This window comes from Schistocerca cancellata, chromosome 12, assembly GCF_023864275.1.
Source record: "Schistocerca cancellata isolate TAMUIC-IGC-003103 chromosome 12, iqSchCanc2.1, whole genome shotgun sequence".
Taxonomy (NCBI): domain Eukaryota; kingdom Metazoa; phylum Arthropoda; class Insecta; order Orthoptera; family Acrididae; genus Schistocerca; species Schistocerca cancellata.
The window spans coordinates 127,772,591-127,915,621 of NC_064637.1; the positions used below are offsets into that span (position 1 = coordinate 127,772,591).

The 143,031-nt window shown below is 41.4% G+C and overlaps 1 protein-coding gene across 1 annotated transcript; it reads right to left on the reverse strand.

Moving 5' to 3' along the window:
• Positions 1 to 21,608: 21,608 nt before the first annotated feature.
• Positions 21,609 to 65,691, reverse strand: LOC126109609 (F-box/LRR-repeat protein 7-like). Its single transcript, XM_049914652.1, has 8 exons — positions 65,517 to 65,691; positions 50,691 to 51,172; positions 47,575 to 47,776; positions 43,874 to 44,178; positions 41,562 to 41,747; positions 40,102 to 40,281; positions 28,120 to 28,344; positions 21,609 to 22,155 (listed from the first exon to the last, which is right to left on the reverse strand). The coding sequence occupies exons 1-8, from the start codon at positions 65,586 to 65,588 to the stop codon at positions 21,825 to 21,827; spliced, it is 1,983 nt and encodes a 660-aa protein (XP_049770609.1). The 5' UTR covers positions 65,589 to 65,691; the 3' UTR covers positions 21,609 to 21,824.
• Between the last annotated feature and the right edge of the window lie 77,340 nt (positions 65,692 to 143,031).

Genomic DNA, 143,031 nt, shown 5'->3' on the forward strand with positions numbered 1-143,031 from the left:
AATTTCAGTTGTTCAGTGATGTAGTTGCATTTTGTTTTCCTGTTGTCTGCTTGCGGATGTTGAGGAAGTGCTGTTGCATTTCTGGTGATTTGTGGCTGTTGTATTTTTGGAAGACAAGTCAGCAGCTAATGATAGCTTGATCACAGTCAGAATTCCACCAGGAGTGTTTTATCTTCTTTTGCAGTGGGATCAGGTCTTTGGCTTTTCTGATATTTTGTTGCGGAAGTCAGTCCAATTATTCAAGAGTTCTTTCTCCCATTCTTCTGTGATTTTTGTTTTCTGAATTTTAAATACATCAAACTTGTGGATGTGGGCTTTTTTGTGGTGAACTCTCTTTGGGGGAAATTTTACTTTGATTCATGTAATGTAGTGGTCCGAATTGATGTTCACACCCTGTCTGACTTGGACATCATGTATGGTTCTGTAGTGGACGTGGGAGATGGCTACGTAATTGATCTGGTATTCACAGAGTTGTTGGATTGGTGATCGCCACATTTTCTGTTTGTGTGTGGGTTTTCTGAAGTGGGTAGACATAATCTTTAGATCAAATTGTTGGCAGATATCAACCAGCCATGTGCAATTTGTGTTTTGGTGTGCAGCATTCTTTCCACTGATTTTTTTTGGTAGATATTTTCCTTGCCAAGTTGAGCACTGAAGTCTCCCATTAGGATTTTCATGTCATCTTGATGAATTTTGCTCATGGTCTTTTAGAGTTGATTCCAGAATTTTTCGATGGTTTCGGGGTTCTTCTTATTGTCGATATTGGTGGGGGCATATGCATTGATAAGGGTATACTTTTTGTTGGCGCTCTGGATGCACATTGTCATAAGTCGATTGTTGACAGGTGAGATTTCCTTGAAGAATTTGATAGAGCTATGCACAAAGAGAGCCATGCTGAAGATTGGTGCACCTTTCGTGATTTTCTGTTGTGTTTTGCTCTTAAAAACCCGGTAATTTCCATAGTCCATGGTTTAGTCATCGGTCAATCATGTTTGTTGAAGAGCACGGATGAGGACTCGTTGTTGGTTGATTCTTGAGGGAGGTTGTGTAGTTTTCCTGTTTGAATTAGTGTGTTGATGTTCAGTGTTCTGATGAATGTTTTCTATCTGTAAGGAAGTTTACCAGACATCTCCAACATTCTCTGCTGTGCTTGCCAGGACTCCGTCTCTTGATAGATGGATTGTATACCTGGGGTAAAGTTGTGATTGCGTGCACAGTTCATGTTCACTTGTATTTCAGTGGTTTGGCCTGGTTCGTTCCAGGGCTGACTAGGACCAGAGGTTTTTGAGGTCTTTGGAACATATTGTTTTTAGCCGAGCTCACTGAGCTAACAGACACTGACCAGAGTATCAGTGATTTTCATACAGGTGTGAAAATGTGTTTTACTTTAATCAACTCTTCATATTATGCACTTTTTAATATTTGGGTATCTGTAATATCTTTTTTGGAACTTGAGATTGCCACATACACTAGTCCTACCTGTTAAGGAATGAGCTTCACCAGCTGCACAGTTCCACTGTAGGACTTATCCTTAAAATGAATAGCCAGAATCTTCTTTTTAAGTTCGAAATTGGAGGTTTATCAATCTTTAATCACATTTCTAAAATCCTATTGGCGATGACTGGGTCTCTTACAGTCTCTAATGACGTTTACAGACAAGTACTTAGTACGTACACATGCAGAGCATAATAGTTCTTATTTCTTTAAGAAAGTAAAACTTCAGACAGTACAGATGAAGTGTATATATATTGTCTCACATGCAGCTATATAGGAAAAGACACAGAGCTGTTATTAGTCACAAACTTTGTCCAAATACTCCTACTCATATTTCGATTGTGTACTGATGAGTATCATAAAACAAGTTCTCTCCACCTGGTTCTCATGAATGGAGATGTCTCAAAAAGTTTCCCGAGGTTGGGCTAAAGGAGAACTGCTATACCAGCCAAAGGCTAAGAGCAAAATGAACAGAACTGAGAATGGACTAACACTGATCTGTGTGAGCAAGAGTACAGATTGAAGCAAGAGTGAAACCTAAAAGCAGACTTAAGAGACTAACTGAAAATGGTGTGAGTGTTGGCCTTATAAAGACTTGCTCTAGGATATTTCGGAACTTTGTTTACAATAGTTTGCCAATTCTGTGAGTCAGAAAGTTCATTTTTTGAAACTTCCTGGCAGATTAAAACTGTGTGTGGCAATTGATTTTGTCATTATATTTTGTTCATCTATTATTTCTCATTAGCAGTAGCTATTAAAGTTTGCAGTGCTATTTTGTGCCTCAGCAATAAGAATCTCGAGTTTATGGCCATGGGATCCATCTTGTATGTTCAAATTTAGTTATTGAAAATTTAGTAATTTTTAATTAAGCACCCATACTCATTAATTTGGGGGTCAGTAGATTCAGAAAAATCAGGCAATCAAAAGTGTGTCAACAGATCCTGGAAATTTACAATAATTTGGCTATAATTGGCACTGAAACTTTGGACCAGGTGAAATCTGTAATTAATAATATCTTTTAAACAAGCTAAATTTGGGTTAATATAAATAAAAGGAAAGAGAAAAATTAACTCTTTAATTTGGAAGTGGGAGATTTTCCCTATGGCTACATGTGCGAAATTTTATAATTGCAATAAGTTTAGATGGTTGTTATTCCTGATGAAACTGATTAGTTCATGGCAACAAACTGAAGTTTTGTGGGGGTATTTGTTTCAGCCAGTTTGATAATTTGCATGATATGTGCTTAATGTAGAAACTTTAACAGAATTTTGAAAAGAAAATTTGCAATACTTATAGGGTGGTAGGCATCAATCTCCTTTGTCACAACATGTAGCTTTCATTATGTAAATAATGGAAACTGCACTATTTATTTTTTGCTGCTTAGCACAATGTGCTTCGAAAATTTCTGCCTCTCTTGCGTCTTTTTGAAGTTAGACTGCAACAGGAAAATTGGACGGTACAGATTTCTGAGGAATGGAATGTTAGGAATAGTAAAATGGTATTTTTGTTTGTTTACGTATAGGTATTGTGCCTCTTCCATTACACAGAATGTATATGTAAACAAAACATGCTACAAATTTATTATGATGCTGCAGCCTCGCAGAGTGTTTGTACACAGTCAGAATTGTTACAGTGTTTTGGATCACATTATGTATGTATATAAGGTTTTAAATAATAAAATGTTTTTTTACCACTGTTGACTACTAAATTATTGATTACTTTTTTTTCCTAATGAGGAAATGTACATATTTATGAAAATTGTCACAGTTATCATATGCAAGAGAGACATTTGAAGAAATTAACTGATTCACTGTCTAGCTTGACATTGATAGATATATATTTTTCTCCTTGCATTTTGTGGTGCACAAAAATGTCAAGCTCCTCCATTAAATCCAATTTGAGATTTTTGGAAGTGGTGGAGTATCTTAAGATCTTCTATGTTCACAAATGGATGTCCAGTGTTTTTTGTGTGTGTTGCTATTGCTGATTTTGTAAATTGGTTGTGTGTAACATTTGATGTGTTCAGTGAATCTAATTTTAAAATTCCTACGTGTTTGTCCTATGTATCTGTTTGAACAAGTTTTACAAGTTATTTTCTATATTCTTGAGTCTGAGAATATATATACTTTTTATTGTTTAAGGTGTGGACTAGTTTCTGTTGTATTTTGTTGTTTGTGGAGAAAGTTAATTTCGCTTCGAGACGTAAGTAATTTTGCTATTTATGGAAATGTTATCTACATAAGGTAGCCATTCATTTGATTGCACTATTTGTTCCCTCTAAAGAGTCCGGAATTTCTCTCATTTTTGCTATTTGTCTCTACATACTGTCTATCACTGAGCTGGGGAAGTAGTGTTGTGCTAAGCAGCAAAAAAATAAGTAACTGGTGAAGTTGTTATTATTTAAATCATGAAGGACACAGTTGCAGGGGTTCCTGAAACATCTAATATGATGAACAAAATTAAATTGCTGAATTTGTGTCAAGCTACCAACTTTCTCTTTCCTGGTGATGGGCATTGGAGATTTGCTGATAACAGCTGGATTAATCTTTCATTATACAAACAAACACAAATTCTGAGTGTTTCATCTCGTGAACACAACTCACACTTTCACTTCACAAATGTAATTGCAACACATTTCAGTATACAAATGTAAACAATGTGAGAATCAAAAAGGTTAGGTCTATACTCCCTTGCAGAGAACTTACTCAAGGAGGAGGGGCAGTAGTGAGAAAGTACTCCCTGGACAGAAACTATGCTTCGAACTTTTTATTCATATGAAATTTAAAACTTACTCAGAGAATGTTCTTTTGCTCTGAAAATCTTCTCCAGAGAATGATCCCATTCTTATTCATAAGAACCAAAAAAGGTATACATAGCACATACATACACAGAAGAAAGAAACTGTAGAAGTTTATATTGACATAACAGGGAAAACATTATTTGGCTGCTGAATCACTTTCTTCCTGAAAATCACCAATGTATAATGAAAACTTTTTGCACTATTTAGCAGACCCATGCTTGAAGATTGATGTAGGAGAAGGCTTCAGAATGCACCAGACAACTGTGATACACATTTTCATATTTTCTTCAGCAGGTCACCAAAAAGCACCATTGTAGATCCAGTTTCTGAGAAACGTAAATGAACGAGAAACAGCCAAAGTTAACTGGCAGTCACAACATCTGTTTCTATGTGTGGTGGGGGCCATCAGTTGAATACACATACCAATAATGAAACATTATGCATGTTGAGACACATACGTTAATCGAAAGGGCTTGCCTTCTGTAATGTGCAGGCGATGTCTAACTACTGTGAAATGTTCATTAGTGTTAATTCCTCATGGCCTTGGTCTGTACATAATGCCAGGATATGGATAAAACCATACATATACCAGATATTATGAGAGAACCAGTGTGATGCTTTAATTTTATGAGGCAAAGATGTAGCATTGTGCTGTGGTTAATAACACTATTCCAAAATCCTAAAACGTCTGATGAGAGGGTTACAACAGGCTTCACCTTAAGAAAACTGTGATGATCGAATGGTGCTTTGGACAGATGGAAAGATGTTGCCCAGTTCTGCAGAACTAAATAATGCTTGTCCAAACAAAAATCAACAGTGTGATCATAGCCTGTTTGTTTTGCTGTGTTGTGCAAAACAAGATGATGATGATTTTGAGGCACCTAGTGACGATGACAATCTTCCAGTATTTGGAGAAGAGGAAGAAGCAGACATACATGACACTAACAGAAGCTGGGAAATTGTGAATGTAATATGTCAGTTGTAGTGTGTGGGAGTTTGTTCCAGACATTGTATAAGTAAACCTAATTCATGTAATATTTAAAATTAATATAATTTTTATTTCTTTAGATACAACAAAATACCATTTTGATGAAAATAAACTGTGCTCTGTTGTCATATTAGAAAATGCAATTAAGTTTTCTTCTTCCTCTCTTATCAGTTTCACTTTTACAAAGAACATTTGTTACTGGAACTTGTTACTCTATTGTCACACTTTCCCAGAAATTGTTTCAAGGGTGTGATGAAAGTAGTTGCCAGATACTACAATAAATTGGTGCACAAATTGTTTAACCTGTACCAGTTCAAACAGAGACATGTTACTCGTATTGTTTCACTGAAAAGAAATGTTATCGAATAATTTCTTTAAGAGGGGCAAGCTGCTGTGTAAATGAATAGTGCAAATAAACATTTCATTTAAAAAATAATTTTTAATTAATAAAAATGGTGTTCTGCTGTTCCATTACAAAATGCATTTATTGTTTTCCATTTTCATCTCTTGTCAGTTTTATTTTCTCTTAAATACATCTAACTGGTGCAGCAATATCAGTCACTGTACTTCAGAATTTGGCAAATTGTCCCCTCTGTTTCCATGGTTAACCATCTTCCTCTGTGTTCTGTGAGGACCCAAAACCGGTAAGCATGCAGAGGCAGCTACTATGATTTTGGAGTCCACTATATCTGGATCACCTTAGATTAAAAATTTGGGGATGATGGGGAAATGATTGTCTCGATAAGTTGAGTCCGAATAATTCTGATCGATGTATTCCTTGCTGGCCTCTGGGGAATAGAGACACGTAGATGCCCCAATTGCACAAGCTCCTAAAACAAATAAAAAACAAGAATATTAGTGTGAGTCTAACTCCATATTTTGAAGTGAGTATGTACAAGGTGCGACCCAAAATATCCAAGAATTTCATTGTAAAATCAAAAAACTACACTTAAATCCTAATGTCCTCTGTCACCTTCAAAGTAGTCACCTCAGGCATTTATGAAACAATCCCAACACTGTCACCTTGTTTGAAAGCACTCCTGAAAGTCTGGAGGGTGAAGGCTGTTTAGGACCCACTGTGATTCACTTGGATGACTTCAGTCAAGTTGAAATGTTGCCCTTTTGACAAGAATTTCATCTTCAGGAACATGTAGAAATTGCATGCGGCTAGGTCTAATGAGTAGGGAGGGTGGAGGACTGTTGCCATGTTCTTTTGAGCCAAGAACACAACTCTGGCCATTTGTGCAGAAAATTTTCCCTCATTCTCCTTGAAACCTGGCAGTAAAAGTTCCTGTTGACAGTCTGATCACGTGGGCAAACTTCTTATGCAGTATTTTCCAAATGTCCAAAAAAATGATCAGCATTGACTTTACATTGATTCGAACTTGTCGAGCTCTTTTCTGGCCTCAGAGAAGATTTTTTTCTTTGTGATAATTGCTGCTTCATTTCAGGGTCATAACCATAGACCCAAGATTCACCACCTGTTATGTCTCTGGATAAGAATTTTGGACACTTTTGAACTCGTTTGTTACACGTCAGTGCACATCTGAATTCTGAGCTTTTGTTGCTTGCTGCTGAGAAGACGAGCGAAAAACTACCCTAATTTGTCTGATGTTCAGTTCGTCAGCTAGAATTCATTGACAGGTACTATATGACAGACTAAGTCGGTTACAAACATCATGAATTGTCTGCCTTCGGTCTTCTCGAATCACGTCATGCACTTTAGTGATCATTTTCAGTGTTGTGTATGTTGACAGTTGACCAGAATGTTTGTTGATCTTCCCCAGATTCTCAGCCTTCCTTGAAGCACTCGAACCATCCAAATGTTCATGCTTGAATTGGCGCACTCTCACCAAATGCCTCTGTCAGCATGGAGTGGGTTTCAGCTGCAGTTTTCTTCAACCTGAAACAGAATTTGATGCAGATCTGTTGCTCCATCACGTTTTCCATTTCACAATTTGCAGAAACACTGAAATACATCCTGACATGCACTACAACAACTCACAATAGCACGTGCCAAAGATAACGCAACTTTGTGCCACAGTAGCTAAGAAGTACTTCAAGACATCTAGCAGCATATAAATAATGTAAATAACAATATGCTTCTGCTTGTAAGGATGAGAACACAGATCAGATAATTAATAATATTTCAAAGTATTAATCTTAAACAATATTATTTCCTCATACATTGTCTAGCATGCGAACAATGTCATTGGTGGCTGAGGTCATGCAATTGCTAAGTATTTTTACATTACCATGTGCCTTGCTCATTATCAAAACAAAATATCGGACTTCTTGCAATAAAATTTCTGTGAAGATTGATTTACGGTTCTTGTATGCTAGGACTTTATAATTTTCCATCAGATTGCACACTAACCTCTGCCATGTCGCAGCCACTTAAGTCATTTTTAAAACTACTAAAATGAAAAAAAGACATAGAGGTTAATAAAATATACATTCAAGAAATCGAATATGCACATAAATTATGAATAGACACTTGCATATAAATGATGATTGTTGCTTGGCAGTATATTAATGTAAATGAGTATGTCGATGTGCCTCTTTAAATCTGCGTATGTTCGGTACGTAACAAAATGTCTGGAGAGTCAGAGCAATGACAAAATGCGTCTGTACAGAAAGAATTATCTCACCGCTCTGAATAGTGAGAGAGGAGTCAGAGCTGAAGTACAATATTAAAATATTTGCTGTTTTTTCACCGCAAGTACATATTGTTTATTGATAGTGCTTTATATTGTGTCTTTGACAGCACAAAAATGTACATTACCGCTTTCACGTGCAGTTGAGTCCTTAAAAGCAGAATTTCATACTGATCCTGGCTTGACTGGTACAATGAAATTTTCGGATATTTTGGACAGTACCTTGAACGAGGGTAAGTCAAAAATTATCTGCAATGTACCTATACCTCCTACTGCAATACAAATAGCACTTTTATGTTAATATCATTTGTCAGTATAGTACCTTGCTTTTCCATAAGACTTGATTCATTGTTGTGCAAGCTACCTTCTGCCCGCAGAAAAGGTTCTCGGCTGAGCAGCAAGTCACCCGTGCCCGGTGTCCTTCACCTTTGGATCCGAGGTGAACCGATGGCCCGTAATGCCTCTTTGAGTTGTAGTTAGAAGGTGCAAGATCAGGACTATACAAAGAATGAGCCATTACTTCAGACTCGAGTTTCCGGAGTGTTTCAGCAGTGCAGATAGTGGTATGTGGATGTTGTCGTGTAATACACCACCACCTTTTGACAGTAGTCCTCGGTGTTTGCTTCGAATTGCAGTGTTTAGCCTGTCAGTAATAGTCTCACTATGGTTTGTTGTTGTACTACTCTCCTGATAACATTCCAGTACTGGTCAGTGAGAGTGCCAAAAATTGGTAAGCATCAATTTTCCTGCGGACAGTTGGGTTTGGAACTTTTCCTTGCTGGGTGATTGTGAATGTTTCCATTCCATACTCAGCTGTTTACTCCATGTATTCCATCACCAGTGATGGTTATGTCTAAGAAACTGTCACTTAATTACCATAATGATCCAAATGTTTTTGGCAGACGTCCAAGCGCATTTGTTTATGCAACACTGTGAGTTGCTTTGGGACCCATATTGCAGACTTTATGAAACCCAGATCTGTTGTGGATGATTTTGCAGGGAGAACCATGACTAATATGCAGATGATGTGCCACTTCATCAGTTGTCACCTGTTGTGCACATTCAGTGTTGTCATCATTTGTGGCTGTGGATGGTCGTCCGGTTCCTTCCTTGTGCATCACACTTGAGCGATCATTTCTGAATTTTGCAATCCGTTCGTAGACACCCCATTGCAGCAAGACACTCTACCTTATTGTGCCAAAAGTCTTTGATAGATTGTGACACCTTATACCACTTCAGACATCAAAGACCAGATCACTGCTCATTGTTTCTCTTCAGTGCAAACTTTTACTGGAGTGGTCTATCTGCATCAAAGTAAAGGTAAATGCAGGAATTACAATCAGACTTTTATATACAGGATCGCAACAGCATAACAATAAAATAAATGAGGATGAAGGTTGGTATGAACAGTGTAAGAAAAGGTATGTCAACATTGCAGGTAATTTTTTACTTACACTTTCATAACAAGCAGGTTTATGCGGAAGTATTGGAGAGGCTTGTCCAGTTTTATGCATGCTCCGCTGTACTTGTTTAACTGAAAATTCATCTAAAGATCAGAATTGTTTCATTACTGCAGAATAAAAATAAGTTCACTAGTTTGTAATTTCAAAGTGTTAAGCACTTAATGAAAAATGGAGAGAAGGGAACTTAGCAGGAATTTCATTGGGACTGCAGTCATCCCCATCCAAAAACTTCAGAAACAGCTCTTCCCATTTCTTTTAATATGATTTTCATGTTCCCTGTCTTTTTAAGATTTGGCTTCAAATTAATCCATGACTTCATATTATGCACTTTTTTAATATTTGCACATCACTAATTTTTTTTCTCTGAACATTGTCATGTAACAATGCTGAATTTACTGTAAACTTTGTCTTCTCCCTCCTTGCAGTTGGAATTCACGATTTGTCAGTGAATAGTCTTTTTTTTTTTATTAGCTTGATTGGCCAGATTGAATCACTTGAGTCATTCCGTGTTCACCTTCTCTTTGAAGATTGGACGACTTGCTTCTTGTACTCAGTCCAGTACTTTTTCATTCATTCCGAACACAGTTTTCTTAACTCGTCTGAAATCTCTGCCAGTCTTCTGTGTGTAATTTCTGCTGAAAATTTATGATTCGTAAGGAGAGTGTTTTTGTTCTCTGCATCAGTAATTCTAAGACCAACTGCTTCAAGATCTTGCTGAATTTCTTTGACCCACTGCCCTCCTGTCTTCTTTCTGAGACTTCTCATCACTAGTTGTTTTAAAATCCTGTTGTCAGCTAGCTGTAAGACGTGAAAGTAAATATGAGATTCTTTTCTTCTTCATTGTGATGGTGGTTGGGTCAATCTCACAATAGACAGTTTCATTAGGGAGGATTTTATGGACTCTATCAACCTGGTATTTTTTATTGATGCATGTTCTGATAAATCTTTGATCAGTCTTGAGGAGTTAATTGGTTCTTCTTTAATTTTTAATTTTGAACAGATGTTGACAAGCATAAGTTGGTTCCGGGAGGGTTACAGTATTGTAATGTTGGATCTTAGTGTCTGTTGACAGGCATTTCTTAATTATATCTTAACCAGGTTAGAAATTGTGCTTTTTTCATTTTGTTGGTTCTATTTATGCATGTTGCTTTCTCACCCAAGTTGTGCAAAATAATTTCTCCAGTATATTTACGAGGGCAGTTCAATAAGTAATGCAACACATTTTTTTCTGAAACAGGGGTTGTTTTATTCAGCATTGAAATACACCAGGTTATTCCCCAATCTTTTAGCTACACAACACTATTTTTCTACGTAATCTCCATACAATGCTACGGCCTTATGCCACCTTGAAATGAGGGCCTGTATGCCTGCACGGTACCATTTCACTGGTCGATGTCGGAGCCAACGTCGTACTGCATCAATAACTTCTTCATCATCCGCGTAGTGCCTCCCACGGATTGCGTCCTTCATTGGGCCAAACATATGGAAATCCGACGGTGCGAGATCGGGACTGTAGGATGCATGAGGAAGAACAGTCCACTGAAGTTTTGTGAGCTCCTCTCAGGTGCGAAGACTTGTGTGAGGTCTTGCGTTGTCATGAAGAAGGAGAAGTTCATTCAGATTTTTGTGCCTACGAACACGCTGAAGTCGTTTCTTCAATTTCTGAAGAGTAGCACAATACACTTCAGAGTTGATCGTTTGACCATGGGGAAGGACATCGAACAGAATAACCCCTTCAGTGTCCCAGAAGACTGTAACCATGACTTTACCGGCTGAGGGTATGGCTTTAAACTTTTTCTTGGTAGGGGAGTGGGTGTGGCGCCACTCCATTGATTGCCGTTTCATTTCAGGTTCGAAGTGATGACCCATGTTTCATCGCCTGTAACAATCTTTGACAAGAAATTGTCACCCTCAGCCACATGACGAGCAAGCAATTCCGCACAGATGGTTCTCCTTCGCTCTTTATGGTGTTCGGTTAGACAACGAGGGACCCAGCGGGAACAAACCTTTGAATATCCCAACTGGTGAACAATTGTGACAGCACTACCAACAGAGATGTCAAGTTGAGTACTGAGTTGTTTGATGGTGATCCGTCGATCATCTCGAACGAGTGTGTTCGCGCGCTCCGCCATTGCAGGAGTCACAGCTGTGCACGGCAGGCCCGCACGCGGGAGATCAGACAATCTTGCTTGACCTTGCGGCGATGATGACACACGCTTTGCCCAACGACTCACCGTGCTTTTGTCCACTGTCAGATCACCGTAGACATTCTGCAAGCGCCTATGAATATCTGAGATGCCCTGATTTTCCGCCAAAAGAAACTCGATCACTGCCCGTTGTTTGCAACGCACATCCGTTACAGACGCCATTTTAACAGCTCCGTACAGCGCTGCCACCTGTCGGAAGTCAATGAAACTATATGAGACGAAGCGGGAATGTTTGAAAATATTCCACAAGAAATTTCCGGTTTTTTCAACCAAAATTGGCCGAGAAAAAAAATGTGTTGCGTTACTTATTGAACTGCCCTCGTAAATTGTAGAACTGTGTTAATTGTTTTATCATTTATGAAGATTTTATCTACACAAAGAGGTTTCATGGGCATGATTTCAGTTTTCTCAAAGGATATTTGTAATCCTACTTTTGAAGCAATTTTCTGGAGACTTGTGATCTGAGCATGAACTTCTTCCATATCAAGGGCTCAGAGAGCTAAATCGTCAGCAAACCCAAGGCAGTTTGCTCTTATTGCTGGTTTTCCTCCAATTTTGATTTTACATGGATTTTCTTTTTGCCAGATTGTCATGATGTAATCAAGGGCCACATTGAAAAGCAAAGGGGACAATACATCACACTGTCTGAGTCCTGTTTCTGTTGCGAAAGCTTTTTACATTCCTCCTCTAAACTTCACCTTTGAATTTGTGTTAGTTAAAGTTAGCTGAATGAGTCTTACCAGATTGGGATGGAAGCCATACGATCTAAGGCTTTTTAGAAATGTGGGTCTATGAACACTATCATATGCTTTTTTTAAAATCTATGAATGAATGAGACGAATAACTGTTTGTTTCTGTACTTGCAATACTCCATCATTAGTTTCAGGCTAAGAATTTGGTCTGAGCAGCTTCTGTATTATTGAAATCCTCCTTGATATTCTCGAAGTTGTGGTTCCAGAATGTTTTTGATCCTGTTGTAAATTATGCAGGAGAAAATTTTGTATGTGCAGTCCAGAAGGGTTATTCCTCTGTAATTATCTGGGTTGATTCTATCTCCTTTTTTAAATAATGGATGGATTATTCCTGAGGTCCAGGTCTGGAATTTTCTCTGTGATCCACATTTCAATTAGATGTTGGTGGACACATTTCAATTAGATGTTGGAGGAGATTTATGACTGCAGGTTTTCCAGAATTGTACCAGATTTCTGCAAATACATGGTCTTCACCACATGCCTTGTAATTTTTTAGTTCCTGAATTGAGACCTCTACCTCATTGATAGTTGGAGGATCAATTGGGTCTGAGGTGGTTAGAATAGGTGCTTCGGTGTCTACTTGAAATGTTTCCAGTGGGTCATCACAATTTAAAAGTTTGTTGAAAGTGTTTGCAAAGATCTCTGCATTTTCTTGATTACTATGTGCCAATTTTTCTAACTTCTCTCTCAGCATCAATGTTGGGGACTTTACGATATCTCTACATCCACACAGCCCACAATGCCATAATCAATGTGATCAGTTCATCTTCAATGAACTACGCACATCAACACATGTATGTCTGTGTGATGATGCGGTTCGGCTGCCTGTCACTTCCACATACTCTGGTTAATACAAACTGCTCTTGAGGGGACCCAACACTCTCATCATCCACAAGGGCAAGGGAGAAGGCATGGAGACAGTCTCAATGGAAAAACTCAAACTTGCCTTCATTGCTCTTCCCGAAGATGAACTACCATGCAACCCACCTGTGCCGACACCTGCACCACACACCCCTGTGACCACACCTGTCTCCACTTTGTCTGAAGTGACACCCTTGTCCCGCCACCTGCTACACTGCAAATTTTCATTGGCTTTGCTCTCTGAAACTCCAATAGTACTGCCTCTTTGTGTGCCAACTTATGTCCAGGTTCCTGCCATTTCCACCTCTGTCGAGAAACGGCCCAGCCATGCCTCTGTTCAGGTGGCCTGCCACAGGCATGAGTTTGTCACCACCTTAAGTCCTTGCAGAGGATAGTAGTCGGATGAGGCACAATGCGCCATCGATCCGGGCTGTAGTCTCTGCAGCTTTTCAAGGGGGGGAGCTCCTTTGGTGACCACAATATTGACTAACTGATCAACGCCAGTGAAATGACTGTGTACGAACTTCTTAGAGATGTATTCATGGCTTCTTAAATGTGTGTCGAGGTTTTATATATCTGTGCTCCTCACAAGTGTTTTGATGCTTAATAAATTGTTTACTGTTCTCTGTGACAGAGTGGTTCATTCATAGTTGAGATTACTCAGAAATTCCTTTCATTATCTCCTACATACTTTTTTGTGATCTACTTTTATGGGGGATATTCTTATTTGTAAAAAATGTTATTCTGACAATTCATAAAACCAAATGTGGCTCATCAAAAATTCTTAAAAATCGCATGTATGAATGATTTTATTTTAGAGTTCAAAGTGTATAATTAATAAATATGATTACTTTTCCAAAATGTAAATACTCAGTCACCAAGAAGATACCTTTTTCCCCTTGCCTCTATGATAAATTGTATGAATGAAACACACTGGAAAAGTGAGACACACTCAGTATTCCTTATTCTGTGGAATGGGACTGCATACATATGATCTTACATTCATTTGTATTTAAATCCTTTACATTGGGTAGTGTTAAATCAGCGTACATATAGTGTGATATGTGTCAATGTCATCAAAGTAAGACTTGTGTAAAGACAAATTTACATTTGAAATACTAATTGGGGCATAATCCAACTTATTAAAAATGAAGAGGTATTTTTTAATATCTGGAAAGAGTGTATATTTTGATGTTCTACCAATGCCATCAGGAGTGTTGAGAAAGAATACAAATAAAATGTGCATGTCTAAATTTTATTGGTGAAACTATAATGTAGATGAATTTAACTTCAAGTGAGTCAGAATAAGTCAGTGACTATTCAGTTATAGTTGTGTGTGTTCAATGAGATAAAACACAGGTATAGCACATATATCAAAATGTACTGGGTGGTTACATGAGGGATGTTCAATAAGTAATACATGTTTTTGCTCAGGCCATTTTGGTTGAAAAAAATGTGGAATTTGTTGTGGGGCATCATGGAATATTCCTGTTTCAGCCCTACAGTTTCATGAAGTTCCAGTAGGTGGCAGCACTATACATAACCTTCAAAATGGCGACTGTAACAGATATGAATTCAAAGCAGAGAGCTGTCATAGTGTTTCTTTTGCAGAAAACCAGAGAATTGCAGATATTCATAGGTGCTTGCGGAATGTCCTCAGAGAGCTGGCAGTGAACTAAAGCACGGTGAGTTGGGCAAGGCACCTGTCAACATTGCAACAAAGTCATGCAAACATGTCCGATCTCCCAGCTGCACACAGCTACAACGCTTGCAGTGTTGCAATATGCAGACACTCATTCGAGGTGATTGACAGATCACAATCAAACACATCACTTCTCAACTGGTCTGCTGACACATTTGCCAGCCAGATGGGGTACTCCAAGGTTTGTGCCCACTGGTTTCAGTTACAATGGACCATCTGTGCATTGTTGCTTGCATGTTACGAGGCTTATCTTGAATTTTTTGTCGAACATCAGCACGTGCGATGAAATATGGCTTCTCACTTTGAACCAGAAACAAAATGGCAATCCGTGGCGCGAGCCACTCAACCTTTCCTCTGAGCAAAAATTTCAAAGCTGCACCCACAACTGATAGTCTTCTGGGACTCTGAAGTCGTTATCATTCTGCTTGATGTAATCCCTCATGTGCAACAGTCAACTCTGAAGAGTATTGTGCTACTCTCAGGAAATTGAAGAAGTGACTTCTGCGAGTTCGTCACAACAAAAATGAAAATCAACTACTACTCCTCCATGACAATGCAAGGCATCACTGAAGTCTGTGCACCGGATACCAGCTCACAAAACTTCATTGGGCCGTTCTTCCTCAACCACACTATTGCACCTTCCAATTTCCATCTGTTTTGCTCAATGAAGGATGCCTTCTGTGGGAAGCAGTGTGTGGATGATGGGGAAGATATTGATGCAGCAAGGTGTTGGCTCGGGTGTCAACCAGTAGTGTGTTACCATGTGGGTGTACAGGCCCTACAAATAAGGTTGCAAAAGACCATCACATCGACTGGAGATTAAGTTATATAATAGTTTTGTTGCCAAAAGAGTGGGGAATGTGAATGCAAAAAAGAGACACATACAAATGCTCCCAAATGTAATTAATTAGGAATGCAACACTGGCAGAAAAGGTCAACAAGTGAGAAAGGCATAATGTTGATATAATTAACTGCTGTGTATGCAATTTGTTCAATATGAGCACCGGAGACAACGATGATGACATGCTGTACAGTGCCAGATTTGCACCTGATGGCCAAATTTAGAAGTCTTTTTCCTCAGAATAAACAGGTTCTGCATTAAAATATCTACCAAGTTTCACTGCCATACAATAACTACAGCCTGCACAGGATCTCTGAACACCTGCATTTTAATTGTAACCACCCTGTAATAAGCAGTTTAAGACTTGTATTGCGTTTGGGAGTTGAAGCCATAGCTGGGTACAAGCAGGACAGGTTGCAACACCATGCAACAGAACAATAAAATTTTGTGGCATCCTACTTGTTTCCACATTGTTGTGGTCAGTGCATCATGGTAGTAACAAATATTTTGAAGAAGAAAATTTTGGTTACAGTTAGTCCAGCTTTGATGCCATGCTCCATGCTAAGCTATTGTGTGCAACTACTGCAGCCTACAGCCATTTGAACTTCACTAAAGTAAGCACGTCTTGGTCCCCCCTGCCATTTACATCAGCATCTCCCCTCTAACCTTCAGCATTGTCCTGTAGCACCAAGTTTCAAGTTATCTTCTTGCCTGAATTATCTTCCAAACTCCATTTCTGTAAAAGCCCACACTCCAAAAAAGATTGAACACAAATTTTCAATATTAACAAATTTAACTTTTTCTGATACTTATTGCAACTCTGCATTTTATATCTTCCTACTTCAGCCATAGTGTTATTTTCCTACACAGACAGAAAATTTCTACTTTTAAGTCTTATTTTCTTACCTAATTCCCTCAACCTCACTGGATTTAATTAGACAATCTTTGCTCTTGTTGATGTTCATCTCATCTCTTATCAAAACAGTCAGCTCTTCATCCCTTGCCAACTACTACAATGTCATTGGTAAACTTTACACTGTTTCTTCTTCTTCTTGGACTGTAATCTCCAAATTTTGCTTTGTTTTCCATCATAGCATGGTCAGTTTACAGATTGAACATAACAACCCTGTCCATCCCTTCTCACTGCTGACCATACAGCAATTAAGCATCCAAGAACATGGTTTTGCAATGGGAGAACAAGGCAGCAAGTAAGTGCCAAAATTAGCAATATGATGTGGGTAATAGTGGTTGGAGAGGGGGGGGGGGGGGGGGCAAAAGGAGAGGGAAGGTGTGGAAATAAGAATGACAGACCAACTACTTTTTATAGAAATATATTTATTACAGAAATGTATACATGTTTCAGTAATATGAAAATATTCTTCAATAAATAAAATATTTATTCATGTATTCCAATAACATCAAAATACTCTATACTGAATTAACCAATTGGTTAATTTCAAATCTTGACACAACTTGCAATGAAGGTGTAAATTTCACTCCTTGCACAAATCTGCCTTTACCAACTCATTGCTCATGTTGTCTTGCTTTTTTTCCACAACACATAGGTGTATCAAATTATTGAGAGGCAGACAAAGTTGTCAATTTGTAAAATCCAAGACACAAATGGACTCACCATTGGCCAGTACTTGCCTAACTGCCAGAGCTGCTAGTAGGAACACTTAAATAGAACACAGCAATATTTGCATTCAAAGAATAGATTCGTTGTTGAGGGAGGAAAGGGGAACTGATTGGAGTTTGGATAGGGTGCCAGATCATCCACACACCAAGAGGCTAAGAGAGAGACCCCTCTGTCATGAGGAGAAAAAATTACAAAAACATTGAGTTGTTTTCAGTTATAAAGTGATGTATAATTGGTGGATTAAAAGAGGAAGCGAGGTTAGTACGATTTGGAGGAAAAGGGTTTTCCTTTTCGGGAAACTGAAGGAGAATAAACAAATATAAAATTCTAGCATACAGCCTGTAGGAAAAAGGAAGTAGGTGCTTGAGTAACTGAAGTTATGTCAAAGAGAATGGTACAATGCTGGAAAAAGTAAACTTCTCCAGAGTTCAGTGCTGACCAGGAGGATACTTGTGTGGCATAGAAGGCAAACATTCTCTTTGGTCATGTCACAGACCACACTTCTCAACTAGATGGCCTCAAATCAGCCAAGTCTTCTGAAATCACTGATTCAAGTAATTTGGCAGTTTGGTAGTCATCCCCATAAAGAAAGTCATGCAGTAATCATGTCAGTTGTTAATATACCTCAAATTTTGTATGATTACCCAGTTGTGGTGTTTAAGTACATGATTGCGGGTACATGCAAAATGTAGGTTATACAATGGGAATGATGGTAGGTATAGAATCACTGCTCCATGGAAAGTGCCCTCCAGACAAAAATCATGCAGGTTACAAATGAGGTTACAGAGGTTGGGGGGGGGGGGGGGGGAGGAGGAGGAGGAGGAGGAGGAGGACGAATTGTTGGGAAGATAATGCAGAGCCAAAAAAGGTATCTACTGAATCACGAAAGGTCCAAGAGATTGTGTGTAACAAGAAGAACGCTTCTGCAATTATAGGTGCTGGAGAAGGCCCGCAGGGTAATTGTGGGAGATATACCACTTTTCAACAGGCACTGTGGCAAGTTTCTCAATTTAGAATCCTATAAGGCAGACTGGCCAGTAAGTGACATTTGATAAAATATAGGACAAGCTAACATTTAGACCACGATGGCATATATTTATATTCCAACTGTAGGAAAACAGTCACTGGTTCAACAAAGATACACAATAACATTACAACAATAATCACAGCCAATATAAAGCATCAGTTTTAGCACTGAAGTCAACAACACATTACCAACAACAAATGTTACAGAAAATAGCATAACAATATATAACATCAATAACCAGATCAAAGAATTTGTGCAGTACAAGCATATAGCAAATGACAGCCACTTATTTTGTAATAAATAAATAGAATGTACACTTGTGTGCACTATAGACGATCATCAGGATATACTTCATGTTTTATTAAGAGTGCATTTAATTGTGATAGTTTTCCTGTTTAAAACAATTACTTTTTATTGTCAAGGAATTATGTCACCTTATAGCTAACCATTATATTTTGTTTTAAATTGTGCCATCAGCTTTTGCTGGGTAGCCAATATTAGGATATGAAAGCAATGCCAGCTAACAGGAAATAAAAATTGTAACCTCAATTTCAGATAAACTTTTCACATCTCAGTTTTATCTATATACTGAAGGTGCACTAGTGCTATGAAGTTTACAAATGGCTTCTTAACATGTTTGAATCACAACACAGTTTAACAGTTGACAAATCTGAACTACAAAATTTCATGGAAAGAGGAAACACTATAATATCCCATCCTTCATGCACCTAAACACTAACAAAACAGATTTACCAACACACCTCGTCACATAATAAAAATATAACCATGGGGACTACATCCATGGGTTTTCAAAGTGACAGTTGATCCAGTCAAGTAGTGCCAGGTTGGGGCCCCTGATATTGATTAAACTTGTTTGTTAAATTCACTGTTCCCCATTCACAGGTTTGCAAAATAAGTATGTAGATGTACCAGCAACGCTTGCCAAATTTAACCTCACTTTTAAAGTAGCTGTCCCCACACTATGTACATTTCCAAATGGCAGTAGAAGAAAACACACAAGATTTTACATATGAAAGCTTTAAGAGCCAGTGGATCCTCCTCCTAGCAGAAAGGTTGAAGGGAAAGGAAGAAAGGTGAAGAAAGTACTGGAGTGGTTTGAGAGAAGGGGTAGAGTTCAGAGTAGTCCCTCAGAACCCCAGGTCAGGGGAGACTTACTGGACGGGGTGAGAACCTACAGCCTCTAAGAAAATGGAGTTAGATGGTGTTTTGATAATGGAAGTTATGTCCAAGAGCTGTTCGGTAAATCTCCCCTGACCAGGGGTTCTGGGCGACTTTTCTGGACTCTACCCCTTTTCCTAAACCTCTCCAGTCCTCTTCCCTTCACCCCTATCCCTTCCCCTTTAACCCTTCTGCCAGAGGAAGGAGCACTTGCTTCGAAAGCTTGGATATGTGAAACCTTTTTTGTATGAGAGGTCTTCTGCTGCCACTTTGATAGATTTTTATTCATCCAGTTACATTATATTGTCAAATACTGATTATTTTCGTTGTTACACTGTATATTGTGCGACACATTTTGACACGAGTGGGAATGGCTCCCAATGCAGACTAAGCAGTTCTTGCACTGCACTTACCACTGTGTATAAAGAAGAAAAATATAGGATGCCAGTTCAGCAAATGGTTGAAGTCTAGAGATAAAATCTAAAGTTTATTTTACTATCATAATGTGGGAACATATACATTGTCCAGAAAACTGGACCGCTACTTTTTTTATTTTATTGCACTTCCATCCTAATGTTCTGCACATAATATTCATTTCCTTCTTAACCTCTTCCTGCATAATATATGGCAGAGAGATGCTACACCTATGCCATTTTGGAAACTGCCAGTGCTCGTTTCTATTCAGTATCTTAGATTATGCAACAGCAGAAACTCAAGATACAGTGAGATAAATTTTAATGACAGCTCATTCTCCCTAACACGCACAGTGAAACAACACAAACTATGTTCACCATATTGGCAAATCTGCTGTCAATCACACTTTTTAGTGACCAGTCTTCCAACTGGTTTGATGCAGCCCACTACCAATTCCTCTCCTGTGTCATCCTCTTCACCTCAAAGTAACATTTGCACCCTCCATCTTTATTTGCCAGATGTATTCCAGTCTCATCTTCCCTACAGTGTTCACCCTCTACAGCTCCCTATCGTACAATAGAGGTTATTCTCTACGGTCTTAACATACAATTCTGTCCGTTCTTGTCAAGTGTTTTCAATATGTTCCTTTCTTTGCCAATTCTGTATGGAACCTCCGCATTCTTTATCAGGCCACCTAATTTGCAACATTCTTCTGTAACACCACATCTCAAATGCTGCCATTTTCTTCTGTTTCAGTTTATCCACTGCCCACGTTTAGCAACCATAATGCTGTGCTCCAAACATACATTCTCATAAACTTCTTCCTCAAGTTAATACCTATGTCTGATACCAGTAACTTCTAATAAAGGTCAAACAGCAAAAAAGTAGAAATTGTTTACAGGTGTTTTTACTACTAATTATACAATTACTAAGCGAAATATGAGGCAAAATATGCCATAGTTATGAGCAATGGCATTAGTAATTTTGATACGCAGTAGCAACATTCAACGCAGTAATGTTCTGATGGTTCACTGAATATTCTTTGGTTTAAAATCTTAATGTGTAGAAAAGGAACAACACTTTATATGGGCATGTAAAATGATCACAAAATTGCAGTGTCAGGTATAATTCTGCCAATGCCCTTAACAACTACTAGTTGATCAGCGTTTCCTTTTTCAGCATTTTATGTACAAGAACATGTCAACAAATCCCTTTTAATACCAAGGGATTTGCAGACAACATGTTTAAATTTCCTGCATACTTTTCCACAACTATTTGCAATTTCCTTACTTCAAAAGTCTGGCATCCTGAGATCCAGTGATTAATTGGCACACTAATATAAGGTCATGCAGTTTGATCCCCCACTGATGCAAGGATTTTTTTCTTGTCATATATAACAGCTTTCGTCTCCAGCAATTACACGATAATGTGAAAAACTGAGCTGCAATGTTGTTCATAACACATGTTACGCTGCAAGTCCTGCAATAACTGCCCAGTTAAATCAGTTCGAAGGTCAGAGGAAGGCAATGGCACTGTCCGCAACAGCACCATGCCTAGTAAAGCACTGACTTATTCAAACCAACACTCAGGTTGAGGACAGCTTTACTTTTTTAAAACATTAAATCACAGCAAAATCAGATTTAACAACAATTTTAAAAAATAAACAACTACTTTCAGTTTAACAGCATTTTGTAGTCAACTACAATAAATAGGCCGATAACATTCAGGGTTATCATTTTGATACACTTCACTGTTCCTCAGACAATTAGTAGCAAGAGACAGGTTCCTATAAACATGTTCTCACTCATTTATGTTTTCCAGAAAGAGATCAGATATACCTCTTTCACCCCAAATAAGGTTTTCACCGTCGCTCTCACTATCGCTGCAACTGTTACTATCACTGTCACTGTCATCATTTTCTGAACCGCCATCCTGCACATCATCTGCATCTCCAGGACCCGCGTTCTCTTCATTTCCTTCCTCTGCAACTTCCGCATCACTTTCGTGACCTTCCGTGTCGTCAGCCCGTTCTTCCTCTTCAATGTTGCCGTGGATTTCGAGGTCGGGCATCTGCTCTGTCAGCCCTTCCGTGGCTTTAGGGTCACCTCGACACCACTGGATATTTAACTCTCTGAAATAAAAATTGAAACACTCCTGTTACTGTGCTCATGCAAACTACTGAGGTACTTCTATACTGTGATGGTTTGTACAACACTGATAATGAGATATTTTATTTGTGTGTGTTTGGGCTCATATTTAAACAAAAGTTTGAAATGAATCTGAATGAAGGAGACAAAAGAGAAGAACAATAAGAAAGGAGGCAAAAAAATATGGGGGGGGGAGAGAGCAGCAGGTGCAGAGGTAAACGTAAACAGGCAAATGGGGGGGAAGGGGCAGTGAAATACGAACTTGTGAGAAATTATTTTGGGAAGAATGTGTTTTGTTGCAGCAACAGTGAAAGATTGTTGAAGTCCTTCAGAAGCTGTGGGTTTGTTCCTCCCATATGGGTGATATTGGATAATGATACTGCTTCTTTGCAGCTCATTTGTGGGTATGGTTGGAGACTTAGGAGCGTGACTGATACTGCACAGAATATCTGTTTGTTTACTAGGTTTGGGGGTTGTTCCCCTCCATCAAACCTGGGAAAGAACTGATCTGTTGAAGAGAACTGACAGAAAATATTTTCAAAAAGTTCTGATATATTTTCATCCTAATTCTTTAAACAAGTTCAGTATTCTTATTCACATTGAGCAAATAGTAAAGGAAACAAGGGGAAACTTTGAAGGGGAATTCAAGTTCATGAAGAAAAAAATTTTAGGTTTGCCAATTACACTGATTTCCGTCAGACAGAGCAAAGGACTTGGCATAAAAGTTGAATGAAATAGATAATGTCTTCACTTCACAAAATAAGTCCTATGATGGACACCATCAGAAATAAGATAACAGAATGTAGTCCACACAATGCCAAGGGAAGCAGGGAACATATAAAGTAATGTGGTATAACCATGATTTGTCAAGTGAATGTTGCAGAATACATAATATGTGAGTAGGACACAAAGAGAACAGTCACAGAAGTCGAGGTAATGACTTCCAAAGCCCTAGGGAACAATCACTGCCTTTAAGTAGTGACAGGTTAGAGAGAAAGGGGCAGAAAGAAAGGAAAGGAGGATTAAAGTGTGGAAGTTTGAAAAAGAGAAATGCAAAGAAGAATTTTAGTAAACAGTAGTGAGCAACATACCAAGAATGAAATGCATGCAGCAGAGGAGGAATCGGGAAAGTTAAAAAATGATGGAAATGTAGAAAACCGGTGATAAACACTGGAAAGAGACCCTGATGGAATGACAGCAAGTGAGAAAGTTGCAAAGAAAATCAAAGCATTCTACATGTGTTATTTGGAGAAGACAGAGGAATGAGAAAAGGCATACACTGAGAAGATGGTGGCTACAAGTGACAGCAGGAGAGAAGAGGAAATGGATGAAGAGTGGACGAAAACTAAGGAAGAGGACAATGCAGGGTGTAAGAAGATCCTCTACGGTATGGTTAAAGCTAAGAAAAAAAAGCATGTTGGAAGATGTCAAATGATCAATAAAGAAGTAAAGGTAGTTTTAGTTAGTAATGTACAGGGAATCACAGATATGTGGATGGGATATTTTCAAGTGTTACTAAATGGCAATGGAAATATGGAAGAGGAAAGTGAGGAGCAGAGAATGTAGAGGATCTGGAGATGGACTTAACTGTCTTTATCATGTCCACTACTGCTGTCAAAGAAAGGATAAAAAGCGTTCTTGCCCAAGGAAGTAATTGTAGAGGTGGTGAGACCAGCTAATACTGTGACAACAGTATGGAAAGAAATGGCACCTGAAGGTTGAAAAAAGGACACCTTAGTACTAATTTTTAAGAAGGGTTGCAGCAGACTCACAATTATAGGGCACGTAGTATGATGCATCGTGCTACTAAATTATTTGAAATGATTCTGGAAAAGTGCAGTAGATAAGAGGAGCACAGAGAATCAGTGACTAGATCAGGAAGGCCGACTGTGGATTCAAGAGCTCCAAGACAAACTACAAGTATTGTAAGGACTTAACAATGGTTTTCCTACACATTGAGAATATGTAAGAAAGTGTGAAAGATAGCAAGATGCCTGAAACCCTTAAAAAGGGGAAGAAGAAGAAGAGTGGGGGGGGAATTAGGAGCCTGATTACAAGAAGAATTGGGGGGGGGGGGGGGAGGATTAGAAGAAGAATGAAGTGTACGAAGAAAATGTGAGCTGGGTAAAAATAGGAGGAGAAGAGACAGCCTGGTTTGAACAGAAAAATGACCTGAAGCAAGGAAGTGCACTATCCCCTCTACTTTCTATCACCATTATGGATAACAATGACAGGTGTACTTCTACAAATAGGAGATGAAAAGAAGAAGTCAGTGGTATTTGAAGACAATTTAATGGTGTGGAGAAATGGAGGAGGAGAGGTGCAAGAAAGGCTAAGTATACTTTAACACAGAAAAAAAGATGCACAACCAAAGTATTTCTGAATGGGACAGAAATCTGTCAATGTAATTTATGTGTACAGACAAATAAATGATAACAATTTCAATTTCAGAAAAATTGGATGGTTCATTCCAGAGAAAGAGCTCCACAAACTGAGCATATCAGTAACACCTTTGTCTTCTTCTGGCCCTTGTGTAAGCACATGTGCAACTTGGCATTGATTGTAGGGATGTTGGACACCCTCCCTCGGGACATCATGACAAATTCTGTCAACTGCTATGTTAGATCGCCATATCCCGGGCTGGCTGGAGGGCCCTGCCCATAATGCTCCAAACATTCTCACTTGGGGAGGGATCCGACTACCTTCTTGACAAAGGTACGGCTTGAAAATCACGAAGACATCAGTAGAAACTCTCCCCGCGTGTCTTGCTGAAATGCAAGCCTAGTACAGCTTGCCACGAAGAGCAATAGAACAGGGCGTAGAATATTGTCGATGTACCACTATGCTGTAAGGGTGCCACACTTAACAACCGAAGGGTCCTATGCTTGACAACAAAAGATTCCTGCTATGAAAAGAAATGGCACCCCAAACCAGCACTCCAGGCCATAAGGCACGCGACAGTCGGGTCGGTAGCCCACCGTCATCTGGGGCATCTCCAGCCTGAAATCTTATCGACTGGTTTAGACTTGTCTTCAGTTCTAAGTCCCACTTTGAACAGTGTCTCGATGACCTGCGAAAACGTGTCTCGAGATGCCCCAGAGAGTGGTAGGATACCAACACGACTATTGCTTGCAGGACGGCCCGACAACCGGGAGTGACGGTCTGGGGTGCCATTTCTTTTCATAGCAGGACAACTTTGGTTGTCATTCGTGGCATCATCATGGTATGGCAGTACACTGAATATTCGATGTCCCATTTTGTTGCCCTTCATTGCAAGCCATCCTGGGCTTACATTTCAGCAAGATAATGCCCACCCAAACACAATGGGAATTTCTACTGCTTGTCTTCATGCTTGCCAAACCCTACCTTGGCCAACATCATCATTGGCTCTCTCCTCAAGTGTGAACAGCTGGAGCATACAGACAGGACTGTCCAACCAGCTCAGGATTTGATAATCTAATGTGCCACTTGGCCAGAATTTGGCACGATCTCTCCTCATGATTACATCTGACAACTATACATCAATGCCAGGCCAAGTAACTGCTTCCACAAGGACCAGAGGTTGACCAATGTCTTACTGACTTGCTTAATTTCTGAAACTGCAATCGTTTGTTTTATCTTTGACTTGTTCAGTATCACACATATATTAGGATTTCTTGGATCAATTAAATAAAACATAATGTAGACAATCATGTGGTTTGAACATTGCTCTTGTAACCATGGTCAGTTTTCTGATGTTGGAGTTGTCACTAACAGCCCCTGGATTGGTTCCTCATTGCTGAAGTAATAGTTCCCTCCTCAGAATAGAAAGGGGAATTGTTTGGGGAAGGTGAGAATTAGGGCAGTTCACTCAAAACCCAATATCAAAACAACTCAACTCACTGTTTCTGAGGTTAAGGATAAAATTTATCTGACTTATTAGGATATTTGGATTTCTTGGATCAATACAGTACAGAGTGTTATGGGGTTAGAACATCTAGTCATTATCAGTTTTCCAATCTATGAGCTATCACTTACGAATAGGTCTTGGATTGGTTCCTCAGTGCTACAGTAATAGTTCGCACTTCAGAACAGAGGGGGAATCATTTGTGGAATGTGAGAATAAGACATTTCATTCAGAACCCAGCATCAAAGGAACTCATCTTTCATAGGATGAGGGGAGAGATGGTTTTGCTAAACTTAAAACAGTTGGTTCCCTCTCATTTTGCAGTTTTATTAACCTTGCTTCTTTCTTTTTTAATTGTCTCCTAACTAGCTCTAGCTTCACCCTGAGGAACAAACTACTGTTAGTTCCAAAAGCTAGCATACTGTCATTTTTAATATGTGCCTACTGGCAGCACTGAACTTTCAATTCCTCAAGATATGTTGTAGCTAAAAAGTCCATCATAATTTTAGAATGAATTTTCCTTCTGATATGCATACGAGGTATGGCATTTAAAACCTTTTTGGAAATATCTATATTGGAAAGACACCTATTTAAATTTTTTTCACTTAATGATAAATGCCACTAACTGTCCAAAATCAAAACAGGTTACAAACTATTGATAAATTATATCACAAGCGATACACATCAGATTAGTGTGAAAGGAGGTGCAGTTATTCTTAGCTCTTAAATGAGAAACTTTTTTAATGGCGAAAACAATGATTCTCCAGAATATAATACATTCGTTTGTCCACACTGGTCTACTTTCTAGCACAGATGTCACTGAAATGGAAAGCAGTTGGAACAATTCATTGGTCTGTTCATCAATGAATCTAACTACTTTCTGTGTTCGCCAGGAACTATGTGGGCATAGTAGTATTTTGCTTCCTTCAAGATGATTTTTTTTTTAATGCGAGTCCTCTTGCCTCTCACCAGTTCTGAGACTTGCTTATCATTTTCCAACACTTTTTAACCCCTTCGACATTGGTTGATTACAGAGCCGTCCGCAAAAAAAAAAGAGAGGCAATGTCCTGACTCACTAACTCATCACTGCCCATTCCAAATCACTAAGGGCAGAAACTTCAAACTTTTACTGCAGGCATCATTTAAGACGGACTTTTACGAAATTCCACCCCTAAGGGAGTGAAATAGGGAATGAAAAGTTTCCTAAATTATTTCAGTATGAAAGTATTTTCAAAGCTAAATCAATGAAAATTTGTATTTAATTTCTGTTAGAAATAAAAAATACAAAATTCACTGTTTTTCTGTTTTTGGAAAGGAAGTCCCTAAAGAGGTGAAATGGATGAAAATTTAAGAAAATATTCCTTTATATTAATTTTAAAGCTATGAAAATTGGCATTTCACTTGTCAGTTAAATATAAAGACGTGTGTTAGGAGGTTAAAGTTTCTATGGAAATATCATCACAAGAACACACAACACAATTAACAAACACCTTGGACTTGGAGTGAGGTGCTGCTAGAAGTAAAGACGTCACAACAGGTTGCGAGTCGTGCTCAGGTAGCTCAGTCGGTAGAGCACTTGCCTTTCACCGGCAAAGGTCCCAAGTTTGTCTTCAGTCCAGCACACAGTTTTAATCTGCCAGGAAGTTTCACCTCTGACTCAAGCCATCACAACTGCTTTTTGGTCAGAAGTACATTCAGAAAAGACCATGCTTCTGTCGCTTTAGTGTGAAAGTTTAGAAGGCATTGCAATTTGTAAACATAAAAATTTGATTAAAGAAAAACATCTGTGCAGACCATACACACTGCACCAGCAAAGCAGCATGTGTTAAGCTAGGCTTCAATGAAAAAAAATGGGGTTCCTATTTAAGATTTCAAAGTTGACTCCACTCTCACCCCCTGGGTTGGGGTGGGAGGAGTCTAGCATGGTGTCATTGGATCTCCCCCGCAGAGAGAAACAACTTATCATAACCCTTTTTTAAATCCTATATGTAGTTTTCCAGATATTTCCAAAAGCAGTGTTAAATACATCATCCTGTATAAATACTTTAAGCTCTTTTCTTACCTTAGATTGACAAGCTTGCCAGGAAACTTATCAAATGGGACTCCAGTAACAAGGGAATAGTTGAGTGTAAGGCAGCGCAAACCAGACAATTCGAGAATGCTGCTCAGACCTGGCTGCAGCTTTGGAAACTCCATTTCTTCCATGGACAATGTGTGAAGATGCGGTAGCCTGGCGAGGCAAGGTATCACGTCCCCACCAAGGCCTTTGCAACACGATAAGTCCAGTCTGGAACAAACCACAAATGTGTTATTGTTTACCCAGAAAGAGGTGGAAAAAGCAAATTTAATAAATTTTATCCTTATGATGAACGGCATCTGTGAAATAGACCATCTTTAATATAAAGCAAGATAAAATAAGTATCTCTAAGAAAAAGTTGCACAAATAAATCACAATCTAATATAGATAGAAAGGGGGGGGGGGGGCGCACATGGTGGATACTTAGGAAGCAACACCACAGCCACAAAAAAATGTCACAAAAGCAATACTTATACATGGTGTCTCAAAAGAAAGTTTATATCCAATGTGTCAAAATAAAATGAGGTTGAAGTCTATTGATAAAATCTATTGATAAAATCCTTTAAATACAATCCAGCACGACTATGGAACTCATTTAAACGATGAACAAAATTTTGCACGACAGCGCAGCATGTAAACACTGGGATCGCTGCCACTTTGCTATGGATATTTTATTTCAATTGCGAAAGTCCATGGAACTCTTATCTGGATTGCATGGGGCCAATTTATGTCACACCTCCTGGATATTAATTTGCCATGGAAAATTTCATGAATTTGCAGTACAGTCTGGATGTGTGTGTTGTGGCTCTGTCTTGCTGAAACCATGTTCATTGGTTACCACCAGGGAAACTTTATCAATTCAGGCACCAAAAAGTCACTTGTCACTATGTTCTGAATTCAATGTAACTGCAGGACCAGTCTTGTCCTTGGGAAAGTATGATCCAATTATTCCTCAAGCCGATATTACAGTTGATACAATAACTTTGTATGAATGCTCATACTTGAGTTTACGATTCACTGCACTCTAGTAGCGGCAATTTTGCTTTACTGACGTGACTGTTCAGGTGAAACTGACCCTTGTCTGAAAACAAGATGTTTGAAGGACACTCAAACAGCCTACAGCTGGCATCCTGAGGCTTTAATTCCTGCACCAATTGGATTTTGTATGCGTGTAGTTTAAAGTATTTTTGCAGAATTTAGTGCAGTGATTGTCTATGCACACTGTAATGTAATTAACTGTTGGAGATAAACTTTATCTCATGCAAAAAGCACGATGCCCACAGTAAAGAGCTAAGGTAACTTCATTATTTTGCCAGAAAATGTGTAATTTAATTATGAATATTTTCTTTTATGATAAATAATGGATTCGTTTAAGATGTTAAATGTTGTATATTTATATGTATTTATTTACATGTATCTTTGGAGTTTATTAAGGTCAGTAGATCAAAGAATCTGTAATGCAGGAATGTCTGCAACTTCCGGGCACATGTTGGCTAGCCCGCCACTTTGTCGGGATTGGAGGGAGATGGACGTGTTTATGAGACCAGTACAGTATAATGCATTTAGTGTATCAATGTTCATAGTGAAAATGTTGTAGTTACTAAACAAAAAGCACGAATAAATATAATTTTTAACTGAAAGTATTTCGGATCCAGTAGTGTTTATTTCAAACAAGAAGAAAACCCAGGCCGTGCTTGTTGGAGTAATTATTTTGCAGACAAAACTTCGAAAACCCCTAGACAAACGAGATCTGCAGTGTGTAATCTTTCAGCAGCTACTAATAAATAAGTCTTGCTGAAATTGTGCTGGAACTACTAGTATTGTTCTCATTCAAAGACACGTGGTGAGAGTGTGGTCCTACCACAATACACCACGTAAGATATCAAATTGTTCAGTTGTGAAGAAACTGAGATAGACAACAACCAGTACAACACTTACAACTGGAGAGGTCAGGATCATTACAGACATGCCTATTTACTCTCTCACCCACTTTTTATGATCTTTGTCACCCCAATGTTGGTCTGGCCAGTGTTCAATCAGTCTCCTCAAATGTTTTGAGCTATTTTCAGATAAGGGGAACCCCTCGAGCAATATTTACATTGAGCAATCCACGATCACTGCAAAATTTCCTCCATATTATAGTCTAGTTGCCCAATCAGTTTTTATTAAATTGTCGCGCGTGCGTTTTTATTACATTGTCGTGCGCACGCGCCCACACACACACACACACACACACACACACACACACACACACACACAGTGCAGCCCACTTCTGATAGGTGCTCCATATTGATTTATTGATGACATCTTCATGATCTGGACTCACAGTGAAGAACAACTCCAGAATTTCCTCTCCAACCTCAACTCCTTTGGTTCCATTAGATTCACCTGGTCCTACTCCAAATCCCATGCCACTTTCCTTGACATTTACCTCCATTTGTCCAATGGCCAGGTTCACAAGTCCGTCCACAAGCAACAGTACCTCCATTATGACAGCTGCCACCCATTCCACATCAAACGGTCCCTTCCCTACAGCCTAGGTCTTCGTAGCAAACGAATCTGCTCCAGTCCGGAATCCACGAACCATTACACCAACAACCTGAAAACAGCTTTCGCATCCCGCAACTACCCTCCCGACCTGGTACAGAAGCAAATAACCAGAGCCACTTCCTCATCCCCTCAAACCCAGAACCTCCCACAGAAGAACCACAAAAGTGCCCCACTTATGACAGGATACTTTCTGGGACTGGATCAGACTCTGAATGCGACTCTCCAGCAGGGATACGACTTCCACAAATCCTGCTCTGAAATGAGATCCATCCTTCATGAAATCCTCCCCACTCCACCAAGAGTGTCTTTCCGCCATCCACCTAACCTTCGTAACCTCTTAGTTCATCCCTATGAAATCCCCAAACCATCTTCCCTACCCTCTGGCTCCTACCCTTGTAAGTGCCCCCAGTGTAAAACCTGTACCATGCACCCTCCCACCACCACCTACTCCAGTCCTGTAACCCGGAAGGTGTACACGATCAAAGGCAGAGCCACGTGTGAAAGCACCCACGTGATTTACCAACTGACCTGCCTACACTGTGAAGCTTTCTATGTGGGAATGAACAGCAACAAACTGTCCATTTGCATGAATGGACACAGGCAGACAGTGTTTGTTGGTAATGAGGACCACCCTGTGGCTGAACATGCCTTGGTGCACAGCCAGCACATCTTGGCAGTGTTACACCGTCCAGGTTATCTGGATACTTCCCACTAACACCAACCTGTCAGAACTCCGGAGATGGGAACTTGCCCTTCAGTATATCCTCTCTTCTCGTTATCCGCCAGGCCTCAACCTCCGCTAATTTCAAGTTGCCGCTGCTCATACCTCACCTGTCTTTCAACATCTTTGCCTCTGTACTTCCGCCTCGACTGACATCTCTGCCCAAACTCTTTGCCTTTACAAATGTCTGCTTGTGTGTGTGTGTGTGTGTGTGTGTGTGTGTGTGTGTGTGTGTGTGTGGTGTGTGGTGTGTGGTGTGTGGTGTGTGGTGTGTGGTGTGTGGTGTGTGGTGTGTGGTGTGTGGTGTGTGGTGTGTGGTGTGTGGTGTGTGGTGTGTGGTGTGTGGTGTGTGGTGTGTGGTGTGTGGTGTGTGGTGTGTGGTGTGTGGTGTGTGGTGTGTGGTGTGTGGTGTGTGGTGTGTGGTGTGTGGTGTGTGGTGTGTGGTGTGTGTGTGCGCGCACGAGTGTATACCTGTCCCTTTTTTCCCCCTAAGGTAAGTCTTTCCGCTCCTGGAATTGGAACGACTCCTTACCCTATCCCTTAAAACCCACATCCTTTCGTCTTTCTCTCTCCTTCCCTCTTTCCTGATGAAGCAACCGTTGGTTGCGAAAGCTTGAATTTTGTGTGTATGTTTGTGTGTATCAACCTGCCAGTGCTTTCGTCTGGTAAGTCACATCATCTTTGTTTTTAAGTCAATATTTTGTTTGAAAGAAATGAAATTTGACCATCTTTTACAACTTTATGCAATCTCTTAAGACTAATAACAAAAGAGTAATTAGTCATTCAGCCAAAAAAATTTAGGAAAAATCTCGCAAAAATATTTCAAAGTTTGGCTTGCTCTGGTATTAAAGATATGACAAACATGAAACTCGGCATGTACAGGTAGTAACCTAGCACCACAAGTTTATCAAATTTGAATTTTCATTTATACACCATTTTCCAGTACTGAATTAATTATGAGCAAAGTTGATTTTGTATAAAGGTAAAAAATGCAGTATCTTATATCTTATTCAGCAAAAAACAATGTTCTATAAAACTTTACAAACAGTGCTCATTAGAAAGAACATGGTTTTCACTGAAAAATTTTTTTATTATTAAGCATTTTTCATAGATTTTTACACACAAATTATGAATCTACGCCAGTGTCTTGAAGTTCGACTAACTTAATGAATGGTTCTTTTGTGAGCAAACTAACTGATTTTAGGCAAGTAGATGATTCCACAGCAATTTTAAAGAATGAAGCATATCGCAAAAAAATTTCTTCTTTTGATATGATGGATTTTCGAATCCTGTGTTATCAAACATAACCTATAAATTCCCTCCAAGTTTTCTGTTTGATGGACCCATATCACACACAGCTGCCATATCTCACACACATGCTCCCACTTTAGATTCAACTTTATTGCTTGAATCATTTCAGCCAACAAGCCCTTAGAAACAGCTGTCTCAGAGTTAGAATAAATGGACTGCACCATTTTCCTACCCAATTTCTGATGACCACAACTTGAGCATTGTTGATAATCTCCTCTGCATGGTCAAAACATGAATCGCTGTTTACTTTCATTTCACCAAAGCTAAGAACTAAGCCAAATTTAAAAGAACTCAAAATTCCCATGATTGGCAAAGTTTTACAGAAGTTCCAAGTATGGCGCGTACTTCAATGCGAGATTCTTTTAATTATATCCAAAACGAACTTCTGTCACAAAATGTGGCAAAAAACCCAAAGAAATTCTGATCATACATAAAGAACACCAGTGGCGAGACGCAATCAGTACCATCACTGCGCGATAACAATGGGGAAGTCACTGATGACAGTGCCACTAAAGCAGAGTTATTAAACATGGTTTTCCGAAACTCTTTCACCAAAGACGACTAAGTAAATATTCCTGAACTCCAATCAAGAACTGCCAAGATGAGAAACATAGAAGTAGATATCCTCAGTGTAACGAAGCAGCTCAAATCACTTAATAAAGGCAAGGTCTCCGGTCCAGATGGTATACCAGTCAGGTTCCTCTCAGAGTATGCTGATAAAATAGCTCCATATTTAGCAATTCTATACAACCACTCACTCACAGAAAGATTCTGTACCTAAAGATTGGAAAAAATTGCTCAAGTTACACCAATACCCAAAAAGGGAAGTAGGAGTAATCTGCTCAATTACAGGCCTATATCACTAACGTCGATTTGCAGTAGGATTTTGGAACATTTACTGTATTCAAACATTATGAAGTACCTCGAAGAAAACGATTTATTGACACACAGTCAACATGGTTTCAGAAAATATCGTTCTTCTGAAACACAGCTAGCTCTTTATACTCATGAAGTAATAAGTGCTATCAACAGGGGATGTCAAATTGATTCCATATTTTTAGATTTCCAGAAGGCTTTCGACACCGTTCCTCACAAGTGTCTTCTAACCAAACTGCATGCCTACGGAGTAACACCTCAGTTATGAGACTGGATTCGTGATTTCCTGTCAGAAAGGTCACAGTTCATCGTAATAGACGGAAAGTCATCGAGTAAAACAGAAGTAATATCCGGCGTTCCCCAAGGAAGTGTTATAGGCCCTCTATTGTTCCTGATCTATATTAACGACCCTAAATTGAAACAATCACAGATTTTGTGGGTAGAGCAAACCAAAGACTGATTCATTGGCAGAACACTTGGAAGGTGCAACAGGTCTACTAAACAGACTGCTTACACCACGCTTGTCCACCCTATTCTGGAGTATTGCTGTGCAGTGTGGGATCTGCATCAGGTGGGACTGACGGATGACATCGGAAAAGTACAAAGAAGGGCAGCTCATTTTGTACTATTGTCAAATAGGGGAGATAGTGTCACAGACATGATACGTGAATTGGAGTGGCAATCACTAAAACAAAGGCGTTTTTTGTTGTGTCGGGATCCTCTCATGAAATTTCGATCAGCAGTTTTCTCCGATTGCGAAAACATTTTGTTGGCACCCACCTACATAGGAAGAATTGATCATCATGATAAAATAAGGAAAATCAGGGCTCGCACAGAAAAATTTAAGTGCTTGTTTTTCCCCGCATGTGGTTCAAGAGTGGAACGGTAAAGAGACAGCTTGAAGGTGGTTCACTGAACCCTCTGCCAGGCACTTTATTGTGAATAGTAGAGTAATCATCTACATCTACATGACTACTCTGCAATTCACATTTAAGTGCTTGGCAGAGGGTTCATCAAACCACAATCATACTATATCTCTACCATTCCACTCCTGAACAGCGCGTGGGAAAAACGAACACCTAAACCTTTCTGTTCAAGCTCTGATTTCTCTTATTTTAGTTTGATGATCATTGCTACCTATGTAGGTTGGGCTCAACAAAATATTTTCGCATTCGGAAGAGAAAGTTGGCGACTGAAATTTCGTAAATATATCTCGCCGCGACGAAAAACGTCTTTGCTTTAATGACTTCCGTCCCAACTCGCGTATCATATCTGCCACACTCTCTCCCCTACTACGTGATAATACAAAACGAGCTGCCCTTTTTTGCAGCCTTTTGATGTCTTCCGTCAATCCCACCTGGTAAGGAGCCCACACTGCGCAGCAATATTCTAACAGAGGACAAATGAGTGTAGTGTAAGCTGTCTCTTTAGTGGACTTGTTGCATCTTCTGTGTCCTGCCAATGAAACGCAACCTTTGGCTTGCCTTCCCCACAATATTATCTAGGTGGTCATTCGAACTGAAGTTGTTCGTAATTTTAACACCCAGGTACTTAGTTGAATTGACAGCCTTGAGAATTGTACTATTTATCGAGTAATCGAATTCCAACGGATTTCTTTTGGAACTCTTGTGGATCACCTCACACTTTTCGTTATTTAGCGTCAACTGCCACCTGCCACACCATACAGCAATCGTTTCTAAATCGCTTTGCAACCGATACTGGTCTTCGGATGACCTTACTAGACGGTAAATTACAGCATCATCTGCGAACAACCTAAGAGAACTGCTCAGATTGTCACCCAGGTCATTTATATAGATCAGGAACAGCAGAGGTCCCAGGACGCTTCCCTGGGGAACACTGATATCACTTCAGTTTTACTCGATGATTTGCCGTATATTACTACGAACTGCGACCTTCCTGACAGGAAATCACGAATCCAGTCGCACAACTGAGCCGATACCCCATAGGCTTGCAGCTTGATTAGAAGTCGCTTGTGAGGAACGGTGTCAAAAGCTTTCGAAATTCAGAAATACGGAATCAACCAGAGATCCCCTGTCGATAGCGGCCATTACTTCATGCAAATAAAGAGCTAGCTGCGTTGCACAAGAACTATGTTTTCTGAAACCATGCTGATTACGTATCAATAGATCGTTCCCTTTGAGGTGATTCAGGTGATTCAGTTCCATCTCTTACCAATTTATGAGGTATGAATCTCGCAATTGCTGTTGCTACTATATCTTTGAATTTGAGCCACAACTCCTCTACATTTGCATAGTCAGTTCAGAAGGAATGGAGATTGTCTCTTAGGAAGACTTCTAGTGACACTTTATCCGCTTTTTTAAATAAAATTATTTTGCGTTTGTTTCTGGTGGATTTGGAAGAAACGGTATTGAGCCTAGCTACAACGACCTTGTGATCACTAATCCCTGTATCAGTCATGATGCTCTTTATTAGCTCTGGATTGTTTGTGGCTAAGAGGTCAAGTGTGTTTTCGCAACCATTTACAATTCGCGTGGGTTCGTGGACTAACTGCTCGAAATAATTTTCGGAGAAAGCATTTAGGACAATCTCTGAAGATGTTTTCTGCCTACCACCGGTTTTGAACAAGTAGATGTTTCAAATTTTGTGAATAACTGATTGGGTTTTCGAAACACTGAGGCACAAATCAATAAAACCTGGAGGAATACTAATTGCCTGAGTCTTCTTTTAATAGTTAGTTCACTAGGAAGATATTTTGGTATGTCCCTGACAAAAGATAATGCTTAATAAGGTAGGAAACAAAGTTTCAGTCTTTGTAGAATCTTCAGGTAACCAGTTAGTACACCCTCCTTTCATAGTCACTTGTTGACCCTCACAAAAAGCCCTGGATCACCCTCTGAACATGTTTTGATTTTAGTAAATTGGCATTTTTTTGTGTACGGTCTTACTTTTGTTTCCTTAATTTCTAATTGCCGCATTAACATCAGTATGTTTTCACAGTTAATATTTTGGCTAGTAGTAATTTCTTCATTAGCTGGTAATATATTTACCTGTAAAATATTTTCTACTTCTTTATGGTAGCTTCATTTTTGTGCCAGAATATCTCTTATTATTAGGCCATCTGTCATCTACTTCCATTTCAGAGGAATGTTAAACTCTTCACTTTTCAAACCCTTTTCATAATCCTAATCGGTAAAATGTGTTGAGCAAACATGCTTTTTCAACTGAATACTGATCTGCACATTTACAAGCACTTATTTTCATTTCGTCTTGTTTTTAGGAAATATATGAAACTTAATTTCTAACATACCTGTCTCTTACAGTTGAGTAAACTGGTACTCATGCAACAAAACTATTTTTCACTTAAAAACCTAGACTAAAAAATCTCAATACTTGGTAATTATTGCATAACTCTGTACTCAAGCGCAAGTCTAACAAAAATCCACACTGGGATAACCTCATCTTTGTATAAATCTACATCTACATTTATACTCCGCAAGCCACCCAATGGTGTGTGGCAGAGGGCACTTTACGTTCCACTGTCATTACCTCCCTTTCCTGTTCCAGTCGCGTATGGTTCGCGGGAAGAACGACTGTCTGAAAGCCTCTGTGCGCGCTCTAATCTCTCTAATTTTACATTCGTGATCTCCTCGGGAGGTATAAGTAGGGGGAAGCAATATATTCGATACCTCATCCAGAAACGCACCCTCTCGAAACCTGACGAGCAAGCTACACCACGATGCAGAGCGCGTCTCTTGCAGAGTCTGCCACTTGAGTTTGCCAAACATCTCCGTAACGCTATGACGGTTACCAAATAACCCTGTGACGATACGCGCCGCTCTTCTTTGGATCTTCTCTATCTCCTCCATCAACCCGATCTGGTACGGATCCCACACTGATGAGCAATACTCAAGTATAGGTCGAACGAGTGTTTTATAAGCTACCCTCTTTGTTGATGGACTACATTTTCTAAGGACTCTCCCAATGAATCTCAACCTGGTACCCGCCTTACCAACAATTAATTTTATATGATCATTCCACTTCAAATCGTTCCGCACGCATACTCCCAGATATTTACAGAAGTAACTGCTACCAGTGTTTGTTCCGCTATCATATAATCATACAATAAAGGATCCTTCTTTCTATGTATTCGCAATACATTACATTTGTCTATGTTAAGGGTCAGTTGCCACTCCCTGCACCAAGTGCCTATCCTCTGCAGATCTTTCTGCATTTCGCTACAATTTTCTAATGCTGCAACTTCTCTGTATACTACAGCATCATCCGCAAAAAGCCGCATGGAACTTCCGACACTATCTACTAGGTCATTTATACATATTGTGAAAAGCAATGGTCCCATAACACTCCCCTGTGGCACGCCAGAGGTTACTTTAACGTCTGTAGACGTCTCTCCATTGATAACAACATGCTGTGTTCTGTTTTCTAAAAACTCTTCAATCCAGCCACACAGCTGGTCTGATATTCCGTAGGCTCTTATTTTGTTTATCAGGCGACAGTGCGGAACTGTATCGAATGCCTTCCGGAAGTCAAGAAAAATAGCATCTACCTGGGAGCCTGCATCTAATATTTTCTGGGTCTCATGAACAAATAAAGCGAGTTGGGTCTCACACGATCGCTGTTTCCGGAATCCATGTTGATTCCTACATAGTAGATTCTGGGTTTCCAAAAACGACATGATACCCGAGCAAAAAACATGTTCTAAAATTCTACAACAGATCGAGGTCAGAGATATAGGTCTATAGTTTTGCGCATCTGCTCGACGACCCTTCTTGAAGACTGGGACTACCTGTGCTCTTTTCCAATCATTTGGAACCTTCCGTTCCTCTAGAGACTTGCGGTACACGGCTGTTAGAAGGGGGGCAAGTTCTTTCGCGTACTCTGTGTAGAATCTAATTGGTATCCCATCAGGTCCAGTGGACTTTCCTCTGTTGAGTGATTCCAGTTGCTTTTCTATTCCTTTGACACTTATTTCGATGTCAGCCATTTTTTCGTTTGTGCGAGGATTTAGAGAAGGAACTGCAGTGCAGTCTTCCTCTGTGAAACATCTTTGGAAAAAGGTGTTTAGTATTTCAGCTTTACGCGTGTCATCCTCTGTTTCAATGCCTTCATCATCCCGGAGTGTCTGGATATGCTGTTTCGATCCACTTACTGATTTAACGTAAGACCAGAACTTCCTAGGATTTTCTGTCAAGTCGGTACATAGAATTTTACTTTCGAATTCACTGAACGCTTCACGCATAGCCCTCCTTATGCTAACTTTGACATTGTTTAGCTTCTGTTTGTCTGAGAGGTTTTGGCTGCGTTTAAACTTGGAGTGAAGCTCTCTTTGCTTTCGCAGTAGTTTCCTAACTTTGTTGTTGTACCACGGTGGGTTTTTCCCGTCCCTCACAGTTTTACTCGGCACGTACCTGTCTAAAACGCATTTTACAATTGCCTTGAACTTTTTCCATAAACACTCAACATTGTCAGTGTCGGAACAGAAATTTTCGCTTTGATCTGTTAGGTAGTCTGAAATCTGCCTTTTATTACTCTTGCTAAACAGATAAACCTTCCTCCCTTTTTTTATATTCCTATTAACTTCCATATTCAGGGATGCTGCAACAGCCTTATGATCACTGATTCCCTGTTCTGCACATACAGAGTCGAGAAGTTCGGGTCTGTTTGTTACCAGTAGGTCCAAGATGTTATCTCCACGAGTCGGTTCTCTGTTTAATTGCTCGAGGTAATTTTCGGATAGTGCACTCAGTATAATGTCACTCGATGCTCTGTCCCTACCGCCCGTCCTAAACATCTGAAATCTCCACCTAAGACTATAACATACTGAGAAAATTTATGTGAAATGTATTCCAAATTTTCTCTCAGTTGTTCTGCCACTAATGCTGCTGAGTTGGGAGGTCGGTAAAAGGAGCCAATTATTAACCTAGCTCGGTTGTTGAGTGTAACCTCCACCCATAATGATTCACAGGAACTATCCACTTCTACTTCACTACAGGTTAAACTACTACTAACAGCGACGAACACTCCACCACCGGTTGCATGCAATCTATCCTTTCTAAACACCGTCTGTACCTTTGTAAAAATTTCGGCAGAATTTATCTCTGGCTTCAGCCAGAGATAAATTCTATAATTAAAATTATAATAAATTATATAAACGCAATCAGAACAATATGTTATGGGTACTGTGGGATACTGAGTTTGTCGAGTTCACTCCGACGTCACTGGCATGGCTTGCTCCTGCTTGTACACCTTTGTATCCCTACTGTGTATTATTGTATCCATGCTACATACTAGTCTCTTGTGGACACTACTTTTGTGGATACTGGAGCCAGTCATTAACCGACCATAGTCCAACAAGCTGGAAACTGGATCAAAATAAACAAATCTCACTGGAATAGTTTTTCAATCTTAAATATGAAATTGTGCTACCAAGAAGCAACAAACATCCATAAAAACTCCATTACTCAGTTACTTTGTCTGCTCTACAGCGCAAAGTCAAGAAGACAGCTTACATTTCAAGGTGTTGCAGACGGTAGATCTGAGAGAAAGCAGCATCAGACAGCAGCTCGGCACCTCTGACACTCAGTTCTCGCAATGCAGGGCACCCACGGCTGGCAGCAATTATCGTGTCACTGTCCACACCGAAACTTTCTCGTAGATCAAGCAGTCTCAGTTTCGGGAGGCCACCAGCCCTGGAAGACAAGTATGCAGTTTATATTATGGCAGGTTTATTTTTTCCTCGTAATGGGAAAAGTCACAGCTATTTGATATTAAATGCCAATGAAGAGAGAACAGGCCCCCACGACTCACCTTTTTCTACATTCAATACGCAAGTCGGTGAGGCAGGCAGAAATACCACCAACAGAGCATTCAGGTGATTAAGGTTCCTTTACTGAAGGAAGCCTAAGCTAAAGGTCACAATGCATGATCTGTTTCAGACCAAGTGCAGTTGCTGGAACACTAAAACATCTGGTTGGTGGAACCAATTAACAGGCGGGAAGTCAAAGTTTTCAATTAGTCTGCTCCAGCTATAGTCCGATTAAAATGACTCGATAGTTGACATTTGTCACTTGCTGATTTAGTGTTGCCACATTGACTGGAGGGCACCTCTCAGTTACAGGTGACATACAAACATGGTGGGTGACTTCACTAACGCTGTTAATCTGTAACGTGAAGCAATAATGGAAGTGGCCACCATGAGGTACACTGGAAACAGCAGATACTATGTCGACAGCTGATTTTAAGCGACTAATGATTGAACTGCAGCAGAAAATGTATTTTGTGGCCTGAATTTAAATGTGTGTTTGAAGCTAACCACTATCTCATGATGTGGAATGTATCCGAGAAAATGGCAGTCAACAATCTGCAGAAGAACTAAAATCACGATCGCTTTGTTTACAGTGATTAAAGCTAGCCTCTACAAGCAAACTCTAGACAAAAAATTCAGTTTCAGTGCTAAAAGCACACTAATTTCTTACTACCATTGGCTACCTGAAACTATCCTCTCACCGGCTACACAGGCTACTGCGTTACTACAAGGTGAGCACTCCTTGTGGGCACTTTGTTGCCGATAATAGGTGACAGAGGCGGATTCCAAATGAGAAAAGAATGATAGGAAGAGAAATAAGAGCAAATAAACGTCAATACGATGAAAATGGCACGGGAAAAAAAATTTAAACCAATTAACTGCATAAAAATAATGAACTCTTGATTAGATTTTGAAATTAAAAAACTGCAACATTTGACAAGACACAGCCTTATAAGGTGGATGTGGCAACAGCACGACACAGCACATATCTATAAGGATAGTACTGTAAAACACACAACTACTACTTGACAATAGCTGGGGTACAATTAGTAAAATGCACATTCTTAAACCAATTAGCCAGAATCCTGAGTAATTTTATTGAATTGCATTCCCAATAGACTACATATTCATATAAGAAAGGCCTGTGTTATTCAGATAACTTACTTAAATGCCAGAGCAGCTGAGCCGGGTGGTGGTGGATCGATGAGTGAAATCTTAAGTTCCTGCAAATTTTTTAGACTTCCCAGGGCAGTAAATGCCTCCCTCGCCTCATCACGGACGATGTCGAACTCGTAAAGTTGCAGACGTTCCAAGCTGTCGGCGCAGACTGTCAGCAACGGTAGGACACACCTGTGTATCAACGGAAACATGGGTTGTGACGTCTATTTACCTTTTGTCACATTTCAGAGCCCAAATAAACAGAAGACCATATATTTTAACTCTAAGTTAACGGTGCTTATCCTGTACAGAGAGTAATTCCAAATTAATGGTATTTATCATATACAGACAGTAATTTCCTGGATTTTCCCCAGCTTTTACAGTTAAAAACACTTTCCGGGGCAAAAATACACTATACCCCAGCTTACAGTATTTTTTAATGTTAAGTGACAACATACTTTCCCTTGAAACTGCAAAATATATGAATCCTTTGAATGGTAAATGTTTTACACAGATGTAGAACTTCCCAGCACTTCAGGAAACAAGAACCAACAAACAATGTGTTTTGGTACATTGCAGCATCTGAATATTTCTGACAAGCACAATTATAAATTTCACACCTGTGCACCGAGCATTTCGTGGGTTACTTAGCCAAATACATGTTGCATTGAGCACTTCGATTTTTCCACAGAAAAGCCATTTGTGTGTGAATTGTTCAAGAACTTACTTTTTTTGGAGGATTATTATACTTTTTGCCATTGTTATTGCATAATTTGTGGTCTATGAAAGAAAATAATACAAAAACTAACCTTTAAGCTGGGTCTTTTAGTGTGTGTTCCCATTTAAGATATATCAGACACAAATGTGCTAGTAAAAGTTTAAATAATAGCGTAAATGGCTGCTTTTCTGGGCTCCGAATTTTTCTAAGTTTCTGGTTCTCAACATATTGACTTGAATGCTCCGTGATTTAAGAAATTCATTGCACATTCTCGCAAGTAAAATATTTAATCTTGCGTAAAAGGAAACTGACAGTAAAGCTTCCGAAACCACCATTCGCAATATTTTCCTGACACTTGTTAGAAATGTAAACAGTTTTGATTTTGCACTCACTGAAAGCAGTTTGTTACCAAATACTGCATAGTCTCCATTCTAAAACCTCTGACATTTTGCTGTCAGCATATGCTCTAGTGTGCACTGCATTTTGTTGTTGTAAACAGCACATTTTCTTTGCAACTTAAGTTTTATTTTGATGTTATTTTCTCATATGTGTTTTACTGCTGCATTATTATTCTGCAGTAATGGGCTAAAGTAAAATTCTTAGTTAAAGTGTTGATCCTTAGCAGTCAAAATTACAAAAATTTAACAAATCTAAAACAAATATTCCCATGATTCTAAAAAACTCCTAGGCGTTTCCTGGATGCAAAATTCCTGCCTTTTTCCAGTATTCCAGGGGCATATACACCATGCTGTAATTGTAGCATTACAATGTTCAGTTTTAACTATTATGTCATTTTCCATTAAAAAATGGGATCTTTGTTATAACCGCACATTAATTTTCATCAAAAGTACACTAAAAAACATTACTAGATATTAGACATCAACAACGATCAGCTCACACAGTGGGTTCTTTGACAAGTCTCAAAGCCAGTGTGTCTTAGAAAAATGTTTCCTAACCCTGCAGCCAGTGACGAATGATGGCTTCTTTTTTCAGTGTTACACCAAACTAGTAACCCTGGAAATGTTATACATTTTTAAGTAGAGGCAAAAAGAACTGATGGTAGAATATCACTGATGTGGAAGTGTGAAAGTAATGAACCTAGAATGGAGACCTGGGGGACATTTCAAAAACTTCCTGTGTTACAGGTTGTGACTATGCAACCGCTAACTCAAGATGGTATTACTTAAATTTTAAGCAACAGTTCTTCATTGCAACACACCAAAAGCAGTCTAAAAATTATGAAAAGCTGAAGTAGCCAAAAACTGGAGGCAGGAAAAAGTTCTGCTGGGTACTCTTAGAATTGAACTGAGTACAACCTAAAAAATACGGCTCAAACAATGTTACGAGTGGAAGTAACACCGCAAAAAATATGGCAGCTTTCTTAACATTGCCCATGGGAACAAACAGTTTTCTCATAATTTTGTATTTAATAAGTGCCTCGTATACACAAGAATGAAATACACTGACCAAATTCTCGCTACAAGAATCCCTGCAATACTGTGTTATATGAAACGAATGAATGCATTTGAAACACACTTGTGAACTGAAAGTCAACTCTAGAAAGCTATACAATTGTATGAGGAGAGGTAGTAACACTCACCTTTTTCCAACCATTGCCCACTTCATGCGTACAGATTTAAGGGTGTTCCTCTTGGCATTCAGGAAGTACCTCAGATCTTCCATATCAATAGTCATCCACCCAAAGTCAACCTCAGCTAGTCGTGGGCACCCGTCACCCAAAGGTCGCAGCATGGGAGTGTTTTCCGAAAAGTACTCTTCCAGATCCAGCACACGTAGGTGCTGTAAATGAGACACTGCCTCTGAGAATTTCTCAGACTTCAGCAGTTCATTGGATATCCTCAGAGTGTGTATCCTGGAACACTTTTCAACCAAGTTCTTCAGCACCTGGAACCAAACAATCCCCTTACTCTGTACACACCCACAAACAAAGGAATGGGAAACAAAGGAATGGGAAACAAAGAAACACCATTACTGGTAGTTTAAAAATACTTTTTGTCTATTCCAAAGCATATGATCAATTTACAGCAATAGAAGTTGTTAATTACCATGACAGATGTACCAGTCTAGTGAAGGAAAGTTAGTTAGCTAACTATTAGTCATGAGTGCAACCACTTCATCCACAATCGCCAAATTAACTACTTGTCACCTACAGACTCCTGTAAATGACCAAACTATTTGCCAAACTTAAGTAGTTTTGTCAAGTAACTGACAGTTTGCAACTGTTTTGTGTGTGTCACACACAGACCACATCTGACGTGTTAGAAATTTCACTGATAGCTATATTGACAAGATGGCAGACATGTGTTGATGTTTCACTGTGCACTTTAGGAGAGAGAGTTTTTTTACAATTTATCTCACTATCATGAGTTTCCGCAATTTTGGAAACTACAATCTAAGATAAAAACAAAAGAAAAGTAGTGTTGCTTTTCTCCCAGCCATATATTACACAGGAAGATGTTGAGAAGAAAATGAACATCATATGAGGTGCAACCCAAAATACCTAAGAATTTCATTGTAACAGTCAAACCAGTAACAGAACAACATTCTACCACTAGACGTCTTGTGGTACACGTTTTAGCTACTGCGGCACAAAGTTGCGTCACCTTTGGTGGATGCATTTGTGGGTTGTAGTGGTGCATGTCTGAACTGTTTCAGTGCTTCTGCGAATTGTGAAATGGATAATGTGAAGGAGCAACGGGTTTGCATCAATTCCTGTTACATTTGAAGAAAACTACAGCTGAAATCTACCATATGTTGACTATGGCATTTGTTGAGTGTACACCGAGTCAAGCAAGAACATTTCATTTCATTAGTTCAAGTGCTTCAAGGCAGGCTGAGAATCTGTGGAAGATAAACATTCTGGTTGACCGTCTACATGTCCAACATCAGAAATGATCAACTTAAGTGCACAATGTGATTAACAAAGGCTGAAGGCAGAAAATTCATGACATTTGTAAAACTTGGGCTGCCATACGGTACACACCAACAAATTGTATCTGGTGAATCGAACACGAGACGAATTGCAACGAGGTTTGTCTCTCACCTTCTCCGCATTGAGCAACGAAACATCAGGATTCAGATGTGCACTGAGCTTCAATGAAGTTCACTGGGTTATACAAATGTCCTACGTATTGCATTTTGAAGAGAAACTCAAAGTTGTTGTTCTTTTTTTTTTTTTTACAAACATTCGATATGCGAATCACGAGTGACCTGGCAGACATCAATACGGTAATCGAATTCTTGCCATACCCGTCCCAGCATGGCATCATCGACTGTGGCAGTCGCTTCCCGTATTCTCTCCCAGACCTCTGCTTCATCATGTATTACGTGGTAGAGGTGGTACATACACCAGATCATTAATGTGTCCCCACAGAAAAAAGTCACAGTGAGTGAGATATGGTGATCAGTAAGGCCATTTCATGAAACAACTGTCCACTTCTGTAGCACGGCCAATCCCTCGATGCAGCAGCTCCGTGTTCAGGTACCCATGAACTTCACGATTAAAATGGGGTGGAGCCCCATCCTGCTGAAAAAAAGAATGGAGAATCCGACTGCATTTGAGGCATCAGCCATTGCTGCAACACGTCCAAGCAGGAATATCCAGTGACTTCTTATGAATGTCTTTCATATGTGCTCCACATTCACTTCACTCACACTGGGATGTCTGCTTCTCTTTGCCAGGCACAAGCAACCCACCAGAACGAATTTGTTGTGCCAGTGGTACATGGCCACCTTTGTTGGTGTTGGGGGGGAGAGGGGGGGAGAGGGGGGGGAGAGGGGGGGAGAGGGGGGGTAGCCAGTGTTATTTCCCAGTAACATCTGTTGTTTTGGGACTGTACGTTTGGTTTTGGGTACAATTTTTTCCCCAATGTTTTACCTCCTGCTGTGGGCTACACAGATTTTACAATAACAGGTATTTAAATTCTTCATCTATTACCAATTTAAACAGCAAATATGTAGAAAACATTACTATAAAGAATCAAAGGATTTCATCTGAAAATACACACTGGAGAATTTAGAAACCTGTGTTCACTGGCTTTTGACAACACTTCACTGTGAGAGAGCAAATTTTAGGCAGAAGCTAGTTTAGTTCATGTATAAGGTGTGATCAAAAAGTAACGGGAATTTGTTTTTCTTAAAGATTTATTATTTATTGATCATCGTCGTCATTGCCGCCTTCAAAGTAATCCCCTTGATACAATACTCTTGGTAGCGCCTTTTCCAGTCTAGGAAGCACGTCTGGATCTCACTTCTTGTTACAGTGTTCAGCTCCTTCAGCAATTCAATTTTTACCTCATCAATAGTGACAATGTCCTTTCACATCAGGGAAAAAGGTTACACAGGGTCATGCACAGCGAATGCAGTAACTGCGGTAATTTAACAGCTTTGTTTTTTCCCAAAAAATAACAAACAAGCACTGCGTTAGAGGGAACAATATCATGATGTTTGGATGAGTGGTTTTTCCACATTTTTTTCTTTAGATTGCTTCACGCAAATGGCACTTAACTTCCAGGTAGTCGTCTTTGTTGATTGTACGATCATAAGGCAGGAACACTCTATGCACTATACCTTTGTAATTAGAGGAAACAGTGAGAAGAACATTCTAATGTGATTGCCTCTGCTGAATTTTGTAAGTTATGTCTCTTTAGACAGTTTCCACTGGGACTGTGACTTTTGTTCCATGTCATGACCATATATACCAATGTTTTGTCACCTGTTACAGTCTTCTAAAGAAGTTCTGGATCACTGTTGACTTAATTCAGCAATTCCTGGGCAATGTCTATGTGATGTTTCTGCTGTAATTCAATTTCAGAGCAAACTTTGCTGTTACATGTTTCATGCCCAAAACATCCCAAAAAATTGTTTGGCATGAGCCAAAGGATAATCCAACAGCAGCAACCTCTCTAATGGTGATTTGACAATTTTACAGAACCATTTTCTTTCCATCTTCCACATTGTCATCAGTAATTTATGCATTAGGATATCCAGGGTCCTTAGCTTCAATGCCTTCTCAATCCTCTTCATAAAGTACATACCATTCGTAAACTTGAGTATTACAGTAGAATCGTCAAACACCACAGTCAACTTCTTTCTTTCAAGCAAAATTTAATGCAAATTCTTTGATCTATATTATTCAAATATTAATATATGTTAAGTCTGTGAAGTTAAATTCCCGTTACTTTTGATCACACCTTGCATAGTACTTAATGGTAAATATTTAAAAGAAATATGGCAACCTCCAACATAAAGGAGCATCACTTTACAGAATGTTACACTTACGGAGTAGCTGAGCTTCTGTGTGTAATGCAGGCGCAGCTCGGAGAGTCTCTGGCATTTGTTGTAGAGTGCACGGAAGACACCAGATTTGGCACCACGCCGCATGCAAACTTTACGCAAGTTTGGCACATCACAGAAAGTCTGTATTGCCTCTCGGTCAGTCCTGCCACCCTTGCAGGTGTCCGAGTCACAATCACTCCAGCTCCTGTCGCACAACAATATGCTGAAAGCTCATTCCTGAATAGCTACTCAAACATGTGACAAAGTCAACTTCCTTGAGTAACACACTACAGTAGCTTATTTTTTGCTTCTGTAACAAAAGTTACGTACCACTGAACCCACAAGCAGACAGGAATAAACCCTTACCTCTATTAAATGGTGCTATTTGTAGATACAAAAAAGAAAGGGAGTAGCAACACAAACTTCTTAAACAGCCAGTTACTTCACAGCAAAAGAAAGGTTATATGCATAGCTGGGTAACGTTAATCAAAAAGCTAACTTCACTAATCATTAATCCATTACTAAAAAATTAACTTAGTCAAACTTTAAAGCGTTACTTTACAGCAGATTTATTGGAAGTTAAAGTTACTCATTAACTTTTAACAGTAAACTTTATGTGGTGAGTACTGAAATGAGCAAGTGAATAGAACTTATTACTGTTGCTTCGATAAATGTTTTCACTAGGGGTAAGTTTAGGTGGGACATAGAAGATAAATAAAGAAACAGTTTAATCTTTTAGTTTTATAATTATTTAGTAATCAATGTTAAATCACAGGAGAATGAAACCACAGGAGAATCAGCATCTGGCATAATGCGCATATTTCCCTTTATGAACATCACTATGTTGAAATTTTCATCCAAGAGCACAGCTAATTTAGGAGACAAAATGCCTTCGCCCACAGAAAAAAATTCATTCAACTGCAGCGCTATATGGGTATTTTATTTAATAAATCAATTAACTAAATTAAGGCTCTAAGGCTGAGCCCTAGCTGTCTTGTTTAGGCAGTCAATTTACGATTGAAAAGTATTTCTTTCCACAATCTGGATACAAATTTAACGTAATAATTTAAACAAGGCCACAGATTTTCATTAGTTGCAGAGCTAGAATCTAATTCCATGATTTAGTTTCCACAGTCAATCCACAAGCAGTACTTAACACAAACTCAGTACACAAGCAAACAGCCAACAGCTAGTCAGTCTCTCTCAAACTGTTTACATCAATCGTGCACACCTTGGTGTAATTGCACACCTATATGATCCAAACTTGTCAGAATGATTTCTGCAGGGGAGTTGTGAGTCTGTTAATGTTTTTTAAAAAGTTAATCCGTTAATTGGAAAGTTGACTTAAGAATTAATGCTGTTGGGCCCACCTATGGGTATGTGGAAGCAAATAAGGCCTCCTCTACCTTGCTCACTAATATTTATGTCACACTATCACAGAACAGTTTTGATTACACAAGTAAGTGTTCCCTGAGGCTGTCTACATCTAATGCAATTCTTATGCAAACATCTGACGACGACAACCGGGATTCAGCAGGTTTCCTCTTCTCTGTGTAACACATGAAATGACTAAATTCAGTAAAAACTAGTGATACATAGAGTGGTAAAACATGTGGAGATTAACTATAATTTGACTTGAATGGACACTTTTGAAATGTTATTCTGTTGTCAAGTCATGAAGTTAGTGATATGTGTGACTTTGACCACTGTAACTTAAATATTTTAGCCACAATTCTGATCTGAAGGGATCTCTCTGAGCAAGTAGGCATTCACAATGTCATGTCCTTAAAAAAATTTTGTTAGTTTCATCTTGTTAGATAGCGTGTTATTTTTTACCGGCTTTTACTAGCAGAGAGAAGTCCCTATCAGTGGGATCAACTTTTTGAAACCATCTATGTGGTGATGTATGTTAAGATCCCAGGTATCACACACTGCCTTCATTCACCCCGTTATGCCCTCATTTGCGAGTAACTGACAAAAAATCAAAATTTTGAAGAATAAAAATTTTGAAAAATAAAAGTTTTGAAAAATAAAAATTTTACAGGACATTCACCAGTGGTGAAAGAAAGATTTTGTAGGTTGGTTATGTGGTGTAACTGTCGTGTAAGGCTTCCACATGCTCAAGGCTGTGGCTTCGTATCTCGTCACAAACTTATTCTTGAATATCAAAATGAATGATCAATATTTTTATTTAATCAATTGGTTTAAGTGTAATTTTATTTCTATTCCTTTGTCACATTTTAATCACATGAGTTTTCATTTGGTTTCATTGATTCTTTATATCATTTTTTTTGCACATGGAATTTTTGTGAATGTGGATTTAATAATTACTTCAGAATGAGATTTTCACACTGCAGTGGAGTGTGCGCTGATATGAAACTTCCTGGCAGATTAAAACTGTGCACTGGACTGCTTCAGTTCTGCCAGTACCTCATCTCCTACCTTCCAAACTTCACAGAAGCTCTTCTGCGAACCTTGCAGAACTAGCACTTCTGGAAGAAAAGATACTGAGGAGACATGGCTTAGCCACAGCCTGGGGGATGTTTCCAAAATGGGATTTTCACTCTGCAACAGAGTGTGTGCTGATGTTTAACTTCCTGGCAGATTAAAACTATACCTACATCAAGGTGGTACTAAATTCCAGTTACCCCGTAGTACCGAGTTCACCTCACAGCCTCTTAATATTCTTCTCCCTTTTGCTATTAGCAGGCAGTGTGTGGTGGAAGGCACTATTCGCACCAAAGTCATATTTCCCCCCTCTGTTCCACCCGCGGATTGCGCGAGTGAAAAATGAACGCCTCAGTACGGGCTCTAGTTTCCCTTATCTTTGAATGGTGATCATTGAGCGGTATGAAAGTTGGTAATAATGTATGCTCTACATCCTCGTGGAAGATCGGATTTTGGAATTTGGTGAGCAGCCCATTCCATTTAGCATGTTGTCTATCTGCAAGTGTGTCCCATTTCAAACGTTCAATGAGATTCTCTAACCTGAGCTCAACACACAAACCAAAAATTTACCATATTCACGTTAAAATACAAGACAAAGTAATCTAATTAACAATTTTTTTAGTAGAGTACAAGTGCGCAGCTTGCTGTTTTTGTATTTGCAAATTTCTTACCTGATCTCATACTCCTTATCAGTCCATAACTCTGCATCTTGTGACAGCCTTTTCCAACGGGAGCTCACTTTCTGTATATCTACGAGTTCACTGAAAGACAGGTGGGAAAATATCTTTAGCAAAATTTCATCTGGCAAAGTGTCAATGCTTAAACACTTGGAGCCTGTGTCTAGTGCTGCGTTGGCAGCTGTATCGGCGACATTTGTTTCCACCTGCTGCGGGTCCAAATTTGTCATAGACACCTCTGACTCATCAGGTGTGGTGCCTGAACTTTCTAGAGTGGAAGTGACACTGGACAGAGGAGCTTTGGATGAGTCACTGCTCCGACACATTGCGATGTCTTCACTGGCCTCCTTGCAATCTTCATTGTGCTCCACTTCGGAAGTCATCTCACTGTTGTCTCTCTCTTCAGACCTCTGGGAGATGGGAGGTGCTGAGGGAGGGGATGTCACACAGTCCTCTGTCTGAGATACTTGCAGACACTGTAAGAAAAAACAAAATTAATGTACAAAAGCATATAAAAATCTTACCATTTTTATAAATAACTAGCAAACCGGGCAATGTTTCGCAATTGCAAAAGCACTAAATAGGAACTGTGTACACATCCCATTCTGTTTCTTCCCATTTGCTCCCCCTCCCCAAATCTATCTCCATATCCTCTTCAGCCCTCTGTCCATCTCATCCCCTCCTTCCTCCTTCCCACTCCCCCCCCCCCCCCCCCACCCTATCTCTCTGACCTTATGCCTTGTTTATCATGATTGAAAATGAAATCTTGATCACAAAATGAAATCAATTAAAATTAATGGGTATCTCAGTTGGGATAATTAGTATAACGGATGCAAGAAAGATCCTCCCCACCTGCTGATTCTGTAAGGGTAATAACTGTAATGATTGTATTACTCAGTTTGAATCTGAATGGGTGAGACTACAAATATTCAGATGATACATATTCCACAGAAGTATTTAGTCTTAAGTCAATATGCTATACACATAACTTCACTCTTTCTCTTAAAACTGCGAGAAAGAAAACTAAACTGCACATTTTCACACTACAGTACTTTCTTTCCCACAGATAAACTGAACATTGTTGTAACTCTTCAGGCTTTCCCGGCATTGTTGTTTAAAAAAATACATACATAGCCTCTGTCACTCAGAATGTTTAGCATGTTATTGTATAAAAATAAGAAAAAAATCAAGAAATTTTCAAGATTTTTGCTAGCAATGTTTCCTATCTCCAATGACTAAACGTTTATTATAACATTGTCTAAACTTTGAAATAAATTGTCAACAACATTGACATGTTTACTAACATTTTCCCCTTATGTATTACATATATATTTATGCAACATACGTATTAAAAATACACAGTTTATATACTACTGAACATTTATTAGAGTATCATGTAAAAATTTGTAGTAGAGCATCACGTGTAAATGTGAAGTAAATTGGTCAAAATGAGTTTGTGTGTGTGTGTGTGTGTGTGTGTGTGTGTGTGTGTGTGTGTGTGTGTGTGTGCGTGCACATGTACACGTGCGTGTAAATGTCCATTCGAACACTTATGACAGTACTGTGTAAAAATCTTACGTAAATCAGTCAAGAATTTTTGGAGACAAAGTTAAATGATGACTTGTCTTTATATAGTAGCGTATGTTCATACTCAGCTCTAAAAGTCTGAATCTACAGCCGTTCTCTGCAAATTCCATAAGTATATGGCAGAGGGTACTTCCTATTCAACAACCAGGGTGTATATGCAGACCAGGAAAAAATTCTCAGATTTATCCCAGATTTCCCGATTAAAAATACGCTTTCCCCCGGGTGAAAACATACTTTTCCCCTGTTAAGTAACAGTATATTTTCTCTCGGGATTGGGTAACTTATCAATCCTTGGAATAGTTATGGTTTTATACATGGGTGTTGAATTAACTGGTGCTTTAGAAAATGAAACTCAGGGAAAAAATCAAATTTTGGAAAGATCTTTAATTTACAGCAACATGTATGCTGTATATTTTCGGACAAAAGTATAAATTTGAATTTCACCAAACACTGCATATTACTTGTGTTTTTGTAAGCAGTCATAGCTCATGTCACATGATATCACCAGCCGATGACAGCAGACATCCAGAGCTTAGGACACATGATGTAGTCAGCCAATAGCAACATCACTTAAGTAGTGCGAACACACAAACAGGAAAAGTTAATGGTTTAAATTAATATACATAGAGTTGCTACAAAAAAAGCAAAGCTTTCACATATAATATTGGTCTTTAAGGTTAATACATTGAAGGGAACCTAAGCTTTCACATATAATGTTGGTCTTTTATGCACATATTACACTTTCAGATATATTACACAAATGTACCAGTAAAATTTCAATAACGACATGTCTGATCTTCTGGGCTCTAGGCCTAAATTCATCTAAACGGCTAGTCATCAACGAGTTGATTTTTAAATGAGGGTCAAACGCTCTCCGATTTAAGAAATTCATTGTACATTCTCACACACAGTTCAACTTGCGTAGAAGGAAATTTACTTTGAATGTAACGCTTTTCAAACCATTATTCGCAATATTTTCCCGCATCCTGTTAGAAATAGTTTCATTTCAGCTGTTGCCAGAGAGCACCAGATAACAGGCGCCACTGCGCTTGTGCAGCTACGATTGCGTAGGAGGCCCATATGCTCATATGTGCAAAACATTAAAAGATCTTACATTGTCTCATGAAAGGAAGAAGACATCAGAGGATACTCTAAGAGCATCTGAATTTCATGACCCATACTAAAACGTGCACATTTGCATGTCCAGATTCCCAGTGAAGTAGGTCTCTACCAGATATTAAGCTTTTCAATGTGGTTTTTGGGATGTAAATTTTCTTGGAGTACCAGTACTGTGTTGTATCATGTTTGGTTCTTTATTACGGCATAATGCCATACGTGCTAGATGATGAAAATGTGCACTTGAAATGCAGTGAACAGTTTAAACCAGCCAATAGTGTGGAATCAAACTGTTTCAAATATATTGACTGCCTCAGCAGGAAAGATTAATAAAAGAAAATTTCTTTAGCAAACTGACAAAAATAACTTCATTTTTCTGCAAGGCAATTAATGCTTGACTGTCAGAAAGATGGAAATAAAATAAAATCTGAAACTAATAACATATCTTAGCCTTTCATAATTATGTGAATGTATTTTAATTCATTTGATAGCTCCCACCCACAGAAATCCGTTTTGTTTTCATTTGACGCGAGAGCAGTAAACGAAGAGGAAACAGCAAAATCACTAAATGTAAACACGGGTCACGTGGAGACTACCGACTTTCCCACTATAACTCAGACTGCTCTGCACATCAGCCCTGGATCTACGATATTTCCGAACTGGGACAATAACCCACCACTCCCACGAGCGTTTGAGATAAGACGTCAAAAATTTTTAAAAAATCTAATTTTAAAAAAATGTTCATTTTGTAGCACACATCTTTCTGATTTATGAAACATATGTATTCAAGGAAATGCAAGACACGCTATTTGGTCTTAAGTGTGCCAAAGTGAAGTACCATGCCTCTTCACACAGCATTCTTGTAAAGCCTGTCATTATATTTTGCTCTGTGGAATTGAAACGTGTATATCTTGTAATGGATGCCATCAAACTACACAGAGGGCAGTGGAGATTAAAGTGTCCTGCAGTGCCTCTCCTGCTTCCAGTTGGCCAGTTTGACATCCTGCCCCTCTTTTTTGAAAAAGAACTCTTTAGAAAATTTGCACTTGGTGCTTTGTGTGACAAAATTAAATATAGGATACATAAGACCAGTAAAGACAAGCGACAAGCAAGACAGTACACATTTCTTCAATCCTTAGCTCCTAGAATTTTTTTCTGTAATATTGCTACAGCTTTACATAGCATGCTTTCCTTTCTGCGAAAGAATCTATTACTTCAAAGTTTGCTTCGTGAAAAATCTAAACATTTATTTCTGAAAAAGTTGTTAATATAAATAGGACCTAAGACTGGTGTGGTTTCTTCATCTGATTATATCTATTTTGTCACTGTCTGCTAGATAAGACTAAATTGGCCTTTCTAATACTGCAGCAACTGCAAAAAACACACCAAATAAACAAGACTGTTTTGGTACAAATGGTCATTTTTATAACACAACAGAATATAATTGAAGTACCAATATCAACTGCCTGTTAGGCCTACTACAAGCAAAAAGCTTTACATTAGGAAATAGTTTCATGCTTCATTCATACACTCCAGATTTTCAAGCGTGAGATCGAAAAGTAGTAGTACAAAATTTTTTATACGAATTTGGAATCATCATATTCTTTCTTCCATAATTTGTGTGAGACCCCCGTTTCTTGTTTCTTCTTCTTCTTCTTCTTCTTCTTCTTTTTTTTTGGTTGGGTTTAAGGGCGCTCAACTGCTGAGGTCATTAGCGCCCAGTCACTGGTGTTAGAGCACATGGAATCTGGTAAAACTCAAGGGGATGGAGGGGACACCAGAAGGACCTGACAAAGATGCAGACAAAATAAGTAAAAAGATCAAATGTCTTTGGACAAGCCAGTTAAAGTTATAAAACGCAGAATACGAGCAGCTGCTCGAGCGTCATCAGCTAAAACATCCGGTAAAGTAGATGGCAGGGACAGGACAACACGAAATTGACTAAAACGGGGACACGACAATAAAACATGGCGCACTGTTAATGCCTGACCACAAGGGCACTGCGGGGCTGGGTCACCGGAGAGCAGGTAGCGGTGGCTAAACCGGCAATGCCCAATCCGCAACCTGGTCAGAAGGACCTCCTCGCGCCGAGATGGTCGGAAGGATGTTGTCCAAGCAGTTGGGAGCGGTTTTACTGCCCGGAGCTTGTTTCCTTGGAGGGATGACCAAGCATCCCACCACAACGACACAAGCCTCTTACATACATCCCCACGAACGTCGGATGACAGGACACAATGGGAGGCTGGCCGAGGCAGGAGGACTGCAGCCTTGGCTGCAGCATCCGCAGCCTCATTCCCAGGCACTCCTACATGTCCGGGAACCCACAGAAAGCTGACAGAACCACCATTATCAGCGAAAGAATGGAGGGACTGCTGTATCCGTTGAATCAAGGGATGGACCGGATAGGGAGCTCCAAGGCTCTGAAGAGCACTGAGTGAGTCAGAGCAGAGTACATATGATGAATGGCGGTGGCGGCGGGCATACTGAACGGCCTAATGGAGAGCAAAAAGCTCGGCCGTAAAGCTGGAACATTGGTCGAGGAGCCGATATTTAAAGGTGGCGGCCCCGACGACAAAGGCACAGCCGACACCATCGTCAGTTTTGGAGCCATCGGTGTAAATAAAGGCGTGACCGGCAAGTCGAGCACGAAGTTCGACAAACCGTGAGCAATACACTGCAGCCGGAGTACCCTCCTTCGGGAGTGAGCTGAGGTCGAGATAAATATGAACCGGAGCCTGGAGCCAAGGTGGTGTCGGGCTCTCACCCTCTCTGAAGGTGGTAGGGAGGGCAAAATCCAATTGTTGAAGCAGGCGACGGAAGCGGACTCCGGGGAGCAGCAGGGCAGACACATACAACCCGTACTGACGGTCGAGAGAATCGGCGAAGAAGGACTTGTAAGAGGGGTGGTCGGGCATAGACGACAGCTGGCAGGCATACCGACACAGCAGTATGTCGCACCGGTAGGTCAACGGTAACTCGGCAGCTTCAGCATAAAGACTCTCGACAGGACTAGTGTAGAAGGCTCCGGTCGCAAGACGTATCCCCCGATGGTGGATGGAGTTGAGCCGGCGTAAGAGGGACGGCCGAGCGGATGAGTAGACTAAGCTCCCATAATCGAGCTTCGATCGGACTATGGACCGATACAAGCGAAGCAGGACAGTGCGATCCACTCCCCAAGATGAACCGCTAAGAACTCTGAGGACATTAAGGGAACGTGTACAACAGGCTGCCAAATAAGAGACATGCGGAGACCAACAAAGTTTCCTGTCCAACGTGAGCCCTAGAAACTTAGTTGTGTCCACGAATGGGAGAACAACGGGACCGAGATGTAAGGATGGCGGAAGGAACGCTTTATATCGCCAAAAGTTGATACAAACCGTCTTTTCTTCAGAGAACCGGAAGCCATTTGCTACGCTCCATGAGTAGAGGCTGTCTAGACAACACTGAAGGCAGCGCTCCAGGAGGCATGTTCTCTGGGCACTGCAGTAGATCGCGAAGACATCGACAAAGAGAGAGCCTGAGACATTAGGTGGAATGCAATCCATAATTGGATTGATCGTGATGGCAAAAAGGGCTACGCTCAAGACGGAGCCCTGAGGCACTCCGTTCTCCTGGAGGAAGACGTCGGACAATACGGAACCCACACGTACCCTAAACTTTCGATCCGTTAAAAAGGAATCAATAAAAAGGGGCAGGCGACCGCGTAGGCCCCACCTGTGCATAGTGCGGAGGATACCTCCTCTCCAACAGGTATCATAAGCCTTCTCCAAGTCGAAGAACACGGCTACCGTTTGGCGCCTTCGCAAAAAGTTGTTCATGATGAATGTCGACAAGGTCACAAGGTGGTCAACAGCGGAGCGGCGGCGACGAAAGCCGCATTGGACATTAGTAAGTAGCCGTCGAGATTCAAGAATCCAGACTAACCGAGCATTAACCATGCGCTCCATCACCTTACAGAGACAGCTTGTAAGAGAAATGGGGCGGTAACTAGAAGGAAGGTGTCTATCCTTCCCGGGTTTGGGTATAGGAACAACAACGGCGTCACGCCAACGCATGGGGACTTGACCTTCGGTCCAGACGCGATTGTAGGTACGAAGAAGGAAGCTTTTGCCCGCCGGAGAAAGGTGTGCCAGCATCTGAACGTGAATGGCATCTGGCCCCGGAGCAGAGGACCGGGACAGTGCAAGCGCACGTTTGAGTTCCCGCATAGTAAAGGGGGCATTATAGGTTTCCAGATTCAGTGAGTGGAAGGAAGGTCGCCGAGCCTCTTCTGCCTCTTTCCTGGGAAGGAAGGCAGGATGGTAATGGGCGGAGCTTGAAACCTCCATGAAAAAGCGGCCAAAGGCGTTGGAGACAGCCACAGGATCAACAAGGACTGCATTACCTGAGGTCAGGCCAGGTACCGAGGAGTGGGCCTTAATGCCCGACAGCCGGCGCAGGCTACCCCAAACGACGGAAGAGGGAGTAAAACTGTTAAAGGAGCTGGTGAAGGAGGCCCAACAAGCTTTTTTGCTGTCTTTGATGACTCTACGGCATTGCGCTCGGAGGTGTTTGTATTCAATACAATTCGCCAACGTAGGATGGCGGCGAAAGGTGCGTAAAGCACGTCGTCGAGCACGGATAGCGTCCCTACAAGCCTCGTTCCACCAGGGGACGGAAACGCGACGTGAAGAAGAAGTAGTACAAGGAATGGAACGTTCGGCAGCATTGATGATAACAGCCGTGAGGTATTCGACCTGACTGTCACAACTGGGAAAATTGTGGTCCGGAAAGGTCGCCAGGGAGGAGTAAAGTCCCCAGTCAGCTTTCAGTATGTTCCAGCTCGAAGGACGTGGGGATGGGGTGTGGTGCAGGAGACGAACGACACAGGGGAAGTGGTCGCTCGAATAGGTGTCAGAAAGGACATACCACTCGAACCGACGGGCAAGAGTGGTAGAACATATCAAGAGGTCCAAGTGGGAGTAGGTATGAGTAGAGTCCGAGAGGAAAGTCGGGGCGCCGGTATTGAGGCAGACAAGATTGAGATGGTTGAAGACATCTGCCAAGAGTGAGCCTCTTGGACAGGATGCAGGAGAGCCCCAAAGGGGATGATGGGCATTGAAGTCGCCAAACAATAAAAACGGCGGGGGAAGCTGAACGATCAGGTGCATCATGTCAGCCCGACTAACAGCAGACGACGGTGGAGTGTAGATGGTACAAACTGAAAAAGTAAAAGCAGAAAGAGTAATGCGGACAGCTATTGCTTGGAGTGGGGTGGTCAATGGGATGGGATGGTAATAGACATCGTCCCGAACGAGCAACATGACCCCACCATGAGCTGGGATACCGTCCACAGGGGTGAGGTCATACCGCTCCAAGGTATAGTGGGTAAAGGCAATACGGTCAGTCGGGCGCAACTTGGTTTCCTGGAGTCCAAGGACGAGCGGACAGTGCAGGCGGAGGAGCAGTTGTAATTCCTCCCGATGAGATCGAATACCTCTTATGTTTCAATGAAACAACGCCATCGTTAGTCAAAAAGTCGGGGGAACGAGACGGGGGAAGAGCTGGTCACCTCGACGGCCGCGGAGGGCCAGGTTGCGAGGGAACAATGCTACAACCGACGGGAGGCAGATCCGGTTCCATCGACTCATCGCCAGCTGCGGCCGCTGTCCCTGGTTGTGTAAGAGGGGCAGCATCATTTGCCGACGAAAGGCCAGCTGAGCGCCTGGCAGCAGAGCGTCCCGGCGATACTGAGGACGGCCGGGAGCAGCGACTCACGGATGGAGCGTCAGACGAAACGCGCCGGGGTGGAGAGGGGGATAGAGACTTCTTCTTGGAGGCCTTCTTGGAAGGCCGAGGAGGCACAGGGATGGTGGGCTGGACCCGAAGAAGGTCCTCACGCGCGGGGTCCATTTTGGAACGCCGGACCTCGAAAGCTGGGGTCCGGAACGTTTCCCCGATGGACGCCTGAGAAGAGGATCGCTTCTCAGGTGGCGTGGGGGGAGAAGGAGGAGGAAGGGTGGCCCCTGGGGCAGAGGGGGTGGGGGCCACGGGAGAGGAGGATTTGGAAGGGAGGGATTTGGGAGGCGGAGGCAGAGCCCCCTGATGGGCGGAGGAGGCGGAGGGGGGACAGGATAGGGATGAGGATACCGCGGAAGGAGTGGACACAACTGAGGCAAACGAAGTGGTCAATGGCATGGGATGGAGGCGGTCATACTTCTTCCTGGCCTCAGAATAAGAGAGCCGATCCAAAGTTTTGATTTCTTGTATCTTCTTCTCCTTCTGATATGCGGGGCAGTCTGAGGATCTAGGCGAGTGGACGCCAGGACAATTAACGCACCGAGGTGGTGGGGTGCATGTATGTTCCTCACGAAGAGGACGTCCACAATCGCCACAAAGGGGCTCAGCCTCACACCGGGACGACATGTGCCCAAAGCGCAAACACCTAAAACAGCGCATAGGAGGCGGGACGTAGGGTCGCACGTCACACCGGCAGCACATCACCTTTACCTTCTCCGGGAGAACGTCCCCCTCGAAGGCGAGGATAAAGGCCCCGGTGTCGATGCGACGGTCTTTGGGGCCACGCTGGACTTGCCGGACGAAATGCACGCCTCGGCGCTCCAGGTTGGCCCTGAGCTCCTCATCAGATTGTAGGAGGAGGTCACGATGAAAAATAACCCCCTGCGTCCTATTTAGTGCCAGATGTGGGACAATGGAGACAGGGATGTCCCCTAGGCGATCGCACGCCTGGAGCGCCGCCGACTGTGTGGCGGAGGTGGTCTTGATAAGAACGGACCCTGAACGCATCTTGCTGAGGGCCTCGATTTCCCCGAAGATGTCCTCAATGTGCTGAACAAAGAACATGGGCTTGGAGGTGGCGAATGTCCCCCCATCGGTTCGAGAACAGACCAAATAGCGGGGGAAGTACTTCGCCCCAAGCCTGCGGTCCTGTCCCTCCTCCCATGGAGTGGCCAAGGGGGAAAGGGCAGGGTGCAGCTCAGGTATCGGCAGTACGATCCCTGTGTTGTCAGGGGGCTACAACCTAGAGGGTACATGACGACCCCACCACAACGGGCTGGCTACCGTGCTGGATTTCTGGTGCCATGGAAAGTCCATCATGATCGCTGGTGCAGATGGAGATGCACTATGGGCGTAACTTGGACAACCCATCAGGCGTTTAGGCCCAATTTGAGGAATAGTGGGTATGGTTACAACGCTGGTGCAATGCTGAGTGCCAAGGTCTTAGTGCACTTAGGACCAGTGGTACACCACGTAAGGTGTCCTTCCCCAAAAGGCTCGTACTTCTGTAGAATTTTGAAAAATGGAGGTCAAACCCCAAGGGGGACCATCACATGGAAGGCCGAAACGGTTGAAACTCCTTTTAGTCGCCTCGTACGACAGGCAGGAATACTTCGGGCCTATTCTTACCCCGGACCCGCAGGGGGATCCCCGTTTCTTCTCCTTCCTCATTCTAACAGTCTTATCATCACTATTTCTGTAACTATTCCAGCCAATGTCATAACTTATTTGTCAGTTAACTTCACTAACTCTGCCAGAATCACCAGTTTAGTTATCCTGTGATTATTCTCCGCCTAGGCATTGTTATATGTTCATACAACTTGTTTTCCTCACTACTTCCAGAATAGAACAAAGCGGCTGCTAGCCAGGGACCGTACAACTGGCCCTTACTAGTATAGCGATCTGGCCAAAAAGTGTCAAAATTTCATTTTCTTGGATACACCGAGAAGATAATATGTAATTGTTCTTACCTGTTATTCCTGTTAGTCATTTACTCCCACGCTGGTAGTCTGAATCTATGGATTTCGCTAGTAATTATAACAACACTCGTCATTCGCAAAACCCAATCAACTACATAATGAGACAGCAGTTGGCATTCATCCGTTTGGCTTTACTCTGCTCAGCTCTTATAGCCCCTTTTGTCTGCAGGGAAGTTTGTTTCTAGATGCGACAAGGATTCCCTTAACAGAGACATCACGTACACTATGCACGCATTCACAAATCAACTTATGATTCATTCATTCAGAAATCAACTTAGAATGTGTTCAAAAATCGACAGGGATGTGTTTCAAAGTCATATGAATAATCGATAGACCAACGTGCGCTGAGTGCTAGGCGCTTTAAGAAACAAGGTTTTTTCCTCAAGAAAATGAATTTGCCCCCCTCTTAGATCTGGGCCTGCTGTGCATGCATGAATCTGGCAGCTCGGGCACACTGGCAAATTTTTTCCTGGTAGCATCTAGCTACTTGCTGCGACTGCTTACACAGCCAATAGCCACATTTCTGTAGCCAGAAGTGGGAGAAGGTACTACCCAACTGCACATGCACATAATCCCTATTAACTGCTAAAACTGGTTTACATGTACATAAAATTCTAGCTGTTTCCGTCCTAACAGTAATCTTTTTTTTTAGGCTCCAAGGAAGGCACTGAGGAACATAAATGCAGATAAAAACATTGTTCTTACCGCTGACAAGGGTAATGTAAAAGATAATAAATCTTTTCTCTTTACATGTATAAATGAAGTACCCTGCTCTATTCTTTTGGTAAATCTGGATTACTCTCACGAACTGTTGTAGAGAGTTTTACATGGTTTTCTTAATAGTAGGCTGATTTAAGTGGAAACTGTATATAATATATAAATATTTTGAGTTAAATTGGCTGAACTAAGAAGATTTAGTTAATCACCACTGTGGCAACTACAAACTGCCATCTACCAGTGAATTTAAAATGAAGTTTAAACACTCTAATGTTCTGGAATTCCCGGTATCAATATCTTGGCAGTATTGATATCGACCACATGCAAAAATCAAGATTCTTGATTTGTTGGATGGGTGAACCGTCCATATACTCAGGTTTGTACAGAACCCTCATGGCACGGGTCCTACTCTCACCTTTTTTTTTAAACCTACATCTGATTTGTGAACATGAAAGGTATAGTAACATGAGCAACACACTTCTACAAGTTTAATACTCTCGATCAGGGTCTATTCTGCAAATCACCCATCTGTCATTACATTCTTTAGCTTCAGCACAGTCTAATTTTTCCATCTCCTCAGTTTTCATTTCGAGAGTGACAATAATCTACATACAGAAGGCAATGTGCCAACTGACTGAGCCACTTGACACATCACCCAACCCAAACTAGCCTCAACAGAAACTTGAAATTTACAGAGGGTGTTGATCTACTGAGGCATCATTCAGTAAGGGATTTTTTGAAAGTCACCAAAGGGTGTGAAACAGGGGATGTAAGGTCTTTTGAAAATATGTCACCATTAAGGCAGTTCTGAAGGTAAACCTATGAAAACTGGTATTTGGTTTCTTAGTCAGAAGTAATGAAATAAGTGTTTTATTATTTTGGAAATTTAACCCCTATGGGAGTGAAACAGTAAGTGAAAATTGGGTTTCAAAATAAATTATTAAAGAATTACTGAAGTATTTTTAAAGCTACAGCTATGTAAATTGACATTTCGATTCTCGGTTACAAATAAAAATGTGTGTTTCAGTGTTTTTGGAAATTCAACCTCTAAAGGGGTGAAATAAGGGATGCAATGTATTATGAAAAAAATTCATTATGAAAGCATTTTTTAAAGCTAAACCTATTAACATTTGAATTTGGCTTCTCAGAAATAAAAAGTTTTGCCATTTTTGTATTTTCCAAGTCCGACTGAGGGTGAAATAGGGGAAAAATTTAAGACAATAGTACATTTTATTTTAAAGCTAAATCTATGAAAATTGGCATTTCACATCTGAATTAGACGTGAAGAAAAATACCACCACCAAAACACAAAAGACATGACTAACAAAAACTTTTGACTCCAGATACCTGAATCACTTTTTAACCTGACATACAGTCAGTAAATACCATTCTTCTATGGGCTTAATTTGTGTGAAAAGTTGAGAAGGTGTTGCAATTTAGAACACAAAAAAATTCTATTTAAGAAAAAATCTGTGCAGGCCATATACAAGGGAAGCTGAGGACACTAAGCTAATAGTCACCAAATGTAACTGAAATGAGAGAAAAGTGCATTAATAATTCCAGTGGTTGTGGGGGGGGGGGGGGGGGGGGAGGGAGAGGATGACTTATCCCTTTTCACCTCAAAATACGTCTTAGTTTTCTCCAATATGACTTCAGCCAAATATTAACAGTACAATGATAAGACTTCCAGTGTGTTTACTATTTTCTTCCCTGGCTTGACTATTACAAAAAAATCGCAATTTGTATCAGACGAGTTGGTTTGTTAGCAAACTTATCCATCTGAAGAGCATAGAAAGGGATAAAACCTACTGTCATCCCTCTGTTGTATATACAATATTCCACTGTTTAACACTCCTGACAAATGTTTCATTCAAAAGTTCATTAAGGAACAGCAATTCCACAACTAATCTGAATCACTTTTGTTGCTATAGTTTAAAAATCTGTTACACTGTATCAAGTTCTAAGCAACAGTGGACTTTCAGTGGCCAGGTTTGTGAACCTTATTTCATGGTGATGTCCTAGCATACAGCTACAGATATCCACAACATGTTAGAAAATATTAAAACATGTCTGGGCTGCAACAGCCTTCATTTCATGTTCATCGCGCCAAGAAACTGGGATGCTTTGCAAGTTAAATACTGACTTCATTTGCTGCCCCCTCCCCCCTCTTAATTACAGAAGGACTTCTGAAACACCTCTAAAAACTTTTAAAAAATCAAGTTATCCTGCTGAGTGAAGCTACAATAGCTACAGGTTCAAACAGCCTTTCTTATTTCTGTTACCAGTGCAAGGAACCGAGTACATGAAACTCCACATCAGAATGTTTCTGAAAACTCAGGACAAGTTGTACTGACAGTATTTCTAAATGAAACAAAAGTGAGCAGTGTTGGGAAATCTGTGATTGCTGCCTGTTAGCACCTTTCTAATTTTAACACTGAGTAGAATGTTTAGTATCTGAATGATATTTTCATTATCACTATTGAGAAATAGCAGTGACCACTTCTGGTCTTTTAAGCAATGGCAATCGCTACAGAAACGAGATCTACTTAGAACATTTGAGAAAGACAACAAACATTTCAGCTTGTTTATCACCTTCAACACAAAGTACTTCCTAAATTTAACAAATATAAGTAAAATGCATGAACACTCAGGGGAAAAATGAGTTGTGGAAGCACAATGGGAATTGTGTAATCCATTTGCATCATACCTCTACTACTGTTGAAAACAACCTTCCGGACATAACACTGAGTCACATAATAATGTTTGACTTCTGCCCTTTTATTAGATTAAAAAATTGTTTTCAAAATATAAACATTAAATCATCAAATTTACTTCCTTGTGAAATGGTACCATTATGTATATTCCTCATTACTGTCCAATATACAACATTACAATGTTTTCATCCCAACTTTAAAATTTTTATGTCACTGCAATCATCATGAGACTCTGCTGCGCTCTTCAGTCATTGTGAAACTCTTAGCCAAATGTTTGAAAACAATTCATCCTCATTGACATCTGACACTAGCTGCAAAATACACTTATAAACTGATAAGCAACCAATTAAGCAAATATGTCAACTACTGAAACCAGAAATGTTATGTACCACTGAGGACTAGAATGAAAAGGTTAACTATTTATTGTATTTTCTTGACAAGCTTAGTAGCATGCAAGACCTCTGAACTAGTGCACCATCAATAGTGGTTTGACATTTTGAAATATTCAGGGAGACAATCTTGTGAAATAATACATTACTTTCAATTAGTAAAAAATATCCACTCAGGCTTATTTAAAACTTCACAAAAGCCGCACCTTTGGTGTAAATCTTTCCAAGTCATTATGCAAGACCACCTACAGTTACTACAATTAAGTATATGTGCAACTGTGACACAAAAACAAATCACAGGCGATATAATTATATTCGAAAATGGCAGGCCATGTAGTTCAATTTATTTTGTTGCGAAACTAAACGTCTCGTATGCGAACAAACTGGGCTGCCACGTGAATTATAACTACACATACTCGAATATAATCTCGTAACATCTTTAAGCCTCTCATAAAACCCGTGGCCGGAAAACAAATTAAGCAATACCGGAGCATGAAAATGTGTTACGCGTACAATGACGAAATTGTGCAATTACAATACCTTACATACTGCTACGTCCGACTCACTGCTGTTACAATACAAGGTAGTTATCAACAGATTGGAGAAGTACATTCCTTTATAAAGTCCCAGTCTCCCCACCACCCGCTATTGCGCAACTACGTGCGTAGAGATTAGTCAGATGACTGTCACCAACATTTTCCATCCCTTCCCCAGACCTTCCTCGTACTCGATTGACGGCACTGCAGTTTTCCTCGAATCCAGAGATTAAAGCTAAGAACCACACCACAGATATATTTATCGTTTTGGGAGGAGTATACACTGCGAATATTATTTCTTCAGTTCAATTTTAACCATTACGACTTTGAGAAATGTCAATCGTCAAACGGGATTGGAAATACTGAAGCCAATTGAAACTGTGGCATCCGGTATCCTTTCCCAGAGGACAAATTTAGATACATTCGTAAACATTTCATCAAATAGCTTAAGTATGTTAACACTCAAAATTTAGATAAATGAACATGCTCATACATTTTGTCATGTATATGACACTTTAAATGGTCTCCGAAAACTTGCTGCAGTGTGTGTATAATTAATGAATCACATTTGGTCTGATACATATTTTGAAAGTTCCCTTGAATTTAAGGAATTTGCAGAAAATCTAAACCAGGGTAGCTAGATACGGATTTGGAGACTCCTCCTCCCGAATCGAAATCGAGCTCCTTACACAGTACATCTCGTTGCTGAGCTTTCTTTTCTTAGACTTATCGAGAACGTCTGACACCATAAACTTTCTCGATTCCTAACAATAAAATGTATATATCGAGTGCCTTCTTAAGTGACAGAATGCAGTGGGCCTAAGTTGTTCTTGAGACCAAATCAGCGTCGCATGTGCTCAATGAAAGTATAGTAAGGCATTTTTCGGATTTAATATGAAGAGGTAGCAGTAAGATTGCATATACCTATTATGAGGGTATGATGAGGAACAGTGTAACAAAGTTAATGCTTCCAAATATTTTTGAAAACTATGTATTTAGCAAAACATTGTTCTCATTATTTATTTCCCTTCAATTAATTTATTTATTTATTTATTCATACACCTTTAAACATTTGTACGAAATCAGTGTCATCAGGAGTAATTTAAAATCAAATTTCACAGTGGTAATTGGCAGGATAGAAAAATGTTTATTTATTTTATTTGGTTCGTGACATCTTGTGTAGATATAAGACAGTCAAAATATAATGCAGAGATAAACATTACACGTTTTTCACATAATGGCAATACAAAAATTAATCATAATATTATGATGTATAATTGATAATCCACAAATGATTCCTAGACCATACAGTTCGATAATACATGCACATGAACACAGTTAAACATAAAGACAATAAAGAAATTAATCATAATTACTCATCCAATGTTAGTAACGTTTACTACATATATAGTTAATAATTCCTATAGACAATATGATTAGACACTACATGTGTATGATCAAATGCATACAATTTACTTTACATGTTTCCTATTTATGTTTCTCAGATACTGGTAGTATTTTCTATTACTGCTAATTTTGCATGGAGTAGGCTACTGTACTACGCTCCATTTGCAGAGAAATTCAATAACAGGGTGGAAATTGTGGTTTATCTTTCTTTGCTTATCAATTTTACACTGAATAGAAGTTTATTATACAATTTTGTTGCACTATGTAGGACAGTTTTCTGATAGGCAGATGTTCTGACATGAGATACATGAAAGTTATTGCAGTGTCATGTCTTGTGATTATGTACAGAGCTATTTTGTTTATAAACATTGGAAGTTGTTAAATATTCTCTTACAAAGACTATTGCTTCATGTAGCCCTACAAGCATGGAAGGTTGAGGATCTTTAATGTTTGGGAAAGAGCAAATCTCATCTCTTTTTGTTGCAGATGATTCTAAGAACTTGTTTTTGTGTTTTGAATATAGTTTGGCTAGATGGTGAATTTCCCAAGAATATGATCCCATATCTGGTTGCAGATCGGAAATGTGGATGATACGCCTACAGTACAGTTTCATTATTGAAGGTCGAGTTCAGTGTTCATAGCGTATAGCAAATAGCTGGCAGTTTACCTATTAGGTACATAATATGTGTGTTCCATTTGAGATCATTCTGAAGATGTATTTGCAAAAATTTCGCATCAGCAGGCAGTTTTAAGCTTTTGTTGTTTATTTTAAAGTGGAGATAATTCTGTTGCTTTTGGTATGTGAAAGTTCATAGCTACAGTTCTTTCAGTAGTTATAATGAGCTTATTTCTTTCAAACCAGTCTGACATTTGCATCAGTATCCTATCTGCTGATGACTGAATGTTTTTTTTATCTGATCACATTAGCAAAGCGCTCATGTTATCTGCAAACACAGTTTTCTCTTTGGCATGAACGGAGTCATTCAAATCATCTACAGTTACATTTACATCTACATCTGCATCATATTCTGGAAGCCAACTAGTGGTGTGTGGCGGAGAGTACTTTTTGTACTACTAACCCTGTTCCCCTTGCAAATTGCACGTAGGAAGAATGATTGTCGCTAAGCTTCTCTATTGGCTCTAATTACTCGAAATTTCTCCTCATGGTCATTACGCAAGATGTGTTTCAGAGGAAGTAATATATTGTCTGACTCTTTCTGGAAAGTGCTCTCTCGATAATAAATCTCTCCATGATGCACACCGCTTCTCTTGTAAAGTCTGCCAAAAGAGTTTGTTGAGCATCTCTCTGTTGGATCGGCCCTATCCCTTCTATCTCTATATGCAGAAGGAAGGTGATTGCACCTAATATGGAAACTCGTGGCACACCATATTTTATGAAAACTTTCCCTGATGAGTATGTTGTTGTTTTTACAGTGTGTCCAGTTTGTATGTCATGTTTAGGAATTAGTTTTTGTTGCCAGTTTGTAAGGTACGATTTGATCCATTCATTTGAAATATCTTTAATACTCTTACTTTCAATTTTGTGTAGTAGGGTAGCATGATCAATAACATCAAACGCTTTAGATAAGCCTAGAAATATTCCAGTAGCGATTTCTTTTTGGTCTATGGTTTTCAGGATTGCATTTTAATACTCATAGAGAGCTCTGGCTATAGATCTAGATTTCTGGAAGCCATGCTGATGGTTCAATGCTAACGAGTATTTGTTTGTAAATTCTAATAGCCTAGAGGCCTAGAGCTTCTCAAAGATCCTTGAGAATCCACTAAGTTGTGCTACAGGTATACTGTTGTTAATAGTGTCTGTGGCTTCCTTTTTGTGCAATGCTGGGACGTTAGGACGTTAGTAGCCTTTAGAAGATAAGGAAAAGTACCAGTTGAAAAGGAGTGATTAATAGTAAATTTCAGAGGATCAAAAATATCCTTTCCTGTTTCTTTTATACTGCAGCCTGGATATCAACAGTACCACATGAAAGATTCGTTAGTAGCTGATTGCCATAATGAGCTCATCTTGTGTGACCTGGTTGAGAAACATTGATCCTTTGGGAGCTCTTCTGTAACTGGACACTGGCTAGACAAAAAAGCAAATGGATACTGTAAATATTCCTGGCTTCCTACTGGGCAATTCGTTTTGCACATCTTTTCACAAAAATGAAGGTAAAGCGATATTTGTAAAGCAGAATTTAAGGTATACAGCAATTCACACACATCCTGATTTGGTAAAAGAAAAGTATATTGAAGTAGCAACCACTGAACTTTCTGGTATATACCTAGTTATTGTCATTGTATACAGATCCCCCGCCGGAAATTTTGAAGGCTTCCTATGTAACCTAGAAATGTGGTTAAATACTCTAGAACCAACTAAAAATAAGATCGTTTGTGGTGCTTCAACATTGGTTTTTTGAAACAATCAACTCACAGAGATGGAATACTGTACATGAAAAAGGTTTGCAATCTAATCCCCACTGTAAACACATAAACAAGAACCTGTTTAAATAATGAAGTTGTCTTGGACCAAATGTTCATTCAAGAAACCTACTACCCAAATAAGACTGAAGTAATAAATATAGGCTACAGGGATTATGAGGCCCTGTTGTTAATGTTGGAGCTATTTTCAACAAAAGAGCCACCTATAAAACAAGGGAATGTAGGGATTTCAGTAATAATAACATTACACACTTCTGCAGCTTACTAAGCCAAGAAACATGGGATGAAGTGAACAACAAGATAGATACAAATCAAATGTTCAGCAACTTGCATGGTACATATAAGCTTTATTTTGACAGCCTTTCCAATTAAGAAACATAGATCAAAACAATCTAGAGGGAAAAGTTAGGTCATAATTGACATAAAACCCCAAGTGTGAGGAAAATATACTCACACTCATATGAAAAATACAAAGCTGTATCGTTAGAAATAAGAAATTATATAAAATGATACATCAAGATTTACCACAAAGATATTAAAGAAGTAAAGAAACAGATACATGATGCATATATCTGCAATTCAAAAAGCAATACACATGCCACATGGTACCTTACCAGATCTGAAACAAACAGAAAGCCATTTGTAAAAAGTGTTAACTTAAAGTTGGAAAGTTGACAAGTATCTGATGCCAATGTAGTGGCTTAAATGACTATTTTAGCAATATAGCAAATGACCTTATACAAAAAGACTTTCAAACTAAAAATAAACACTATCAACTAAAATGTACACAATAAAATAACAGAAGCATACATAGAGATGAACTGATAATGGCTTACACTTACTTCAGTGTTAAATATGGAATGATGCAATTTTAATAAGAAACATTTCATATACAAAAGAACATTATGAAAGAACAAACACAAAATGTATTGAACAAATGTAAATTAGTGTTAAGAACTATTTAGTAATTTAGATTGTCTTCTGGGCAATAATGAAATTACCAAGCTATAAACAGCCTTTTCTTTCACCAATTCTTTGTCTTTTATCTTCAAAGCTATTTTGTGACACAAGATATACCTGTGCTCTAATACATTAAACAGTTTTATACCTAAATATTCCTAAATGCACTGTCTTTCCTTAAGTCTAGTTATAGATATACCCACAGTTAATGGTTCACAAATACTATCTTGACGTACAGACCATTTTGCACAATAACAGTTACAGCTGAAAGAAGCCTTACAACATATTTTAATTTTGAAATTCCACACACTCATCTGATGGACTTCTCCTGGCAGGTAAGTATATTTCTGGCCCTGGATAGTCACCATATAAAAGAGTGCCATATCATTAATGGCAGTGAAAAAAGTACAATATGAACTAAGCAATAGTGATTTAGACACACATGTGTATATATTTTACTCAACAGATAAATAATATGATAACTTTTGATGTATATTCTTTGTATGACTGATACAAGTCAATTTCGAATCCAGATATAATCTAAGGATCTTAAAAAACTATCCATAGAATGTCAGTATTCAATCAACTGAAAATAATGTTCACAATCTTTTCCTAGTTAATAATTAAGATATTAGCTTAAAACCACATATTTGCTAATTTTAAGACACTCTTCATTTTGTAGTTTAATTTGTTCACATCTTTTCAATAATTTCTTAACGTTATTAAAGCACAAATTAGCATGGTGTATTACTGGGTACATAATTCACAAATATTGTACATAACTAGGCACAAGCAGTGATCATTGTGGGACACCTGTGAGTTTTCTTACACCTTCGCTCATTAAGATTTTTTTTAAAAAAAACCTTACCAGAACAAAGTCTACAAGTGTCCCAGACTGATGTAGGAAGCGGCACATCAGAGGTTGTGTACCAATCGTTTTTTAGAAACCGCAAATTGTTTATTGCAATTTGATTACTGCTCTGTGCTGTGTGATTGATTAAAACACTTGAACTTCTTCTGTGAATGACTTCGAGCTCTGGTCATATGATAAGCAAAAAATGAACACTGTAAATTAGGAATAAAATCCTGCCAATATCAGATTGGTGCCACATCGAAGTGTTGCATCTTCCCGGTAAGAATAGCTGTAAAATAGAACTTGTAACACTATAAATATTGACATAAAAATGTGATCCTGTGTATGAATAAAGATTCAACACGTTGTTAATTCAAAACCAGTTCCTTATATTAGAAATCATTAATAACTGCAGACTATGATGTATATATGGTTCTCGGGCGAGACGTCGGATGTCATAGTGAAAAGTCCACAATATTTCGTCAGCGCAACTGGTCGACATCTTCAGGTGCGACGAATACACTGCTAAGGCAGGACCAGAGCCCCCTATTTTTGCCAGTCTTAGGTAGGAAGTGCGCATGCGTGGAGGCGCCAAATTCGATGGCCAATAGCGACGATATCAACCGATAGCTGGAAGGACAGCAACACCACCTACAGGATGAAGAACCAAAGACTTCGGCGCAAGCGCGGAGGCTGCCGCCGCTTCTCTGCGCTGCTATCGGCCGCCCCAGCGACCTCTGTCGGAAGCCGCAAGCAAAAATGCGCGTCCATGTAGGCGCCTTGATTATCTTCCCGTTGTCAACAGAATATTTATGTTACTGGCGAATCGTCATCCGTCTTATGACCAATAGTACTCCTCTCTGCTCGAAGCGACTTCAATATGGCCAGTGCTGGATCCCAAGCTGTACTAAGCTGAAAGCCCTTGTCTCTGTTTACAAGATTCGTCGAGCTACGTATTTCCACTGCTTCCTTAATAACACTGTCCCAGTACGAACTCGTCGATGCGAGAATTTTGGTGTGTTGATAATTCATAGAATGGCCTGTACTGAGACAATGCTCGGCCACTGCAGACTTTTCTGGTTGCTCCAGACGAGTGTAGTGTCGGTGTTCAGTACATCTCTCTTCTATTACAAGGAATCTCGTAAACACCGTGTCTACTTCGGCCAAGGCTGTCCTTAGATGAGCCCAAGAGAGCTCTGAGTTTTGCCAGCGGACGAAAGACACATTTACTTTATGCCTCTTCAATAATCTTCCTATTTTTGAAGAGGCACCGCCGATGTATGGCAAGATGACCATTCCCCTTTGTTCTTCGCCTTCTTCCACTTCCTCACGTTGGATAACCTGCTTCGGTTGTAAGGCATGGCGAATCTCCCGTTCGGAGTATCCATTTTGTTGGAAAGTGATACATAGATGGAGTAGCTCATTGGATAAGCTGGTGAGTCTGATATGGCTCGTGCTCTGTGAACCACCGTCCTCAGTACGCCACTTAGTTGCGAAGGATGGTGACAGTTGGTGGCCTGTAAGTATAAGTCTGTGTGCGTTGGTTTACGGTACACTGCGTGGCCTAATGTGCCATCTTTTTTCTCCGTACCAACACGTCCAGGAGTGGAAGTTCGCTGTTTTTCTCCATCTCCATAGTGAACTTGATGTTGGGATGAAGCGAGTTAAGATGCTCAAGAAAAATATTCAGCGATGCAATGCCATGAGGCTAGATAACAAAGGTGTCGTCCACATATCGCCAAAAACACGTAGGTTTCAAATCCGACGTCTGGATTCCTCTCTCCTCGAAGTCTTCCGTGAAAAGATTAGCCACAATGGGTGACAGGGGACTACCGATTGCGACGCCGTCAGTCTGTTCAAAGTATTGTCCGTTAGATAAAAAGTACATCGAGGTGAGCACATGTTGGAATAAGTCTAAAAGTTCCCCATCCAGCTTCTCGCTAATGAACAACAACGATTCCTGCAATGGTACTCGAGTAAAAAGTTAGACTACGTCAAAACTTACGAGTATATCTGATGGTGCGAGTCATAAGTTCTTGAGCCGACGAATATGATGCTCACACTTTCCGACTAAAGGGTTCAGTTCCGCTGCCAGATGTTTCGCGAGATTATACGTTGGTGCCGCAATATTACTCACAATACGCGCCAGTGGCACATTATCCTTGTGAATTTTGGGCAGTCCGTATAGCCTGGGAGGTACGGGCGCCTGTGTACGTAGTCTCTTAGCAAGCACATCGGAGATCGTGCTGTTTTTGAGGAGCTCCAAATAGGAAGATTATTGAAGAGGCATAAAGTTAAATGTGTCTTTCGTCCGCCGGAAAAACTCAGAGCTCTCTTGGGCTCATCTAAGGACAGCCTTGGCCTAAGAAGACCTGGTGTTTACGAGATTCCTTGTAGCTGCGGCATGTCGTACATCGGACAAACTTGTCGCACTGTAGAAGAGAGATGTACTGAACACCGACGCTACACTCGTCTGGAGCAACCAGAAAAGTCTGCAATGGCCGAGCATTGTCTCAGTACAGGCCATTCTATGAATTATCAACATACCAAAATTCTCGCATCGACGAGTTCGTACTGGGACAGTGTTATTAAGGAAGCAGTGGAAATACGTAGCTCGACGAATCTTGTAAACAGAGACACGGGCTTTCGGCTTAGTACAGCTTGGGATCCAGCACTGGCTATATTGAAGTCGCTTCGAGCAGAGAGGAGTACTATTAGTCATAAGACTGATGACGATTCGCCAGCAACATAAATATTCTGTTGACAACGGGAAGATAATCAAGGGCGCCTACGTGGACGCGCATTTTTGCTTGCGGCTTCCGACAGAGGTCGCTGGGGCGGCCGATGGCAGCGCAGAGCAGCGGCGGCAGCCTCCGCGCGTGCGCCGAAGTCTTTGGTTCTTCATCCTGTAGGTGGCGTTGAAGTACTTCCAGCTATCGGTTGATATCGTCGCTATTGGCCATCGAATTTGCCGCCTCCACGCACGCGCACTTCCTACCTAAGACTGGCATAAATAGGGGGCTCTGGTCCTGCCTTAGCAGTGTATTCGTCGCACCTGAAGATGTCGGCCAGTTGCGCTGACGAAATATTGCGGACTTTTCACTATGACATCCGACGTCTCGCCCGAGAACCATATATACAATATGTCCATTGGGAAAGCCTCAAGCAACACTGCAGACTATGATGCTTACATTCTAATGGCAGGAATAAGAAAGACAAATGTGAACAGCCAGGCTTCTCTTAGTTGTTGTTTAAAAAATTTGAAGGCTGCACCTTCTTTCACTGCACAAGTATTTACACCCGAAATCTCTGAATCTTTATCAACACATCAAATATTTTTAGTAACCGAGTGCGTGTTAGATGTGCTTGCTTGTATGAATGAGTGTGTTTCCTTTGCTGAGGAAGGCTTTGGCTGATAGCTGCATGTGTGAGAGGCTTTTTGTTCTGCCTGTCTGCGACTATATGGGTCATCTTTATGGTGAGTAGCAATCTATCCTATTCCTTATATCTGTTTATCTTCTTCAGTTATCATTTTCTGGATGCATTTTTCACTTTGCTGTCAACCGCACTGAAAACTATTTGATTCCTAACCGCTGCATTTCTGTCTTTGACAATAATATGGAACTGAGCTAGAAATTCAATCTGGTTTTCAATTTATTGTTTCTCAGTTTGAGTACTGTTGGCAGATTCTTTCATAAATTTCAGATCGCAAAAAGGCTTCGACGAAGGCTTCGGATTTCTCCAAATTACACTTTTATCGCCTTTGTCAGCCACAGCAGTATGATTCAAAAGTATGACTGATGAGAAGAATATACACTCCTGGAAATTGAAATAAGAACACCGTGAATTCATTGTCCCAGGAAGGGGAAACTTTATTGACACATTCCTGGGGTCAGATACATCACATGATCACACTGACAGAACCACAGGCACATAGACACAGGCAACAGAGCATGCACAATGTCGGCACTAGTACAGTGTATATCCACCTTTCGCAGCAATGCAGGCTGCTATTCTCCCATGGAGACGATCGTAGAGATGCTGGATGTAGTCCTGTGGAACGGCTTGCCATGCCATTTCCACCTGGCGCCTCAGTTGGACCAGCGTTCGTGCTGGACGTGCAGACCGCGTGAGACGACACTTCATCCAGTCCCAAACATGCTCAATGGGGGACAGATCCGGAGATCTTGCTGGCCAGGGTAGTTGACTTACACCTTCTAGAGCACGTTGGGTGGCACGGGATACATGCGGACGTGCATTGTCCTGTTGGAACAGCAAGTTCCCTTGCCGGTCTAGGAATGGTAGAACGATGGGTTCGATGACGGTTTGGATGTACCGTGCACTATTCAGTGTCCCCTCGACGATCACCAGTGGTGTACGGCCAGTGTAGGAGATCGCTCCCCACACCATGATGCCGGGTGTTGGCCCTGTGTGCCTCGGTCGTATGCAGTCCTGATTGTGGCGCTCACCTGCACAACGCCAAACACGCATACGACCATCATTGGCACCAAGGCAGAAGCGACTCTCATCGCTGAAGACGACACGTCTCCATTCGTCCCTCCATTCACGCCTGTCGCGACACCACTGGAGGCGGGCTGCACGATGTTGGGGCGTGAGCGGAAGACGGCCTAACGGTGTGCGGGACCGTAGCCCAGCTTCATGGAGACGGTTGCGAATGGTCCTCGCCGATACCCCAGGAGCAACAGTGTCCCTAATTTGCTGGGAAGTGGCGGTGCGGTCCCCTACGGCACTGCGTAGGATCCTACGGTCTTGGCGTGCATCCGTGCGTCGCTGCGGTCTGGTCCCAGGTCGACGGGCACGTGCACCTTCCGCCGACCACTGGCGACAACATCGATGTACTGTGGAGACCTCACGCCCCACGTGTTGAGCAATTCGGCGGTACGTCCACCCGGCCTCCCGCATACCCACTATACGCCCTCGCTCAAAGTCCGTCAACTGCATATACGGTTCACGTCCACGCTGTCGCGGCATGCTACCAGTGTTAAAGACTGCGATGGAGCTCCGTATGCCACGGCAAACTGGCTGACACTAACGGCGGCGGTGCACAAATGCTGCGCAGCTAGCGCCATTCGACGGCCAACACCGCGGTTCCTGGTGTGTCCGCTGTGTCGTGCGTGTGATCATTGCTTGTACAGCCCTGTCGCAGTGTCCGGAGCAAGTATGGTGGGTCTGACACACCGGTGTCAATGTGTTCTTTTTTCCACTTCCAGGAGTGTAGATGCACCACTGCTGATCTCGTTGATGAACTTTAGCTTGTATACTTGAGCAGTTTATCCATCACAGCCTCACTTACAACTTAAGGTACAGCTGTCAAGTATACATTGCAGTAATTGTGTTTTTCACCACATCATCAACCTTACTTAAAATGCTCAAGCAATGTCTACAGTTGCACTTTTGCAGTGGTTTCAGTTACAGTGATACTCGATTTTAACACATAACAATATTTTTTACCCAACAGTATTTTGGGGTATGATGGATACACCGATGTACAGCAATTCTTATCTGTCACATCTCGTACCACGAGATATGTTGCCTTAGACAATTACCTGAGATAGCTCTGATATTAGTCGGCGGTTATCTCGTTTAGCGCTGGTTTCTGTTCATCATTATGTGCCTCTGGTATTTGCCCACTCGCTAGAGTGTATTTGTTGTAACCATTTTCAGTAATTGATTGGCGACTCCATGGAGTTAGTCAGTAAACTGGAGGCTGCAGGGGGACCAACCACACAAATATTCATTTGCATGGTTTTCACCAGATCGCACGCGAATAGTCCAGTCTGACATTTGGAAACTTACCCTGCAATTTTTCATGCAGGTAGAATACACAAAAGAAATGCACAGTCAAAATTTAACTTATAAGGGGCATTGCTAGTATCTTTTTAAATACTAGAAATTACAAAGAACCGCTTATAATAGCGGTATGTACAGTTCTTCCTGCCTAGCCCTCGAATCGGCGAAAAAGCGGACATCTTCGTGACAAGATGATGTAGCGTTGCGTAGCGCTAAGTCCAAACTGAAAAAAGTGAATTTTAAAGATCTGAAATCATATAAAAATACCTCAAACCATTAATTTTTCGAATAACTTGTAGTTCATAATGACAGTTAAACTGTAGCACAAATAATTGTTGCACAAGTGATTAGCATAGGAAACAAAATCAAGGCAGTGTATGGTGTTCCATTACAGGCGGCTTCCACCAAATAGGACTATTGCTGACATTAAATATGTTATAATAATGTCTGTAGCACTTTTCTTTCGACAATTATTGGATAATGTATATATTGCTAACAATGAAATAGTTCCTTGTTCATATTTGGCTAACAAGGAAACAGGTCCTTGTTTATTCACTGTAGTCAGTACAAAAACGCTAAGTGTCTATTGGTTGACGGAAACAGACATTCTCCTTCCGCCAGGCACACTTGATAAAAGGAAAATTAATGCATTCAGAGATCTCACAGTAATTGCTAGCTTCATTTAGACAGGACTGGAATGGAGTCAGAAATGGCTGTGGTCACTGTACTGCATATTGTTCTGTGACCATGTGTACTTGGTCAAATTCGTAAACTGTGGCAACGCAAACTGTCAAAGGCGAAATGACTGAAGTTTAACAATACTTTTCCGTTGATAATCTTTACATGACAAATAGCTATCGGAAATTATATTGTCTGACAATTATCTGAAAAATACTTTACACCTAAAAACTTTTCTAATTGTGAGAGGCTGAATCACAATATTAGTCTCGGGTGGAATCTGAATTATGTAACAGCATTTCCGTCGCTCTCCAAAAGACAACTGTGCCATTGTGTCCAACCCAAGAGTCCAACAAAAGCAATGAATTATTATCCGCAAAAGGTAAGAAGAAATTTCGCATGTAACATTGAAAATTATTCCCTCCCGTTTTTTCAGATTTTGCTACATCGATTACAGGTCTTTTTCTAGTAAACACTCCTTTTTAAAATTTTTCATCGTAATTCACCTTTATGTACCTGAAGACAGAGATAACGTTGTGGAAAAAGCAATCCACTGATACTTATTACTTGTATTGTTGTATACAAATGTGTCACAGCATTCATCGATGGCACAAGCAACTCTGTCTTCTTTTCACTTGAAGTGATAAAGTGCGTTTTACCTGAAATGTGTCTGGCTTTATACGCAGCTTCCGATTTATGTCACCTACAAATGACCTATTAATGACCTCTCCTCTAGACGTTTACTTAAACTTCGTAGTTTTGAGACTTCCTTTTCTGTATATTTTCCTAAATCTGTTTGACAAGGCCAAAGAAGCCTGTAAATCAGTACTATATGCACAAACTAAGTTGGCAATCAACGTGGTAGCTGATGGGAGCGACTGTAAATTGGAAATGTGTTTACGATCGCTCCCACCAGCCACAGTGCCGAATATCAATTTAGTTTGCATGTACAGTAATGTTCATCTCACTTGCAGTTCAGAGCAGCCAATCTTGTAAATATCCCTCAGTAATGGTGCACCGTTTCTCACAAGCAGTTCTAAGTCTTTTAAATGTGTTTTCTTTCACACTTTTGCGAGTTTCATTTTGGCACACATCTTGTATTTTTTGTTAATTTTTCTTCCACTTATACAATTCATGTTCAGATTTTACAAACCGAAACTGTCTTGGTGCACTGCCTAAATCTAAGCGTTTTCTTCCTCCTTCATTTAACCTTTCCTTTGTTACTGAAAGCTACTGCTGTATGTATTATCTTGTCCTTGGAACATACTCTGTTTCTGTACTGGACTTTAATTAGCACAAAAATCATCGTTTGAACCACAATTCACACAATTACTTGAGTTATTTATTGTTTCTGCTAATGTTTCCACAACTTCTAAAATATTTTTGACATCACTGAAACAAGTGTCTAAGAAATCAACTAAAAAACAACACATATGTAGGTCTTCAAGAGAAGCAGGTGATATTCATACCTTGTTCTTCAAATTTTAACTTTGTAGGGCTGAAAATATTAATTAAATTCGACATTACTGTGAAACTTTGGAACCTGCACAAAGACAGATGCTATTAGCAAGCCTGTGCCAATAAATCTCAAAGAAAATGAATTCAGTTTTATCTCTATTGTTAACACTTAGCGATACCACAAAGGTATCTGCTATTTATTATGGATATTAAATGAGGTGCAAATTTGAGCAAATAGTAACTGTGAATAATTCTGTCACACAAATCATCAACTGAAACGGAAATTCGCTGTACAAATTACGAAACTGTTCGGTAGTGTCGCCAAATGTGGAATAATTCTGACCACACATCTTCCTTCAGTCCTTTGTCTGGGTTGCTGTTATGTGACTAAGCTATTCAATAATGCAAAAGTGTTATTGTCACACACTCATACAAAGCACAAAGTGTTGAAATGAATGATAATACAAACACAGACCATACTCTTCACAAATGTAATTGATGTGACGAGCCACTGTTTATTGGAAATGGCTAATTGGTCACATTAAATCCTGTCTAGTCACCGAATATGGGGTGTGTAGGAAACCTGCTTTCTCGGATCGCTAGACAACAATTCAAGCAAACTGTATTAATGAGTTTTATTATAAAAAATTTGAGAATTATGTAGATTTGTTGCAAGCAAAGGGCGACAGACAAAATAAACAAGCTCTTCAGTATATACAATTACTAATAGAAGTGAAGTAATACAGTTAATGCTTCTATTCAGCTCGCTAGTGTTAAAGCTTCTCTTCGACTGGGCTGTGACCAGTCGGGCGCGGCGCTTATGTCCTCTTGACATTGAGGCTGCTGCTGTTACATTGTCATCTTGGAGAGGAGTCGGTCAGTGTGCAATTGGCTGACGTTGTCTCACAGCCCTCTCTGCTCTATTGTCCCAACTGGCGTGCCGGCGCTTGACTTTATGCCGTAACACGTCACGTTTCTGTTGAGCCTGGTTCCATCTCAGCCACAATTTCGGCAAAATTAATAGCAATAGCTTTTCTTTAGCAGCAGTTGGCTAAAAGGAACTGCCTACGTCCTCAGACAGTTATGACAGCGCAGCCACTACTTGACTGCCAGTACCTGCAGTCTTACATCTTGCACAAGGTCGAATATTTTCCTATGTTTGTAGGTTCATGAAAGGGAAGCAGATTCTGAAACAGGAATTATTCAAAATGTTCATCACAGAATTATTCAAAGTACATTGTTTATTGACTAATCTTCAGTTTAGTAACTAAGCTATTGTTTAATCGCTTGTTAATTAACTTATTATATTTCACAATTATTTCCACAGCATTGTGGATTATTGGATAGTAATTGTCTATTATGTTTCGATTAAGATAGTAGGAGAGCCATTTACAGAAGTACAGTCATACAGAGGAAATTTTCTATCCAACAATTTCGTTTAATACCGACTGTAGTTTCGTTTTAAATCAATATATTAGGGACTTTCAAAAAGAAACGGGCTGGAGGTATAATTACAGAAACCAGTACCTGTATGTTAGAAGTATTGACCCTGGCTGTTGAGACATTTGTCTCACTGTGACACAAGGCGGGGAATGGCTGTCTCATAAAATTCCCAGGACTGCGATGTTAACCAGTTCCGCACATACAGCTGGATGTCCAGGTGGATGTCCGAGGTGAGTCATTTGCCCCACAGAGCCTTTTTATAGGGACCAAAACTGTCATCACAGGGAGAGAGAGGTCTGAACTGTTTGGAGGGTGGCCAAGAATCTCCCATTTGAATTTCTGCAGGTGAGCCGTGACTGTGTTGGCCGTATGAGGCTTTGCATTGTCGTGGAGCAGAATGACCCCACGGGTGAGATTGCCTGATCGTTTTGATTTGATTGCTTGGTGAAGGGTGGTCAAGGTTTTTGCATAACACTGGGCATTCACTGTTGTCCCACACTGCAAGAAGTGAATCAGAAGGGGGCCATCTTGGTCAAAGAAGAACATCAGCATAACCTTTCCTGCACTTATGTGGATGGCCTTGGCTTTTTTTGGTGGTGGTGACCCTGGATGTTTCCATTGGAGACATTGTCGTTTTGATTCTGGTTCAAAGTGATGACACCATGACTCATCTCCAGCCACCACTCGTGCCAGGAATGCACTCGCTTCCCGAGCATAGCACTGGAGATGAGCAGGACAGTGGGCCATTTGACATGCTTCCTGGTGCGGTTGAAGACTGTGTGGCACTCATCCTTCATGATGGTGTGAACACTTCTGACACTCAATCCGTCCACGGCAGCTACAGATTTCACAATCACTATGCGGTCCTGTGTAATGAGTGCATCCACCAGCTGGATGATATCATCGGTAATGCAGTGTGGTGCTCCAGACTGTGCTTCATTGGCTAACGACACCCATCCTTCCCTGAAGTGCTTGTGCCACGCCTTGACCCTTGTAAGGGACATGCAGTGTTTGCTGTACACTTGTGACATTCATCAATGAATGTTCATTCCTCCTACTCCTTCCACTTTCAGAAAACGAACAATACCCCTATGCTCTTCTGTTGATGCCTCCATGTCACTGTTTGCAATGCCCCAGGCAGCTTTGGAAGATTGATGCATGCTGCTGCTAGCTCTGTATAGTCACGTGACATGCACGTGTGCCCTCAAGTGACGGGCTGTGAACTTCCATGCTCTGGTAGGAACCACACCTCATTACACACGCCGGGATATTATCTTTCTGTCACCAGGTTGTGCATTACAGACTTGGGCTCATTTCTTTTTGAATGTCCCTTGTATATTATTACACAGGTTAAAAATCCATAAACATAGCTTCTAGAGTGGGACCATCATATTTTATCCTGACAACTGGGCCGGATCACTGGCTTAAATTAAACATGCCATGCAAATAATATCTGAAAAATGTGTCTTTTTTAATTTTATTGTCTTCTGTGACCTACCTATTCAGCTGTCTCAAGAGTGGAATGTCAGTTATGATGATACAAACATAAGGATAACACAAGACCTAGTGCCAGAGTGAAGTACTATGGCAGAAAAAAAATATGTCATTGTTCAGTGCACTGTTTATTTCCCATTTGCCTATCCTTTTGAAACCAAAAATGTCACTGCTATCAATTTCAGGTTTCAACCAGCTTTCTGTATAGTGCATGCAAAATGCTGTGGCCCGTAGATCGCAGTCAGCTGAGGGAGTGTGGGCAGAGCGGCAGTGGTGGGGCGTCACTCAGAGCGCTGGAAGGGAAATGCTGAGAGCTGGAGGGGAAGTGCTGTACTAAACTGAAGCTTATGCTCGTATTTTTTGTAAATATTTAGTGGGGAACCTCCACACCCACACTTCCCACACTTGCATGGTGGACATGCAAAATGATCTACTGTCATCTCTGCTTTCGTTAGTGTCTAAAAAGAATTCCGCCGAAAATGCAGTGATTTATTGTCCCCTGGTTTGTTAACCATTTGTAACTTTCAGAGAAGCGTCGTGAGTGGCGAATTCGAGTAAAGCTTACACATTTCTCTTGTTGCCGTGTGAAACTTTTGTTTCGCCAAAACACAGTGGAATTTACACTGTGTCGCCTCACTAACGTGTTGTGCAAACACAGTTGCGAGAGAATTCTGAAATGATGGTTTGTTAAGTTTATTAAGTGAGGAACTGAGGAAAAGTAGTCAGTGCCTTAATAAAAAGCACATCCTCAGTACAAAAAAACGTGGAATGTCTGCACATACGTTGTTCCAAAACCCATAGCAGTTCTCGTTCCAGCAGCTTTCGATGCCCCTTGAAAATTACATAACTTTCACCGAAAAAGTCTGTAGTTATTGAAATTACACGGTAGCTAATGAAGTTTTGCATAATAACGATACAGTAAAAACGTGAAATGCTCTTCTCTTTGCGGGTTATCATTTGCCAAAATCTCATTTTCATATCTGAAACATTTTATGAATTATGAGGAATGTTGTGGATATTTTACTGTGGCTTTGTAGCTGGTGTGGCGCGATCGCAAATGGGTGTGCTAAATCAGGTCAATTTTCTCGAGCTTGGTGACTGATAGATAAGTCTACCCAAGTCTAAAGAAAATTCAGTATGTTAGCTAAATTTCACATCCAACAACATATTATGTAATAAGCACCAAACGCAAAATCATAGCTACCTCTATTTTTCATTGCACACTTTTCCGAATTTCGCGCAGTGTCTTACTTTCACGTAAATGTCACAATAACTATGACCATTAACGAAATGATGGGCATATCATCATGAACCAGACGTACCCTGAAGTGCCAAAGAAACTGGTATAGGCATGCATATTCAAATACAGAGATGTGTAAACAAGCAATACGGCGCTGTGGTCGGCAACGCGTATGTAAAACAAGTGTCTGGTGCAGCTGTTAGATCGGTTACTGCTGTTACAATGGCAGGTTATCAAGATTTAAGTGAGTTTCAATGTAGTGTTATAGTCGGTGCACGAGCAATGGGACACAGCATCTCCGAAGTAACGATGAAGAGGGGATTTTCCCGTAGAACCATTTTACGAATTTACCGTGAATATCAGGAATGCGGTTAAAGAACAAATCTCCGTCATCACTGCGGTCGGAAAAATATCCTGCAAGACGACTGAAGAGAATCATTCAATGTGACAGAAGTGCAACCCTTCCGCAATGTGCTGCAGATTTCAGTGCTATACCATCAAGTAGTGTCAGTGTGCGAGCCATTCAACGAGACATCAACCATATGGGCTTTCGGAGCCGAAACCCCACTCATGTACCCCTGATGACTGCACGATACAAAGCCTTACACCTCGCCTGGGACCGTCAACACTGACATTGGACTGTTGATGCATGGAAACATGTTGCCTGGTCGGACGAGTCTCGTTTCAAATTGTATCGAACAGATGGACGTGTATGGATATGGAGACAACCTCATGAATCTATGGACCTGCATATCAGCAGGGGACTGTTCAAGCTTGTGGAGGCTCTGTGAAGATGTGGGGCATGTGCAGTTGGAGTGACATGGGACCCCTGATACGTCTGGATATGACTGTGACAGGTGACACATACGTAAGCATCCTGCCTGATCACCTCCATCCATTCATGTCCATTGTGCATTCCGACGGACTTGGGGAATTTCAGCAGGACAATGCGACAACCCGCACGTCCAGAATTGCTACAGAGTGGCTCCAGAAACACTCTTCTGAGTTTAAACACTTCCGCTCGTCACCAAACTCCACAGACATGAGCATTATTGAGCATATCTGAGATGCCTTGCAACGTGCTGTTCAGAAGAGATCTCCACCCCCTCATACTCTTACGGATTTATGAACGGTCCTGCAGGATTCATAGTGTCAATTCCGCTCAGCGCTACTTCAGACATTAGTCAAGTCCATGCCACGTCGTGTTACGGTACTTCTGCGTGATCGTGGGGGCCCTACAGGATATTAGGCAGGTGTACCAGTTTCTTTGTCTCTTGTGAAATAAAGGTATGAGTAAAGCAAAAATGATTTTTTTTTTGCCAAATAGCTTCTGTAAAATAGTTTGAGAAAGGCTGCAGGGTATTCATCTCGATTCTGTCATCAGTGAGTGACCAGCTGAAAGGTGGAAACCACTTATCTGCCTCCCCTACTGGACAAACGAATAAACTCGCCAGCGCTTTGGACGAATCTTGACACTGCACATCGGCCACCATATGTTGCGCAAGCTATACTGGCAGCTGTCACAGCACATATCACATCGAGTTGTGAATATATAGCAACCGCAGCATTGGACATGTATACATCAGTGTCAGCTACACAAGATTTCGCAAGAAATTAAGTTGGAACACACAATCTTTATATTTCTGTTCTGACCAGGCTTTGAAGCGAGGTAGCCCACTGCACAACGTACATATACACATCCATACCGTCACATATTTTGAAGTGCTGTAGCAGTCCGCACCGCGTCTTCACAACAAATTAGGGACGGTGTTGCTACAGGCCTATCAGCCATGATCACTGGCACCCATCTCCGTGAAGCAGGGCTACTCCACAGAATAGAGAGTATAAGAATGGAAACTCAGCTGCAATCCATGCACCAAAATTTAGACTGCATGCACGAAGTCTACCGTATTCAAACTGAGTAAACAGCTGCGTCTGAAGCCAGAGGCGAATGAATACGTTTTGTTTGTTTTGTTAATTGTGCAATGTAGGAGCTGGGCTTACCTGCAAGTGAACAATTATTTGATGTGCTGTTAAAGTTAGAAATATATGATGATCAGAACCAAGATAAAAGACCACACAGGAAAGTAACTTGCAGTTCCCACAAAGCAGCTGATAGCAGTACATGAGAAAAATGAGTTTTCTGATTTTCTTGCTGTAGAGAATAAAAGTTTGTTAAAATGTAAAAAATACTGTATGTAAATGAAGCAAAGCTGCATTAACTGCTGGAGTTAGTTTTTCGGTAGAGGTTCTCCTTTTTCTTTAAAAAAATAAAAACGAATTGTTTTACGACTGAACATTTTCTACACAATTGCTAATAGTGCCTCTCATCCGATACTGAGGAAACTAATTGACGCACAAAGTCGATTTCGTTCATCTTCTCTCGATGATGAAGTGTCAATTTTTTCATTTCTGGTCATAGTTACTGTGATACTTCATTTCTTAATACTCTGCAGTATAAAAATTTGATGGACTTGCAGTGAAAAATGTAATCACTGGCTTCTTTTCGTTTGATTCATTTTAGGTTTGTTATACAGTATGTTACTTGACTACAGTATATAGGAAATAGAAGTTAAAGTATTAAAATCTGAGTGCACTGCCTGATCTCACTATGTACAAGTAGCCTGCACCTACGTCGTGAACAATACGTGCAAGCAGAAACATGTTTCTGAAATTAGTGATCGCGATTTACTGCTGGAAAAAAAATGATGAAGAAGACGACATTCCAAATCAACAGTTAAATAATGTAAAAATTGAAACACATCTCATACTTAAGACAAAACTTAACAAAAGCCTTTTTTGTGACACTTGAGTTTTCAATCGTCATTTTTTAAACGAGAATGATTCATATTACATAATATGTTAGAGTGTACTTAGAGATCTGGGTGTAATTAATAACATTTGTATAAATTAAATTTTAATGCAGTCTACTGTCTTCATTCAAAGTAATATCTATATCAGTTCTATAAAAATTCGCTGACTGCAAAAATCTTGGCATCAGCTGTGTTAGGTATAAATAACTACATATTAGTGATGTACGAAAATTTGTACCTGATTGGGGCTCGAACCCGGATTTCCTGCTCATCGCTAGCAGTTGCCTTAGCCACATTGCCTACCCGTGCGCGCCGCTGTATTTCGAATTAATATCGGATGGCTGTCAGTCGTTATTACTGGCTGTTCTTCCAGACAGAACCGACAGCGAATCATGTCCGCACATCCTGTCACGTGACGTCCGTTCATAGTCGGCCACTCTAGGCCAAGCCCAGTCGCTCCATCATTATATTTCACTTCTCTGACGGTGTTGGTTGTATGGTTATTCCGTTTCGTATGTTGCCATGTTGTTGTTGTTGTGGCCTTCAGTCCTGAGACTGGTTTGATGCAGCTCTCCATGCTAATCTATCCTGTGCAAGCTCCTTCATCTCCCAGTACCTACTGCAACCTACATTCTTCTGAATCTGCTTAGTGTATTCATCTCTTGGTCTCCCTCTACGATTTTTACCCTCCATGCTGCCCTCCAATGCTAAATTTGTGATCCCTTGATGCCTCAGGACATGTCCTACCAACCGATCCCTTCTTATAGTCAAGTTGTGCCACAAACTTCTCTTCTCCCCAATCCTATTCAATACCTCCTCATTAGTTACGTGATCTACCCATCTAACCTTCAACATTCTTCTGTAGCACCACATTTCGAAAGCTTCTATTCTCTTCTTGTACAATCTATTTATTGTCCATGTTTCACTTCCATACATGGCTACACTCCATACAAATACTTTCAGAAACGACTTCCTGACACTTAATTCTACACTCGATGTTAACAAATATCTCTTCTTCAGAAATGCTTTCCTTGCCATTGCCAGTCTACATTTTATATCCCCTCTACTTCGACCATCATCAGTTATTGTGCTCCCCAAATAGCAAAACTCCTTTACTACTTTAAGTGACTCATTTCCTAATCTAATTCCCTCAGCAACACCCGACTTAATTCGATTACATTCCATTATCCTCGTTTTGCTTTTGTTGATGTTCATCATATATCCTCCTTTCAAGACACTGCCCATTCCGTTCAACTGCTCTCCCAAGTCCTTTCCTGTCTCTGACAGAATTACAATGTCATCGGCGAACCTCAAAGTTTTTATTTCTTCTCCATGGATTTTAATGCCTACTCCGAACTTTTCTTTTGTTTCCTTTACTGCTTGCTCAATGTACAGACTGAATAACATCGGGGAGAGGCTACAACCCTGTCTCACTCCCTTCCCAACCACTGCTTCCCTTTCATGCCCCTCGACTCTTATAACTGCCATCTGGTTTCTGTACAAATTGTAAATAGCTTCTCGCTCCCTGTATTTTACCCCTGCCACCTTTAGAATTTGAAAGAGAGTATTCCAGTCGACATTGTCAAAAGCTTTCTCTAAGTCTACAAATGCTAGAAACGTAGGTTTGCCTTTCCATAATCTTTCTTCTAAGATAAGGCGTAAGGTCAGTATTGCCTTACGTGCTCCAACGTTTCTACGGAATCCAAACTGATCTTCCCTGAAGTCGGCTTCTACCAGTTTTTCCATTTGTCTATAAAGAATTCGCGTTAGTATTTTGCAGCTGTGACTTTTTAAACTGATAGTTCGGTAATTTTCACATCTGTCAACACCTGCTTTCTTTGGGATTGGAATTATTATATTCTTCTTGAAGTCTGAGGGTATTTCGCCTGTCTCATACATCTTGCTTACCAGATAGTAAAGTTTTGTCAGGACTGGCTCTTCCAAGACCGTCAGTAGTTCAAATGGAATGTTGTCTACTCCCGGGGCCTTGTTTCGACTCAGGTCTTTCAGTGCTCTGTCAAACTCTTCACGCAGTATCGTATTCCCATTTCATCTTCATCTACATCCTCTTCCATTTCCATAATATTGTCCTCAAGTACATCGCCCTTGTATAGACCCTCTATATACTCCTTCCCCTCTTTGCTTAGAACTGGGTTTCCATCTGAGCTCTTGATATTCATACAAGTGGCTCTCTTTTCTCCAAAGGTCTCTTTAATTTTCCTGTAGGCAGTATCTATCTTACCTCTAGTGAGATAAGCCTCTACATCCTTACATTTGTCCTCTAGCCATGCCTGCTTAGCCATTTTGCACTTCCTGTCGATCTCATTTTTGAGACGTTTGTATTCCTTTTTGCCTGCTTCATTTACTGTGTTTTTATATTTTCTCCTTTCATCAATTAAATTCAATATTTCTTCTGTTACCCAAGGGTTTCTACTAGCCCTCGTCTTTTACCTATTTTATCCTCTGCTGCCTTCACTATTTCACCCCTCAAAGGTACCCATTATTCCTCTACTGTATTTCTTTCCCCCATTCTTGTCAATTGTTCCCCTCAAACTCTGTACAACGTCTGGTTCTTTCAGTTTATCCACGTCCCATCTCCTTAAATTCCCACCTTTTTGCAGTTTCTTCAGTTTTAACTACAGTTCATAACCAATAGATTGTGGTCAGAGTCCACATCTGCCCCTGGAAATGTCCTACAATTTAAAACCTGGTTCCTAAATCTCTGTCTTACCATTATATAATCTGTCTGATACCTTTTAGTATCTCCAGGATTCTTCCATGTATACAACCTTCTTTTATGATTCTTGAACCAAGTGTTAGCTATGATCAAGTTATGCTCTGTGCAAAATTCTAACAGACAGCTTCTTCTTTCATTTCTTAGCCCCAATCCATATTCACCTACTATGTTTCCTTCTCTCCCTTTTCCTACTGTCAAATTCCAGTCACCCATGACTATTAAATATTCGTCTCCTTTCACTATCTGAATAATTTTTTATCTCATCATACATTTCTTCAATTTATTCTTCATCTGCAGAGCTAGTTGGCATATAAACTTGTACTACTGTTGTAGGCACAGGCTTCGTGTCTATCTTGGCCACTATAATACGTTCACTATGCTGTTTGTAGTAGCTTACCCGCACTCGTATTTTTTTTATTCATTATTAAACGTACTCCTGCATTACCCCTATTTGATTTTGTATTTATAACCCTGTATTCACCTGACCAGAAGACTTGTTCCTCCTGCCACCGAACTTCACTAATTCCCACTGTATCTAACTTTAACCTATCCATTTCCCTTTTTAAATTTTCTAACCTACCTGCCCGATTAAGGCCATGTCAATCAGTAATGTTGCAGATTGCGAAGTGCGCTCGGTTATTCGCTTCTTAAATGCAAAACAAGTTCGTCCTGCTGAAATTCACCAGCAGCTGGTTGAAGTTTATGGTGCAGGTGTAACGAATGATGGATATGTGCGTAAATAGTGTAGGCTGTTTAACGAAGAAAGACAAATGTTCATGATGAAGAACGATTAGGACGTCCTACTGTCATGAATGAAGACTTGACACAAAATGTTGGAGGCAATTCGCCAAAATAGACACTTCACCATTGATGAGCTGCATCAGAAATTTCCACAAATTTCAAAATAAGTAGTTTTTCACATTTTTAAACACAAACATCACTACAAAAAAGATGTGTGTGAGATATGTGTCGAAAATGTTTGAAGAAGAACACAAAACAAAGTGAATAGAAACATTCTTTGTCCGTTCTGGAGTGCTGTCTCAAGGATGGTGAGGAGTCCTTCAGTCATATTGTGACCAGTGATGAAACGTGGATTGCGCACTACACTCCAAACAATAAATGTCAATCCAGTGAGTGGCATCATTCAAACTCCTCAACGAAATCACGAAAATTGAAACGAGAACTTTCAACACTGAAAATCATGACCACTGTCTTTTGGGACCGGAATGGCAGTCTTCTGTTAGACGTTTTGCCAAGAGGAATGACAATAAATGCGGAGAGGTAGTGTGAAACATTATTATAGCTTAGGAGCACTATCCAGATCGCTGGCTCTCTGGCAATGTCGTTCTGCTTCACAACAATGCTCGGTCTCATATTGTGGTGAGACCAAAGACGCAACAGGACAAGTTTCACAAGTTTCATTGGGCGTTACTGGATCATCCACCATACAGCCCTGACTTAGTACCATTAGACTTCCAACTGTTGCCAAAACTGAAGGAATTTTTAGGTGGAAAGCGTTTGGTAAATGATGACATGTTGAAACAAACTGTTACTAACTGGTTAAACGGTCAAGTAGCAAAGCTTTTTGGTGCTGGGATCCAAAAGCTGGTGTCACGACTTGGCAAAAGTTTAAATGTTCATGTCAGCTATGTTGAAAAGCGAAAAAATATGCATATTATGGTTTGTGATACACTTTACGTTCATAAATAAAGCTTTTCTTATTCTGTTACAAATTGGTTCTTAGTTTAAAAATGACCCTTGTACCTACGTGTTACTTCCAGGTTCAAAACATTAATGAAGATTCCAACACTGATACAAACAGTAAACTCCTACACAGAGTCCCATAAGGGCTGTTTCTGTTGGAAGTGAAGTTGATTTATCAGCACAATGCCCCAGAAAAGAAAAAAGAAAATTGCTGCAAGGAAAAAAAAACACTATTTACAAAACAAAGTAGCTTCTTTTTTATTTTTTTACCTCGACACACTATACACCGAAGTGACACTGCCGACGACGATCCAGACTTCATGGTGGAAGGTGAACAGGTGCACGGCAAAAAAAAGGGTAATAATAGTACATCTCTCATCCACCGTGAATTCTCTGTTTTCTTGTGCAATATGAGCTTCAAATCTGCACAGAAAAATAAAAAAATCATTGTTATTGCTACTCGATTACTGTTACATTTTATGTAAGTAACAAGGTTTAATGCAAAATGTCAGAACCAACATCATCAATTTTAACTAGGAAAACCCAAGGATTTATCAGCATCCCTTCACATTAAGTGGATTCCTCACTACTGTGAAACTCTGCTACCTTAACAAAGATAGATTATATTAGTAAGAATATATGAAGACAACACAGTGAATATTAACTCCATTTTATTTTCGTTGTTAACACTTGTCGATACAGCAAAAAGATACAGTAACTACTGTTGTCTCTGCATATTAAAGGCAAATTCGAGAAAATCGTAATTGTGGATAGTCGTGTCTGAGAAACTGCTAAAGGAAACTATAATCTACTTTACAAATTACGATCACTTTGTGTCGTGTTATCTGTTCACTGATATGTCGTCAGGGTTGTGCTCCATCTTGTTGGGCAGGCGTAATCAGGGGTGTGTGGGTGTACAGCCGATTATGGAAATCGATATTGGGAATTTTCAACAATTATTTTAAAAATATTTGTCGAATACCAATATTGCGGTGGCAGAAGGTTCAGCAACCGTATTCCGTTACAACAGAGACAGAAAAACGATGAAATCACAATTCAGAATATTTGCGGTGCATCTTAGTTACAAAGATTTTGCAGTATTTTTATATTACTGTATTCTTCTTATGCACAAAAAAATCATAGTAGCTTTTCTTATGTCAGACTGGACCGTTTCATAGTAAATGTAGCTCTTCTTTGGCTAGTGTTTGTAAAGTTCACCTCGATACTGACAAACCCAGCTTTGTCTAGGCATTCATTTTGCCAGTTTTCTATTAGAAACGAAAACAAAAAATGAACTATGTTTGTAGTGTAATAGCAAAAAAATTATTTCCAAGTATTCGTGAAAACACCGTTAAAATTCTGAAACAGTGAGAACAGCTTTTTTGCGTGTCTACAAGGCGATTTTGTAAACGTCTCTATGGAAATTTCTCTCGTGCTTCACAGTTTAAAGCCGCCAAAACCTCTGCCCGGTGCCAGAGATTTCCTTTAGTAGACTCGACTGTAGGAACGTTTTAGCAGTAAAGGATAAATGTATGAAAACTTTGTATATGATGTGGCATTCTTTCACGCATCTCAGTGACGTCGTACTTCCTGATCTATGTGTCATACAGTGATATGATTTTGTAGGTCCATCCATTGGAATATGTGGATACCGTCTGCAAAATGTATTGTGATAGAGTTAGTAGCAAAGTAGCAAAAAATTTAAGTATTATGCACAATCCTGAAATTTTCAAGCATCTCATTGCTTATGACGTGATATCTTCTGAACTATGTGTGGTACCACACTATAGTTTTGTAGATGCTTATAGCGGGATATTTGGATACTGTCCGCGAAATTTATTGCGAATAGAGATATTATCAAAGTAATATATTTCAACGTCATGCACGATGCGGCAGTTTTTCATGCATCTCATTGTTTATAATGTCATATCTCATGAAGTATGGTAGATAGGTGGTTCTTACCTCCACTACCAGTGCTGTCTGGCAGAAAGGGCTATGCGTATTAAGTTTGGTGGACGTTGATTCATTGGTTTAGGAGGAAATGTGGAAGATACACACGTACATACATATATTTTTACACTGAAGTGCCAAAAAAACTGGTACATGCATGCTTACTCAAGTACAGAGATACGTAAATAGGCAGAATACGGCGCTCCGATCGGCAACATCTGTATAAGCCAAGTGTCTGGTGCAGTTGTTAGGTCGGTTACTGCTGCTACAGTGGCAGGTTATCGAGGTTTGAGCGACTTCGAACGCGGTGTTATAGACGGCGCACGAGCGATGGGACACAGCATCTCCGAGGTAGCGATGAAGTGGGGATTTTCTGGTACGACCATTTCACGAGCGTACCGTGAATATGAGGAATCCGGTAAAACATAAAATCCCCGACATCGCTGTGACCGGAAAAAGATCCTGCAAGAACGGGACCAACGACGACTGAAGAGAATCGTTCAACGTGACCCTTCCGCAAATTGCTGCAGAGTTCAGTTCTGGGTCACCAATAAGTGTCAGCGTGCGAACCATTCAACGAACATCATCGATATGGGCTTTCTGAGCCGAAGTCCCACTCGTGTACCCTTGATGACTGCACAACACAAAGCTTGATGACTGCACAACACAGAGCTTTACGCCTTGCATGAGCCCGTCAACACCAATATCGTACTGTTGATGACCGGAAACATGTTGCCTGGTCGGACGAGTCTCATTTCAAATTGTATCAAGCTGATGGACATATACGGGTATGTAGACAACTTCGTGAATCCATGGACCTTGCATGTCAGCAGGAGACTGTTCAAGTTGATGGAGGCTCTATAATGGTGTGGGGCGTGTGCAGTTGGAGTGATATGGGACCCCCTGATACGTCTCACCTGCATTCATTCGTGCCCATTGTGCATTTCGACGGACTTGGGCAATTCCAGCAGGACAATGCGACACCCCATACTTCCAGAATTGCTACAGAGTGGCTCCAGGAACACTCTCCTGAGGTTAAACACTTCCGCTGGCCACCATCTGCCCAGACACGAACATTATTGAGTACATCTGGAATGTCTTGCAACGTGATGTTCAGAAGAGATCTGCACCCCATCGTACTCTTATGAATTTATGGAAAGCCCTGCAGAATTCATGGTGTCAGTTCCCTCTAGCACTACATCAGACTTAGTCGAGTCCATGCCACGTCGTGTTGTGGCACTTCTGCATGGTCACAGGTGCCCTAGACGATGTTAGGCAGCTGTTCCAGTTGCTTTGGGTCTTCAGTGTATAACATACACTCCTGGAAATTGAAATAAGAACACCGTGAATTCATTGTCCCAGGAAGGGGAAACTTTATTGACACATTCCTGGGGTCAGATACATCACATGATCACACTGACAGAACCACAGGCACATAGACACAGGCAACAGAGCATGCACAATGTCGGCACTAGTACAGTGTATATCCACCTTTCGCAGCAATGCAGGCTGCTATTCTCCCATGGAGACGATCGTAGAGATGCTGGATGTAGTCCTGTGGAACGGCTTGCCATGCCATTTCCACCTGGCGCCTCAGTTGGACCAGCGTTCGTGCTGGACGTGCAGACCGCGTGAGACGACGCTTCATCCAGTCCCAAACATGCTCAATGGGGGACAGATCCGGAGATCTTGCTGGCCAGGGTAGTTGACTTACACCTTCTAGAGCACGTTGGGTGGCACGGGATACATGCGGACGTGCATTGTCCTGTTGGAACAGCAAGTTCCCTTGCCGGTCTAGGAATGGTAGAACGATGGGTTCGATGACGGTTTGGATGTACCGTGCACTATTCAGTGTCCCCTCGACGATCACCAGTGGTGTAGGGCCAGTGTAGGAGATCGCTCCCCACACCATGATGCCGGGTGTTGGCCCTGTGTGCCTCGGTCGTATGCAGTCCTGATTGTGGCGCTCACCTGCACGGCGCCAAACACGCATACGACCATCATTGGCACCAAGGCAGAAGCGACTCTCATCGCTGAAGACGACACGTCTCCATTCGTCCCTCCATTCACGCCTGTCGCGACACCACTGGAGGCGGGCTGCACGATGTTGGGGCGTGAGCGGAAGACGGCCTAACGGTGTGCGGGGCCGTAGCCCAGCTTCATGGAGACGGTTGCGAATGGTCCTCGCCGATACCCCAGGATCAACAGTGTCCCTAATTTGCTGGGAAGTGGCGGTGCGGTCCCCTATGGCACTGCGTAGGATCCTACAGTCTTGGCGTGCATCCGTGCGTCGCTGCGGTCCGGTTCCGGGTCGACGGGCACGTGCGCCTTCCGCCGACCACTGGCGACAACATCGATGTATTGTGGAGACCTCACGCCCCACGTGTTGAGCAATTCGGCGGTACGTCCACCCGGCCTCCCACATGCCCACTATACGCCCTCGCTCAAAGTCCGTCAACTGCACATACGGTTCACGTCCACGCTGTCGCGGCATGCTACCAGTGTTAAAGACTGCGATGGAGCTCCGTATTCCACGGCAAACTGGCTGACACTGACGGCGGCGGTGCACAAATGCTGAGCAGCTAGCGCCATTCGACGGCCAACACCGCGGTTCCTGGTGTGTCCCGTGTGCCGTGCGTGTGATCATTGCTTGTACAGCCCTCTCGCAGTGTCCGGAGCAAGTATGGTGGGTCTGACACACCGGTGTCAATGTGTTCTTTTTTCCATTTCCAGGAGTGTATGTGAATACTCGTCTCTGATCACATCAAATGTAATTAATCAGAAAGACCGGACATAATAGCTTCACCCCTCCAGAATGAACTCTGATGTTTTGGCATCATGGTACTGCCTGAAAGTCTTAAGGACGTTTCCATTTCAATAGAACATCAAGTATTCGGTAATTTCAAATATTCATACAAGGCCAACCTAGCGCCTCCATCCTGTGAACTCTGCAGTGCTGATCAACGACAGATTTAGTGGAAGAGCGTCTTGTTTGCAGATGTGAATGAGTACAGTGAAATCACCTTACTACCAGGGTGCTTCAGTAAGTGCCCATATCTGAAGACACACGTAGTTGCTAAAGGAAGTTAGTGCCACAATTAAGTGCTGTTATCTGTTGGACATATCGAAATAAAAATGATATCGATTCATATGTTAATTTGGATTGGACAGCCAGTTTAGTAAGTTTTGATGAAACAGAGTCAGCAAACATAGCTTAAAATTATTTTTTTGCTGTTGTGAAAGTTATTGCAATAGACGCAGTGCAACCCCATTTTGGCAGTAGTTGCTGTTCGTAAAAAACTGGAAATTACCCTGACTGCTATCAAGTGATTGAAACCTATTGGAAATCAATGTGTTGGGAGGGCTACTGACACAGGTACGAAACAGAGCTACAAAGGACCTCAGTTACTGTCTTCTCCTATGGTGATGCTGTCTCCACCTCAGAAACTACCTATAACCACCGATTAGCTTGACTGTGAGTGATGTGTTAACTGCATGTCTAGGGGTGCTGTAGATGGGAGCCTTGGTCCAGGGAAACTTTGCATGCTGTACACAACCCAATACATGAAGAGTTCAAGATGCTCTCTTTTGCTGAAAGTGGGACTGACTTATTGTGACACACTTGACCTGTTGGGATGCTTGTTATGATTCATGCCAAGAAAGAAGCCAGCTATCTAGAAAAGACAATTTGGAAGCCCACTAATGAAGGAAATAGACTGCCAGAAAAAAATAGTATGTCTGTAAAGACGACATCAATTTTGATACGATGACAGAATATACCACCTGAGGAATGTATTGATATTGGTTTCTGCTTCATCCGCCGAATTGCTCAACACGTGGGGCGTGAGGTCTCCACAATACATCGATGTTGTCGCCAGTGGTCGGCGGAAGGTGCACGTGCCCGTCGACCTGGGACCGGACCGCAGCGACGCACGGATGCACGCCAAGACCGTAGGATCCTACACAGTGCCGTAGGGGACCGCACCGCCACTTCCCAGCAAATTAGGGACACTGTTGCTCCTGGGGTATCGGCGAGGACCATTCGCAACCGTCTCCATGAAGCTGGGCTACGGTCCCGCACACCGTTAGGCCGTCTTCTGCTCACGCCCCAACATCGTGCAGCCCGCCTCCAGTGGTGTCGCGACAGGCGTGAATGGAGGGACGAATGGAGACGTGTCGTCTTCAGCGATGAGAGTCGCTTCTGCCTTGGTGCCAATGATGGTCGTATGCGTGTTTGGCGCCGTGCAGGTGAGCGCCACAATCAGGACTGCATACGACCGAGGCACACAGGGCCAACACCCGGCATCATGGTGTGCGGAGCGATCTCCTACACTGGCCGTACACCACTGGTGATCGTCGAGGGGACACTGAATAGTGCACGGTACATCCAAACCGTCATCGAACCCATCGTTCTACCATTCCTAGACCGGCAAGGGAACTTGCTGTTCCAACAGGACAGTGCACGTCCGCATGTATCCCGTGCCACCCAACGTGCTCTAGAAGGTGTAAGTCAACTACCCTGGCCAGCAAGATCTCCGGATCTGTCCCCCATTGAGCATGTTTGGGACTGGATGAAGCGTCGTCTCACGCGGTCTGCACGTCCAGCACGAACGCTGGTCCAACTGAGGCGCCAGGTGGAAATGGCATGGCAAGCCGTTCCACAGGACTACATCCAGCATCTCTACGATCGTCTCCATGGGAGAATAGCAGCCTGTATTGCTGCGAAAGGTGGATATACACTGTACTAGTGCTGACATTGTGCATGCTCTGTTGCCTGTGTCTATGTGCCTGTGGTTCTGTCAGTGTGATCATGTGATGTATCTGACCCCAGGAATGTGTCAATAAAGTTTCCCCTTCCTGGGACAATGAATTCACGGTGTTCTTATTTCAATTTCCAGGAATATATATATATATATATATATATGTTTAGTAAGCGAGATACTGGTGCAGCTGAGTCATGTCTGAAAGAGGTAATCAGAACCTTTATATCTGGGCAGGAGGATGTATAAGAACTGCAGCTCAAAATACATTAGATACATATGTTCATATTAGAGCAGTTCATGATGGGGCAGATCCTCCATGGTGTACTATCACAGCAACGAAACATCGAAATAAACAATCACTATTACGTAATGGGTGTGAAAGAAGTTATAGGGCTGCAGACAGAGAGATGCTGAATGAAACATGTTTGGCCCTCAAGTGAGCAACGCATGAAGCATTCAATGACTGCTGTAGCAGAATCTTATCGAAAGATCTCTTACAAATAAATTTTCGTAGTAATTAAAGACTGTCACTGGCACCAAAATTAGTGTTTAGATCAGTGATAAATACAGCCACTTACCTCTGGAGGGAGGGGGGGGGTCTGATATTAAGCTTGGTGGGGGTAGGCAACCTTCCTTACAACTTGAAATTTTAATGATGCAACACTAAAGAAATGGCTTTGGTTCTGATTTTTAAAAATATCCCTTAATCTCTGATATTTAATTAAAGTATGTGTAAGTACTAATTACATATGGCACAAGTGAATAAATTATCATAAGCAATAAAATTATAGTAATCAATAGAATTACATTTACAACAAACTAATGCGTTGAGGCTGCTTTACAGCATATCTATTGATGGCATCATCAATGAAAGTTTCTGTGGGTTCCTTTTTTCCCTTCTGTTGACACCTTCATGCAAGAGTGATGCATATCCTGACCCATCATATCTCTTAATTTTGTCATTATCCTATTCATTGTGCTGAATGTCCTTTCTACCCTGGAAGAGGAAATGGGAATGCACAGGACACATGGAGCAACATCAGAAGACGAATATTCTGAATTATTATGAGCTACATGGTTAAGAGAGAAAGGCTGCAATAACATCATCAACATTTTTAAGTCCTTATGTTACAGACTTTTTTTACAATCATGTTCTCTAAATTCTTGAAATGTTTTAAAACTTTCGGAATATGAATTAATTCTATCACTTTCAGAGCTTTGTCATTGAACCAATTCTCCATTTTATTAATGATACTTTTCATACATTTCCTTACATTTTTTTCAAAGTTTGTTTCTTGTCCTCCGTGAGTGACATGCTTTTAACTTCAATTGCACCTGCATATAGTTTTTTTAATTTTATTTAATGTTTCACTTTCTGCACTATGTTCATTGGAATCGCAAAGGCAGTAAGTGTGTTTTAAATCTTCCAGAATCCCAGAAACAAGTGCTGGCAGCTGTGAAATTTTGAGTGATGGTTTTTTCAGACTTTATTTCACTTCGATCATTTAATGTATTGTTCAAAATCACTAAACCTACAATGAAATTGTGACTCATAATTTTTAACCAGACTCCTCCTGCCACATTTACTAGATCTGTACTGCCCTGGTGTGAATGTTCACATACCATAATAATGAATTTGTAGCATAGGAATACATGAGGGCATATTGAAAAGTAATGTCTTCGATTTTTTACAAGGAAATTCTAGAAGTTTTTTTAAATAAAACAAATGTCATTAAAATTCTACATATTTATTTTTAATGTCTACACATCGCAGACCTTTGCCGCTAGAGTGTTCTGAACTGTAGCGTGTAACATAGTAGTGTGTAATATAAGTATGTCGGTGTGTGGGTAACAGCGTACTGTAATCGAGACTCGAATTTGAAGAGTTCACCCACATATGGAGCACCCTGGCCTCAGCATATCAGTGTCAGATCACACACGAATGTTGTGAAATCCTCAAAAATCTGACACCTCGGGTTCACTGTCATTGATCATCCTCCATACATTCCTGTCTCGGCCCCATCCAATATTCATCTCTTTACAAAACTTAAAGAACACCTTCGAGGAGTTCACTTTGATAGTGATGAACCAGTACAAGCAGAGTTGAGGTTGTGGCTCGAAACATAACAGCCCTTTCTTCACATGATTCCAAGAACTAATGCAGCTTATCTTTCACATGACACTAAAGATAATTCAGGTTGCTTCATTAACTGTTGTGTCATTAGGTAAGACTTGTGTTACTATCTCTCCCAATATATCGGGACTGTCACCGTTATGGACCTTCTTGCCTGACATCCAGATAACACCCAGTTTTTTCCACTTTTGTAAAATACTGTTATGACTTGGCTCTCTTACTGAAGTAACGTCATCTGTTAGCATAACATGTAAATGCAGCCTTGGTTTTATTTATGTCAACATGTTCATGTTGTCAGGGCCATCTCACTGATGGCCTTATCCATGTTGTATATCCTGGTTCAACGATGGAAGCACCTTCTAGACCTGTCGCCATCATTCGAGAAAATAAGGTGAAATGTTTCGAAAGCTATGGTGTACGAACACTTCTGCCACCACAAATTCCATGTAATTGTGTCTAAATGAAAAATAACTGTAGTAAGTAAATTTTTTACTTCAATTCTGCATTCTGAGAGTGTCGTGAAGAGGTCCCAGTTAGATCTGGCAGCTTACTATGCAGTTGTTAAACATAACAGCGCCTGATTGCTTTGTAATTACTGAAACCCATAAGACGAAATCTTATTGATGATGTAAACAAAGCGATTATTTGGACCATTGTAATATTGTTAGGAAAATTTAACAGAGGAAAATCTGGATGGAATGTAACAATATTATGAAAAGGAAAGTTGCTATTCACCACATAGTGGAGATACTGAATCGCAAATAGGCACAACAAAAGACTCACAAATAAGGTTTTGGCTAGCAAGGCCTTCTTCAAAAATAGACAACAGACACACACACATATACACTCATGCAAACGCAATTCACACACACAGAACTGCAGTCTCTGACAACTGAAGCCACACTACAAGCAGTGACATCAGTGCATGATGGGAGTGGCGACTTGGTGGGGGTAAGGAGGACACTGGGGCGGGGAGGGGGATGAATTGCAGGGTAGTGGTAGAGAACAGTGAAGTGCTGTTGGGGAGCGTGCAGGGTGAGGGTATGTGTAGTCATGAGGTTAGATGACAGGAGGGGGAGAGGTGGGTGGGGGCTTGAGGAAAAGGAGAGAAGTAAAAATACTGGATGTGTTGGTGGAATGAGGGCTGTGCAGTGCTGGAATGGGAACAGGGGAGGGGCTGGAAGTGTGAGGACAATGACTAACATAGGCTGAAGTCAGGAGTTACCACCTGCGCAATTCAGAAAAGCTGGTGTTGGTGAGAAGGATCCATATGGCACAGGCTGTGAAGCAGTCATTGTAATGAAGGATGTCTTGCTGGGCAGTATGCTCGGCAACAGGGTGGTCCACTTGTTTCTTGGCCACAGTTTGTCGATAGCCATTCTTGCGGGCAGGCAGCTTGTTGGTTGTCATGCCCACATAGAATGCAGCACAGTGGTTGCAGCTTACCTTGTAGATTACGTGACTGGTTTCGCAGGTAGCCTGACGTTTGATGGGATAGGTGATGTTTGTGACTGGACTGAAGTAGGTGGTGGTAGGAGGATGTATGGGACAGGTCTTGCATTTTGGTCTGTTACAGGGACATGTGCCATAAGGTAAGGGATTGGGAGCAGGGGTTTTGTAGGGATGAACGAGTATACTGTGTAGGTTCGATGGGCGGCGGAATAACACTGTGGGAGTGGTGGGAAGGATAGTGGGCAGGACATTTCTCATTTCAGGACATGACGATAATTAGTTAAAAACCTGGCAGAGATTGTAATTCAGTTGCTCCAGTCCTGGGCAGTACTGAGGGGAATGCTCCTCTGTAACCAGACGGTGAGACTTTGGGATGTGACGGTGTAGGCACGGGAGATTTGTTTTTGTACAGGGTTGGCAGGATAATTACAATCTGTGAAGGCTTCACTGAGACCCTCGGTATATTTCGAGAGAGACTGCTCGTCAATGCAGAGCGATGTTTAAGGGTGGCTAGGCCAGGCTGTATGGAAGTGTCTTCTTGGTATGGAACGAGTGACAGCTGTCGAAGTGGAGGTATTGCTGGAAGTTGGTTTGTATGGACAGAGGTGATGATGTAGCCATCTTTTAGACCGAGGTCCTCATCTAGGAAGGTAGCTTGTTGGCTTGAGTAGGATCAGGCAAAGCAAATGGGGGAGAGCTTCCACCATCACACAGAATCTAGAACCTAAACAGCAACAGTACGGAAGGTCGTAACAACCTTTGTTGTCTTTGAGACAAAGTAGTGAGACATATGTGCAATGGAAGCATGCGTCGTCACCTCCCCGTAAAAAATTCATAGCTCTCCCTCTGCAGTCAAGATGATGATCAAATTATTTTTCCGACGTCCATGTAAGGATGGCGGCTATCGCTCAAACAACCTATTTTCGGTTATAAGGTTAACCTGATTGTTAACAGCGCTCAAAATAATCGCTTTCTGAAATAACCGATTCTCAATTTTTCCCATTGATTTCCGGTAGTAAACGTAGAATTCGAGTAAAGATTTGAAAAAAAAATTTGACTCACTCAATTTCATGATACATCGAATCAAAATATTAAATTAAATTGGCAAATAAAAAAACTTAGTCTTTCCACTGTTCACTTTTTCTTCGCAAAGTCATAAGTGGTTGAATACTACAAAAATATCACCAGTATTCTGTTGATTCCAATTTTTTCAACCCTACTCAAAAACCATTTTACAATCGGAGATCAATCACTATTTGGACATTACGAATAATCAGTGCTTATGAGTGAAAATTGAGATTGACAGATTCTATTGTAGAGCTTATGTTTTCAAGGGCTACAAGCAGATAACGCCATACTATGTAAGTTCAAGCAGCAGATTAGCTACTTTCCATTTGTATTGCATAATATGAATAAACTGTTGTTCAGTGTAATTTATTACTTTCGCCATAATTTCCTTTATCTTTTATTGTTTCATAGAAATGACAGGCCAATCTCTTATTTTTTAACGTAAATCAAGCATTTTACTTCATTACTACGTCAATTTGAAAAATTATTTGCAGGCTACAGTTGGTGGCTTTCTCCAGTGCAATGATGTCCGGTGCCGACAGCGAAGAAACTACCGTTTAGACCAGGTCTTGGACAATGCACGTATACCTTAAGCCACGACATACGGCAACAGGGACATATTATCTCAGCAATGCTGTATGAGCTCTTATGCTATGTGTTTGTTGCTCGATTCTGTCGGCATTGTTATTAAAATAGCACTGATCGCTTTTCCTATTTTCTATAATGACGCAATATTTCAAAGCAAAGCACATTCTACAAATAAAAATAAATTCTTTTTGCAAAAAGGGATTATTTAAACACGAAAAATTTTGGTATTACTGCTATAGGTAATTGATATATCGTTTTTATTATTCCATCATTAGTAAAAAATAGAAAATACCTGTTATAACCGAAACCTGTCCGCAGCTCGTGATCGTGCGGTAGCGTTCTCGTTTCCCGCGCCCGGGTTCCCGGGTTCGATTCCCGGCGGGGTCTGGGATTTTCTCTGCCTCGTAGTTAGGTTTAAGTAGTTCTAAGTTCTAGGGGACTGATGACCATAGATTTTAAGTCCCATAGTGCTCAGAGCCATTTGAACCATAACCGAAACCAAATGAAAACCGAGAAATACCGGGTTTTCAGAACTAATATACCGGCGTCAGTTTTAACGTGTCGGATTCTCCCAGGTCCGATACGCATAGACTTCGTCGAGCACCATTAATAGTGACATGTGCTGTGAGTCACTCCGAAGCCTACGCAAGTCCATTGAGTAGAGGTGGCAAAAAATAACGTAACTGATAGAAATAACCGGTTATTGAGAAGTAACGATTACTGCGATAACCGTTCCTCTGATTCTGGCAGTTATTTCAATAACTGTTTAGTGTCAACAGTGCTTCGCGCCATCTGTTGACCGAAGATCGTACTGCGCATTTGGAAGGCGTTCTATAGACCATGGGAATAACTGTGAGACTGCGCGCCATCTGTTGATAAGAACTGTGTACTATTTCGTGGGCCTTCGTTACTTTTAGCATAAACAATTAAATAAAGTTAATGTCCGAGCCGTGGCTGATAGGAGCTGCAGTACAGGCATTAACAAGTACGGTCGTTCCCTTAAGCCACCGCCTTACGTGTTAATTTAGCTTGGACGGGTAGTAGAAGGAAAGTTACTTAGGAATTCGAGCGACTATGGAAATAACTGTCAGAGACCGGTATTCTCCTCTGGCAGTTATCGTTATTGGCTCGTAGTTCTAGTTCTCTGGTAGTTATCGGGCTACCACCACAGATAACCTGGAAGCTGGTAACGGAATAACTGTGTGTCTAGACGTTCCTGACACGGTGACTCCAGTTAAAGGTCGTAGTTCCAGGTGATATTTCCAGAGAGGATAGTAACTGGAGCGAACAAATATTTTCGTACTGCTACGGAAATAGCCGCTGGCCATCGCGAATGACAAATAACATGTCAGAAAGTATAACAAAATACAGTGAAATATAATAATTATTATCCTCATCATTTGTCAGGAGATTGTCAAAATATGTGAATATATCACAGTAACTGCTAATATTTACAGAATTGGTACACTGACAGAATAAAACACAGTTACGTACTTTTAATAAATTTATCGTACACAGAATACCCGATCTTGACTGTTGCAACCAAGTGCTGTCAAAACTGGAATATAGCAGAATTTTTACCTAAGCTGGTCTATCAGTCTCTGTTACGATATTCATCTACAGAGTAGAAGGAGGGGTCGATGGAAGCGTCTGATTCCACCCGTCTGCTTCGACGTAAAGGTGTTGTGGTGTGTGAATGTCATTACGGCACGGTGGTTTGTGTGTGTGTGTGTGTGTGGGGAGGGGGGGGCTGTCGATCTAGGTTGCAGTGCCGGAATTTTCTGGTGGTAATTAAATTTTTTTTTTCTAGCTGTGATGTTTTGTGTATTTATGATGTTTTGAATGTGATTTAATTTATGTAGGGATGATTGATTTGTGGACTTTTGGGATTGTGGTTTTATTTTTCGCAGTTGTAGGTGTTGGTTTTTTGGCATCAGTAGCTGTGGTGGACCTATATAGGTCACCGGAAATTACCGATTCCCATTTTCTTAGTTGTGTGTGTTGATGTTTTAGTATTGTCATCTGAGGTTGACCTATATAGGTCAAGGGAAATGTCTGATTCCAATTTTCGTACCTTTAGTTGTGGGTATTGGTGTTTTGGTATGGTCATCTATAGTTGACCTATATTGTTCAAGGGGAGTGTCCGATTCCTGCAGATTTTTGTTGGTGTAGCAGAATGCTGTATTTTTTTTTCTTTTTGTTCTTCATTTTGTGTTTTGGGATCATGGTGTGTTTTTTTTACTAGCTTGTCCTCACCCTAAAACCCCCAACTTCCCGCAGTTGTCCCATTGGTTTGATTGTATTTTTGGTGGGAAATGTTATTGTATTATTTATATGTATCTTCGTGTTTGTTGCCATGTGTATGTAGTGATGTCATAGACACACTTAAAATAGCCATTTCCGTCATATTGATGACGGGTGGAATCAGACACTTCTGTATCAAATAGTCTTTCAAACACACTGTAAACCGTGCCTTATCTGAAACCAAGTTTTTAATGGTTGCTGACTTGCTGGCAGTTTATTGAAAATGCATGTTCCTGAATATTGGACCCCTTTTGGACCAAGGTAAGTAATTTTAGGTCTTTATGTAGATTGCTGTTCCCATTTCTAGTGCTGATATTTTGTATTAAGCTATTGGTTGGAAATACTTGTAACAAATTTCATAAAGGAATAAATATACTAGGAAGCAGTGGTTAGAATACAAAGTTCCTTGAACAGGTTCCTACATGATGTTCTTGAATTGATACCACAAACGATTTTTATTACACGCTTTTACATGCGAAAAACTTTTGCTACGTTTGATAAGTTACCACAGAATATGCTCCCTTATGAAATAACAGAATGAAAAAATGTGGTATGCCCTTCCCAACTGAATTTATTATCGAGTTGTAGTCCCAGAAATGTAATACTGTCAACCTTTTCGATCTGCATGTCTTCATATGTTATAAACATGCTGTCGCTGGAGAAATCGAGCAGTTTGCAAATCTGACATAAAACTTGGATTAGCGTACTCACACTTTCCCCAATAGGACTAGCTTTTACAGCACAGGAGTAAACGAATCTGTCACATTACGTATATTTTTTGTTGTATTATAAGGCTGTACACTTTATTCTATTATGTGAGCAGCACAAGAAATTAAGCTTCGAATTTAACCTACAGTACTCAGTTTACATATTACTTTATACTTAAAAAAACGCACGTTGTTAACATTTTACTTAAACAGTGCTTTGGCGAAGTTCCGCGTACTTTCTGTCGCAGCTGCGAAGATAATATTTCTAATAGCGACCGATAACCTACAAACATATAATATGAAACACTAATAATCGTTCTAACATCAACTAAAATGTACCCGGAGTTAATAAGCTAAGGTTATGACACGATTCATACGACATTCCTGCTATTTCACACTACTCGCAGTTATACTGATAACTAAACTGATGGATTCAACTATGTCGTTATTTAACTGTCGGAGTTATCGGTATTCGCTAGCGAAAAATAACTTGGCAGTTATTAATAACGGTTAACGATAACGGTTATCAAAGAATAACTGGAACTGTGATAACGGTTACTCCAGAATAACCGTTTGGCCCACCTCTACCATTGAGAGCAAACAGCTTGGCCTGCTGATGGAGCGGGTGATTCTGCTCCGCGATAACGCGCGTCCACACATGTCCGAGGTCACGCAACGTGTAATGGCCAAGTTCAAGAGGGGGCAACTTGAGGGATAAATTCTAGTGTCCGATACCACCCGTCGGCTTTGACCAATGACGTCATACGTAAGGAAAAGATGCTGCAATGGACAATCTATGAATGGAACGGATTATACTCGCAAACAACTGAATGTAGTAAGCCATAAAATAATACATTTACTACGACTTTTATTTAAGCTCGAATTTCATTTAAACGAGTTGAAGATGACTGAAATAAATAAGAACACGAGAGCAATTACGAGTGCATATATTATGTAATATAATAGAACAGCGTTGTGTAGAACCTGTTGCCAGCGATGTGGAAGGCGTAGTATACCGTTATCAGAGCCTGTTCTCAAAAAATGTTCAAATGTGTGTGAAATCTTATGGGACTTAACTGCTAACGTCATCATTCCCTGAGCTTACACACTACTTAACCTAAATTATCCTAAGGACAAACACACACACCCATGTCCGAGGGAGGACTCGAACCTCCGCCGGGACCAGCCGCACAGTCCATGACTGCAGCGCCCGAGACCGCTCGGCTAATCCAGCGCGGCAGAGCCTGTTCTATTACATTTTCCACACGAACTGCAATACCGATATAAATAATGAATCGTCGAATAGTTGGAATCGGTAACTAGAAGCAACCTATGTAGGAGGTCATTTCTATTTACCGATTCCAATATTAATGTTTGTTGCGCAAAAATCTTATAACATATCAGAAACGTGCATAAAAACGATCTTGTTAGTGAACTACAGAATACGACTAGACTTTCAAAAAAATGAAAATCTTTACACACATTACTGCACACCCAAAGAAAAAAATGCAGAAAAGATCAAACCTTGCAACCGATAACTACACTACACGAAAGTCACACCAGCTGCAGTAGCTCCAAATAACATTCAGTAAAATCGATACACCAGGAGCGACAGTAAAAATAAGACTACTGTAGCAACACCATCGAAAAAGAAAACGTAATAGTGGCTACATAAAAAGAAACTTACCGCATATGGACGTCCAAAGAAGTCAAAGATCGAGAATGACAAGAACGAAATAAGAACATAACAAGAAATAATAATAATGTTAGAAGGTCAAACTATAACGAAAGAAGCAAAATCCAGAATAACCAATGAAAAAATAATAAGAAACACAAACTCCAGGCACGAATGAGGTACCACTCAAATCAGTTCTTCCAGTCCTCAATCAGACGCAAAATTTTTAAAATAATAATTTAAAAAATGAAACCACGAGTCAAACACACAGCACACGGCAAAGACACAGTAATACCTCTCGGCCAACCATTGTAACCAGAAAATATTAAAACGACAGAAAAACCTCCCTCCAGAGAAACCAAAAAAGCAGCACTCGCACAGTACAGTAACATAAAAAAACGCAACGTAAAACAAGAAAAAAGTATCAGACCCACCAACACCTAACTAACAAAACGAGGCCTGTACATTTTGCTAACTATTTTCATAACCCCTCATGAACCATGGACCTTGCCGTTGGTGGGGAGGCTTGCGTGCCTCAATGATACAGATAGCTGTACCGTAGGTGCAACCACAGCGGAGGGGTATCTGTTGAGTGGCCACACGCACGTGTGGTTCCTGAAGAGGGGCAGCAGCCTTTTCAGTAGTTGCAGGGGCAACAGTCTGGATGATTGACTGATCTGGCCTCGTAACACTAACCAAAATGGCCTTGCTGTTCTGGTACTGCGAACGGCTGAAAGCAAGGGGAAACTACAGCCGTAATTTTTCCCGAGGGCATGCAGCTTTACTGTATGATTAAATGATGATGGCGTCCTCTTGGGTAAAGTATTCCGTAGGTAAAATAGTCCCCCATTCGGATCTCCGGGCGGGGACTACTCAGGAGGACGTCGTTATCAGGAGAAAGAAAACGCGTTTTACGGATCGGTGCGTGGCATGTCAGATCCCTTTATCAGGAAGGTAGGTTAGAAAATTTGAAAAGGGATATGGATAGGATAAAGTTACATATAGCGGGAATTAGTGAAGTTCGGTGGCAGGAGGAACAAGACTTTTGGTCAGGTAAGTGCAGGGTTATAAATACAAAATCAAATAGGGGTAATCCAGGAGTAGGTTTAATAGTGAATAAAAAAAATAGGAGTAGGGGTAAGCTACTGCAAACAGCATAGTGAACGCATTATTGTGGCCAAGATAGACACGAAGCCCACGCCTACTACACTAGTACAAGTTTATATGCCAACTAGCTCTGCAGATGACGAAGAAATTGATGAAATGTATGATGAGATAAAAGAAATTATTCAGGTAGTGAAGGGAGACGAAAATTTAATAGTCATGGGTGACTGGAATTCGACAGTAGGAAAAGGGAGAGAAGGAAACATAGTAGGTGAATATGGACTGGGGCTAAGAAATGAAAGAGGAAGCCGCCTAGTAGAATTTTGGGCAGAGCATAACTTAATCATAGCTAACACTTGGTTCAAGAATCATGAAAGAAGGCTGTATACTTGGAAGAACCCTGGAGATACTAAAAGGTATCAGATAGACTATATAATGGTAAGACAGTGATTTAGGAACCAGGTTTTAAATTGACATTTCCAGGGCAGATGTGGACTCTGTCCACAATCTTTTGGTTATGAACTGTAGTTAAAACTAAAGAAACTGCAAAAAAGATGGGAATTTAAGGAGATGGGACGTGGATAAACTGAAAGAACAAGACGTTGTACAGAGTTTGAGGGGAACAATTGACAGGAATGGGGGGAAGAAATACAGTAGAAGAAGAATGGGTAGCTTTGAGGGGTGAAATAGTGAAGGCAGCAGAGGATCAAATAGGTAAAAGGACGAGGGCTAGTAGAAACCCTTGGCTAACAGAAGAAATATTGACTTTCATTGATGAAAGGAGAAAATATAAAAACACAGTAAATGAAGTAGGCAAAAAGGAATACAAACGTCTCAAAAATGAGATCGACAGGAAGTGCAAAATGGCTAAGCAGGGACGGCTAGAGGACAAATGTAAGGATGTAGAGGCTTATCTAACTAGGGGTAAGATAGATACTGCCTACAGGAAAATTAAAGAGACCTTTGGAGGAAGGAGAACCACTTGCATGAATATCAAGAGCTCAGATGGAAACCCAGTTCAAAGCAAAGTAGGGAAAGCAGAAAGGTGGAAGGAGTATATAGAGGGTCTATAAAAGGGCGATGTACTTGAGGACAATATTATGGAACTGGAAGAGGATGTAGATGAAGATGAAATGGGAGATATGATACTGCGTGAAGGGTTTGACAGAGCACTGGAAGACCTGTGTCGAAACAAGGCCCCCGGATTAGACACCATTCGATTAGAACTACTGACAGCCTTGGGAGAGCCTATCCTGACAAAACTCTACCATCTGGTGAGCAAAATGTATGAGACAGGCGAAATACCCTCAGACTTCAAGAAGAATATAATAATTCCAATCCCAAAGAAAGCAGGTGTTGACAGATGTGAAAATTACCGAACTATCAGTTTAATAAGTCACAGCTGCAAAGTACTAACGCGAATTCCTTACAGACTAATGGGAAAACTGATAGAAGCCAACCTCGGGGAAGATCAGTTTGGATTCTGTAGAAATGTTGGAACACGTGAGGCAATACTGACCCTACGACTTGTCTTAGAAGAAAGATTAAGGAAAGGCAAACCTACGTTTCTAGCATTTGTAGACTTAGAGAAAGCTTTTGACAATGTTAACTGGAATACTCTCTTTCAAATTCTGAAGGTGGCAGGGGTAAAATACAGGGAGTGAAAGGCTATTTACAATTTGTACAGAAACCAGATGGCAGTTATAAGAGTCGAGGGGTATGAAAGGGAAGCAGTGGTTGGGAAGGGAGTAAGACAGGGTTGTAGCCTCTCCCCGATGCTATTCAATCTGTATATTGAGCAAGCAGTAAAGGAAACAAAAGAAAAGTTCAGAGTAGGTATTATAATCCATGGAGAAGAAATAAAAACTTTGAGGTTCGCCGATGACATATTAATTCTGTCAGAGACAGCAAAGGACTTGGAAGAGCGGTTGAACGGAATGGACAGCGTCTTGAGAGGAGGGTATAAGATGAACATCAACAAAAGCATAACGAGGATAATGGAATGTAGTCGAATTAACTCGGGTGATGCTAAGGGAAACAGATTAGGAGAAGAGACACTTAAAGTAGTAAAGGAGTTTTGCTATTTGGGGAGCAAAATAACTGATGATGGCCGAAGTAGAGAGGATATAAAATGTAGACTGGCAATGGCAAGGAAAGCGTTTCTGAAGAAGTAAAATTTGTTAACATCGAGTATTGATTTAAATGTCAGGAAGTCATTTCTGAAAGTATTTGTATGGAGTGTAGCTATGTATGGAAGTGAAACATGGACGGGACAAGAAGAGAATAGAAGCTTTCGAAATGTGGTGCTACAGAAGAATGTTGAAGATTAGATGGGTAGATTACATAACTAATGAGGAGGTATTGAACGGAACTAGGGAGAAGAGGAGTTTGTGGCACAACTTGACTAGAAGAAGGGATCGGTTGGTAGGACATGTCCTGAGGCATCAAGGGATCACCAATTTAGTATTGGAGGGCAGCGTGGAGGGTAAAAATCGTAGAGGGAGACCAAGAGATGAATACACTAAACAGATTCAGAAGGATGTAGGCTGCAGTAGGTACTGGGGGATGAAGAAGCTTGCACAGGATAGAGTAGCATGGAGAGCTGCATCAAACCAGTCTCAGGACTGAAGACCACAACAACAACAACAACTTTCATAAATGCAAGAAATAAACAGTAACCTTTAGGAATACTCTTCCTCCAACAGTATTCATCTAAATGGCCTTGCAACACTGAAATCCTTCTCTTTCCCCGCAATGATGCCCAATTTTTGTCCGCCGCTTGTGGTCTCGCGGTAGCGTTCTCGCTTCCCGAGCACGGGGTCCCGGGTTCGATTCCCGGCGGGGTCAGAGATTTTCACCTGCCTCGAGATGACTGGGTGTTTGTGTTGTCCTCATCATTTCATCATCATCCAGGAAAGTGGCGAAATTGGACTGCGCAAAGGTTGGGAAATTGTACGGGCGCTGATAACCGCGCTGTTGAGCGCCCCACAAACCAAACATCATCATCATCATAAAAATTTTATAGTAGGTTTACGGTCACTCATTTTCTGAAGCAGAATTTTCGCAGTAAGAACAACTGACTCATCCGTAACGAACAGAGTGAGAAATCAAGACCTTATAAATCACGACTACTTATAAATCACGACTACTTTCATTAACAAGAGGTGCCGAAAACAGATTACGAGATGAAAACAAAGCAATCTACATCGAATTTTTAATATACGAGCGTAATGAGGAAATCCAGAGAGATCATTTAACGTTCATCGACAGCAATCTGCGGCACAAAAAATGGTTCAAATGGCTCTGAGCACTATGGGACTCAACTGCTGAGGTCATTAGTCCCCTAGAACTTAGAACTAGTTAAACCTAACTAACCTAAGGACATCACACACATCCATGCCCGAGGCAGGATTCGAACCTGCGACCGCAGCGGTCTCGCGGTTCCAGACTGCAGCGCCAGAACCGCGCGGCCACTTTGGCCGGCTCTGCGGCACAAACAAAATAACAGCACACATTACGTCATTGGTCAAGTTCGACGGGTGGTATCGGACACTGGAATTGACCCCAACTTGAGCGTCCACCATACAGACAGGACGCGCCGCCCTGCGACTTGCATGTGTTTGTTTCGCTAAAACAATCTCTTAAAGGGAAGCGCTTCAACCTCGGACTACGAACTGTCGCCGCCAAGGAATTCTGGGAAACAAGGAATCCTTCACTTCGTGGAACGGTGGGATATTTGAACTCAGGCCTCTGGTGATTACTTTTGAATGCTCACTTATATCCACAGTGTTGTTTCGTACCTATTATTTTGAATCCCCCCCATACACAGCTCAAAAAATTGAAAAACAAAAGGATACAATGCTCTGAATATCAAATGTAGTTCAGGTGCACCGCGCGAGTGGTTAGCACACCGGAGTCGCATTTGGTGAGGACGACAGTTCAAACCTATCTCTGGCCATCCTAATTTAAGCTTTCCGTAATTTCCCTAAATCGCCTGAGGCAAGTGTCGGAATGGTTCCTTAGAAAAGGCACAGCCGACTTCCTTCCCCCTTTGTAATGTCCCCACAGAAAATACCCTCTACCACGCACCAATTAATCATTGTCAATCAGACCATCCACATTCATTCACTTTGGAAAAGTACCTGATCTGATTTTCTCATAACATATGCGGCGACAGCTCGACGACGCCAAAGTATTTTCTAGTGCGTTTATTCTTTGAAATAACAGAGATGCATATATGCATTCTCCATGGTTGTTAGAGTGGTAAGTAGGACAGCTTCTGTAGTATCTGTTGAGGGATTGACGTGTTTCTGAGAGATACATATTTTGCTTTTCTTCTCGCTAAAGCGAGCCCATTAACATTTGTGCCGCTAGCGGTTTGTTTGAAGAGAAAGAGACTGTAAACGGGAAATAATTAAGACGTGGAATCACCGGAGATCTGGACATGTAATGGAGATGGATTGAATACACATTTTCCTTCATAAATAAGGTTTGTGACTTTTTTGTTCTGGAGAGAATGAACGAATGATTTTTTTCTGAATCATTTGATGATCACGTTGGCCCTGTAATTAGTGGGGAAGTTTCAGCTGTGTCGAAGAGAGGCTGCAATCACTGAGTCTGTTTTAAATCGTCCAAAAAGGCTTCGTACACACCTGGAATTCGCAATCTTTCGTAAAAGGAACAAATTGTCCACACGATTGATTCTCCCGACTGAATGCAGTGTTTAACAGTAATAATAAATGTAAAGATCTCTTACAGCAAGCCAGCCGCTGATTACTAAGACGAAGGACTCCACCAAAGATTCTATTTGGCTGATTTCACGTAATGAAATATTATATTAAAAACTGTACATAGATAAAGGAGAGAAAGAGAGAGAGAGCGAATGAAAATAGAGAAAATACTAATAATCCTCCATTAGTCTAACTTTTCGCCTGTCTTATCACGGATCAGACGACAAATGGGAGGCCCTTACTTTACTGTATAGATTTGTGTGTGAAGGTGAAGGGATCTTAAAGGCAACAGATACACGTCTATACAGACAAGACATTACACAAAGGCCGGCCGCGGTGGTCTAGCGGTTCTGGCGCTGCAGTCCGGAACCGCGGGACTGCTACGGTCGCAGGTTCGAATCCTGCCTCGGGCATGGGTGTGTGTGATGTCCTTAGGTTAGTTAGGTGTAAGTAGTTCTAAGTTCTAGGGGACTTATGACCTAAGATGTTGAGTCCCATAGTGCTCAGAGCCATTACACAAAGTTAGCGGCTAGCTGCATTCATCATCTATTCTTACATGAAGAGACGGCAACTTATTATCCTTAACATTTAAAAAAATGTTAAACCTTCTTCCCTAATCCGATGGGGCCGATGACCCCGCCGTCTGGTCCCCTCCGCCACATCAACCAACAAAACCGACATACACTACTGGCCATTAAAATTGCTACACCACGAAGATGACGTGCTACAGACGCGAAATTTAACCGACAGGAAGAAGATGCTGTGATGTGCAAATGATTAGCTTTTCTGAGCATTCACACAAGGTTGGCGCCGGTGGCGACACCTACAACATGCTGACATGAGGAAAGTTTCCAACTGATTTCTGATACACAAACAGCAGTTGACCGGCGTTGCCTGGTGAAACGTTGTTGTGATGCCTCGAGTAAGGAGATTAAATGCGTATCATCACGTTTCCGGCTTTGATAAACGTCGGATTGCAGCCTATCGCGATTGCGGTTTATCGTATCGCGACATTGCTGCTCGCGTTGGTCGAGACCCAATGACTGTTAGCAGAATATGGAATCGGTGGGTTCAGGATGGTAATATGGAACGCCGTGCTGAATCCCAACGGCCTCGTATCACTAGCAGTCGAGATGTAGGCATCTTATCCGCATGGCTGTAACGGATCGTGCAGCCACGTCTCGATCCCTGAGTCAACAGATGGGGACGTTTGTAAGACAACATCCATCTGCACGAACAGTTTGACGACGTTTGCAGCAGCACGGACTATCAGCTAGGAGCGCCTGTGATGGTGTACTCGACGACGAACCTGGGTGCACGAATGGCAAAACGTCATTTTTTCGGATGAATCCAGGTTCTGTTTACAGCATCATGATGGTCGCATCCGTGTTTGGCGACATCGTGGTGAACGCACATTGGAAGCGTGTATTCGTCATCGCCATACTGGCGTATCACCCGGCGTGTTGGTATGGGGTGCCATTGGTTACAAGTCTCGGTCACCTCTTGTTCGTATTGATGGCACTTTGAACAGTGGACGTTACATTTCAGATGTGTTACGACCCGTGGCTCTACCCTTCATTGGATCCCTGCGAAACCCTCCATTTCAGTAGGATAATGCACGACCGGATGTTGCAGGTCCTGTACGGCCCTTTCTGGATACAAAAAATGTTCGACTGCTGCCCTGGCCAGCACATTCTCCAGATCTCTCACCAACTGAAAACGTCTGGTCAATGGTGGCCAAGCAACTGGCTCGTCACAGTACGCCAGTCACTACTCTTGATGAACTGTGGTATCGTGTTGAAGCTGCATGGGCAGCTGTACCTGTACACGCCATCCAAGCTCTGTTTGACTCAATGCCTAGGGGTATCAAGGCCGTTATTACGGCCAAAGGTGGTTGTTCTGGATACTGATTTGTCAGGATCTATGCACCCAAATTGCGTGAAAATGTAATCACATGTCAGTTCTAGTATAATATATTTGTCCAATGAATACCCGTTTATCATCTGCATTTCTTCTTGGTGTAGCAATTTTAATGGCCAGTAGTGTAGTTCAGCTGAGATTTATCTTTAGCTCTCCCAACACAGACATAAATTCTTAGAATTCTACAACCCTTTTTGAGCACTTTTGGAGGAACGAGCAGACCCACAAATTTTGGACTTACTCTTTCTCCTGCTAAGAAACTACTCATTACAATATGATAAGCTGGCGCAAATGTTTGAGCAACGTTGAGAATGCCACTATGATTTTTTTTTTTAGTAAGATGAGCTATACTCTGTTCATCATAAGAATAAACCTCATGTAAACAAACACAGGCGCGATGACTTATCAGTACCCGTAGCTTCCAAACACTGGTGGTGTTCCGACCTTGGAAGCAGAGCCAACTTATGTATTAGATATTTTATTACTGTGTCACTGCAAATGAAACTTTAAGACATTCTGATGTATTGACAGCCATCAACGTTTTTCATAATCATACTTCAGCTACGTAATTTTTATTTAAAAAATCGTGTACACTCACAGACTCAGTAAGCAATACTTGTGCTCTGGTTGTCTCACTGTTCATACGTACCGCGAAAATGGATGACACTGCTTCCTGCTTCGTAGTGATACACGGCCATGGACAGAGTTAATGGCGAGAAAAAAGTTATTGTTGAGGTCTTCACAAACATTAGCGTAACTGGTAGCGCTGTTGCTTGGTAGCGCATTGGATGATGATTGGAAACCAGTTGGGGTAAAAAAAAATTGAAATCATTTAAATCTGGTGCAAATGGCTCTAAGCACTATGGGACTTAACATCTGAGGTCATCATTCCCCTAGATTTAGAACTACTTAAACCTAACTAACCTAAGGACATCACACACATCCATGTCCGAGGCAGGATTCGAACCTACGAACCGTAGCAGCAGCGCGGTTCCACACTGAAGCGCCTAGAACCGCTCTGTCACAACGGCCGGCTATTTAAATATGAAATTTATCAATATGTAGTAATTAAATCAGACTTAAACATCATTTTTTCAACAAAAATGGACGTCTTCTGGTGTCCAATTACATATTACACGCAGGATTATGGTTTTCATTGGAAATATAAATTCTTAATTATCGACATTTTATAAAATAGTGTTAAAGATTATTCAAGTTAAGAAAACATTATACAATTAAATTTTTTGGAGAAAAATGAAAAATCAAATACTCTTTGTTTTAATATGCCCACTGTTTCATAGGACAGATGTGGTCTCATAGGGGATAGAGTTATAAGCGACGTAGAAACACGGAAAATAATTTTCACGGCGTCGAGGACACTGAACAAATGCTGCATTTTTACAGTTGTCACCTACCACCGCTATCTGAAACCAATAGAATTGATCTGGATCCAAGTTAAGGGTTTTATCGCGAGAAATAACAAGAAGTTTAAGCTGCCAAACTTACTGGAACTAATGCGCGAAGCTTTGTGACACGTCACTGCCGAACGATAGCGCAATGCAGAACAGCGCGTCATAAAAGAGGAGATGAAGGAAATGTGGACTTCTCGGTGGCTTAGGATTCTGTTGTTGATCGCCTAGGTTATTAGTGTAGCAGTACTGAAATTCACCGCTTTCCTCGGAGTCCGACATGGAAGAAGTTCAGAGATTACCAGACGACTGACTGTAACACCCTTCAGTGCCTTCAACATTTAACTACATGGTGAAATCCCAGCAGTGCGCTTTTACGCCAGACATAGCTCGTGCAGAAAAATTACCCTTGTTAAAGTCAGGAATTTTCATCACTCTTGTTTTTAATTACAGTACTGTGTTAGCTAAGATCGAAAGCATGTTTTCCTTCAGATCAACTATGAAGCGTATCGCATGAGCTTTACCATTATTTCCTTCTGTTTAAAAATTAAATGACATTCAAGGCTATATTGTTCTCTGCTCGTCTCTTGTCTTTGTCGCGTCGGATGTACGGTGCCGATCACTGGGCGCCTTGACGTGCAAAATTGTGGTGGGTTCGTCGTCTCACGCTGAACAGCTTCCCAGCTCGTAATTTGCAAGGTCCAAGTTATTCTGTGTTTAACTAAGAATATTGTTGAAACTTATATTGGCATGGGTAGCTGCCGGAGATGGTTCTGGACTTGGTTCCACAGTGGCTGTTTTAAGGAGGCTGATGTTCCTCATTTCGTTTCTCTTCATTTGTGGATTGTGTGTTTTAAGTGGTTTTCATGCAAGTTTTGACTTGTTTTAGGACATATTGCCCGCTTGGGGACTGGTGGCCGTTGCGTACGCGCCCGACAGCCGTAGAGTTAATGGTTTAATCATTTGTCATGGCAGGATTTTGTATGTTTATTTAATGTTGGAAGTGCCTTAAGGCAACTGTAAGTGATCTCTAAGTTTCTGCTAATTTACAGGGAGACGAGTATTGTTAGAGTATTGCTCCATAAGAATTTGGGGGCATGCTTCTTATATTTCCAGTGTGGTTGTGATTTGACCTTGTTTTCATTGCAATCTATTTGTGCTGCAGGCCATTTGTTAAGTCTGCTCGTTTCCTGGTGTCGGTGCGGTTATGGATTCTTGTCAGGACCGCGCATTGTGAGGCCGGTCGGACTATATATAAATACACTCCTGGAAATTGAAATAAGAACACCGTGAATTATTGTCCCAGGAAGGGGAAACTATATTGACACATTCCTGGGGTCAGATACATCACATGATCACACTGACAGAACCACAGGCACATAGACACAGGCAACAGAGCATGCACAATGTCGGCACTAGTACAGTGTATATCCACCTTTCGCAGCAATGCAGGCTGCTATTCTCCCATGGAGACGATCGTAGAGATGCTGGATGTAGTCCTGTGGAACGGCTTGCCATGCCATTTCCACCTGGCGCCTCAGTTGGACCAGCGTTCGTGCTGGACGTGCAGACCGCGTGAGACGACGCTTCATCCAGTCCCAAACATGCTCAATGGGGGACAGATCCGCGGATCTTGCTGGCCAGGGTAGTTGACTTACACCTTCTAGAGCACGTTGGGTGGCACGGGATACATGCGGACGTGCATTGTCCTGTTGGAACAGCAAGTTCCCTTGCCGGTCTAGGAATGGTAGAACGATGGGTTCGATGACGGTTTGGATGTACCGTGCACTATTCAGTGTCCCCTCGACGATCACCAGTGGTGTACGGCCTGTGTAGGAGATCGCTCCCCACACCATGATGCCGGGTGTTGGCCCTGTGTGCCTCGGTCGTATGCAGTCCTGATTGTGGCGCTCACCTGCACGGCGCCAAACACGCATACGACCATCATTGGCACCAAGGCAGAAGCGACTCTCATCGCTGAAGACGACACGTCTCCATTCGTCCCTCCATTCACGCCTGTCGCGACACCACTGGAGGCGGGCTGCACGATGTTGGGGCGTGAGCGGAAGACGGCCTAACTGTGTGCGGGACCGTAGCCCAGCTTCATGGAGACGGTTGCGAATGGTCCTCGCCGATACCCCAGGAGCCACAGTGTCCCTAATTTGCTGGGAAGTGGCGGTGCGGTCCCCTACGGCACTGCGTAGGATCCTACGGTCTTGGCGTGCATCCGTGCGTCGCTGCGGTCTGGTCCCAGGTCGACGGGCACGTGCACCTTCCGCCGACCACTGGCGACAACATCGATGTACAGTGGAGACCTCACGCTCCACGTGTTGAGCAATTCGGCGGTACGTCCACCCGGCCTCCCGCATGCCCACTATACGCCCTCGCTCAAAGTCCGTCAACTGCACATACGGTTCACGTCCACGCTGTCGCGGCATGCTACCAGTGTTAAAGACTGCGATGGAGCTCCGTATGCCACGGCAAACTGGCTGACACTGACGGCGGCGGTGCACAAATGCTGCGCAGCTAGCGCCATTCGACGGCCAACACCGCGGTTCCTGGTGTGTCCGCTGTGCCGTGCGTGTGATCATTGCTTGTACAGCCCTCTCGCAGTGTCCGGAGCAAGTATGGTGGGTCTGACACATCGGTGTCAATGTGTTCTTTTTTCCATTTCCAGGAGTGTATATACCGCCTGCTATGTGACCCTGTGCACAAGCCGTGGGGAGTAAACGCTCGTATTGCCTGCCGGCCGTAGCGTCACTGCTTCCAAATACTGCTGTGGTCCTTAAGGCTATCTTTAAAGTCAAGTGAGGCCGCTTTGTTAATATTAGCGTTTCTGTAAGTTATTTTACTGGTTATTACTGTTGTTGTTGTTGTGGTCTTCAGTCCAGAGACTGGTTTGATGCAGCTCTCCGTGCTACTCTATCCTGTGCAAGCTTCTTCATCTCCCAGTGCCCACTGCAGCCTACATCCTTCTGACTCTGCTTAGTGTATTCATCTATTGGTCTCCCTCTACGATTTTTACCCGCCACGCTGCCCTCCGATACTAAATTGGTGATCCCTTGATGCCTCAGAATATGCCCTACCAACCGATCCCTTCTTCTAGTCAAGTTGTGCCACAAACTCCTCTTCTCCCTAATTCTGTTCAATACCTCCTCATTAGTTATGTGATCTACCCATCTAATCTTCAGCATTCTTCTGTAGCACCACATATCGAAAGCTTCTATTCTCTTCTTGTCTAAACTACTTATCGTTCACTTCCATACATGGCTACACTCCATATAAATACTTTCAGAAACGACTTCCTGACACTTAAATCTATACTCGATGTTAACAAATTTCTCTTCTTCAGAAACGCTTTCCTTGCCATTGCCAGTCTACATATTATCTCCTCTCCACTTCGACCATCATCAGTTATTTTGCGCCCCAAATAGCAAAACCCCTTTACTACTTTGTCTCATTTCCTAATCTAATTCCCTCAGTATCACCCGACTTAATTCGACTACATTCCATTATCCTCGTTTTGCTTTTGTTGATGTTTATCTTATATCCTCCTTTCAAGACACTGTCCATTCCGTTCAACTGCTCTTCCAAGTCCTTTGCTGTCTCTGACAGGATTACAATGTCATCGGCGAACCTGAAAGTTTTTATTTCTTCTCCATGGATTTTAATACCTACTCCGAACTTTTCTTTTGTTTCCTTTACCGCTTGCTCAATATACAGATTGAATAGCATCGGGGAGAGGCTACAACCCTGTCTCACTCCCTTCCCAACCACTGCTTCCCTTTCATGTCTCTCGACTCTTATAACTGCCAACTGCTTTCTGAACAAATTGTAAGTAGCCTTTCGCTCCCCATATTTTACCCCTGCCACCTTCAGAATTTGAAAGAGAGTATTCCAGTCAACATTGTCAAAAGCTTTGTCTAAGTCTAGAAATGCTAGAAACGTAGGTTTGCCTTTCCTTAACCTTTCTTCTAAGATAAGTCGTGGGGTCAGTATTGCCTCACGTGTTCCAACATTTCTATGGAATCCAAATTGATCTTCCCCGAGGTCGGCTTCTACCAGTTTTTCCATTCGTCTATAAAGAATTCGCGTTAGTATTTTGCAGCTGTGACTTAGTCATTCTTATTCAACAATTATGTTAATCATTTGTGTGTCTTTAACGAATGTGCAACTTGCTATTTTCTTATGTGCCAGTTTTGCGACCTTGGTTGGCCCACTTTGCATTTTTAGTATAAGCATGTTCACTGTGGACCTTTATGTGGGCATTTCAGTATTATTAAGCTTTAAGATCTTTTTTTTTTTTAATGAAGTTGTCGTATTATGTGGCTGTGTAACTTTGGATGAAAGTGTATAGTGTTACTAGTCTTTGAGATATGGTTAAATAAGAACGATTGTTTATGATTGATTATTCACCATGCCTACTATCTATGTTTTGGTTGCGGATGCAAAATAGATTCTTATTCGTGTTTATGTAATTCAGTTAAAGTTAAAATTTGTATATTCCATCAGTAAGAGGCCAAATGTCCGAATTGAAGTTTATATTAAAGTCTGTTTTGAGTCAAATTAAAATTGTAAAACAATCACAAGCTTGTCCATCGCTAGTGATCTCCAGCTTCCTATTTTCTTTAAATAACTGTTGTGAGATTGTAATTATGATTTTCTAAAGAACTGAGTAGTAACACGGTTCAAATACATAGTGTAATGTTTTCATGAGGTTTATTCTTATGATGAATGGAGTATAGTATGGTATTTTATTCAGTGTGGTACATATATAAATAATGGATATACAGGGTGATCAAAAACTCAGTGTAATTTGAAAACTTAATAAACCACGGAATAATGTAGATAGAGAGGTAAAAATTGACACACATGCTTGGAATGACATGGGGTTTTATTATAACCAAAAAAAAAAGGAAAACAAAGTTCACAAAATGTCCGACAGATGGCGCTGGACAGCAAAACGTCAGTGACTGCGCATGACACTCATGTATAAAAGGAGGTGTAATGGGAGAGAGAATCAGATGCGCCAGCAGTCGCAGCATGTTGACGTTACCTGAAAAGGCGCTTTTAGTGAAGCTGTATTATCAGAATGGGGAATGTGCTAGTTAAGCGTTACGATCCTATCGCCATAGGAAGGGGATTCTAACGGGTAAAGGTCCGTTGACAAATGCAGCTGTGGCGAAAATGATTTCGAACTTCGAAGCCACGGGTTGTTTAGACGATAGACCCCGTAGTGGCCGACCGAGCACAAGGCGTAATGCTGCTGAGACAGTTAAGGAAGAAATGGAGACTGTAGCGGGTTCGTCTATGTACGGTAAAGTCAGCGCTCGTGCAGTCGCACGTCGCACCGGCATTTCATACAATACTGTTTGGTTGGCACTTAGGCGTACCCTCCGATGCTATCCGTCCAAAATCCATCGGCATCATGAACTGTTACCTTGCGATTTAGTGAAGCGGAGGACATTTGCGGTGTGGGCGTTTCAAAAGATGGCGGAAGATGACGATAGGTTGAGTAACGTGTTGTGGACCGACGAAGCTCATCTCACGCTCCGAGGGCCTGTCAACGCCCACAACTGCAGAATTTGGGCTACCGAAAATCCTAGAACTGTCATGGAAACTCCATTGAAGAACGAGAAAGTCACGGTATGGGTTGGATTTACCACATCTACCGTTATCGGGCTTTTTTACTTCGAGGAAATGCGTGGTTCTGATTTTGTAACTGCTACCGTGACGGGTGAGAGGTACGCCGATATGTTACAGAATCGCATCATCCCCAGCCTGGTTGATAAACACCTGCTGGAACGTACAATGTTTATGCAGGATGGCGCTCCACCCCATATCGCTAGACGCGTGAAAGATCTCTTGCGCGCGTCGTTTGGTGATGATCGTGTGCTCAGCCGCCACTTTCGTCATGCTTGGCCTCCCAGGTCCCCAGACCTCAGTCCGTGCGATTATTGGCTTTGGGGTTACCTGAAGTCGCAAGTGTATCCTGATCGACCGACATCTCTAGGGATGCTGAAAGACAACATCCGACGCCAATGCCTCACCATAACTCCGGACATGCTTTACAGTGCTATTCACAACATTATTCCTCGATTACAGCTGTTGTTGAGGAATGATGGTGGACATATTGAGCATTTCCTGTAAAGAACATCATCTTTGCTTTGTCTTACTTTGTTATGCTAATTATTGCTATTCTGATCAGATGAAGCGCCGTCTGTCTGACATTTTTTGAACTTTTGTATGTTTTTGGTTCTAATAAAACCCCATGTCATTCCAAGCATGTGTGTCAAATTGTACCTCCCTATCTCCATTATTCCGTGATTTGTTCAGTTTTCAAATTTATACTGACTTTTTGATCACCCAGTAAATTAATAAAAGTAGGATAGTGCAAGGTATTTCAAAAAGAATATACATATTACGAAGTATTATTATGATCTAAAGGAAACAAGGACATTTGCTGCTTTTGGGCACTGAAACACATCAATGGGGAAAGCTGAGAAACGGTGCCGTACTAGAGCTCGAACTTGGGTTTTTCCGTTTCTCGCGAACGATTATCTTGACTGCTTCGGCGACCGGACCAGGACTTCAGTGCAGGAGATCACTTCGAGTAGTGAGGATAGTGCGCAGGGGCACTATGTCAGTTGCATGTGGATAATTTGGAAATTTGACTCGGTCTGGGACGTGTTGGGACGGCCGAGGCGATGAAGGTGACCATTCGCAAGAAACAGAAAAATTAGTGTTCAAAGTCCTAATCTAGCACAAATTTTAAACTTTCCTCATTAATGTATACCAGTGGCCAAAACCAGTTACTGTCTTTGTTTCCTTTGGATCACAATCATATATGGCTGCAGGATGAAAAATGGAGTGTATTCTTTCAGAGATGACCAGCATTCGGGAGGACGACGGTTCAATCCCGCGTCCGGCCATCCTGATTTAGGTTTTCCGTGATTTCCCTAAATCACTCCAGGCAAATGCCGGGATGGTTCCTCTGAAAGGGCACGGCCGACTTCCTTCCCTAATCCGATGAGACCGATGACCACGCTGTCTGGTCTCCTTCCCCAAACCAACAAACAACCAATCAGAGATGACCAAAAGGACAAGACGCTACCATGGAGGTAAAAAAAAGGGGTAGGTGGCACTACAGACGTACACTGTACGTTGTTTTGAAGCCAGAATGGACCCCATTTTAAGTAGCCCAAAACATTACCAGACTGTTGTTTACGAATGCTTGTTCATTATTTCTGTCGTGTGCACGTAGTAAATGTTTTAAATAGCAAAATTTATAGAGCTTACATGAATAACATAGTGTCAGGAAGGCAATTTCGAACGTTTTTATGTTCTTGAATGCGTATTTGTTCTAGTAATACGACACAGTCAGAGTGTCATAATGCTGTTCATTTTTGGAACACAACCTACGATCAGCTTAAATACGTAAGTGATGAAACTTTTTGAAGGACCTGACCATCATTTTGCAGGAAAATGCTAAAGCACGTACAGTGCAAACTGTTGCTGGTTTGTTTGACTGATGGGCTGCTAAGTGCTATACCACCTACTACACTCCCCTGACGTGAGTTCAACTCGATTTCTCAACTGAAGGAAACACTTCACGGTATCCGCTTCAGAACTGCTAGAAATTCGTCAGGCAGTCGACCGCGTCGCTGGAACTGTCAACACAACTGGCACAGCTTACGACATCCACATCGCTAGCAATGGACTGTACACAATGATGGTGACTACTTTGAAGTTCAGTAAAACTTCGAAACATCTATCTATTTTGTACGAGCTGTAAATAAATAGTTACCACTGTTAAAGTTCCAACCCTCATATTTCAGAATTCGAATCAAGAACAACTACCAACATGAGTAACTTAGAAATAGCTATACTTAGTGTAGCAAGGCAGATTAAAACACTTAAGAAAGGTTTTGTATGGCAAATCCAGATTTGGGCTAGTGCCTAGCCATCATCAGTGCACCATTTTCTAGTCTTAATGCATGTCAGTTCCCAGGGAACTCTTTTTAATATGTTGTGTATTTTGAGATTTTAAGTAAATCCAGAAACACTCCACACTCTAAACATTTGTTAAAACTGAAACTTTGGGGCTTATTTATTAGATGAACCATTCTTTTGACAACTGAATTAGACATCCAGTGGCAGCCAATACTTTTGGAATTATATAAATTATGTATATATTATATAGTATATATTATATATTATATATATATAATAAACAATTTTACACACCTCACCTGATGTGATTTTATCCCCATGAAATAAAAGCCCTTCAGACAACAGAGAACCAATCAGATCCTTGCAGATGTGTCTGTGGCCTTAATTTCGTCTCCAGATTCTCTGACTGATGCGACAATGTAGTCATTCAGTTCTCCTTGAACAAGCAGGTCTGTCATACTAGGCTGGAAGAATTATCTTGTCAAATAACTTCCCATGCCAGCTTACCACTTGTTTGGATCACCATCTATATGCCTTCTGCATGCCGCTTTTTTGGCTTGTAGGAACTAGCTGTGTGAAACGCTTTACGTCTTAGGTAAGCATTGTAAACCATATCTCTCCACTCAATACTTCATTATCCTCACTTTTGTATCTGTCTCCTCCCGGTTGCTAAGTGGTCAGCACGACAGAATGTCAATCCTAAGGACCTGGGTTCGATTCCCGGCTGGGTCAGAGATTTTCTCCGCTCAGGGACTGGGTGTCGTTTCATCGTTTCATCCCCATTGACGCGCAAGTCGCTGAAATGGCGTCAAATCGAAAGACTTGCACCCGTCCAACGATCTACCCAACTGGAGGCCCGAGTCACACGACATTTACATTTTACTTTCAAATATTCAATACAGTATGAGCACGTTTCTCTAATTTCTACCAATTTTCTTGTATACCCGTAATTTTTTTATTTTTGCATTTATCTGAAACGTTCACTGTTATTATTGGGCAACAAGATTATTGTAAGTCTATATTTTTTTTAAAAAAGTAGTCAAAATAGTTCTCAATTCCAGTTTTTTTCTGCTTGATACTCATATACGGAAGACCAAATGTGCGTTCTTTAGCCGGCTACAGTGGCCGAGCGGTTCTAGGCACTTCAGTCAGGAACCGCGCGACTGCTACAGTCGCAGGTTCGAATCCTGCCTTGGGCATGGATGTGTGTGATGTCCTTAGGTTAGTTAGGTTTAAGTAGTTCTAAGTTCTAGGGGACTGATGACCTAAGATGTTAAGTCCCATAGTGCTCAGAGCCATTTGAACCATTTTGCATTCTTTAACTTGTCAATAAATAACATAGCGCTCCTCTCTCTGAGCTCTTACCCATGCCACTTTAAATTCGATGCAGTAAGTTGGTTACTTATGACAAAGTGTTACAAACATTTGACATTATCTGCAAAAAAAACTCCACCAGCAAGATTAGGCACAAAATAATCTGCATGCAAATTAGAAATAATATCATAGATATGCACCATTATGAGTAAGGCACTTGTTTATCCAAAGCAAGTTTAAGGATCTTAAAATATTAGAAAACGTTCTGGAGTCTTGTTGCTCTGAATCTATCTCAGACAACAAGCTTTGTTTTAAACTTAAAACTTTCTCACCCAGTAATTGAAACTAATCAAAAGATACATTTATATCTCCATTTGCAGACTAATACAGGCTAACATTATTATTTTTTCTTCAATCATACAAAACTAATCTAAACCTTTATTTCTGGACAATATGGTGTCATGTCCAATGTTGAAAATTACAGACTGTGTGTGAGGTAAATACCAACCTCACCATTTTTTCTGTTTTTACTACACTTTATGTCAACTACAACAAATCCTTGAGGAATAAAACTGTCTACATGATTTTCTGTTAGCCAACATCAGACCTACATCCTCAATGCTACAAAAATGTTTCCATCCCAACAGTCTCTTTCTTATACAGAAAATATTGCCCTGCAGCAACGAAAATATTTCACCCTATTTTTTTTTTCCCTCAAGCAAGCACTCATCTGCATATGGCATATCCAGGTTACACACACTGTGGTTGTCTAAGTTGATACTGCCAGAATGTTTACTTCCCAAAAAAGACATTTTCGTCATTGCTCTTGGTCTTGGTAGAAATCACTAACATTTCATCACATTGCTAAATTCTGAAAACACATCACTTTAGTCATTCAGCTTACTTAGTACCTCCATGCATGCTTGATTGTGTGCAAACTATATCTGAATATTAAGGGTAACAAATGCTTTTCCGAATCTGTTGAAATGAATGCTGTAAGAAATTGTTTCTCTAGTGTGCTTATAAATCTACATCTACATTATATGTACTCTGCAAACCACCGTATGGTGCATGGTGCAGTGTACCTTGTACTGATAGTAGTCACTTCCTTTCCTCTTCCACTAACATGACAGAGAGAGCATAAAACAACTGTCTGTATGTCTCCGTATAAGCCCTAATGTCTCTTATCTTATCTTCACGGTCTTTACACAAAATATACATTAGCAGCAGTAGAATCGTTCTACAGTCTGCTGCAGATGGCAGTTCTCTACATTTTCTCAGCCGTGTTCCTCAGAGAGAATGTTGCCTTCCCTCCAGATATATTCATTTGAGTTCCAAAAGCATCTCTGTAATACTTGTGTGATGGTCGAATCTACCAGTAACAAATCTGGACTGCCTGGATGTCTTCCTTTAATCCGACCTGGTGGGCATCAAAAACACTCAAGCAGTACTCAAGAATAGTTTGCACAAGTTTTGTGTATTTGGTGTCATTTACACATGATCCATACTTTCCCAAAATTCTTCCAATAAACCAAAGTTGATTATTCGCCTTTCCTACTACAGTGCTTACACGCTTGTTCCATTTCATGCAATTTACAGCATTACAGCTAGGTATTTAATCGACATGACTATGTCAAGTAGCATGTTACTAATAATGAATTCGAACATTATGGGATTTTGTTTTCCTGTTCATCTGCATTAACTTAGATTTTTCTACATTTAGAGCTAGTTGCCATTTACCACATCAACTAGAAAATTTGTGTAACAGTAAGTCATCTTGTACTGTACTACAGTCAATCAATGATGATACCTTCCTGTACACTACAGCATCATGGGCTAACAGCCACAGATTGCTGCTCACCCTATATGCCCGATTGTTTAAGTATATAGAAAATAATAGCAGTCCTATCGTAATGCACTGTGGCGCTTTTACTATATCCTTGTCTCTGATGAACACTCGTCATTGAGGATAACATACTGCACTCTATTACTCAAATGTTACTCACATATCTGGGAAACTATTTGGTATGCTCATATCTTTGTTAACACTCTGCAATAGGGCACCATGTCAAATGTGGTGTAACCGCGACCAGAAGGTCTCCGGTTGCGGGCTTGCCATGAAGGATAGCACGGCGGGACACACAGAGCAGCCTGCACACAACACAAACGGGAGAGGATGGATACAAACAACGAAGGACAACCAAGCGAGACCTTACGAACCACAACAAGCAAGAAACAACGGAGTCACAAGAAAACCTCGCGAATCAACCACGTCCACTCATACACGAAACAAAGTAAGGTAATTAGGCTGTCTGAGGCAAGACGTCAATAGACGCACGCAAAGATTAGACTGATTGACTGAGCGAGAGGCAAGCGCTTAAATACGTAATCGGGGACGCCGCTATTGGCCGCTGGAACCATGTGTTCCACTGTGGCGCCCTCACATTAAACATGGGCCTGGAGGCACACGCCGCCACGGCTTACAGTGCGATGGTGCAGAGACCTCTAGGGTTCTTCGACGTCCAAGTCGTCTGGCATGGATTCAAACTCCGCGGGGCGCGGTACCAGATCCCTCCCCCCTGAAACTTGCATGTAGGGATGGAAATTCCCCAGACGGTGCCGAGGTGGGTTGCAGTGGAAGAAGAGCAGGGCTCATCACCTGCCATTGACAGGGAGGAAGGGATGCCTGAGGTACCCATGATGGATGACCCTGAGTCCAGGGCAATGGAGGGAGCTGCCTGCCGATCCCCCCAGGGGCAGGGATGGTCGGAGGCAGGCCCGTGGGGTGACGGAAACTGGGAGCAGTGGTGGCGACTCGAGGATCACGTCCATACCCGAAGCAGGACTCGGTGGCGCAAGACCTGCGGGGCACATGGGTAGAGCTGATTATGATGGCGCCACTCAAACCCTTTCAACGTCTGCACCGATGTCACACGCTGCCCATGGGCCATGACGACATTGGTGGGCATCCAACCCACCTTGTGCCCGTACTCGCAGGCCCACACGGCCGCGCCAGAGGTGTAACGCTGAGACGGCCGGGAGTGGGGGCGGGAAGGTGATGGAATCAGCAAATGGAGCAGGGTCCATGGCTGTCGCCCATGAAGGAGCTCCTGCAGACTATGTCCGTCAATTGGTGTAGTGTGACAGGTGCTCAAAACAGGGTGAGGGCCAACATGGTTGGAGACATGTTGACCACCTTTGTCAACTGTTGTTTAAAATTGCGGACAAGCCTCTCCGCTGCACCATTGGATGAAGGATGGAAAGGTGGGCTACGGATATGTTTGATACCATTGACCTGACAGAAGTTGTAGAAGGAGGATGCCATGAATTGGGTGCCATTATTGGAGACCAATGTGTGTGGCAGGTCCTCAATGGTGATAACCTGGGCCAGGGCCGTGAGTGTAGCCTCCGTGGTGGTGGATGCCGTGCAGACGACGTATGGGTACTTGGAGTGGGCATCAGCGATCCCAGGGCCCCCGAGGCACAGACCAGGATGCAAAAGACTGAGGGGGGGCTTGCCTGGTGATGCGCACACAGAGTGTGCCCACAGATCAGTTGGTTAATATTTCCAATGATGTTGGGCCAATACACATGCCGGCGAGACAAAACTTTCATATGGGACATATCCCAATGCCCGCGGTGTAACAAACTGAGGACCTGAAGCCACAATTCTGGAGGGATGACCACCCGATGGGCATCTGACTCTGTGGCCAACAGAAGGACATCATAGACCACAGATAGCCTATGGGACAGGTGGCGCCAGGGGGTGAAATAAGACTGCATCCAACGAGTAACATAGGAGGGCCACCCATGGACCATGTAGTGGAGAACCTGCCATCAGATAGGTCGCAGCAGGTAGCTGTGGCAATGTGAGCAGTCATAAGAGGCAGACTATCAAGCGCAAGCCGGTGGGTGGAATCAATGTGAAAACAGAGGTCCTCCTGTTGGTCAAAGGCAGGATCAGGGCCTGCTGGGAGACGTGACAAAGCGTACTTGTTAGCATGGTGGGCGGTAGGCTTATGCCAGATGGTGTAAGCGTAATTTCGTAAAAATAAAGCCCAGCGTTGGAGACGTTGAGCCTTCCGCTCTGGAAGGTGAGAGTGGGGTCTGAAAAGCGTAACCAAGGGCTTATGGTCCATCAGGAGGGTGAACTTTGCCCCAAAGATATAGGTGTGAAATTTTTGAACCGCGAACACAATCGCCAGGGCCTTCTTGTCAATCTGAGAGTAGTTCCGTTGTGCTGGGGTCGACGTCTCAGAGGCATAAGCGATGGGCTGTTTGGAGCCATCTGCATCCCAATGTGCGAGGACGGCCCCAATGCTGTATGTTGATGCATCAGCTGCCACAACCAAGGGGCGGTCCAGAGAGAAGGGAGTAAGGCAAGGGGCGGACTTCAGCATCGCCTTTAAATGGAGAAAAGCCTGGTCACAGGCAGGAGTCCAATCAAAAGGTACCCCTTTGCGACGCAAGTGAGTGAGGGATTGAGCAAGGGAGGGAGCCTGGGGCAAGAACTTTAAATAATCTGGCCCAAAAACACCTGGAGTTCAGATAAGTCCTTGGGATGAGGAAGGGCCTCAATGGCCGCGACATTGTCACCCAAAGGGCGAATGCCATCCCTGCTAAGCCAATGGCCTAAGTATTCCACTTCTGGCTAAAAAAACAACACTTGTCCAGCTGACAGGGTAAACCTGCAGATTGCATAGCGTGAAATAAGACACTGAGGTTTTGCAAATGTTCCTGGCGTGATGTCATCCAGATAATTCACGCAGGCAGAGATAGGCTGTGTAAGCTGCTCCAGGAACTGCTGGAAAATGGCCAGCGCCGAAGAGACACCAAAGGGAAAGCGCTTGTACTTGTATAACCCGAAAGGCATGTTGATAACCATGATGTTCTGGGACTCGGCATCCAAGGGTAACTGGTGGTATGCCTTGGCCAGGTCGATCTTGGAAAAGTACTCGCCCCCAGCAAGCTTAGCGAGGTCTTCCTGTCGGGGAATGGGGTAAGTGTCGATGAGGGTCTGAGCATTGACAGTAGCGCTGAAGTCCCCACACAGCTGAAGGGACCCATTGGGTTTCCGTATGACCACAAATGGTGTTGCCCAGGCACCGTATGTCACAACTCCAGAACGCCAGTGGCCTGGAGCCGATCAAGTTCCTGCTTGACTGTCGTCCGTAAGGCCACCGGAGGGGGCGGGTCCCAGAAAAGCGAGGCTATGCACCTGGCCGAAGTGTGATGTGTGCCTGAAAATCGGAAGCACAGCAGAGATCTGCAGCAAACAACTACGCAAAAGCGGAGCACAGATCGTCCAAGTCCTGAAAAGGAACAGCCATGGAAACGACCTTAACTTCATCGGAAATTGAAAAGCCAAACAGTTGAAACGCATTCCAGCCAAAAATATTCGAAGCCGACGGATGGTCAACAACAAATAAGGTAAGAAGCTGGGGAACACATTTTTACGTCGCCTGGACGACGAACTGCCCAAGAAGGGGAATGGAACCATCTCCATAGGCGACCAAACACCGAGAGGGATATGACAACTCAGGAGAGCCCAGGCTGGTATATATCGCCATATTAATCAGGGAGACGGTGGCCCCAGTGTCGACCTGAAAACTGACATCCTCAGTGAAAAGGCGGAGAGAGAAGAAAAGCTTCCGCACTGATGAGTCATCCTGTGGGACTATCGATTGCAGAGCATGAATAGAATCTAGAGGCCCAGGAGGGGCAGGACTGGAGCGAGTCGAGCGACTACAACAAACCAATCGGACGTGGCCATCCTTGTTACACAGCGTGCGCGTTTTCCAGCGGTGGGGACTATCAGCTCGAGAATGTGCGGTAAAGTGCTGTGGGCAAGTTGGAAGTGGGCAGCGCGACTGGCAACGAGGGGCGACTGGAGGCGCCGATGCCATAGAGACGTCGGACAAAGAGGAGTCCCAACGGCGCTGGCCTCTGCCGGCAGGACCACGTCGACGTCGCGAGGACGGAACCCGCCGAGATGCAGCGATTGCCACCACTTGCGGCCGCGCCATAAGACGCTCATTAGCCGCCTGAGCGATTTCAAAGGAGTGTGCAATGAGGAGAATCTCTTCCAAGGAGGGTTTATCGAGTTTCAGTGCCGCAGTGCGGACCTCAGGATCGAGAGCCAGATGAACCACCACATCCCAGATCAGAGAGTCTGCATACGAAGCCTTACACTGCTGATTGGTGCACGCAAAATCGCATCGACGGCTGAGACCCTGCAAGTCTGTGACCTGCCAACGATATGATTGACCAGGCTGTTTATGGTACCGGTGGAACTCCAGCCGAGAGGCGGCCACATGGTAGCGTTGGGAATAATAGTTCGTCAGAAAAAGGCAGGTCTGCTGGAAAGAGAGAGCCACAGGTTCGGACAACGCTGCCAACTTGCAGAGAAGAAAGAACGTGTCTGGGGAGGCCCAAGACAAAAACACCGACCGCTGCAAGGAGTCATCGGTGACTTGAAAAGCTGTGATATGTTGTTTCAGCTGATGTATGTATGTTTCCCAGTCTTTTTTCGCGTCATGAAATGGTGGGAATGACGGCAGACGTGAGCAAGCAACGGACACCCGAGGACTTGGAAGCTATTGTGGTAATGCATCACGGGCATCGACTTTGTCCGTTAGCAACCGCAGCGACTGTTGTAAGATGTCTAACTGGAGGTGCTGCTGGTACATGAGCTGCCGCTGTTGCAGACAGACCAACTTCGCCTCCATGCCAACAACGACTGCCGTTTACCTCGTCGCCAAAAATGTTGCGGTGAAGGAAAGAGCGGAGGGACCCACGGAGCAGCCCGCAAACAACACAAACAGGAGAGGACGGACACAAACAATGAAGGACAACCAAGCAAGACGTTACGAACCACAACAAGCAAGAAACAACAGAGTCACAAGGAAACCCCACGAATCAACCACATCCACTCGTACATGGATCAAAGTAACGTAAATACGTTGTCTGAGGCTAGATGTCAATAGAAGCACACAAAGATGAGACTGACTGACTGAGCAAGAGGCAGAGGCTTAAATACATTATCGGGGACGCCGCTATTGGCCGCTGGGACCACGTGTTCCACTGCGGCGCCCTCACATTAAACGTGGGCCAGGAGGCTCGCGCCACTGTGGCTTACGGCGCGATAGTGCAGAAACATCTACATCTACATCTACATTTAAACTCCGCAAGCCACCCAACGGTGTGTGGCGGAGGGCACTTTACGTGCCACTGTCATTACCTCCCTTTCCTGTTCCAGTCGCGTATGGTTCGCGGGAAGAACGACTGTCTGAAAGCCTCTGTGCGCGCTCTAATCTCTCTAATTTTACATTCGTGATCTCCTCGGGAGGTATAAGTAGGGGGAAGCAATATATTCGATACCTCATCCAGAAACGCACCTTCTCGAAACCTGGCGAACAAGCTACACCGCGATGCAGAGCGCCTCTCTTGCAGAGTCTGCCACTTGAGATTGTTAAACATCTCCGTAACGCTATCACGGTTACCAAATAACCCTGTGACGAAACGCGCCGCTCTTCTTTGGATCTTCTCTATCTCCTCCGTCAACCCGATCTGGTGCGGATCCCACACTGATGAGCAATACTCAAGTATAGGTCGAACGAGTGTTTTGTAAGCCACCTCCTTTGTTGATGGACTACATTTTCTAAGGACTCTCCCAATGAATCTCAACCTGGTACCCGCCTTACCAACAATTAATTTTATATGATCATTCCACTTCAAATCGTTCCGCACGCATACTCCCAGATATTTTACAGAAGTAACAGCTACCAGTGTTTGTTCCACTATCATATAATCATACAATAAAGGATCCTTCTTTCTATGTATTCTCAATACATGTATACATGTATTCTCAATACATTACAGACCTCTAGGGGTCTTCCACGTCCATGCCGTCTGGCGCAGGTTCAAAATCCTCAGGGTGCGTTACCAGAAAATGATTTTTGGAAATCTAGGAATATGGAATATGCCTGTTGCCTTTCACCTATGGTTCACAGCATATCATGTGGGGAAAGGGCAAGCTGAGTTTTCCACAGGCAATGGTTTCTAAATCTGTGCTGATCTGTGAACAAAAGCCTTCCCATCTCAATTTAATTTTTTATATCTGCACTGAGAATATATTCAAGAATTCTGCGTCAATCCGATGTTGATGATACTGGTCTATAATTCTGCAGGTCTGTTCTTTTGCCCTTCTTATGTACAGGAATCACCTGTGCACTTTTCCATTTGCTCTGGATGTGGAGGTGGGTGATAGTTTTGTGATAAATGTAATTTAAGTAAGGAACCAATGCTGTAGAAAACTCTTTGTAAAACTGAATTGGGTTTCCATCTGACTTAGGTGGCTTATTTTGTTTTTCAGCTCTTTCAGTTGCGTCTCTACACCAAGTGCACCTATTTTTATGTCCTCCATACAGGTGTCAGTGCAATGGTCAAACGACAGTGTGTTTATATCGACTTATGTTGCATTTTTAAATTACCTGCATACACCTTGCACAGCTTTGTTCATCTTTTCTACTTTGTTATTCATACAGGACCAGTTATGTACATCTTGATGATGTGATACAGAAAAAACAAAAGTTGAGGTCTGAGGGACAGAAAGACTTCCAATTAGCTGCACATCTGCAGTCATGCATCCACTGAACAAGAAGGGACACAGGTCAGTCTTTAACAACTACAGAGGAATCTTTATCCTTTAAATAACCTACATGATCTTGTCCAAAGAATTACACATAAGAGTGGAGGATAAAGTAGATTCCTGCTGAGTTTACCAAGCTGGATTCAGAAAGTAAAGATCATATGCAGATAGGTGGCCTCTACTGCACCTCAAAACCATCATGGTACAGAAGAACATAACAACTTTACCTTAAAGCTAATTCGCACTGGAATCATATCATGTCCCATCAAGCCATTCTGCAATACATTTCAAACGGCAGCACCTGCATTGGCCATCCTATACTGTCACACCATGTATGACACTGTCGAAGTGTCTTGGAAAAAAGTTCTGATGGTTGATGTCATCTGTTCATTGTTGATCATGTGAATGCCAAGCTCGTTTCTTCCTGAGACCCAGACATGCACCTATCTCTATATTTCGTTTCATCGTGGTTTCCATGGTTGATATTGGTTGTTTATTGTTCATTGTTCGTTTTGTTTTGTTATTCCTTTTTTAAAAGTTTATAATTAATGAGACACCAGTCTGAATTGTACAATACGAGTGAACTAATTTATTTGCCCTCTACTATATTTATAAAGTAGATTTTTATACATACTGGTACCCCATTTAATATTTTACAATGAAATGGATTGCAATATGGCTGCAACCTGAAGCGAAAAAAGTTCTGTGGGCAGAATCAGATTGATTAGTAGGTGGAATTTAGTTTAATGTGATCATGAATTTGTAGTGTTTCATAAAGAAATGGACTGAGACCTTCAGACACTGCAAGTTGTTTGTTTAAATATGTGTTTGTGGCAGGCTTACTTATAGTTAAATATCTCTCTGAATTGTGTGTGAAAGTTTTGCAGGCATCAATGGGCAGTATTTATGTGGTTTCACTAGCTAACCCCAGTACAAATAATGTACTTGAACTATTAAAAGCCAAAAACAAGATGTAAAGATAACATAAAATTTGAAGGGAAAGGTACTGAGGGAGATACGAGTATCGCAAAAAAAAAAAAAAAAAAAAAATGCGCTATGCCATCAACTACACTTCGCCTTAAAAAACCAGGTTTACACGGGATGTGACGACAGCTCATAACATCACATTCCTTCTAGTAATTCTACATCTACATCTACATCTACATCTACATTTATACTCCGCAAGCCACCCAACGGTGTGTGGCGGAGGGCACTTTACGTGCCACTGTCATTATCTCCCTTTCCTGTTCCAGTCGCGTATGGTTCGCGGGAAGAACGACTGTCTGAAAGCCTCTGTGCGCGCTCTAATCTCTCTAATTTTACATTCGTGATCTCCTCGGGAGGTATAAGTAGGGGGAAGCAATATATTCGATACCTCATCCAGAAACGCACCCTCTCGAAACCTGGCGAGCAAGCTACACCGCGATGCAGAGCGCCTCTCTTGCAGGGTCTGCCACTTGAGTTTGTTAAACATCTCCGTAACGCTATCACGGTTACCAAATAACCCTGTGACGAAACGCGCCGCTCTTCTTTGGATCTTCTCTATCTCCTCCGTCAACCCGATCTGGTACGGATCCCACACTGATGAGCAATACTCAAGTATAGGTCGAACGAGTGTTTTGTAAGCCACCTCCTTTGTTGATGGACTACATTTTCTAAGGACTCTCCCAATGAATCTCAACCTGGTACCCGCCTTACCAACAATTAATTTTATATGATCATTCCACTTCAAATCGTTCCGCACGCATACTCCCAGATATTTTACAGAAGTAACTGCTACCAGTGTTTGTTCCGCTATCATATAATCATACAATAAAGGATCCTTCTTTCTATGTATTCGCAATACATTACATTTGTCTATGTTAAGGGTCAGTTGCCACTCCCTGCACCAAGTGCCTATCCGCTGCAGATCTTCCTGCATTTCGCTACAATTTTCTAATGCTGCAACTTCTCTGTATACTACAGCATCATCCGCGAAAAGCCGCATGGAACTTCCGACACTATCTACTAGGTCATTTATATATATTGTGAAAAGCAATGGTCCCATAACACTCCCCTGTGGCACGCCAGAGGTTACTTTAACGTCTGTAGATGTCTCTCCATTGAGAACAACATGCTGTGTTCTGTTTGCTAAAAACTCTTCAATCCAGCCACACAGCTGGTCTGATATTCCGTAGGCTCTTACTTTGTTTATCAGGCGACAGTGCGGAACTGTATCGAACGCCTTCCGGAAGTCAAGGAAAATGGCATCTACCTGGGAGCCTGTATCTAATATTTTCTGGGTCTCATGAACAAATAAAGCGAGTTGGGTTTCACACGATCGCTGTTTCCGGAATCCATGTTGATTCCTACATAGTAGATTCTGAGTTTCCAAAAACGACATGATACTCGAGCAAAAGACATGTTCTAAAATTCTACAACAGATCGACGTCAGAGAGATAGGTCTATAGTTTTGCGCATCTGCTCGACGACCCTTCTTGAAGACTGGGACTACCTGTGCTCTTTTCCAATCATTTGGAACCTTCTGTTCCTCTAGAGACTTGCGGTACACGGCTGTTAGAAGGGGGGCAAGTTCTTTCCCGTACTCTGTGTAGAATCGAATTGGTATCCCGTCAGGTCCAGTGGACTTTCCTCTGTTGAGTGATTCCAGTTGCTTTTCTATTCCTTGGACACTTATTTCAATGTCAGCCATTTTTTCGTTGGTGCGAGGATTTAGAGAAGGAACTGCAGTGCGGTCTTCCTCTGTGAAACAGCTTTGGAAAAAGGTGTTTAGTATTTCAGTTTTACGCTTGTCATCCTCTGTTTCAATGCCATCATCATCCCGGAGTGTCTGGACATGATGTTTCGAGCCACTTACTGATTTAACGTAAGACCAGAACTTCCTAGGATTTTCTGTCAAGTCGGTACCTAGTATTTTACTTTCGAATTCACTGAACGCTTCACGCATAGCCCTCCTTACGCTAACTTTGACATCGTTTAGCTTCTGTTTGTCTGAGAGGTTTTGGCTGCGTTTAAACTTTGAGTGAAGCTCTCTTTGCTTTCGCAGTAGTTTCCTAACTTTGTTGTTGTACCACGGTGGGTTTTTCCCGTCCCTCACAGTTTTGCTCGGCACGTACCTGTCTAAAACGCATTTTACGATTGCCTTGAACTTTTTCCATAAACACTCAACATTGTCAGTGTCGGAACAGAAATTTTCGTTTTGATCTGTTAGGTAGTCTGAAATCTGCCTTCTATTACTCTTGCTAAACAGATAAACCTTCCTCCCTTTTTTTATATTTCTATTAACTTCCATATTCAGGGATGCTGCAACGGCCTTATGATCACTGATTCCCTGTTCTGCACTTACAGAGTCGAAAAGTTCGGGTCTGTTTGTTATCAGTAGGTCCAAGATGTTATCTCCACGAGTCGGTTCTCTGTTTAATTGCTCGAGGTAATTTTCGGATAGTGCACTCAGTATAATGTCACTCGATGCTCTGTCCCTACCACCCGTCCTAAACATCTGAGTGTCCCAGTCTATATCTGGTAAATTGAAATCTCCACCTAAGACCATAACATGCTGAGAAAATTTATGTGAAATGTATTCCAAATTTTCTCTCAGTTGTTCTGCCACAACTGTTCTAGGTGCAGTTTGATGTAACAAATGAGAAAACGGATGTTTAAACTTTCTAAAATATAAAATACAGATTCCTCTTCCCTGAGATTTTTATATGGTGTGTGAAATTCCCCTTCTGTACTACTTAATGGCAATGGAAATACACCTTGCCATGATGGTGGCATGACGTGACAGTGCCATGATGGTTGAGTGTGAGTTTGAATTTACATAGGAATGTATGTGAACCAGTAAATTCCTAAAATGTGGTAAATTAAAACTTACTCATCCTGACACTAATCTGTGTGGGCTCAGACAAGAAGACCGTTAACCTTGTGATAGTCACATTTGCCACCAAGCTGCCTGAAGTAAAATCATGGAAGAACTATAAGGAACTTCGAATTCACTGTTGGTGTAGGACAAGAACGCGATCTATTTTCAATCCTCTTCTACTGCCTGTAACAGAAATATGAGTCATGTCTGCAAAATAAGTGCAGTTTTGGAATAAAATTCATAAAAATCTTTTTTTTCAATCAAAAATTTATTTTTAAAAGAAAGAGCATTCTTAAACTATTTTTCTACAGAGCTGACTAGTTGCTATAATTGTTCAGACAATTGTCGTAGTGGGAAATCAACTTTTGTACGCCTTTTTCATAGAATGACGCCGCCAGCGAAGACATCCACTACTGAATACCATTTTTGAGTCATCGTCACTGTCGATGTGCCTTCCTCCAAGATCACACTTTAAGTTCAAGGGCAAGTTTTAGTCAGAAGGTCTGAGATTGGGACTGTACGCTGGGTGATTGAACAGCCCCCAGTCCAATGGCTTTCTAAGGTTCTGACAGGCACTAGCAGAATAGGGACATGCATTGTCATGGAGCATTATCTTTCCTTTGTGTCAAATATAGAGTTTATCACGAGCACGTTTAAATTTAACGATATTTTTGTTCCAAGCACTTGGATTGTTCTTCCTTTTCTTACTCTTCTGCTTGACACATCTTCGTGAATCACATATCCACTTCAAGAATTCCTGAAATTAGTAAATTCATCACTATTTCACGCTATCCTTCTATCGAGCATCACATCAACAGATATGTGTAGCCTTCTTGCTGATGTTCATGAAGCTATGTTCGGTGCAAAATAGGAACATCTCCAGTATTTGTCCCTTTCTTGCACCAAAATGATAAAAGGGGATAGATACTAATTTTTATAGAGATTGTTATATGTGTATGAGGTATCTCCTTCTACCACTGAAAGAAGCATAAGTTTTTTTCCCTTTGCACGGCATTTAAAAAGTGATTTTTGTAAAAACATGGAGTTATTCTCTTCTTGTACCAAGGTCTTCAATTAGTAATTGACCACAATATCATTCTCAACGAAGGTCGACGTAGAACGTGTATCAGAACATCATATTCTCTTCAGTCACTAATACTAGTAAAGTGCTGGGAGAAATAGTTGAACATAATTTTAATGAATTACTTATTTTTGCAAAAAATGGCAGCTTCATCCCTAATAAAACTACGATCTTACAAAGTATACAAGCGAAATTATATCAGGATTAACGATTTCTTGGCAAGGAGGACACATCAAATTATCTTGGATGGATGTAGAAGTAAATTAATTTGTAGTGCTGGGACATTTACTGTTCATTTTAATAGTAGTCTTAGACTTTTTGCAGATGACACTGTAATCTATAAAGAAGTACTAGTGGAGAAAAACTACAGGAATATTCAGACAGAGTTTAAGAAGATTTCAAAATGCTGAATGGGTTAGTAATTTGACTTAAATGTTTGGTCACCATATGTAAATTGTACACTTCAAAAAGCACACACAGAAGAAATAGTTTTCCATGTCCACATTATCAATGAATTATAATTGGAATCAGGCAACTAATTCAAACTTCTGGGTGTAACAATTTGTAATAATAAGAAGAAATGATGTGATCTCATAGGCTCAGCAACTGGTAAATTAGATGGCTAGTTTCATTTCATTAAAAGGACACTGGCTCTAATATTAGGAAAATGCAATTACTCAATTTAGAAAACACTTGTGTGACTCAGCCTAAAATGTTGCTCAAATATGTGGGCCAATACAGGTCTCATTAGGGATACTGAAAGTATGATGAGAAGACCAGGATGAATTGTGACAGGTTTGTTTGACCCAACAGAGAAGGTCGCAGAAAAATCTAGACTGGTTACTATACACATACTGCAAAGAGGGTCCCACAGGGTACAATTTTGATTCTACTCGTATCCCTTATATATGTGAATGACCTTCGACTTAACATTCAATAATCAGAATTGGTGTTTTTTTCAGATGATACTAGCATTATAATACATCCCATTAGTGAGAAAGCAGCAGAAAAGGTGCTAAATCATATTTTCCAAAGAACTATGAAGTGGTTCTTAGAAAATGGACTCTCCCTAAAGTTTAAGAAAGTACTATGTTCAGTTGTGTACAACAAACAGTGTCTTGCCAACAACTGACGTAGCTCATGAGTAGGAATCAGTAAATAGGAAAGAGTGCTCCAAATTTTTGTGTGTACTTATTGACGAAAACTAGAACTGGAAGAGGCATATTACTGAGCTTCTCAAACAGTTAAGTTCTGCTGCTTTTGTTCTTTGTGTAATTGCTTATCTTGGAAACAACTATCTCAGCCATCTGACATATTTTGCGTATTTCCACTCAATAACGACTAATGGAATAATTTTTTGGGGTAACTCATCACTTAGAAAGAAAGTATTGATTGCACAAAAGCGACAGGAAAGAATAATATGTGGTGTTTACCTATGGATGCCATGTAGGCATCTCTTCAAGAAGTAAGGCATTTTAATTGCACCATCACATTACATACACTGATGGAAGAAAGAATTGCATCACCAAAAAATAGCTAATCTAGAGTAATGGAATTTCGGTAATATATTTGCCCAGGTAACATATTTCAGTGCTTAACATTAAAGGTCACAGGTTAATGTAAGTGCGAGATAGGCCATTACAAATATGAAATGCCAGTACGTTAATAACCACTGTAACCGCCAGAATGTTGAATGCAAGTATGCAAATGTGCATGCATTGTGTTGTGCAGGTGCTGGATGTCAGTTTGTGGGGTGCACGCCTGTTGCACTTAAGTCAGTCAATACAGGAACAGCTAATGCTGTTTGTGGATGACACTGGAGTTGTCATAAGATGATGTCCCATACATGCTTGATTGGAGACTGCAGGCCAAGGCAACATGTCGACATTCTGTAAAGCATTTTGGGTTACAACATCAGTATATGGGCGAGCATTATCCTGTTGGTAAACATACCCTGGTATGCTGTTCAAGGATGGCAGTGCAACAGGTCGAATCGCCATATTGACATACAAATTTGAGATTAGTTTAAATAAGATTCAGTATTCATTTCATAATCCCAAAAATGAAATGATTCCATGGGAGTGGAACATGTCAGAGAGTATAACATAAAAAACTTAGAACATTTGAATACGATACTCACTTCCCTGACTATTTGTCAGGGTATGTAATGTATTACAGTAAAATGGAACTGCTAATATTTACAGAATTAATACACTGTCAGAATGAAACAAAGTTATGCATTTTTAATAAATTTATTGGGCACTTGTGACCAAGTTCTGCCAAAACTGAAATATAAAACACATTTTTACTTAAGCTGATCTAAAAGTCCCTGTTCAGATAATCATCTATAAAGCAGAAGGCGCTGCCTACCAAAAAGTCTTTCAGATTCTGTTTATACTGTGCTTTATCTGAAACCAAGTTTCTAATGGTTGCTGCCAATTTGTTGAAAATGTTTGTTCCTGAATATTGGGCACCTTCTTGGACCAGGGTAAGTGATTTTAATTCTTTATGTAGATTGTTCTTATTTCTATTATTCACATTATATATTGAGATATTAGTTGAAAATAGGGACATATTATTTGCAACAAATTTCATTAAGGAATAAACATATTGAGAAGTAGTGGTTAGAATATACAGTTCCTTGAACAGATTTCTGCACAATGTTCTTGAATTTGCACCACAAATGAGTCTTATTACACAAGTGCTCTACCAACTGAGCTACCCAAGCATGACACACCCCATCCTCACAGCCGCCACGTCCTCACAGCTTTACGTCCACCAGTACCTCCAAACTTGGAAGGGAGGAGACGAGCTACTGGCGGAAGTAAAGCTATGAGGACGGGGCGTGAGTCGTGCTTGGGTAGCTCAGTTGGTAGAGCACTTGCCTGCGAAAGGCAAAGGTCCTGAGTTCGAGTCTCGGTTCGGCACACAGTTTTAATCTGCCAGGAAAGTTTCAGATCAGAGCACACTCTGCTGCTGAGTGAAAATCTCATTCTGGAACCTTTTCAAATATTTATGAAGAAGCAGGCAGATGTGAAACTGGTCGATAGTTGACGGTATCTTTTTATCCCCCTTCAGCATATTTTAGTCAGTTTGGAAGTGTACTGCTGATAAGAGATTCATTACACAAAGAGCTTAAGATAGCACTCAGCTCACATTAACATGCTGTGATTATCTTAGTTGATATGTTATCATAACAGTCAGGCTGGGTGGGATAACCACGAGACTGCTCCTGCTGTCATATGAAATCACACTCCAGACTATATCTCGAAGCATAGATCCAGTGTCTAGCACGCAGATAGGTTGGTTGCAGGTCTTCAACTGGCCTCATCCTAACCAAAACACAGCCATCACTGGTCCCGAGGCAGAACCAGCTTTCACCAGAAAACACAACAGACCTTCACCCTGTCCTCCAATGGGCTCTCGCTTGACATGCTGAAGTCGCAAATGGCAGTGGTTTGGAGTCAATCTACTGCATGCTATGAGATGTCTGGCTCAGAGTTGTCCTTGAAGTAACTGTTTTGTAACAGTTCATTGTGTCACTGTGATGTAAATTGCTGCTCAAATTGCTACTGCAGATGCAGTTTGATGGGCCAAGTCTTTGTGCAATTTCGCAGAAGGAACATTCAGATTCTAGTAGCACTATTACACGACCTCATTCAAATTCAGTGAGGTATTGATAATGGCGTATTTGTTGCCTTAAACTCTTTCTTGACTAACATCAACTCACCACATCTAATCTTAAAGGTAACCAAGGCTCAAGACCATTACAGCTTGAATTTAAAGCTAACCTGATTAGCGTCCTCATTGTCATG

What these genes read in the sequence shown, in the direction of transcription:
- LOC126109609 (XM_049914652.1), bottom strand. Translation starts at nt 65,588, where the DNA reads ATGTACTTCTCCAATCTGTTGATAACTACCTTGTATTGTAACAGCAGT. An exon ending in CGGACGTAGCAGTATGTAAG is followed by an intron (nt 51,173 to 65,516) that starts GTATTGTAATTG and finishes TTTTTCTTACAG; the next exon opens with TGTCTGCAAGTATCTCAGAC. An exon ending in CGTCTGCAACACCTTGAAAT is followed by an intron (nt 28,345 to 40,101) that starts GTAAGCTGTCTT and finishes GGTTTGTTCCAG; the next exon opens with ACTGGACTTATCGTGTTGCA.